Source organism: Solanum stenotomum, chromosome 6 (genome assembly GCF_019186545.1).
Source record: "Solanum stenotomum isolate F172 chromosome 6, ASM1918654v1, whole genome shotgun sequence".
In the NCBI taxonomy this organism is placed as follows: domain Eukaryota; kingdom Viridiplantae; phylum Streptophyta; class Magnoliopsida; order Solanales; family Solanaceae; genus Solanum; species Solanum stenotomum.
Genome location: NC_064287.1, coordinates 51,905,371 through 52,049,549, shown reverse-complemented (window position 1 = coordinate 52,049,549; position 144,179 = coordinate 51,905,371). Strand labels below are relative to the sequence as shown.

General features: G+C 31.7%; 14 protein-coding genes across 17 annotated transcripts in view; 5 read left to right on the top strand and 9 right to left on the bottom strand.

The window, feature by feature from the left end:
* Positions 1-2,871: 2,871 nt before the first annotated feature.
* Positions 2,872-3,366, bottom strand: LOC125868885 (ethylene-responsive transcription factor ERF119-like). Its single transcript, XM_049549451.1, has one exon. The coding sequence runs from the start codon at positions 3,364-3,366 to the stop codon at positions 2,872-2,874; it is 495 nt and encodes a 164-aa protein (XP_049405408.1).
* A 7,634-nt stretch (positions 3,367-11,000) lies between these two features.
* Positions 11,001-11,622, bottom strand: LOC125869040 (ethylene-responsive transcription factor ERF117-like). The gene has a single exon (XM_049549597.1). The coding sequence runs from the start codon at positions 11,586-11,588 to the stop codon at positions 11,001-11,003; it is 588 nt and encodes a 195-aa protein (XP_049405554.1). The 5' UTR covers positions 11,589-11,622.
* A 3,502-nt stretch (positions 11,623-15,124) lies between these two features.
* LOC125867389 (ethylene-responsive transcription factor CRF2-like) lies at positions 15,125-16,996 on the bottom strand. Its single transcript, XM_049547870.1, has 2 exons — positions 15,980-16,996; positions 15,125-15,585 (listed from the first exon to the last, which is right to left on the bottom strand). The coding sequence occupies exons 1-2, from the start codon at positions 16,913-16,915 to the stop codon at positions 15,322-15,324; spliced, it is 1,200 nt and encodes a 399-aa protein (XP_049403827.1). The 5' UTR covers positions 16,916-16,996; the 3' UTR covers positions 15,125-15,321.
* A 2,516-nt stretch (positions 16,997-19,512) lies between these two features.
* Positions 19,513-25,044, bottom strand: LOC125868884 (uncharacterized). Its single transcript, XM_049549449.1, has 10 exons — positions 24,982-25,044; positions 23,263-23,491; positions 22,396-22,497; positions 21,993-22,162; positions 21,765-21,898; positions 21,515-21,692; positions 20,594-21,161; positions 20,351-20,463; positions 19,997-20,240; positions 19,513-19,743 (listed from the first exon to the last, which is right to left on the bottom strand). Exons 1-10 carry the CDS (start codon positions 25,035-25,037, stop codon positions 19,513-19,515), a joined length of 2,025 nt encoding a protein of 674 aa, XP_049405406.1. The 5' UTR covers positions 25,038-25,044.
* Positions 25,045-31,946: 6,902 nt separating this feature from the next.
* Positions 31,947-33,306, top strand: LOC125867481 (transcription factor MYB62-like). The gene is made up of 3 exons (XM_049547997.1): positions 31,947-32,164; positions 32,400-32,529; positions 32,731-33,306. The coding sequence occupies exons 1-3, from the start codon at positions 32,005-32,007 to the stop codon at positions 33,266-33,268; spliced, it is 828 nt and encodes a 275-aa protein (XP_049403954.1). The 5' UTR covers positions 31,947-32,004; the 3' UTR covers positions 33,269-33,306.
* A 2,838-nt stretch (positions 33,307-36,144) lies between these two features.
* On the bottom strand, positions 36,145-45,903 carry LOC125867096 (glutamine--tRNA ligase). Its single transcript, XM_049547518.1, has 23 exons — positions 45,621-45,903; positions 44,043-44,093; positions 43,721-43,792; positions 43,402-43,501; positions 43,118-43,213; positions 42,242-42,303; positions 42,061-42,162; positions 41,811-41,906; positions 41,122-41,274; positions 40,994-41,049; positions 39,766-39,856; positions 39,610-39,696; positions 39,207-39,404; positions 39,031-39,129; positions 38,435-38,566; positions 38,190-38,326; positions 38,009-38,108; positions 37,813-37,908; positions 37,588-37,688; positions 37,375-37,480; positions 37,187-37,276; positions 36,952-37,078; positions 36,145-36,427 (listed from the first exon to the last, which is right to left on the bottom strand). The coding sequence occupies exons 1-23, from the start codon at positions 45,741-45,743 to the stop codon at positions 36,333-36,335; spliced, it is 2,370 nt and encodes a 789-aa protein (XP_049403475.1). The 5' UTR covers positions 45,744-45,903; the 3' UTR covers positions 36,145-36,332.
* A 7,164-nt stretch (positions 45,904-53,067) lies between these two features.
* On the top strand, positions 53,068-54,063 carry LOC125867565 (uncharacterized). Its single transcript, XM_049548112.1, has one exon. The coding sequence runs from the start codon at positions 53,201-53,203 to the stop codon at positions 54,053-54,055; it is 855 nt and encodes a 284-aa protein (XP_049404069.1). The 5' UTR covers positions 53,068-53,200; the 3' UTR covers positions 54,056-54,063.
* A 3,931-nt stretch (positions 54,064-57,994) lies between these two features.
* Positions 57,995-59,743, bottom strand: LOC125867645 (uncharacterized). Its single transcript, XM_049548204.1, has 3 exons — positions 58,762-59,743; positions 58,602-58,679; positions 57,995-58,255 (listed from the first exon to the last, which is right to left on the bottom strand). The coding sequence occupies exons 1-2, from the start codon at positions 59,569-59,571 to the stop codon at positions 58,611-58,613; spliced, it is 879 nt and encodes a 292-aa protein (XP_049404161.1). The 5' UTR covers positions 59,572-59,743; the 3' UTR covers positions 57,995-58,255; positions 58,602-58,610.
* Positions 59,744-62,561: 2,818 nt separating this feature from the next.
* LOC125867547 (cysteine--tRNA ligase 2, cytoplasmic) lies at positions 62,562-68,489 on the top strand. The gene is made up of 9 exons (XM_049548087.1): positions 62,562-62,842; positions 64,076-64,139; positions 64,306-64,467; positions 65,755-65,925; positions 65,996-66,277; positions 66,357-66,482; positions 66,937-67,158; positions 67,244-67,360; positions 67,709-68,489. Exons 1-9 carry the CDS (start codon positions 62,670-62,672, stop codon positions 68,135-68,137), a joined length of 1,746 nt encoding a protein of 581 aa, XP_049404044.1. The 5' UTR covers positions 62,562-62,669; the 3' UTR covers positions 68,138-68,489.
* Positions 68,490-83,607: 15,118 nt separating this feature from the next.
* LOC125867632 (zinc finger protein GIS3-like) lies at positions 83,608-84,545 on the top strand. Its single transcript, XM_049548188.1, has one exon. It carries the CDS (start codon positions 83,796-83,798, stop codon positions 84,441-84,443), a length of 648 nt encoding a protein of 215 aa, XP_049404145.1. The 5' UTR covers positions 83,608-83,795; the 3' UTR covers positions 84,444-84,545.
* A 10,930-nt stretch (positions 84,546-95,475) lies between these two features.
* Positions 95,476-96,579, bottom strand: LOC125869321 (zinc finger protein GIS3-like). The gene has a single exon (XM_049549891.1). The coding sequence runs from the start codon at positions 96,441-96,443 to the stop codon at positions 95,805-95,807; it is 639 nt and encodes a 212-aa protein (XP_049405848.1). The 5' UTR covers positions 96,444-96,579; the 3' UTR covers positions 95,476-95,804.
* A 10,187-nt stretch (positions 96,580-106,766) lies between these two features.
* On the bottom strand, positions 106,767-113,871 carry LOC125868318 (chaperone protein dnaJ 15-like). The gene is made up of 12 exons (XM_049548974.1): positions 113,797-113,871; positions 113,375-113,563; positions 112,090-112,213; positions 109,995-110,077; positions 109,802-109,913; positions 109,614-109,718; positions 109,456-109,506; positions 108,073-108,162; positions 107,881-107,989; positions 107,621-107,769; positions 107,478-107,531; positions 106,767-107,310 (listed from the first exon to the last, which is right to left on the bottom strand). The coding sequence occupies exons 2-12, from the start codon at positions 113,500-113,502 to the stop codon at positions 107,074-107,076; spliced, it is 1,242 nt and encodes a 413-aa protein (XP_049404931.1). The 5' UTR covers positions 113,503-113,563; positions 113,797-113,871; the 3' UTR covers positions 106,767-107,073.
* A 1,256-nt stretch (positions 113,872-115,127) lies between these two features.
* On the bottom strand, positions 115,128-125,546 carry LOC125869344 (zinc finger protein BRUTUS-like). Its single transcript, XM_049549918.1, has 14 exons — positions 125,039-125,546; positions 122,752-122,961; positions 120,614-120,808; positions 120,191-120,537; positions 119,841-120,066; positions 119,496-119,664; positions 118,185-119,381; positions 117,870-118,041; positions 117,559-117,777; positions 117,350-117,487; positions 116,836-117,070; positions 116,665-116,724; positions 115,661-115,732; positions 115,128-115,575 (listed from the first exon to the last, which is right to left on the bottom strand). Exons 1-14 carry the CDS (start codon positions 125,366-125,368, stop codon positions 115,444-115,446), a joined length of 3,702 nt encoding a protein of 1,233 aa, XP_049405875.1. The 5' UTR covers positions 125,369-125,546; the 3' UTR covers positions 115,128-115,443.
* Positions 125,547-138,248: 12,702 nt separating this feature from the next.
* LOC125869345 (uncharacterized) overlaps positions 138,249-144,179 on the top strand; it is a 10,231-nt gene continuing 4,300 nt past the window's right edge. For all 4 annotated transcript variants that reach the window (XR_007446803.1, XM_049549919.1, XM_049549922.1 and 1 more), the window contains exons 1-6: positions 138,249-138,575; positions 139,741-139,885; positions 141,037-141,197; positions 141,776-141,955; positions 142,911-142,986; positions 143,487-143,564. Coding sequence is in view for 3 of the 4 variants with exons in the window: in XM_049549919.1 (XP_049405876.1) it covers positions 138,312-138,575; positions 139,741-139,885; positions 141,037-141,197; positions 141,776-141,955; positions 142,911-142,986; positions 143,487-143,564 (904 nt within the window). In the remaining variant the exon portion in view is untranslated. The remainder of the gene's footprint in view (positions 138,576-139,740; positions 139,886-141,036; positions 141,198-141,775; positions 141,956-142,910; positions 142,987-143,486; positions 143,565-144,179) is intronic.

Genomic DNA, 144,179 nt, shown 5'->3' with positions numbered 1-144,179 from the left:
ACAATCATATAAATAAGACGGAGAAACAAAATTTCATTTCACTATCACCATACTGATTTTTTCTTTTCAAAAAGAAATTTAATTTCATTCATTAAAAAGTAAATCATTGATTTAAAAATTATTGTAACATAACAACATAGATTATATCGAAAAGCTAATCACAAAGACCTAAAGCCTTTGAAAATTTCTAAAATTAAAATTTGAACCCCATATAGTTCTAAAATGTCTATTCTGGACCCCTCCATAAAATTACTTATCTATGCTAGATCATCCATAACACTAAACTCGCCAACCAAATACCCATAGTTATCAACAACTGGAACCCCTAACTTATGTGAAATTTTCACTTTGCTGCCCTCTGACATTTTCACCCAGGTCCCCTTAAATAGTTCTTCATCCGTTTCATTCCCAATTTATTCTTTGATATTTTCCTCAACTCCCTTAGATGGATTTGAATTTCCAGTAACACCCATTGATGACTTATGTTTAGATCCATCACCAAAATAAGTTTTTTTATCAGATTTTTCAGAAATCTAATCTTTTTTTTGTATCTTTAGCTATGATCAATTCTTCAAACTCAAGCTTCTTAGACCTGTATCATGCAGAAGCTTCATCAACAGTGGGAAAAGTACCCAGCCAAATATTCTTCTTGTCGATTGGGTGTCTGATTTCAGCACTAAATTTACCACTTTTTCGCTTTCTAACACCAATAAGATCTCAGCCAAATATTCTTCTTGTCGATTAAGTGTTTGATTTCAACACTAAATTTACCACTTTTCGCTTCCGAACACCAATAAGATACAATCTATCATGATTTTTGTTTGAAGTTATTTTTTGGGATTCCATGATTGGAGAGATTTAAAAAAAAAGGGGGGGGGGGGTCTATTTTAATAAAGAAATGTGTAGAAAAGCAAATCAAGAGATGACAAATGAGAGCTAAATTGACAGGTTGACTAAAATTTAAACGAGGTCATAATCAATGAATCGAGACAATAAATGAGTCAAGATTCAATCTAACCTAAAATTGCTATTTTGTACCCCTTTTCCCTCGTTTTTTGGACCATAAAATTACTTATCTATGCTAAGATCATCCATAACACTAAATTCACCAACCAAATGTCCATAGCTATCAACAACTGGAACCCCTAACTTATGTGAAATTTTCACTTCGCTGTCCTATGAAATTTTCACCCAGGTCCCCTTAAAATAGTTCTTCATCTGGTTCATTCCCCATTTCTTCTTTGATTTTTTCCTCAACTCCCTTTGATGGATTGGAATTTCCAGTAACACCCATTGATGACTTATGTTTAGATCCATCACTAGAACAAGTTTTTTTATCTGATTTTCAGAAATCTTATCCTTTTTTACATTTTTAGCTATGATCAATTCTTCAAACTCAAGCTTCTTAAACTTGTATCTTGCAGAAGCTTCATCAACAGTGGTAAAAGTACCCAATCAAATATTCTTTTTTGTCAATTGGGTGTCTGCTTTCAGCAACAAATTTATCACTTTTTCGCTTCCGAACACCAACATGATATAATCTAGCACGATTTTTGTTTGATGTTATTCTTTGGGATTCCATGATTGGAGAGTTTTTTTTTTTTTTTTAAAAAAAAAAGGAGAGAGGTAGGGCTATTTCAATAAAGAAGTGTGTAGAAAAGCAAATCAAGAGATGAAAAATGAGAGCTAATTATATATATATATAAACAAACATATTAGGTAGGGTGACAATTGACAAGTTGACTAAAATATAAACGGGGTCATAATCAATGAATCGAGACAATAAATGAGTCAAGATTAAATCTAACCTAGGTTAAAGATTTAACCAAACACATTTTATACAAAAAATCAGTTAAATTCTCCGGATAATTTTTTTATTTTTTTGAGAAGTTGCAGCGTGTGATTTGTTTTACCGTCTACATATCCAATCTATTAATGTCCTAATTCAACAATGAACATTAAAATCTCCCAATTTGAAGAATTATCAAATTGGTGCAAGTTGGATGAAATAGAAGCTTACATCCAGAATCTTGTATGATAAGAAGGTGCTACCAAAGCTTGAAGTCAAGTTCTACAAAGCGATACTTAGACTAACTATGTTTTATTGGGTGTAGAGTTTGTCAGTCAAGAACTCTCACGTTGAGAAGTTTGAAGTTGCAGAAATAAGGATGTTGTGATGGATGTATATGTATATTAAGAGATATATGATTGAAAATAAGGATATTCGGGACAATGTGGACGTGACTTCGGTGGAGGACATGATGCAAGAAATGAGATTTCGATAGTTCCGACATGCGAATAGGGGATGTCCAGATGTCCCTAGTGCGGAGGTGTGAGAGGCTGACTATATATGAATGGTTTAAGGAGAGGTAGAGACAGACAAAAGATAAATTTGATAAAGGTGATTAGATAAGTCATGTTGCAATTTCAACTTACGTAAAACATGAGCTTCGATAGGAGGTTGTGGAAAAATGAGGGTAGAAGGTTAATAACTAGAAGCTAAGGGTCTTGTCTTGTCATATGTCCATACTAGTATTTATTTATTTATAATATGATAACAAAAGTATCTTAAAATCAAAGAAATTCTAATCACCAAAACAAAAAGACAATAATATAATTAAAATGGAGAAACATAATTTCATTTAACTATCACCATACTATTTTTTTTTTTTAAAAAAGAAATTTAATTTCATTCATTAAAAAGTTAATCATTGATTCAAACATTACTGTAACATAACAACATAGATTATATCGAAAATCTAAACACAAAGACCTAAAGCCCCTGAAAGTTTTTAGAAATAAAATTTTACCCCCAATAGTTCTAAAATTGCTATTTTGGACCCCTTACCCCTCATTTTTTGGACCATAAAATTACTTATCTATGCTAAGATCATCCATAGCGCTAAATTCACCAACCAAATATCCATAGTTATCAACAATTGGAACCCCTAACTTATGTGAAATTTTCACTTCGTTGCCCTCTGAAATTTTCACCCAGGTCCCTTCAAATAGTGCTTCATCCATTTCATTCCCAAATTCTTCTTTGATTTTTTCCTCATCTCCCTTTGATGGATTCGAATTTCCAGTAACAACCATTGATGACTTATGTTTAGATCCATCACCAGAACAAGTTTTTTTATCAGATTTTTCAGAAATCTGATCCTTTTTTGCATTTTTAGCTATCATCAATTCTTCAAACTCAAGCTTCTTAGACTTGTATCTTGCAGAAGCTTCATCAACAGTGGTAAAAGTACCTAGCCAAATATTCTTCTTTTCGATTGGGTGTCTGATTTCAACACCAAATTTACCACTTTTTCGCTTCCGAACACCAACAGGATACAATCTAGCACAATTTTTGTTTGACATTATTTTTTGGGATTTCAAGATTGGAGAATTATTTTTAAAATGGGGGCGGAGGGGTAGGGCTATTTCAATAAAGAAATGTGTAGAAAAGCAAACCAAGGGATGAAAAATAAGTTAAATTATGAATATATATGTGTGTATATATATGTGTATCTATATATATATATATATAAACAAACATATTAAATAGAGTGATAATTGGCAGGTTGACTAAAAATTAAATATGGGCATAATTAAAGAATCAAGACAATAAATGAGTCAAGATTCAATCTAACCTAAGTTAAAGATTTAACAAAATACATTTTATATAAATTTTTTAAAAAAATTAATCAAATTATCTGAATAATTTTATTTTTTTTGAGAAATTGCAACGTTTGATTTTTTTTACTGTCTGCATATCCAATCTATTAATGTCCTAATTTGACAATGAATATTAAAATCTCCCAATTTGGTATAATTATCAAATTGGTGCAACTTGGATTAAATGGAGGATTGCATCCAGAATCTTGTGTGATAAGAAGGTTCTACCAAAGCTTGAAGTCAAGTTCTACAAAGCGATACTTAGACTAACTATGTTGTATAGGGTGGAGAGTTTGCCAGTCAAGAACTCTCTCGTTAAGAAGTTTGAAGTTGCAGAAATAAGAATGTTATGATGCATGTATGTGTATATTAGGAGATATATGATTGAAAATAAGGATATTTGAGACAATGTGGAAGTGACTTCGGTGGAGGACATGATGCAAGAAATGAGATTTCGATAGTTCAGGCATGCGAGATGTCCTAGTGCGGAGGTGTGAGAGGCTGACTATATATGAATGTTTTAAGGAGAAGTAGAGATAGACCATAGATAAATTTGATAAAGGTGATTAGATAAGTCATGTCGCAATTTCAATTTACGTAAAACATGAGCTTCGATAGGTGTTTGTGGACAAATTAGGGTAAAGGGTTAATACCTAGAAGCTAATGGCCTGGTCTTGTCAGATGTCCATACTAGTATTTATTTTATGATATGATAACAAATATATCTTAGAATCAAAGAAATTCTAATCACTAAAACAAAAAGACAATAATATAATTAAAATGGAGAAACAAAATTTCATTTCACTATCACTATACTGATTTTTTCATTTCAAAAAGAAATTTAATTTCATTCATTAAAAAGTAAATCATTGATTTAACAATTATTGTAACATAACAACATAGATTATATCGAAAAGCTAATCACAAAGACCTAAAGCCTCTGAAAGTTTCTAAAATTAAAATTTGAACCTCCAATAGTTCTAAAATTGTTATTCTTGACCCTTTTTTTCTCATTTTTTGGACCATAAAATTACTTATCTATGCTAAGATCATCCATAGCACTAATTTCACCAACCAAATATCCATAGTTATCAACAACTGGAACCTCTTACTTATGTGAATTTTTCACTTCGCTGCCCTCTGAAATTTTCACCCAGGTCCCCTTAAATAGTTCTTCATCCGCTTCATTCCCAATTTCTTCTTTGATTTTTTCCTCTACTCCCTTTGATGGATTTGAATTTTCAGTAACACTCATTGATGACTTCTGTTTAGATCCATTACCAGAACAAGTTTTTTTATCAGATTTTTTAGAAGTCTGATTTTTTTTGTATTTTTAGCTATGATCATATCTTCAAACTCAAGCTTCTTAGACTTGTATCTTGCAGAAGCTTCATCAACAGTGGTAAAAGTACCCAGCCAAATATTCTTCTTGTTGATTTGGTGTCTGATTTCAGCACCAAATTTACCACTTTTTCTCTTCCAAACACCAACAGGATACAATCTAGCAAAATTTTTGTTTGATGTTATTTTTTGGGATTTAATTATTGGAAATTTTTTTAAANATGAATCGTCCTATCGATAACCCTAATGTTACTTCTACTCTGTTTATTTTTACTTAAATTTAGAAAGATATGCTTCATTTCTACCCTCAATCTTATCGCTACATTTATTTGCTATTTAAAATTGAAATTAAAAAGACAAATGACAAATAAGTTTCTATATTAGCTCACTTATGAGCAAAATATATTATAACAATCTTTACTAATTTTATAACAATACATAAACTATACTCCCGTCCCATATTAGATGGGCACTTTCAACTTTACATGGTGATTAAGAAATCATTAATACATTGGAAGACTTCACCATTTTGCCCTTTGTTTATATCAATGCACATTGAAATGAGTTACAAAAAATACACATACAATATAGGAATTGTCATATTAATTGTAGGGGTAAAATGGAAAAGAATTAATTAATTCTATCCTAATTTAATAAGTGCTCAAATAATATGAAATTTTTTTTTTAGTAAGATTCTCATCTAATATGGGACGGAAAGAGTAACAATATAACTTTATTAATGTTGGACCCGGGCAGCGCCCGGGTTTTCTTTACTAGTATATATATATATATAACAAACATATTAGGTTGGATGACAATTGGCAGGTTGACTAAAATTTAAACGGGAGCATAATTAATGAATCAAGACAATAAATGAGTCAATATTCAATTTAACCTAAGTTAAAGATTTAACAAAACACATTTTATATAAAACAATTTTAAAAAATAGTTAAATTCTTCGGGTAATTTGTTATTTTTTTGAAAAATTGCAGCGTTTGATTTTTTTTACTGTCTACATATCCAATATATTAATGTCCTAATTTTACAATGAACATTAAAATCTCCTAAATTGGTGCAAGTTGGATGAATGAAGACTTGCATCCAGAATCTTGTGTGATAAGAAGGTGTTATAAAAGTTTGAAGTCACGTTCTACAAAGTGATACTTAAACTAACTATGTTGTATAGGGTGGAAAGTTTGCCAGTCAAGAATTCTCACGTTGAGAAGTTTGAAGTTGTAGAAATAAGGATGTCGTGATGCATGTAAGTGTATATTAGGAGATATATGATTGAAAATAAGGATATTCGAGACAATGTGGAAGTGACTTCGGTGGAGGACATGATAAAAGAAATAAGATTTCGATAGTTCGGACATGTGAATAGGGAATGTCCAGATGTCCTAGTGTGGATGTGTGAAAGACTGACTATATATGATTGGTTTAAAGAGAGGTAAAGACAGACCAAAGATAAATTTGATAAAGGTGATTAGATAAGTCATGTCGCAATTTCAACTCAAGTAAAACATGAGTTTCGATAGGAGGTTGTGGACAATTTAGGGTAGAGGGTTAATACCTTGAAAATAAAGGCCTTATCTTGTCATATGTTCATACTAGTATTTATTTTATAATATGATAACAAAAATATCTTAGAATCAAGGAAATTCTAAAAACCAAAACAAAAAGACAATCATATAAATAAGACGGAGAAACAAAATTTCATTTCACTATCACCATACTGATTTTTTCTTTTCAAAAAGAAATTTAATTTCATTCATTAAAAAGTAAATCATTGATTTAAAAATTATTGTAACATAACAACATAGATTATATCGAAAAGCTAATCACAAAGACCTAAAGCCTTTGAAAATTTCTAAAATTAAAATTTGAACCCCATATAGTTCTAAAATGTCTATTCTGGACCCCTCCATAAAATTACTTATCTATGCTAGATCATCCATAACACTAAACTCGCCAACCAAATACCCATAGTTATCAACAACTGGAACCCCTAACTTATGTGAAATTTTCACTTTGCTGCCCTCTGACATTTTCACCCAGGTCCCCTTAAATAGTTCTTCATCCGTTTCATTCCCAATTTATTCTTTGATATTTTCCTCAACTCCCTTAGATGGATTTGAATTTCCAGTAACACCCATTGATGACTTATGTTTAGATCCATCACCAAAATAAGTTTTTTTATCAGATTTTTCAGAAATCTAATCTTTTTTTTGTATCTTTAGCTATGATCAATTCTTCAAACTCAAGCTTCTTAGACCTGTATCATGCAGAAGCTTCATCAACAGTGGGAAAAGTACCCAGCCAAATATTCTTCTTGTCGATTGGGTGTCTGATTTCAGCACTAAATTTACCACTTTTTCGCTTTCTAACACCAATAAGATCTCAGCCAAATATTCTTCTTGTCGATTAAGTGTTTGATTTCAACACTAAATTTACCACTTTTCGCTTCCGAACACCAATAAGATACAATCTATCATGATTTTTGTTTGAAGTTATTTTTTGGGATTCCATGATTGGAGAGATTTAAAAAAAAAGGGGGGGGGGGGGCTATTTTAATAAAGAAATGTGTGAAAAGCAAATCAAGAGATGACAAATGAGAGCTAAATTGATAGGTTGACTAAAATTTAAACGAGGTCATAATCAATGAATCGAGACAATAAATGAGTCAAGATTCAATCTAACCTAAAATTGCTATTTTGTACCCCTTTTCCCTCGTTTTTTGGACCATAAAATTACTTATCTATGCTAAGATCATCCATAACACTAAATTCACCAACCAAATGTCCATAGCTATCAACAACTGGAACCCCTAACTTATGTGAAATTTTCACTTCGCTGTCCTATGAAATTTTCACCCAGGTCCCCTTAAAATAGTTCTTCATCTGGTTCATTCCCCATTTCTTCTTTGATTTTTTCCTCAACTCCCTTTGATGGATTGGAATTTCCAGTAACACCCATTGATGACTTATGTTTAGATCCATCACTAGAACAAGTTTTTTTATCTGATTTTTCAGAAATCTTATCCTTTTTTACATTTTTAGCTATGATCAATTCTTCAAACTCAAGCTTCTTAGACTTGTATCTTGCAGAAGCTTCATCAACAGTGGTAAAAGTACCCAATCAAATATTCTTTTTTGTCAATTGGGTGTCTGCTTTCAGCAACAAATTTATCACTTTTTCGCTTCCGAACACCAACATGATATAATCTAGCACGATTTTTGTTTGATGTTATTCTTTGGGATTCCATGATTGGAGAGTTTTTTTTTTTTTTTTAAAAAAAAAAGGAGAGGGGTAGGGCTATTTCAATAAAGAAGTGTGTAGAAAAGCAAATCAAGAGATGAAAAATGAGAGCTAATTATATATATATATAAACAAACATATTAGGTAGGGTGACAATTGACAAGTTGACTAAAATATAAACGGGGTCATAATCAATGAATCGAGACAATAAATGAGTCAAGATTAAATCTAACCTAGGTTAAAGATTTAACCAAACACATTTTATACAAAAAATCAGTTAAATTCTCCGGATAATTTTTTTATTTTTTTGAGAAGTTGCAGCGTGTGATTTGTTTTACCGTCTACATATCCAATCTATTAATGTCCTAATTCAACAATGAACATTAAAATCTCCCAATTTGAAGAATTATCAAATTGGTGCAAGTTGGATGAAATAGAAGCTTACATCCAGAATCTTGTATGATAAGAAGGTGCTACCAAAGCTTGAAGTCAAGTTCTACAAAGCGATACTTAGACTAACTATGTTTTATTGGGTGTAGAGTTTGTCAGTCAAGAACTCTCACGTTGAGAAGTTTGAAGTTGCAGAAATAAGGATGTTGTGATGGATGTATATGTATATTAAGAGATATATGATTGAAAATAAGGATATTCGGGACAATGTGGACGTGACTTCGGTGGAGGACATGATGCAAGAAATGAGATTTCGATAGTTCCGACATGCGAATAGGGGATGTCCAGATGTCCCTAGTGCGGAGGTGTGAGAGGCTGACTATATATGAATGGTTTAAGGAGAGGTAGAGACAGACCAAAGATAAATTTGATAAAAGTGATTAGATAAGTCATGTCGCAATTTCAACTTACGTAAAACATGAGCTTCGATAGGAGGTTGTGGACAAATTAGGGTAGAGGGTTAATACCTAGAAGCTAAGGCCTTGTCTTGTCAAATATCCATACTAGTATTTATAGTTTATTCCTCCGTTAGTTTTTGGTCCTTCAATTTGTGTTATTATTTAGGAAAAATTACAGAAATATACTACTTAAGTCTTTTATTAATAAAATATCAATATACTTATATTTAATTACAAACTAAGTTTTTAAATTACATACAAAACAAAACATTTAATTTCTGTATTTAATTTAATTTTATTTTACAAATTTTCTCTCTCATACTTTTAGTAATTCGTGCCTTTTATAGGGAGTATAATTAGGATATTAATATTTATCAAATATTCTCTCTCCTAATCAGTTCCAAATTCACACGTTCATTACCTTTTTTTTTCCGTTTTTTAGGCATAGTGAAAGTCNTTGCGATAAAAGTCCAATCTCAGATTAGCGAAAATGCACCAAAATTTGCAGATAAGGCCTACAATTCATGCTCAAAATTTCAGAACCTTCGGAAATTTTTTTTGACCTTTAAAACTAATAATGAACCTTTTAGTTGCCACAATTTTCTGAAATAGTGTCAAAGCATCCAAGAAGCTTAAAAGCTCACCCAAAACTCATTTGGCACTTCCCGAACACAAACCAAATATGTTACTAGCTTGAAAATGACATTTCGGACTCAATGAAATCGTCGGAATTTGAATTCGATGTCTCCTTGACCCGGTATCCGATAAGGCGTCAAGAAACTAACTTTAGGCTCAAAAACTCGAAACGCACTCGGGGCCTCTAAAAATTCAACCAAGACTCATTCTAGCCTTAGAATCACCCCCTGAATCCAGCGTTGCCCTCGGAATTCCATTTCGAGCACCGGAACCTCGTTTGTTGACCAAAGTCAACTCTTGATCAAAATTTCACAATTTTAGCAACTTAGGACCTCAAATCTTCGTTTTAACTCCAAATTCGACTCCGTAAATTTTCATAGACCCATTTCGACAATCTAAAACTGCTGGAATCGACGGAAATTCGATTCGAGTCTCGAAACTCCAAATGACTCGAAATAGCACTTTTAACCAAACTTTAACTCTTAAAAACTCAACTTTCCAAAAACTCAACTTTTCATCAATTTTCCTCCAAACCAACTTCGAAAATACAACAATTAGGACTCGGGGTAACTATCGGGAGGGGTAAAACGGTCATTTTATGAAAATTTCCAAAAATGACCTTTAGGGTCATTACAAAAAATAATTTTTTTCATCGTTACCTTAATATGATACAATAGAATGTACGTAACCATCAACACAAATATTGTATTTAAACTACAAATACAATATTATACAAATACAAATCTTATTATACAAATTACAATGTATAAATGAATTTATACAAAACTGAACAATTTGTATAAAATTGAATGTTTGTAGCGAATAATACAAATCAAAAGCTCCATAGCAAACATAAAATTTGTTATGGAGCGTAATTATGCAAACTATAACGATAACATACAAATATGATTTTTATGTTTGCTATATGTGAAAGTTGCTCAAGATTATATCAAGTCAATATGAATCAAGTAAAATAAAACAATGAAGATACGTTTTACGATCACTGTATTGAATGTTTGTATTCATCAAACTCATTTATGTAATACTTCTTCCATTTCAATTCCATCGTAATATTTTACTAAAATCTATGATGAAACGAGAACTAAGCAAATACTTAAACTTCATAAACTCCAAAAGGAGTATTTCATTAAGAAGTATATCATTAACAATTAGCTACATCAATATTCAGAAAACAGAGCTTGTACAATCAAAATTGCTATTCTTAACAAAACAATTTTTTTTTTTAATCAATATTATTTACATAAATCTAAGATCATCCAAATCGCTAAATTCACCCAACAAAAATCCATAATTATCGATAACGGGAACCCCCAAATTATATGAAAACATTACTTCTTTACCCTCTGAAATTTTCACCCAAGTCCCCTTAAACAGTTCTTCATCACTTTCAACCCCTGCAAAAAGATTGTTTTTTTCTTCAACCCCATTTGATGAAATCAAGTTCGAATTCGAATTCGAATTTGAATTTTCAGAATCACCCATTAACGATTCTTGTTTTTCCTCTGCAAAAAGATCGATTTTTTCCTTAACCCCATTTGATGAATTCGTATTCTCAGCAATACCCATTAATGATTCTTGAACAGATTTTTCAAATTTCTGTCTCTTTTTTGCATCTTTAGCCATGACTAGTTCTTCAAACTGAACCTTCTTCGACTTGTAACTTTCGAAAGCTTCATCAGCAGTAACGAAAGTACCCAACCAAACCATTTTCTTGTTAAATGGGTGTTTGATTTCAGCGCAAAATTTCCCATTTTTTCTCTTACGAACACCAACAGGATACAATCTGACGTAAGAATTCTTCGATATTTTTTTATTAGACTTCATGATCAAAGATTTGAGAGGGAAAAAAAGAAATTATTTCATTAACTAAAAACAGAGTAGAAAAAAGAAAATTTTGAGATGTGATAAAATGGAGGTTAAATTGTGGATATATATAATGAAGTTTTCTTATTCATTTTAGGAAAAAATTTGAATAAAAACACGTTTTTTTTTATAAAATAATTGGAAACTTTTGGTCCTAATTTTATTTGGAAAAGAATTTAACAAAACGAGTTTTATTCTTTCAAAAAAGGAAAATAGTTAAGTATTTATTCAAAAATTGCAAGATTAGTCCCTCTACTTTACATTTATTATTTATTAATATCCCTAATTTGACATTGAATATTAAAAAAATTTCCTAATTTGGTAAATGATACCCAATTAATTTTGACGTGTATATATTTTTATCTCATGTGTTTATGTATTATTCACCGTTGTATAATTTTTTTTAATTGATTATAAATAAATTTCTATAATAAGCATCTATTATTTTGACTTCTTGATTAATTTGTATTTGAATCGTGAATATACATAAAACAAGAAGGGAAAATCATTTAAAACATGGCCCTTCATAATTAAGTATTATAAAGTATAAATTATATGTCAAGAGAATCTTTCAAGTTTTCTAATAGTATCTTGGAGCTTTAAATGTTTTTCAATATATGTAAAGTAAAATCTCACTAAATTAATATATATGGGATCATGTAATATTATTATTTTTAGAGGTATTATTTAATTGATAAAAAAATATTTATTAATCTAAAGAATATTTTGAGATTCAATGAAGGTTAATATTAATTACATCAAAATTATCGTACTTTATTAATTTATATATCATATTTATTGAATTTACAGAAAAAATAAATGTATCATACATAAAGTACAATGAATAATTAAATACATCAAAATCATTGTATCTTATTAAATTATGTATTATATTTGTTGAATTCACATACAAAATAAATTCATTCATGAACTTGAGGTCACAATTAGTGATCTTGGTTTCCGCAATAATTTATACGTCAATAACATGTTGGATTATTCGGGTAAAAATGATACATGTTCAAAGGTCCTAAGCTTAGAATAAATTGTGGATATCATCGAAAAAACAATGTTGAAGATGATACAATACCTTTGGAACTACTTACCCGTAAGGAAGCATTTATCGCATATAGAACTCTTTACAATTTTATGGTACAGTTCGAAAAGACATTTGGAACTACTTACCCGTAAGGAAGCACTTATCACATATAGAACTCTTCACAATTTTATGGTACAGTTCGAAAAGACAATACCAGAACTTTTGGATACAATAAGAAAAGTTAGAGATGAGCTTCAACTAGATTTAAATTTTAACAAAAAACAAAACACAATAGAATCATTTTTCACTAAATTGTCTTAAATATATTTCTATGTTTAAAGAATTATTAATTTATAATATTAACGGAATCATAGATTTATATAGGAGTCTTCTGAAAATATACTATCTTATTGAAATTGATGATTTTTTTCATTAGCCCAAGTCGAAACCGTAGGAAAATATTATCTTGAAGAGATTATTAATTTACCGAATATTAAGTTAGTGAGATTTTACTGTATCCCAATTTTATTATGATCAATAAAAGTAGAAAGATACATGCTCTTATTAACTTTAATGTGAACTCAAAACAGAGCTTTACGTATCACTATTTTTTTATAATCAATAAAATAGTAAGATGTTAACTGTTAAGTATTTTCCCATCAAAGGAAGAAATCGATGATCCCAAGTTCTTTTACTCCATTCAGAAAGCCCCTTTGTTTCAAATACTTAGGTTTACCACGACCAGATCACCTCAAAGATGTCACCACGGATCAACCATAGAAGTTAGAACCCTGTTCAACAAGTGAAACGCATTCTATGTACTCTTTTCAATACAAATTTACTGGTCACAAATCTTTGTTTTACCAGCATATTAAGGTGATCAAACTTCTTATGTCACAATTTGTAAGGGATTCTTGTGGACTGGTGGAGTGGAGATACCAAAAAAGGCACTGTTGACATAGAACTGCAAGGATATTTTGAACATTACTTAATGGAATAGAACAGCAGTTGGTAAACTTGGTAATGTACCTCAAACCAATAGCGGAGCCAAAATTTTCACTCAGGGGTTCAAAATATAAAAAAGTAAACACATGTTAGAAGCCAAAAGGGGTACGGATGAACCCCTCGGCCCTACTTGGCTCCGCCCCTGCCTCAAACCAGGCGTTCTTGGGCGGTACAGAAGATTCTGAGAACCAAACAACAAATACAAGCTACTGGCTATCAGGAAAGTGATATAATCAACATCAAGAAGATGTATGTCTCACTTAGAGGTGTTTTCAAATAAGTCCAATGGAGTAGGATCATTAGTAACAATCCAGGCTCACCAAAACGGATCTGAAATAGTGAAATGCAATAGGGAGAGTGAAACTATTGACCATCTTGGCGATATCTTGAATGGGATCTTACGCTGGCAAGGAATTGACAAACAAGCAATGACATGGGGCAAGAAGAGCTTCATTGGGGCATATGCAAATGCTAAGGGGGCAAAAGCCTAGTAGGAACAATTTACAGAATGTGTTTGACAGAATCTGTGTATACCACATATGAATTGAAAGAAACTGAAGAATATTCCGAGCTACACAGAAACTCCAACACAAGTAGTTACAAGGAAAATTGTGCAAGAACACATTTCTATGAAGAGTAGGACATAGTAGTAGCTGATGTACTAGTTGCCAGTTTAGATTACTGTTTTGGTTGCCATGCCCTATGTTGCTCGAACTCTTCAAAAATGTCAAGAGGTGTGTGTCGGATTCGCCAAAAGTAGTGTATTTTTGGAGAATCCGACACGGGTGCGGCATCAAAAGTGAAGAGTCCTCGCAACTTAGGCCATACCAATTCAGTCCATTTCGACTCTCTCTGTACATAGTAAGTATGTCAAGATTAGATCTTCTCATGAGGCCAACTAAACACCCCCACCCCCCAACCCACCCAAGTTTCAACCAAAAAATACATATAAACACACTATGTTGCTCAGACTATTCAAAAATGTCACAAGTCCTTTCATGAGATGGGAGCATATAGACTCGTCTAGAGGAAACAAATGGTAGGAAACTATTCAAAAATATCACATGTTGTTTCGTGACATGGGAGCTTATAGACTCGTATAGAGGAAACATGTGGTAGGAAGTCGTGCCTTAATGCCAAAGATGAGTTTCAGCCGTTACATACCTCAATGCCCAATTTTAGACTTGTAACGTCAAATTGATTCTTCTCTACACACAAATCGAGACTCCATCTCATCAACACAGTTCACATTACATCAAGTCCCGACAGACGACCCCGAGACATCATCCATCAAGCCCAACAAAAGTAGTGCATCTTGGAGTGTCCGAGCACCATAGCAAACACATATCAAGTATCTATATATTTAATTCGTACAAAGTAGGAAAGGATTGAACAGATGGAAGTTTTCATCAAAAAGAAGAGAGATCATAATAATAACATATTCTACAAACAAAGATTCAAGAACTCAAATTTCTATTTGACGAACAAATTTCCATTGCTGCATTCAAAGTTATAACCATTACAACAAATTCCATAACACATGAACACTTATTCGTCGACTTGCAATTGCCACTGTTAATATTCACAAATTGGACCTAATCACCAAAAATTGCTGCAAGTTTCGAACATAGTATTAATGGAACTATAGTTATCTCAAACAGAAATACTAAGATCATCCAATTTGCTAAATTCACCTAACAAAAAACCGTAATTGTCAACAACAGGAACGCCCAATTTATGCGAAAATTTAACTTCTTTATCACCTGAAATTTGTATCCACTGCCCCATCCACATTTCTTCATCACTTTCTTCAACCCCATTCGATGAATCCGAGGTTTGTGCATCCACTTGATCACTAGAAGAAAAACCAAGTTCAGATTTTGCAGAAATACCCTTTTCCACATTTGCATTTATAGCCTTATTCAATTGCTCATCAATCTCATCCACCATTAATATAGCCTCACTTGAAGAAGAACCAGGTTCAGAGTTTGCAGAATCTTTTGCATTTTTAGCCTTCTTCAATATATCATCTGACTCATTTGATGAATCTGTGTTTTGAGAATCATCCATTAATGGCGGACCACTCGAAGAAGAAGAACCAAGTTCAAATTTTGCAGAAATAGCCATTTTCTCTTTTGCATTTTTAGCCTTCTTCAATCTATCAACTGACTCATTTGATGAATCTGTGTTTTGAGAATCAACCATTAATGGAGGACCACTCGAAGAAGAAGACCCAAGTTCAAATTTTGCAGAAATAACCTTATCCACATTTGCATTTCTNAATACTCATTTCCACATTTGCATTTTTAGCCTTATTCAATTGCTCATCAATCTCATCCACCATTAATATTGGCTCACTTGAAGAGGAACCAGGGTCAGAGTCTGCAGAAATAGCCATTTTATCTTTTGCATTTTTAGCCTTCTTCAATATATCATCTGACTCATTTGATGAATCTGTGTTTTGAGAATCAGCCATTAATGGCGGATCACTCGAAGAAGAAGAACCAAGTTCAAATTTTGCAGAAATAACCATTTTCTCTTTTGCATTTTTAGCCTTCTTCAATCTATCATCAGACTCATTTGATGAATCTGTGTTTTGAGAATCAGCCATTAATGGAGGATCACTCGAAGAAGAAGACCCAAGTTCAAATTTTGCAGAAATAACCTTATCCACATTTGCATTTCTAGCCTTTTCCAACTTCTCCTGAAACTCAAGTTTCTTAGTTTGATAAACCTCAGAAGCTTCTTCAGGAGTATTAAAAGTACCCAACCAAATTCTTTTCTTGCTAAACGGGTCTCTAATCTCAGTAGCAAATTTTCCAGATTTTCTCTTTCGAACCATAGGAGGCAATTTACCAGAAGATTCATCAAAACTCAAAAAGTTTCTGTTTTTTAGTGAAAAACGAGTCTTTACCTTCGTTGAATCCAAGTTCTGAGAATCCACCATTAATGGCGGATTTCCAGATTTTGCAGAAATAGCCTTTTTCTGATACTTTCTTTTTCGAACCCTAGGAGGAGGCAATTGATAAAAATGTAATGGGTTTTTGCTATTTAGTAAAAAAGATTGAATCTTTACCTTTTTCTGAACAATCTCATGAACAATAATCTTTGGTCTTTTTTGCTGTTTTTCATCATCTGAAGATGATTCTGTAGCATCTGGGTCTGAGATTTTTACTATTATTCTCCTCTGAATTTCAATTATTTCTTGATTTTCATCAATAAAATCTTGTTTGATTCTGGATTTCATGGCCAAGAAACTGAAAAAAACTGGTGATTTTTTTTTTCGGTAAGAACAGAGTATAACCAAAAAAACAAAAAATTGAGAAGAGAAGGCAAATAGGTTAAGGTATAAAAGGTAGTTAAGGAATTGTTCCCTCGAAAAACTAATTTTGAGAAATTATAGCCAAAAAATAAATAAATGAGAAATTAAATGGTCATTCTTATATAATTTATGAATATTTTTAGTTTGATTAATTAATTTATAAGGTGGAAATTGAATTTTATTCGATAAAGTAAAAGTTCAGAGAATTGAGATTCTTGAATATTTTATTCTATAATGTACTTTTAGTTTGTTTTTATTATATAGTTTTTTGGTAAAACTATTTTAAAATTTGTATTTTTGTAGAAAGTTTAAGAACATTTCAATGATTTTTTTTCTAAAAAAAAAGTATTTATTAGTTTTATCTTTATCAATTACACTAATTCGATGTTTACCATTCTAAAATAAAAAAGATCTTGTTGATTCATTCCTAAATTTTATTGGCATCTTCTTAATTTAATAGTCTAATTAAATCAAATTTGAATAAGATTTGTAAGACAAAGACATGTGTATATTTATTTACTTTCAAATACTCTATACGAAACAAAGTATATATTATCATTTAATTTTTCGTCATGGATATTTGTGTATCCTAATAATATACTAAAACTATGGCCTCCCAAAAGGTAATTAGCAGTGCAATAGTTTTTGTGAGCCAAGCAAAAATTGACCTTTGATTGTGTGGGTAAGGATTGTTGCTAAATGGAGAAAAGTTTTACCACTAGTTTTTACAAAAGTACTTCTGACTTTATGTCATGGTAAAACTTTTAAGGAATACAAAAGAAAATCTAATATATTTTAATATTTGTACGTTGTAATAATCTTGCTACTTTTACTTCTAAGGAATATAAAAAAATTCTAATATATTTTAATATTTATACGCAGGGGCGGCTCGATAGTGTTAAAAAAAAGACATATGTCTTAGTTCCCGAAATTTAAGGCGCCTCATTTTTAATAATAATAGGTTATAAGTTATTATTATTTTTAACAAATATTGAATACTATTTGTAGAAAAAGTATATTTTCACGAAAAATGAAGGAATTATTAGAAGAAATTTGATATATTTGAAGTACTATATCTCATGATAAATAATTTAAAATAAGAATGGTTATATTATCAATTGAAAACTAGAACAAATCAATTATATAAAAGTTATTAACAACTTAAGTTTAAGGCCCAGTTTAATTTTTACTTTAGACCACTAATATGCTTGAACTGCCCCTGTTTATACGTAATAATCTTGCTTACTTTTGCTAGTAAGAGAACTTTTTGCCTATACCCTATAACATATTCCTAAGAATATAATCTAACTTCTTGAATGAAGTTTCTTTAAAAGCGGTGCAACTTGAGTTAGACGATAAGTATATAATTGCAAAGAGGCTTGATGAGATCCAAGAACCGGACAAAATACAAAATACAAACCCACTGTAAAATAATATTTCTAGTCAAAGACATAATTATTTAGTTATAAAATTAACTTCAACAGTTGATAAACACTTGATACTTATTAATTATTTTTAGTTAGTAAAATCAAATATTAAAGTTTGAATTGTAAAGACTTAAAAGTGTAAAAAAATTATAAATAAATCAAATTAAAGATGTATAGAAAAAGATATTTATAAATTAGTTTGATCAACGATTTTGGCTAACCACTCTTTAAGCAAAAGATGTTGATTAATTATGATAAAATCAGCACATAAAATTATAATTCGCCAATTCACAAGTTTCATAAAATTCATTAACTCGACTTATTTTAATTCTCTCAATTTGGTTCATCTTAAAGTTAAATTTGAAAATTAGTTAGATGGGTTTTGGAAAGACATATAAAAAAGGAACAGAGAAATTTGGAACAAAAAATTCGAATATGAAAAAAAAAATGTATAGAACAAAATAAACCTTATACCCTAATGACGTATTTTAAAGCCATGCGTGTTCAAAGAGCAAAGCAGATAATATCATCACTATTAAGCTGGACATGTGTCACCCTTTTCTAGTCCGAATATCAGGACGTTGCAATTTTATATATATATATATATATTGTTACATCGAACATAAGTTCTAACTTCTGCTTATAAAAGCGACGTTCAGGATATATATTTCAAGATAGTAAACTTGTTCAATTAACCACAAGTTTTGCAGACAATTGCAAACTATAACCTGCATAAGACATCTGATGCTTATTGTTCTACAAAAACTCATCAAACTCTTATTCCAGGAAAAAAAAACTATGTAATTCACACTGCGTTACAAAACGATGAAAGTATTAACACATGTATACATGAAATACACCATTTCACTTGCTATAGTAGGTAAATTATTCTTTTTTATCGCGATGACGCGTCTTCAGGTACCCTGCCATAACACACAATTCGCAAAGGACATCAAATATAAGGGAACACTTGCAAATCGAAGCGTATACAAAGATAAACATATCACAAATATGTTTCGAGTTGGAAATTGAAATAATAAACGGTATTGAAACGAACACAATTATTCGATAAGGAGGCTAAGAAACAAACCAGGATCATATTGGCGTATCGGGCTCGATTTCGTTCACAATATCTACGGGAACAACCGGAATAGAGTCCCACCACTCCTGTAATCTCCTATTTCCTTTCTCATTTTGCTTGCTTTTCCCTATCCTTGATGCTGCCACAAAGCCGTATGACGTCACCGCCATAAGAATGAACTTAAAAGGCACCACAGCTAAAATCACCGCTGCAACGACCAATGATACCATTACCATATCTGCATGCTGCAATCAAAAGCGGATTCAGGATTTAAATTCAAGGGATTCATCGTTATAAGTTTTTAGCACTGAATACGAACCTTTTGAGATTATGAGTTCAGAAGTTAATATTTATTAAAATTTTAGTGATTCACGCGTATATATTGGGTTTAGTTGAACTGATAAAAGCATTCCACACGTACACCGGTTTCAATTACCGACTAAGTTAACAAGGGACAGAAGGAGTTGAAAGCAAAAAATGCAGGGCAAAATAACGTACCTTTGGAGCTTTCGAAACCAACACTGACCAAATTTTCAGTATAGTTACATTCATCGTTTGGATCAAGTCATAGACGCTTCTCAGCCCCAGTTGCGCCGACACTATACTTTCCATTGTTGTCTGATCGGATCCAGTGTAGACGACTATCCTGTCGACCTTATCTGGTATCCTCCTTCGTCTAGCCCATATCATCGCAGCGACAATTCCCAATAAGAGAGCAGCTATTGCCTTGCCGACCCACTCGCTACAGTCACAAGCATCCGTTAGCTCGTATAGGGACTTACTAAAACAATAGAAGTTCACTGTTTGACATCGAACGTAGGCAAGTGACAAAGCAGGAATAAGGAAACTCACTTGTAAATAACAATCAACGTCGTTACCACAAGAATGGTACTGGATACCGGCCTTTCCCATGAAAAAGCATCTTGAACATATGGAACTAACTTTTTTAGTGGTTTAAGCAGACCCTAAAGAAAAATAGAACATACTTTAGCACAATCGATATGCAGCATAAAGGTACATACACATATCGAGACCTCTTCAATTAGGAATACGAGATGCACAACACTTGTAAACAGGAGTAGAGTGGCAACCTACCATAAGAACCTGGACACTATTGCCGATTCCTTCGTCTTTCAGATCCTCGACCGTAGCTTTAGCCTTTTGAATTTCTTTAGCTTCCTCCCGCGACTGATCAATAGCACTCTCCAATGACGAAACATGGTCGACTTGTACTGGCGAAGTAGGGACGTCATTGATATCTTTTTGGATTTCTTTTAATTCTACACTTGGAACAAACATTTGGGAGACATTAAGGCTCCTCAAGATCGAGCTAGCACTACACGGGTGTCTAGTGTCAACTTTCTTCAAACTCTCGGCAAGCTCTTTAAGCACGTAATCTCCCTTTGGCAATTCATCGAGCAAGTCGAAAATTAGGAAGTTTTTGGGGCCTGGAGGAGATATCCTAAGCATTTCTCTAGCTGCATGTAGCCTAATGATTCCTAGTATTGTCCTCGCGTGCATTTCCCACGACTCCAATGGTGAATCTATTTTGAACTTCCGTAAAAACCTATGCAATAGCATAATTTCCTTCACAAGAGAAAGCCAGTGGTCGCGTCTTGTTGAGCTTGTTATTTCTGGAAATTCAATGACAACCCCTTCTTGCCTAAACGGAGAACACAAGTCGATTAATAAGTTGGCCTGGAATTCGTGATTACCTCAAGTTATGTTGCTGGGACACTTCAAAAATGCTGCCCCACCTGTTTTAGATCCTCCAAAAATGCATTACTTTTAAAGGATCCGGCATGATCCCGTCAACATTTTTGAAGAGTCCGAGCAACATATTCCTGAAGTGTTTAAGATGACTATTACCCGCTTTCTCATGTCTCTAGTAAATGAAAATGCAATTTAGTCCTCGAGAAAAGACCGAAGAACTTGATGCAATTTAGTCCTTGAGGAAATCCCGGAGAACTTGATTAACTGGTGCAAACATATTTAGAAGTCATTAAGAGTACTTACAATTCAGATGATTCATATACTATGGCCTTGTCGAAGAGAGGAGCACCCCATGGACCCGTGGCAGCTGTCTTGACACCTTGTTCACTGTCTTTCGAAAGATCGAGCTTAATAGCTTCTTTGTAAGAGAGAACACCAGATGCCTCGAAGTAGAGGGCATAGTTCGTTAGAGTCAGCCTACCTAGAAATAAGAAGTCCGTTAGAAATCCCGAGCCAGGTAACAACACAAACCACAATTAAAGGCAAGACATACCAGGCCAACTTGTGCCTCCAATGTGGCGCACTACTCTCTGCGAACTTCCAGTTCCTTCCACGTGTAGTATGAACTCATCGTCCACCATTTCCATGCCTGTTGGGGTTGTTTGTGTTTGCAAATGCTTCACACATCTAATCAATGGAACCAATCAATCAGTCAATCAACTATACCTCAACCCCAACAACACTATTATTAGTATTTTTCCAAACGAGAAACAAGAATTACTTTTCAATCTCTTTCAGAAACATGTCATAAGCGGGATAATGAAGTCGATTTTCCGTAGATGCTGTCAGTGTCTCGAAAGTAAATCGTCCATTAATAATATCGGCTACTAAATGTACAAGCGTCCCCATCCACAGGAATGCATCCTCTCCAACACCTGGTTCATTATCAACCTGTCAAATCAAACGTAAATGTACTGTAAGAATCTAAGGTATAACATGAAGATTTCGGGTACGTAGTTAGTTATTAGCTGTCCATTTTTCTTACTAGCATCTTAAGTTAGTGTGGTACAGAGAAGAAATACATATCACTTATCAGGAGGCGCGCACCAGATGAAATCCGAGTGTCTATCGAGTAGCACAATGTGACAAAAAGAAAATTTCTAGTTAAGATACAAGTTCCTTACAAGGAGCGGCATGACATCCGAGTAGAACAACGATATGTCATCTTGTTCTTGAGGCACTTTACAAGTTACTTTCCTGTCTTCTTTTTCTTTTGCCACGCACTCCTGTAATATAAAGGAAAAAACATACCACATAGCACATTTCATCAGGGGAAAAATAACGCCAAAGGCATCTGTAAAGGTAATAAAACCGTTCTTGTTCGCTTATGCTAAAAAACAGAATCACTGATATCCTATGTAGGTACAAACACAAGTCGACGTGTTAAGAGTGATTACAAGAGAAATATGGATTGAGATCCGTAATAAAAATGGAAATGTCGTAGCATCTAAATAAACTCGTACTTATAGAGTGATCATCTTACACATGGCGGACAAATAAATTACTAGAAGTAAAAGCCTATCAATTCAAGCAAGTCCAACTAGTTTATGCCCTCTTTCCAGACTTCTAAAAGCGGGTGGTTTTAAGCCAGAGACCTATTCTGGTTACAGAGTGCGGAAATCCTCGGTAATGAAACAAGGTCAAAAATTTTTTTAATTTCCTTAAAAGATAGGAGTAAATGACAGAAGAGTCGGTAAAACAACGATGCTTGTATTTTCCTCGGGGTCGAGATGAGATACCTTTTTCTCCCTGATCAACTCTAGACTATGAACTTTCAAATGTAGGCCATTCTTCGAAAAGTATGCATATGAAACTAGCATATCTAGGCACGAAACGGATAACATCAAACTGTTAGGATTAAAACATAGCAACCGCAGGAGCTAATAGGATCAAATCATTATAATTTGAAGCTTAAAGTAAACGATAACCAAAATTAAAGTTGTAGTAAAGACGATATCATTGGATAAAAAAGTAAAGCAAAGGACACTAACTGAATGTCTGTCTTCATCAGCTGAACTCGGCATTTGCCATGCTAGCATCATATCGAACGTGATCCGACTAAACGAACCGTCGACTAACGTCTCTTCCAACTTACTGCATACATCAGTGAGGGCCTTGGAGCAGCAAAATTCCACCAACTTCCTTGAATAACACCCCATTTTAGGATCCCATCCATCCTCAAATTCATGCACTAATTCATCCACAGAGGTGCCTAACCTCCTGCGACGAAACATTTATCAATAACGGTTGAAAACATAATTAAATACGTAACTTTCATTACTAAAGAAACTGGATTTAGCGACAGACAAATTTTGTAGCTAAACAACAAAATCCATCACCAGGGCCGGAACCACCCTTAGCCAAGGGGTGTCAAGCGACACTCTTTCGTCAGACAATTACATTGTATATAGAGGTCAAGATTTGGTTTAATATATATATATATATATATAGATACAAGTATTTACACCACTTTACACAAGTTAACAGGTTTAGTCTAGTGGTTAAGATGTTACGAAAATTCCTTAAGATCGTGTGTTCTAGTTCTATTAGCCTCATAATTATATTTTTTATTACAATCATTGACACTCCTTAGTGATAATTCTGGATCCGCTACTGTCCGTCGCAACGGATTAGCGACAAAGTTCGTAGCTAATTTCAGTTTTTTTTAGTAGTTTAGGTGAAATTGTTAGGCACTTCAACATGATATCAGAATGGACAAATTTCTATGATCGAGGATCACTGCTACTTATGATCACGTGTTTGACCCATGAAAAAGAATCAAACCCACCCTCGTAGTTCTCAATGAGCACGTGTAGGGTGTGTTGAAGACACAATTAAATAATACGAGAACATAAAAATGTGAATCTTTCTAACAACTTAAGTTAACATAAATGGGGTGATAATTACTTTTCACAATTTTGTATATATGGTGTATATAGTGGCAGAGCTAGGATTTTTAATAAAGGGTTCAAAATCTGAAGAAGTAAACCACAAACTAATTGAAGGGGGTTCGACATCTACTATATATACATAAAAAATAATGATAACCATATATAAAAATAGTAATATTTTCTACCGAAGGGGGTTCGAACCCCCTAACTCTATGTTGTCCCAATTTACGTGGCACCTTTCAGATTTTGACATTCAAACAAGTTTATATTTTATCGTTACCTTTCATATATCTTTTAAATATTTTGAGTTGTCAATTTTGTTGTGATTTACAATACTTTTTACTAATTTTCAAATATATAAATTTTATTTAGAAAACTTGAAGATTTTCTGTCCAAACTCATTGTCTAACTTAAACTGTCTCACTCCCGAAATTCGAACTATGCCACATAAATTGAGACATATTGAGTATTAATTATACACCTAATTCAATTATTTTCTTTTACTATCCTTTTCACTTGTTCATGGTCTTAGTATATCATGTTTTTCACTTTTATCTCATCACAAGTAACCATTTTTACAAATTTATATAAATACAAATAGTAATCAAATTCTATAGCACAGTTAACAAGGATAATATCTCTTGATCAACAACTACATACGTAACCTAATCATCTCGAAAGTAAGATCTAATAATAACAGTACGTATGCATATCTTATTTGTATCTTTTAACGATAGGAAAAAAAACAAATAACCATAGAAAGTAGTTATTATACTAGTTATAAAAAATGCAACAAAAATAGTAAAGAGAAAAACTAACATAGCACATGAATGAATAACGTCGTTGGCAATGGAAGATAGATGCTTCTTTCCCATCTTTTTATTAAAATTTTAGAATTATAATTCAAGGTTTTTGTGTATAAATTTTATATTTTTGTAGAAGACTAGTTCCAGAAAGAAAAAAAGAAAAATAAAAATTTATAGTGGGCTTCAGTTCTTTAGGATCTATAGGACACGTGTTCAACATGCAACAACTCATGCCCCTCATTCAGCCCTTACTCGACTTTATCGATATTTTCCCTATATTATCCTTATTAATTCTTCACATTATATTAAAAAAATAATTATCTTAAATTACTTTAATTTATTAAAATTTATTAATTTTACTCTTATAATTGACCTTTCCTTTAAAAAAAAAATGTAAACAATTAAAAAAAAAGTTTGAGAAATAAATTAATGAAATTATTTTTTTATTTATAATTTCTTAACAGATATGTGAAAGAAAAAAAAGTAACTAATATGAAGTACTTTGTATTTATGAGTTGTGTGTTCGAAACTTGACAATCCCGATAAAAAAATGAAATTTTAAAGATTTGCTCGGATAATAAACACCTTTTATGTTTACCGCTTCCTTCGAGATATAAAAGAATATATGATTTTAAATGTTCTCTTCATCGATAAAGCTTCAAAATAAAACTATACTACAATTGGTAAATGCTTGATTTTCAATATTATATTACATCTTGTCCTTGTTTATTTAAAGGAAATTGATACATTTTCTTTGAAACTAAGAGAAGGGAAAGAATATTAATATCTTAATTCACCTATATTACTATTATAAAAAAATATTAATTACTTTCACAAAAATGATAATGACACATCACTACAATTAGTATCACACCTTTATTTATCAAAAGGTATATCTTTATTGACTAACCAAAAGTATGCTAAGAATGATTTGGTGTACATAATGCCAAAGGTTATATTTAATATGTTAAATAATTAATTTGAATCGAGGGTCTATCGAAAATAAGTTTTCTAGTATTACTGTATTACACAAAATATGTAAGAATAAAAATTTAATTTATATAAGTGAAATTTAAACTGCAACAGGGCTTGCACATAGTCGAAATCTTTGTAATTGTGAAAACTCAGCGGATAATGTGTTACAAGTCAAAATTTTATGGAAGTAAACATAATTCTTCCAAAAATTAATATATTCTATATGAAAATATCCCAATTAAATCAAAATGAACTTTCTCTATGCAAGTAGCTCATATTGGGCCACAACTTATTGGGCTTGAGATGGCAAATACCAAGTCCAGCCTCCAAAAGCCCATAACGCTTATCGTTTAGGATCTTTTTTCCTTTTTCTGCCATTATTATAGATTTTCAAAAAGAAATATTAACTTAAATAATTGTATGCTCAGAAGAATAGCCAACAGATGTATAATATACATGTAGTTAATGTGCAATATATGTAGAATTTGTTGGTCGAACGGCCAAATGTGTAACTTCCCCGAAATATTCACTCCTTGGTTTACTTGTTTTAAATTGAAATTAAAGTTATATAGCGGTAACTAATATTATATCTTGTAGATGCCCTACACTGGTATAGTTATGAATATACTTATCAAAACTCTAAAAAACCTAGAAATATACATGTCCAGTTGAGATAGAATATGATTGTATCACGATGCCTAACATGTTGTGTCCAACTAAAAATTAAACACAATTCCACCAACGCTTTTTTGGATCGAGCCAAATTATTTATTGTAAATAAATGATGAATCAAGAGCTTTTTTAATAAGTATATCATAATATTGTGCTTGAAGAAATTAAAAAGGCAATGAATCGAATCTATCTTTCAATGTATAAATTCTTATAATCATCAAAGTAGAAATTCTCCCCAAACTTGTAGATGCCACTATACTTCCCAGCCATTAATCTCAAAATTGTCAGCTTGATTTACAATTCTTCTTTTCTTCATTTAACATATTAAAAATAGGAAAATATAAAAATAACATAATGTTTTCATTTGGGGAAAAAGAGACAAATATACCTTGAACTATCATAAATGGTATGCAGATACTCTTCGTCATACTTTTGGAACATTGGTGCCCCTGTCGTCCAAAAACTAAAGCATATATACCCTTTATACTAACGGACATACATGTGTCATAATCTTATCCACCGACCCGACATTTATTAAATATCGAATCGACAGATAAGATTACGCCACGTGTCCCTATTTAGTTTTCCGTTAGAGTGAATGGCATATATGCTCTAGTTTTTGGACGGCAGGGACACCAATGTCCCAAAAATATGACAGAGAATATATGCATATCATTTACGATAGTTTGGGTATACTAGTCACCTTCTCAAATCATAAGCACACTTGAAGTGAAAACACATGTAGTGTGGGGGGAATTAATTAGTTATTGGTTTATGTCCATTTCTACAATATTGTCAATCTCATCAATCAATCATTCATTTTAGAATTATGATATCATTGATTATGGATCAAAACAAAATCCTAGGTCCAATTCTTGATTGATTCATTTACTCAATATCAAATTCTTATCCTTCTCTAAGGTCACATGCATAGTCACTAACTTTATATATTTCCCAAAGTTGGATAAAAAACAAAGCATCCATTTCTTCCCACTATACCTTATTACTCAATTTGGAAATTATGTCCATTTTATTTAAGAATATAACAAAACTCTCTCCATACACTCTATTTCCCACTCTCAATAATTGATTCTCATTCTTTCTACTTTAATTCACATCCTTCTTTTTTTTCTTCTTTTTATTGTCTTTTGGTGTGACTAAGAGAGGGGTTTAGACTACATAGGATTAGTCATGTGTTGTCTACTCTCGTCTCTAGTGGAATAGACTTAAAGTAAATAGTATACATGTTTATACATAGTGCATAAATATATATAGAACCATTCGACCATTTAATTTATAAGTTTAAATAGGGATAATTACATGTCTGAACCATTTAGTCATCTAATTTATAAAACATGTTCAACGTATATACATAGTGCATACTTTATACAATATATACATATATTATACACAATATATACATCGATAGTGTATATGTTGTGTATATATACTTCAATTATATCGATAAATTAGTTGATCGAAGAATATATATTCTTAACTTTCCCTTTACATAAATGCACTTATTTTTTCTTTGGTCATTTAGTAACTAAATTCACTCGTTTGATTAATCTAAATATACCAAGCAGGCTAATTAAGAGGCGTAGAATATTTGTGTCTGGTAGAACATTCTATAATTTCAATATACTAAAACATAAAATATCGATTAAAGGTGAAGTGGTATTTACTGTCACATCCCTTGATTATAATTGTAGTATATTTCAGTGTAAATAGCAGGTTAGGAGACTTATGAGATTCTCTATTATAATCATTACTTAATTTATCGATCGTCGAGAATTCTTACGATAGGAAAATTGTTGTCATTTTCAACACTACAGAGTTTTAAATATAATTTGGATGGTAGCTATTCTTGTATATGTTTGCCACTTACTGAATACCACTCTGTAGAGATTCTTTTGACATCTTTAAAATTACTAAGGGGGGAAGAATGTATCTATTAATCTAATTATTACATGAGGTACTTTGACATTTAAATCAAATACAAATGGATAATAAAGATTTTTACCTATTTCTGATGCTTTATTTTAGTTAGATACCTAGCTAATTTTCTTATTATTTTCGTTGTTCTCTATGAATCCATTATTGATATCCCTTTTATCGGAAAAATACATTATATAAGGTAATTAAGAAAATAAACACTATTGATTGAATCCTTTTGATTGAAGAGCTAAATTTTCATTTTATCGATGAGTGCTCGATTTTCCATCTAATAATCTCCTCTTTCATTATTCCTTTCCTTCCACTCTCAATTAATTTCTTTATTTTTTTAAAAAATGAATCCCTTTTAATTTCCTTGTATATTTATATACCCCTTAGATGTGGCCCAGTGGTTTGGGCTTGGGACTTCTATGTTGGAGGTCTTAAGTTCGAAACCCCTTGCCAGCGAAAGCAAGGGGTTTGCCTTTTGGGTCGAGCTCGTCGCACCGGGCTTGCCTAGTGTGGGTTACCTCTCTCCTATATGGTTTGCGAGCTATTGCATAAGAGCGGGGGTTTTACCCTGTGCGCATCCAAAGGGTAGCGGCTGCGAATTTCCCTTGTCATAAAAATAAATAAATTATATCTTTATATTTAAATCTCCTTAATAAAATTCTTCGTCCGCCACAAAATTTAATCTCGGAGTTATTCTTTGCTTGGCATTTTGTATATATATACTTCAATTATAATAATTACAATAGCATATTCAATAAAATTTCATAAAATAGAGCGTAAAAAAGAGTAAAATATACGCAAATATTATAGTGTACTTTAATTATTACTCTAAAAATAAAATTTCGAAAAGAAATAAAAAAAAAAAATTAGGACTTCAATACATACTACTATATAATATATATCCTTTTGGCCCCTACCTTCAAACTCCCAAATAATTTCTAGGTACTTTCTTACGAATCATCCACTAAATTCTCTTATCTCTTCTTTTAAGGCTCACAATTGGATATACCACTTAATTTTATTCCCATGATATACACCTAGCTATTACAATGACACCTATGTTCAATAATTTTAACACTTAAAAAAATAATTAGTAACGAACAAATTCTGTTGTTAAACAATAAAAAATCATCACTAATTTTATTAAATAATAGATAAATGATGAATTATCAAAAAATCATGTTAAATATGGGCAATTTAACAATAGATTAGTGATGAATTTTATAGTTAAATATGTACTAACAAAATGGAATAAGCGACGGACAATTTCTATTGTTAATAATAAAAATTGTTAATTATATTTAATGATAAATTAGCTATGAATTATTAAGAAATATTATTAGCTACAAGCTATTAATTAGATATAGATTAACAATGAATTTTATAGCTAATTTTATTTTTTTAAGTCTCCAATTGGATATACTCTACCACTTGTTTGATTCCCTTGATAAACATGATATCTAAGTTCATAATATTCCTTCCAACAAAATATTTTTTTATATTCTAATACAAAGCACTTAGCATTATAAAAATAATAACTTTGAAGACATCAAACTTTTTGGATTTGTTAGCCATTTTGATGACTTTGACTAAAGAATAAACATTGTTTTCGAAAAAGATTTGTAAATACTTACTCCATCCTAAAATATTTGCTATTATTTTTTTAGAATAAAACTATTTGAACTTTAATCATATATTAAGATATACTTTTTTATTATATAAATATGAAAAAAAAAGTAATTTAAAATATATTTTATACAATTTTTATATTGAATTAAAAGGGAATTAAACATCATTATCTTGACTTGAAAAAATTAAAATCAACAACTAATTTGAGAGTAAATTGGAATAAACATAGGGAAAAGCAAAGAGGCATCACTATCTTGAAAACTCAAACCAAAATAGTATTTTAATTAATTAAATTCCCATACATTTGCTTGGCAAAGTTATGGTTGCCGCCCTTTTGATCAAACCATATAATCCCACGTTTAATTTACTTGGACATAAAATAATATTTTAGTAATATACTCCTAAGTCCAACTCTGGCGGTCCCTATTTATTTGTTATATTTTCTAACTTAATTTCTTTTATTTATTTTGTCATTTTTTTTAAATTTAGGAAGGATAACTTTTTTTTTATTTTATCTTAGTGTATTAATGTTGAGTTAATATCTTTGAAAAATATAGTAAAAAATATATTTGAAATCTTATTAATTAGTGTGTCAAGTTAAAATTTGACAAGTAAAAAAGATCAAGAGACTAAATTTTAGTCAAGCACGTTTCTTACATAATTAAAAAGAGGGAATATATATATAATTTAATATAATATAATAAATTGAATAGGAATCAATTTCCGAGGAGGCAGCAATAAAGCAAAGTTCATTTTCAAGATCATACTTTTCTTGACTCCCCTTTTTTCCTCAAGGCTTTTCTTTGCATGAAAAATATAAGAAAAAAATAATGTTTATTTTTAATATTAATTATTCAGCAAATAATTTATCATGACCTAAATTAAATATCAAGTAATATGAATTTTATGATAAAATATTTATATAAGTAATTATTTTTCTATAAAATATGTAAAGTTTAAATTGAACCAGTAAAAATGAATGGGAGGAGTAATGAATTTATTCAATTCAATTCAATGTGATGTTCTTTACATTGTATCAAGACTTATTTACTTCTATATATCTTAAAATGCATCATCTAGATTATATACTTTTGACACAATATTATAAGAAACAACCTAGCTAGAGCACTGTATAATAGAATAGACCCAACCCCCTACCCACCCACACAAAAAAGATCTTATCACTTTTCTTGTTCAAGAACTTCCTATATTATATATAATTGATGTAAATAATAAGAATCTCAGTTTCTCATTTTATATGAAGGTATTAAATTAATTAAATAAAATCATTTTATATAAAAAGAAATAATCGAAACTTATAATTTTAAATATATCATAATATTTCTATAACTCTAAATCATATCATAATTTAGTTTTTTCTTTTTGGGGAAGGGGGTGGAGGGACCAAAGAGTGTTGAAATTTATATGGTCAATATTCATTCACAAGTAAAAGAAAAGGGGTCCATCCACATGTATTTAGAGCACACTTAGATGCTCATACAAAGATCATTATTATTATTCTCTTGTTTACTAAATGGCACAATATATTTTCATACTCTTAAAACTCACAAAAAAAAATTTAAAAAAATTCCATTTGAGTTTTTATGTTCCATAAAGTTTGTAAGTACTATTTTCATGTGGAAAAAAAATAAATTCATATTATTTTTTTTCTCCTATAGAGACGTATAAAAAATCCCTTTATTGTCATCATCTATATAATACTTCACTTTGCTTTAAATTCTCTTTCATTCTTCATCAACTTATTTCCAAAAAAAAAATCTTTTTTTTTCTTTTCTTCTCTCTCTTCTTTCTAATGATGAGTAATAATAATAATAATAATAATAATTTATCAAATAAAGATGAATTATTTGAGCTAAGAAGAGGTCCATGGACTCTTGAAGAAGATAATCTTCTTATTCATTATATTTCTACTCATGATGAAGGTCGTTGGAATGCCTTAGCAAAATGTGCTGGTAATTTTTAAATTTTTTAAATTTTATATAATTCTTGAATTTAAGTAAGAAATAATTTTATTAAAAAAATATACACTTTTTCTAATGTTGTATTATGTTTTTTATTTTTTTGAATTGTCATTTAGCTAGATGTGAAAGACATCTATCAAAATTGTATTATATTGGTATAAGAAAGGAAAATTCTATTCTTTTTATTTATCTATTTATTTATTTAATAAATATTATTATTTTGCAGGATTGAAAAGAACAGGAAAAAGTTGTAGACTAAGGTGGCTGAATTATTTAAAACCAGATATTAAACGTGGAAATCTCACTCCACAAGAACAACTCTTAATTCTTGAACTTCACTCCAAATGGGGAAATAGGTAAATTTACTTTTAACCTGATCTATAGTTCACGAGTTCGAGTCTAATCGCTATCGATACTTGTGTCACTAGGTTATTTATGTTATACTCTTTGAGGCTACAATGTGAGATATTTTGTGCATCAAATTGTCTTTTACCTTTTTATTTCAAACAACTCAAGATTATGTTAATTTAAATTTTGAATTTGTCTATGTGTTACAGGTGGTCAAAGATTGCTCAGCATTTACCAGGAAGAACAGACAACGAAATCAAGAATTACTGGAGAACGAGGGTGCAAAAACAAGCCAGACAACTTAAAGTTGATTCAAATAGCAAGAAGTTTGTTGAAGCAATCAAGAATCTATGGGTACCAAGATTACTTGAAAAAATGGAACAATGTTCTTCATCATCAATTGAAAAAAAACTTCCTAATTTACCCTTAATCAACAATAATCAAGAACCTTGTACAAAACACAACAAATCCCATGATACTAATAACAACCACAACACAACATGGGGTTCACTAGAAAATTCATTAGATTCAATGAATGTGTTGAATGAAAATTTGAATTCAATTCTTCAAGATGATGAATGTTATCATGTGGGAAGTTTCATTCAGCAGCCAGAGCATTTAACATATCAAGAAATGTCAATTTCAGAATGTGAGGTGGCAGAAGCTAATTGGTTCAATGATGAAGGATCATTGTGGAACATGGATGAACTTTGGCAATTCAAAAAGCTAGGAGATGTAGACATCTAGCTAGACTTGAACAATTTTCAATAGTCAAGAAAAGGGATGGGGGTGGGGGAGAGAGGGGCAAAATGGTAATCATAATATTGTATTTGAAAGTCTTACTTAGCTTTATATAATATCACTTTGATATTAATGCCTATATGCTATGGACTATGTTTTTTAGTAGGTTTTTGTAAAAGTTCTGACTTGTATAAATGAAAATATCAAATGACTGATCTTAAATTTTCTTGATTTTTTGTGTATTTGTCCTATTTGTCAATCTATAGTCAGGGAAAAGGAATTGTCAGCGTAAAATTTGTCAATTCATGATGAATGGAATGAAGATTGTTCTTTTACTATTGAGGAGTCTTAGTTAGCATTATATACTTATCCACTAGTTTGATCCATAATTGAGAAGATGGCTCTTCAGCCATAGAAAGATAAACTAGGAAAGATGAAAGGATGTGGTCAAATTAAAGAAAGTATGAGGAAGTGACTTTGGTGAAAGAGAGAGCTCAAAATGCTAAGGAAAAGGACCCTTCTTGTGTTGTCTAGTCATGTAAAGGGGACACATATTTCATAGTATTTGTATTGGAAGGAGTATGACCTATAGGTTAAACCTATCTTGCTCGGACTTTTCAAAATGTTGTCAAGTGTATATTAAATCCTTTAAGTAGTGCATTTCTGGAGGATCTGATACGAATGAGGCATCATTTTTCAAGAGACCAAGTAACATAGGGTGAAAAACCTCCCCCCAACACAAAACAAAAATATACCCCCATTCTTTGGCTTGGGTTCATCCTTTTCACAATTATGTTTTAATTATCCAATATCTAAAATTTACCGAGTCTGACTAATTCGAGTTTGTATCAAGTAGGTCCACTAAAGGGGTAAAACGCTCTCGAATGAAGGGCTCTCTGTTTAGTTTAAACTCTAGACCTATGATCGAAAGAGGTAAAGTGCTTTGATCGGAAGACACTATTCAGTTCGAACTAAACCCGAGACTTCTAATTAACGATGGTCCACTATACCCCGAGTTATCATACCCCTTACTAGTCCTCCTATGGTAGGTAGGGAGGATTGCTATGAAATGAAAGGTCAAATAGAAGGAATATTATGACATCCAATCACTGATTTGATTGTTTTACCCTCAAGAAAAAACAAGGATATAAAGTACAAGAAAAAAGGGACTTGTGATGATTTGATGAGTGTGAAATTTAAAAAAAATGTACACTTGAAGTGATCATTTTTACAAGCAGAGCATTATGAAAAAGTATAACAAGTTCTTGATTTCTCAAATAGGAAAAAAGCAAGAGAGGAAAGAAAAAAGTTGGTACTCATACCTCTACTATACTTTAACAATTGGACCTGTTGCTCGGACTCTTCAAAAATATTGTCTAATCTGTCAAAAGTAGTGTATTTTTGGAGGACTCAGTATGTGTGCAACATCATTTTTTAAAAGTCCGAGCAACATAGGTTAAAGTAATAAATTATAAAACAACAATGTGGAAGATTCACTATAAAACAAGAGGACTGAACTTCAAGAAAAGCTTTATGCTATGAGATTTGCTGTCAAATGTTCTTTGGGAATTCACAATCCTTAAAAAAAGGTGCAACTTAGCATGTGACCTAACTGGCTAAGATTTCATGTGAAAATGGAACTTACTAAGCATCATACTTTCTCTTTTTCTAACTTCAATCAAATTATTATCAAACATCACTTCATTCTTGAAGAGACTACACTCTCATAAATCACAGCTCACAACTTGAAGAGACTACACTCTCATAACACTAGACTATATTGTTCAAACGTTTCAAAAATATTGTTGGGTATGAATCGGATCCTCCAAAAGCAACACATTTTGGATATTGACCTTGATTATTCAACTCAGCACATCAACTATTTCATCGAGTACCTGCTATCCCACCAGCACTGATACTGATTAACTTTGTTCATCAAGGCTTAGACATATGAAAAACAAATTACTTAACTTTGATATTTATATTGACCACTAAACGACACACTCGAGTGTAACATGAACTTGTTTCTCCATTATGATAAGGGTATCATTCACTTCCATGTTATGGTACAAAACCTTTTGAGAGAATTTGAACATTTGATTGAAATGACCCCTTTTTCCATGATGGTTGGTCCCTTTTCATTAAAGTAATTCCATCAATCTTCAGATAGGACCAAATATGATATTTCTTGTCAAAAGACCTTTCATTAAAACCTTGCAAAGTTATGGGTGTCTTTACCCTTCAATGAAATTTTACACAAGGACCCCATCCTTAGAAGTAAATGCATGTCCCTGCTTCTATAAAGCTATAGAATCACACAAGATTTGCAACTTTTTTTCTTGTTTTCATAGAGGTGGAGGGTTCTTTTCTACACATAACTATTCAACATGCACGCCAAAGCAATTATAACAAGTGTGTCCCTTTCATTGGGACAATAACTCATTCATGATCAAGGTCCCCTGACTGACATAAAGCTTCAACAATCTCCATAAGAGTCAATGCTCCTTCTCGAGTAGAGCTCCTCGTAGACATACTAGATCATTGAAGAGAAATCTAAACAGTAGTTTTCCTGTCAAGTACGCGTGAAACTCATCACTACCTCTTATAGCATCACTTAATCTATAGTATTGTCACAGAACTGCTCACCTAAAGAGCAACTCGCTCTGTAGTATTGTCACACGAGATAAGCTTATGATCAATGATTAGAATCACAGCAAAAAACTGGCCCTTAAGAAGACTTAAATAAACTGCAAGGAGCCAGAAGCTGTTCAAAAATCTGAATATGAAATGGAAGCATGATATTGGCTTCTCCAGTAACTGATGTTCAAAGCTGCAATTTTTGTATAAATAGAACAGCAAAAAGTACTTATAGGGAGAGTCACAAGATTGAGCTACCAAAACTTTATTGTCTTTTGAAGTAATAGATGATTTGTACAAATCTGAAGTTAGCATTATCATGAAATATGGAAAATCAATACCTTGAAAATCGTCTATTTGTACACGTAAATATCAAGAAAAGTTACATTAGATTATCTCGATCACACACTTCAATTTCTTCATAAAAAGAGCTTCACTTCCCACCCTTAGCATAGTTATCACGCAGAGTGACAGTCCGATTAAAGACCAGTTTTTCAGAAGTTGAATCCTTGTCAACAGCAAAATACCCTGCAAAAGTCATCAGTTGCAACAACTCAGCAAAAGACATCAGTTGAAACAACTCAAGTGTTAGGCCGGAAATCAAGAAAAACGGAGCTGGGAATCAAGTTCTTGCTGAGCTTGATCAATATCTTGATAGTTCTTGATGAGACCTTTCAGAATTTGAAAAGCAGAAAATGAAAAACAAAAATCAAGTGACCTACATCTTTCATGTTTTGTTTTTCAGATTCTGTCAGTTTAAAATTGATATTGCAAAAGCAAATCAAAAAATAAAATTGATATTTTCGCTACTTGTATTTTAAGAGGCCCAAAAGCAAACATCAAAGAAGTAATAGGAGACAATAGAGGAATCTATTGTAGGACTCAAGGAAAATAACATAGGTCAAGCTGCTACATAAATACAAATTTTTCAAAGATCCCTGATTCATCCATTTGATGCTAAATGCCAACCTAAAAGCAACTTCCATGCGACTTAAATTTCATCTTAGAAAGTTTCAGCTCCCTACCAAGAATTACTGGGTATTAGAACTTACCAAGCCTTTCAAACTGAAATTTGTCTCCAAGAGTAGCCTTACTAACTGAGGGCACAGCATATGCATTTTGTATCACCACTTTAGACTCGGGGCTCAAATCACCGAGCCCATCGAGTTCAGCAGGATTCTATTATGAAAACCAAGCAACAGTAAGTCTCCAAAAATAAACTCTGGCGTGGGGGGAGAGGGGGGAAGGGGGGGTTATAGTAAGTTCAACACAGTAAAGAAAATAAACCTCAGAGCGGAACAGCCTGTCAAATAGCCGGACCTCCACCTTAAGTGGATCAACCCCAGGTGAAGGTTCTGCAACCCAATGAAGAACACCCTGCAAACTTCATTGTTTCAGGAAACTAGAAACAAGGAATCTGGAATACTAAAAGCCAACCATAATAGAAGGAAATATTTCAACTTCAGAAAACCCACCTTAGGCTTGATAGTCTTCGACGGATCATACTCTGCCCGAATCTCAAGAACTGTCTCTTTGTCATCAGCAAGAATTACATCTGTACACTTGATAGGGTATGCATACCTGTAAAGCAAATAAGCTTTATAGTTTGAACTCTACATCTAAGGCAAGTGCTGAACTGAAATCAGACAAAATTCGGATGGCCAAAGAGATTTGTTAAAGGACAGTACCTCAATAGGACAGATTTTCCAGGAGCAAGACCATAATAATCTTTAGAATCTTTCAAACGAAAATCTGTACGTTCGATGTACACAACTCTAGAAAAGGGGACCTGCAAAATTAACAGAAACGGCATATAGATATTAAGGGATCAATGACATTGAAATGCTTTATTAAGTGCAGACAGAAGAAGTAGACAACATCCATCAGCAGTTGATTATTATTAGTAAAAACACCTTATAAAACGACGAAGCATCATCTGCTGGTGCTTCAGGCCATTTCTTTGCATCTAGATCCATTACTAATCCAGCTTCAATGTTCGTGATGACAACCTGAATTTGAAGTTGACAACTTAAGTTTCTGAAAATTGAAAGTAGAATACATATATACACATTCCATCCGCAAACACTTAATTCAAAACAAGATACCCACCTTAAGGGGATTTAGCACAACTAGTGTCCGAGCAGCTGTTTTATTTAGTTCTTCTCTTATATGGTATTCTAGGCGACTTAGCTGTATCATACTAGAGTCACTGCATCCAAAAAAAGGCTGTCAAAAACTGGTTTTTCTTTTGTACCAGGAACACACAAACACGTTGATAATGAGGCCCAACCTTCTAGTTATTCCAATCCCACGAACAAAAGCATTTATTGCTGTTGAAGTTACCCCTCTACGTCGCAATCCTGCTAATGTCATGAGACGAGGATCATCCCAGCCATCAACCCAGTTCTCTGTTACAAGACGGTTCAACTGACAACAATAAAAATCAAGCATCAGTTTGAAACAAGAATTTTAACCAGCAGAAAACCATTATACATAATTTCTAATAAAAGAAACACTCAGGAGTCAAAAACTAACTTTACGTTTTGACATCACAGTGTTGGACACATTCAACCGTGAGTACTCCCAAACAAAAGGCTGGTAAAGGCCTAAGGCATCCAACAACCAGTAATATGATGCACGGCGGGTTTCAAACTCCAGGGTGCAAAGCTGCATAAGATGGTGAAATTGAAATATGAATTAATTTAGGCTATTATTGAACAGCAATACTATTTCACCATAATAATTCGGGGCTGCACGGCAAGATAGACCAGTAATTTATAGCACATTCAAACATCAGTGTTTTCGCTTCTCTTATTTTTGTTTTTTAATAATGGTAATATTTATATTAATATCAAAAGGTATGCTACACAGAAATGTGTAGTCCACTTACAAAAAGGGGATCCTATATCCTTTGCTAGTTACAAACTGTCTAAAACATCAAAAATATCTTCTCACTCTCTCTCTTTTTGACGGGAGAAAGGGGAATACTGTACATAATGGATTGATAAATAAATATTTTGTTACTTTCAAATGAAAGCAGAAAGCAATAGAGGACATAAAAATCCAAGATAGGCCATGCTGACTTGACAAAGTGAAAATTACTACATGACAGCGACAAGTTACATACGTACCGAATGAGTGATATTTTCCAAAGAATCAACAATGCAATGGGCATAATCATAACTTGGGTAGATGCACCATTTATCCCCTGCATGCGGATGAGGAGTGAACTGTAGAACCAGATAATACAGATTAAACATCAGTGTAAAAAAAACAGAATCCAAAAAGACTTGTCAGAAAAACTTGCCTTGATACGGTATGCAATGAGGTCATACATATTGAAATTATCATTCTGCATGTCCTGTTTCATCCTCAATGTCGCTTTGCCTTCATCAATCATCCCCTTCTTCATTTCATCAAACAATCTTAAGGACTCTTCTATAGGCCTATCTCTCCAAGGGCTGTTCATCTTTTTCTCCCGATATTCTTTTACCTCGTCAGGTGTCTGGGTTATGTAGAAAATCAGACCATATATGTCATAATACTATCCAGTTAGTGTAAAATCACAACAGTTAGTTAAGCCCCTTAAAATAGAGGTTGGCTCAGGTCAGCAAGGGTAAATTTGAAGGTAGAAACCAAAAAGGAGTATCCAAGAGAAATATATTAGCAATTTTCATGTGTTAGACATATCATATTGTATTTATAATTACCTGGTGGTCAACATATGCATGGCCTCTTCTTATCAACTCTACGGCCAGCTCATAAAGGTCTTGGAAATAATCACTAGTGTAAGTGATCTGCAAATTGCCAACGTATTAGTATAGGAAATATGGAAAGTAGACAGTTGGCATTGAACAGTATCATACCTTGAAAGGCTCCCATCCCATCCACCCAACAATTTCTTTAATATGATCAATGTACTCTTTCTTCTCAGCTTCAGGGTTGGTATCATCAAACCTACATCCAACAGCAAAGTCATGAGGAATCTAACACCCCAAAGTAAAAAAGAGGTTCCAACTAAACGAAATTAGAGGTTTCATGTGAAGAGCAGACAGTGGACACAAACCAACTATTTCAGCATTGCAACACTATATGCCATGTTTTTTAACATTTTGGGCCTAAAATTGACAGTGCCTTGAACTGCATTGAAAATTTCTATAAAGTTCTGCACAAAGGGGGGCTGAGAGATATACGCTTATGGGTTTGGAATTCAATTCCAGCAACAGCATGGTGGGTTATTAGCAGAGAACAAAATTTTTGAAGACAAAAGGAGAATCTGACTAGTCTTAATTTTTTTCTTTTTGAAAACCGTGGTGTCCAGACCAGACCTTGCCTAAAGCCATGGTATACCTTCTACCTCCCACCAGCAACAGGCTACCATCATGCCTCTTTCTCTGGAAACCCTAAGCATAGACGCTGAATCAATACATTTATATGGAGACGTACAAGGACAGGTGAGACTGGAGAATACTAACATCCACCAGCTTTGGTTGATTTTGGGCAGAATTAACAAGAGACCATCATCTTGTGGATTGTATAATGAACTACATATAGACAACCTAATGCACAGTTTTCTCAGCCAATTAATTAATCCAGAACCATCACATTAGTTCCTTCCAGCCACAACCTTCTCCCACTCTTCCCTCCACTGTGCTTCTTGCCTACGCTCCACATAGCATCTTTAAATTGCATTATCTTTTCTTGTTTGAGTGGCCTAATTTACACTAAACTAAATGTGGAAAATTTTGATCAAAACCATGAGGCTACCCCTCCACAGTCAACCAGTGTTATAATCCTTCATAATCTAGTTCTGTACCAATCCATCAACATTGTACTTCCATACCAGACCTGAGGGTATAAGAGAAAAGCATTATACCATCTTCAAACCAAAAGAGCATAAGTGAATGCCAAATAATGAGCAGATCCCAGGACAGGCATCCATTCTCACAACACACGGGTACGTTTATTAGGCATCAAAAAGAGTCGCCCTTTCCATAATATATTGCTTCATCTTGGGCAAAAATTGCACAGTAACATTTACATGAGATAATGAAGAAGGAAAAACACATAGCAAGAAGGAAAAGGAATGTGTACCTCAAGTAACAGCCACCACCTCTTTCTTTTGCCAGACCAAAGTCCACAAACATAGCCTGTTTAGTATCAAAGTCAAGATTAAGAGCATGATTAAAACCACATTAGCACAATATCCGAATCGGATATACCTTTGCATGTCCAATGTGTAAGAATCCATTAGGTTCAGGTGGAAAGCGCGTCAGAACTTTTCCTCCAGTCACTTTCAAATGCTTTTCAAGTAGTTCTTTGGAATTACACGCTCGAAGCACAGGCCGGTCACTGAAATATACTTCTGTATGCACCTGATTATCAGGACAGCAGATGTTCATACCGCTAAAAATAAGAACATAGCTTAAAACCTTGCATAAACTCTCCTAAAGAGCTCGAAAGTGAAGGAATTTGACAACAACGGACTGCTTTAATCCAACAACTGATACTACAAATATGCAATGTAGCCTAACAAGCGACTACCTAAGTTTTACAACCAAAACTGATCCTGCCTATGACGAATGAACGAGGAAAATGTGTGCATATATGCATAGTTAAGGATCCAAAAATGATAGAAAAAATAAAATTCTCACATACATAACTAGAGCTGCAAAAGCTGATAAACAGACCAGCACCATATGATGACAAACTAGTCAGGATGTTCTCATGCAGCCAAAGTGTATTTTTTCTAGTTAAAAAAGTGATGTAGTGTATCATGTAAAAGATGTTAAAGCATTGAAATGGCATAAAATTTTAAGTGAGGAAAAACATCACAGTATTATGCCTAAGAGTGATAAATAAGACTTATAAACACGAGTACACAACAATGGATATACATTAGCTTAAGCACCTTATAATTTTCCTCAGGTGTGGGGAAGATCAAATATGGATTTAGTTCTTCTTCAGACTGCTTTGGTGCAGAGGTCTCCTCAACTTTTGCTTTATCCTACATAAGACGAAGAAGCAGCAACTTAGACAAGTTTAGGACAGAATAATAGTAGATGAAAAATCTCCACCTAAAGATGTGGTCAGCAAAAGGTAGGAGATGGTTTTATATAACCCCGTCAGTTAAGAATAAAATATATTAGATGAAGCACCACCTCAGTTTTCGCAGGCTTCTCCTTCTTCTTTTTAACAGGCTTTTCATTATCTGCGGCAGTTCTTTCCCCAAGTAATTTATACAGCTCCAGATCTACTACTTCCTGTGACAATAGATAATCTTTAAGCATCAAAAAAGAAGCACAATCCAGATCTACTACATTGACACCAAAAGAAACGTACCTTGACTACTTTCGGATCTGCCCACGGCAACTTCTTCCGAACATGACCAAAGAGCTCACCAACTATGAAGGAGAGATTAAATAAAAGCATATTAGGAAGAGCAATTATTTCTGTAAATAAGAGGTGTCTAAATAAGAGGTGTCTTACCTCCATGTCCACTTTATTAACTAAAAAAGAAAGTCCTGGATCAAATAACATTTATAGTCGCCAACATTTCAAAAAGGTCGCAACTACACATACATCTAGACACACACACAATCCCCCGCCCGGGCAAAATGCCGCCCTTGTTTAAAAAGTATAGTATCACATCAGATAGTTATAAATTTATTTGACCTGATTGCTGAGGAAAAAAAGAGCCACCAAGGGGTCACAAGTAAGCTGCCAAATTTAGGTTGAAAATCCTATACTATTTGTCTAATTTAGGAAACAGGAATAATATCCTTAATCAAACAAGCTGACAATTGGATCATTTATATTATTAGTAACATAAGAAGCATCACAACAATTAATTAGTCCACACTCTTTTCTTTATTTTTTACTGTCGTTTATTATGAGATAGATATAATGGACTGAAACTATTACAAGTATGAAAGACTTATTAGACCGTAGAAACCTGAAAGATAAATATAAATGATGAAAACAAGATGAACCAATCCAAATAATGCTCGCATGTCACATCTAGAAACTACAAAGGTACATGAATGTCTAGTTCAACCAAAGTCAATTAGAGCGTCCTGGGCCTTTTTGTTCTGTATAATTGCTAGCATTTCAGAGTTCTCAACATTCAATAAATTGCATTAGCAACACACAGACAGATAGATTATCCAAATTAGAGAAAAAAGTAACTAGGTGAATTCTACAAGCAACAATACTAACCATTGATTCTATAACGCTGTTCTAGTAAATTGGTCTTCTTCTCTTCAAAGACCTCACCGACAGCACGTTCAATGTCCTCCTTGGATACCTCAACTCCTGCTCAAATTATAGGAAATACATGTAATTTTCTTTTGAAGGAACATATTTTATTATTTCTAGGAAAGAGTAATTCAAACCCACAACCACTCCCAAAAGTTTGCCCCAATAATAAAATAAAAGATACAACAATGTAGTGTCATAAATATTACTATATTTGGACTTGAGAAAAGATAATTTGTTCTTACCAACACCACAAGCCTCTTCAAAATCATGGGCCTTCAGATTTTCAGAGGCGGTTGAAGCAAGAAAGGCAAATGCAGCTTCTAATTGCGCAGGGGTTTTAATCTGCAATGGTCCAGTAAAAGACAAATTTAAAGGGGAATCACCAATTAATCATATCTAGCCTCAATACTTTACAAGTCTAACTCCAACAAAATAGGACTTATACTGCTAGTGCAATAGAAAAAAAGATGATTTATAAAATTTAAGTCACTCTAATGCTACGCTTGCATAGACGGACCACCAAATAAAATAGATAAACGTAGACTTGAGTGAGCAACAAACCTTTGTAGATACAATGTACTGAAGCAATGTGGGCCGATGGTTAAGTGCATTGGCTGGAAACTTGGTAGCAACCTATCACGCAAAAGGATAGAGCTCAGTTACATCTTTTACATGCTAGTAGGCTGTAGCGCTTGTCCTCCCAACATAATGGAAAGTAATAAGATGTAATGGGTTTTTTTATCTTCAAAAATAGATAAATTAAAAGAACCTAAATATATAATGCATGGACAGAAAATGAACCTCAAGCATATTAATTATGCATGAGCAAATAGAATATAAAGGGCATATCGCCAATTTATGTATCAAGATTCTAGAAGCCTACCGTATACAATAGGTTGCCCACAGCACGATCACAACCATCTGTCACTGCTGCCTGGATTAATGACGATACAAAGTTAGGAGCAAATTTAAGACATAATTGCTTTTCTGGAACTTCTGTTGAGAATAAGAAATCACATCTCACGAGACTTATAAATTACAAGGACAAAATCCAGCAAATCAAAGAATCAGCCCATGTAACCAGTAAGAACCATTGTGCATCCGTCCTAGAACCCCTCCCCAGAACTAGTTACATTGTGCAGTTTGGTTGCAAGAATATGAGGGTATAAGAAAATTGATGGCACTGTATAAGCATATATATCTTGCACACAGTTTTATGAGCATGCATAAACAGCAAATGAGATCTCTCTAAGATTCCAAAAGTTATGAGCACATAAACCATTCATTTGGAAACCATCTATAGCTTGAATGCAGCTTTACGACCACGAATTAATAGAATAGACTTAGCACATAAAACATTCATTTAGAAACCATCTAAGCACATTAACTATACAGCATAGTTATTTATTTACCCTTTTCATAAAGAATAATAAATCTTTCAAATGTTAAACAGCAGAAAAATGGAAAAGCAACAAATATTTCCCAGCATAAGCTATGACAGTTTGCCATCTTCCACAAAAAATGCCAACTGCAGCACAATTGTGGAACAATTCTACCTACTACTAGCGTTTACATTTGCTTAAGCAAATAACAAGAAGGTACAGCCGTACAGGATTCAGCAACCCTCTTCATTAGTTTCTCAACGCAACAAAAGGAAAAGAAAAAAATGAACAGATTCTTTAATCAACATTACCATTTGTTCATTTTTACAAACTTTTTTCTTCTCCGACAAGTAGGGAAACTAAACGTTATATCTATACACATATAAAGTAGGTCATTCCCACAAATATAGAGATACCCATTTGCATATGGGTCTAAAATTCTTCGAGCTACAACACTTCCTCAAAAAATAAAACCTTTTTGCATACAAAATTTATAAACTTACACAAATATAGAGATACCCATATGCATTTATGCATCTAAAAATCATTGAACTACAACACTTTCTCAAAAAATCAGACCTTTTTGCATACAAAGTATGAAATTTACACAAATATAGAGATACCCTTATGCATTTCTGCATTTAAAAATCTTTGAGCTACAACACATCCTCAAAAAATCAAACCTTTCTGCATACAAAGTTGGAAATTTACACTAATACAGAAATACCCACATGCATTTATGCATCTAAAATTCTTTGAGCTACAACACTTCCTCAAAAAATCAAACTTTTTTGCATACAAAGTAGGAATTTTACACAAATATAAAGATACCCATATGCATTTATGCATCTAAAAATCTTTGAGCTACAACACTTCCTCAAAAATCCAACCTTTATACAAAGTATGAAATTTACACTAATACAGAGATACCCATATGCATTAATTCATCTAAAAATCAAACCTTTTTGCATAATTTACACAAATATAGGGATACCCATATGCATCTAAAACTCTTTAAGCTCCAACACTAATTGAGATACAAAAAATCAAACTTTACAAAGCTAAAGCTCATGGGGTACCTCGTGTATAACAGCAGTGAGATTAGTGGTGACTTTATTGTTTGCCAAAGTATTCTTGGCAGTTTTTTCATCCAACCCAATTTTCAAGAACAAGTCCAAAACATTGCTATCCTCCTTCACCATAGCTTCTTCAATGGATTCCCAGAAACCCCAAAGCTAAATCTTGAATTTTAAAACTATGAAAAATAAATTTTTGGAAGTTTAACAAGTGATAAAAAGATTCTTGAAGGAGGAATCTTTGGAAATTTTAGGACAAATTTTCCTTTGGGGAATATGAAGAACAGGAGATTTTAGTAGGTCTTTTTGGTCTAACCATAATTGGGCTAAAGCTCAGTAGGCCTTACAAAAGAGTGATGGATCAATTTGGCCCATATAGGTGTTATTCGAAGAATCCGTGGTCTTTAATTTTTGTTCTTCGATAATATAAGTAATCGAAAATATTTTTAATATTGAAAGAAAGGGTAATTATTTGTGGGGCATTAGTTTATATTTTTGTGGCATAAGTCCACAAGGTATATAGTTAAAGACATAACAAGTCATATCATATTGTATGACTTTATTTCTATAAAACATATGTGAAACAAGACTAAAGTTTTAGTTCATAATACACAAGTTATAATGTATTGCAGAACTCAATTCTTTATGATGATCGAGGCAAAAGTTCAGTTTTAAAATTCATGAGTTATGTCGTAAAAAGCATAATTTAATTCCCACAAAACTAATATTGAGTGAGATTTTGAATTTTTTACTTTATTTGTCTCGTGGCCAAAACTTTGAGTTTAGCAATTTTTAACTTTTGACCTCAAAGGTTTTCCCAGGAAACAAATGGTGATTAAAGCTTCAAAATCACTTATTTTCAAAGTTATATTGCGTGCAATTTATTTTTTACCCTCCTCACATAGTTGAACACTTCAGACATTACTATACCTCATAGTTCAATGTTCACAAATATTTTATTTTAATAACATATTTAAATTATATCCTATTTTTATAAATATTTTAATCTATTTATCTCAAAACAATTTCAGATAATATTTAAATCTATATATTGCCAATATATATAATATATATGACTTAAAAGTCAAAGTAGTAAATTACTATAGCACAATTATGCAACAAGATTTGGTGTTTTAAAATGTAATCACCTTGGGAAGACGATTTTGATTAAACAAATAGCCACTTCATAGAAAATTTGGGCTAAATTATTGACTGAAAAAATATTCTTATTTGTCTTTGGTCTCCAAGAATATTTTCTTGGGTTGCAAGTTGTTTGGAGTATAAACAAAGCAATCAAAAGCTTCTTTCTTCCTCAAGTTGACTGACGTACACATATATTTTTCCGTCTCAAATTATCTATCGTAATTTCTAAAATAGTTATCTTAAATTACTTATCGTTTTAAAATTCAAGACAAAATTAATGTCATGTCTCAGTCCTAGTGTGGCTGATCATCCTCTCGAACCAACTATTGATTATCGTGCCTCAACAGCTAGCTAATCAAACATGAGCCCCTCTTCAGACAAATTCCTCATTAATTTTTTATTTCATATTCCATTGTGTTCTTGAAGACTATAAACACTTTAATTATATAAAGATAACATGTACATAGAATAAATATTTAATGAACTGAAATGATAAACTTATCAATGTCTCGATCTCTTAATAAATATCTTTTACGAGACATATAAAAAAATCACGATAAATAATTTACGTTACAAATAAAGGAAAAACAAGAATGAAACTTTGAAAATATGTTGGCTCTGACTTTGACGTTAGCTGCTCTATTTTGACTACTAAGTCAAAAACAGTTGTATTCCATCCACTAATGTTAATTTTTTCGATATCGAGCTCAAATAATTTTGTTCGAAGTGATTGTCAAAATTAGTGGCGGAGCCAAAAATTTTAATAAGGGATTCAAAATCTGAGAAGTAAACACACGAACTAGTGGAAGGGGGTTCGACATCTATTATACATACCTAAAAAATAATTTTAACCATATATAAAGAATAACATTTTTCGCCGAAGGGGTTCGGATACCCCTCATTATATGTTGCATCCGCCCCTGACCAAAATATTGTATTTATAATGCAATGTCTTGTCGAAAATTGTATGTTGTTAAGATGTTTATGATGGAAAGTTCATTTAAAAAAAAAAACTATGATAAGCAAATTTTCGACTAGAGGTCATGTTTATGATATAAAAAAAAATGTAAAGTTGAAGTTGAAAAAATTTAGTTGATTTTTGTTGTTGTTGTTGACGAGGGAATCCACAATAGCTATTCTTTCAGTACGTACAGGATAAACCTCGTTCTAATGTAATATATAGGTTGTAAACATACTAGAGAGACAAATTGTACGTGTGACGAGCTTGACTGAGAAATCATACATGAATTTCAAACCTGAAACCTCCCATTTGAAAGATCGTCTGCTCAACCAACTCGATCATTCCTGCAGATAATTTTTTTTTCCATTATTCATTTTTCTTTTTAAGTGGTGACCCTATGAATAGATGGAAGTCTCCAATATAATGCAACTTCAGTCTCAAAAATTAATGACATCATTTGTTTTTATTTTCTCAGCCATATCTGTTAAAAAACAACAAAGTATAGTTTGATTTTCAGTCATCAAAGAATACTAACTTGGACTTAATCACCTAAACCTTTGGAAGTATATATAAGCTGGTCAAAAAGAATTGCAAAAAAGTCGATTTAATATATTTATCCATTATTTTAAAAAGTGTTTAAGGGGTGAGCCTCAGACATGACATAATAAAATATATCAGGTAATTTGAGGGGGAGTATTGTGAAACATAAAATCTCACTTAATTAAAAAATTGTTCTTAACATTAATTTTTATTCTCTTTCTTCGTCTTTTCATTAAGTAAAGAAAATAATGATTAATGTGTAAATTACAAAGAAAAAATACATTATATTTCATAACTTGCTCTGATTTGATGCTTTTGATTTTTTTCTTCATTTTTCAAGTTATCTTATAAATTTCTATTAGTTTTTCTTAAAAAGTCTGATTGATTTTTTAGATAAGTAGTTTTGATTAATTTTTAGTCAATTGTTAGTTTTTATTAACGTTATAAGGTGAAGCATTAATTTCTACGTACATTTCTATTTGTTTAATACTTTCTTGAAATTTCTATAATTCATATGTAAATTGATATATTAATTTATAAAATATTACTAGTACTTAAAGATTCATGAGGCTTACGTCTCACCTTGTATAAAGTAAAATAACTTGTCTCACACTCGCGTCTTTTATAACAATATCTTATCCACTTTTTTCTTTACCAAATATATCAAACTACTCCCAAATTGTTTATATTCTCACCAAACCACGATTCAGAGTTCGTTCTAGTTAAATAGTCGCACCAAATTACATAAAACAAACTCTCAGTCATCAATTTTGCAACAACTAGCTATCAAGCAACATGTTCATTAAATTGAATATGTTCGACATAAATTATAGATACACATGTAAAAAAAAATCAAAAAAATCCAATAAATATCTCTCGAACACATTAATTGATAAAATACAATGATTTTATTCTCCAAAAAAAATTATGACGTTAAGGTTATTAAATTTAAATATGTAATCCATTTATGTCAAATAAATGTTGATTGATGTGTTTAGTGGACTTCGCGATCAATGTGACACCCAGATCAAGATGAGAAGTTAAAGTATAGTGACTTCCCCTCTAGTTGAGATTTGGAATAAAGCATTCGATTCAACAATATTTAGATAATCAAAATCAGACAATGGCATAATGACTTATAATTGAATAATAGATCAATTTACAATGAAATAAAGCACAAAATTTTATAAACTTTTTTGTAGACGTTCACTTAGATCACATTATAAGATAATGAAATGAATAGATGGAGACAGCCACAAGATGGGAGAATGGAGAAGAAAGTTAGAAGAAGGTGCAGTTCTGAGCCCTCAACAAATGAATAAAATTGTAAAATTGTGGCAGGTTGGATTAATTATTAGAGGAATACTATATAATAAAAATACCACATAGGAGATGCCAAATGTGTCCTAAAAAGGACAAGAATTTGTTTGGACAGTGGGTCTATTGTAGTAACATGATATGCTTTCAAATATTATGATTGAATTAAATGGCCAGCAAAGATGTAATTTTATGAAACTTCTTAGTACCATCTTATCCTCCATTATTACCTATTCTCTTTTATAATTTTTTTTATTATATTATATAAGACGTTTTTTATTTTCATGACTTGAATATGAATTCCTCGTTAGAGGCAAGAAGATTAATTACAACACCCCTATCTAGGTCTGGCATCAAGTTGAGCTTGAGTTAGGCTCGATCAACTTATTATCTATGGTGTTGAATTGAGGTCGTGAGTTAAAGTCAAGCTCAATTGAGTTTTTAAGTTGAGTCTAATCAAATTTTTTTTGTTTTAATCTGATAATTAATATTTATAGTCGAGTTGAATGAGATCTTTTGTCTTTAACATTGTTATTTAATGATGTATATATTAGGACTCCCGCTTTGAATTTACACCCCTAAAGGAAGAAACACTATTGATCAAGATTTTTTTTTAATGGCCAAAACTTAAATTTGAAACCTCCAAATTAAAGATGGATTCGTCTCACCATGATAGTGTACGGTCAATCAAGCTTCAAGACGTATGCTATTCTTATAACTTGAATCTAATATGCCTATAACATATTAGAGGCAAAAGGATCAATTTCAACACCCCTTATTAGGTCTGACATCAAGTTGAATATGAGTCGCGCCAAATCAGCTTATTATAGTATTGAATTGAGGAAAACCCAAGCTTACTTGAGCTTTCGAGTAGAGTCTAATCAATTTTTTGATTTTCAATTTGATGTTCGATATATATAATCTAGTTCAATCATATATTTTATTTTAACCCGATGTTTGATACTTTTATTAGGTCCCCTACTAATTTGAATTCACATAGCTTAAGAATGAAGTGCCAATCCCTGCTAAGATTCTTTCTCATGCTCATGAAATAAATTTGAGACCTCAAATTAAGGATGAGAGAATCATATCTATCCTACGGCCTACCACAATCTTTAGTGATCGTTCGAAATCATTTACTATGGTAATGTACAAGTACTATAGTATATAGCATAAGATTATTGAAGCATATTACACATCAATCAATATTTACTTTTACATTATCCATATTTTCCTACTTTTACCTCTCAATTAATCTTCCCACTTTGGCTTTAATAATTACTTAAATTAAGTAAGTGAGATTAGACAGATCTATCATATTTTTACAAACACCTTTTTCAAACGGTTGTTAGGACTAAGTCATATTTTTCTTATTTTTATAAGAAAATAAATAAATTTCTAAGCATTTTTTAATAATCTGATATCCAAAATTTACTATCTCGATTAATATGGAATTATGAGCAGATGAAATCCTCTTTTAAAAGTTCTTGATTTTTGGACTATTGAGTAAGTCACGTACTCATGTGCATCGGCCTCTAACATATAAAATATATTGTCTGTTAAAATTTATGATAAGAGAAATACAAATACTATGATTCACTGGAATTATTAAAACTACAAAATCAAGTTCTAAGTTACTAGAAATTGAATACTTCTACAAAGGGAGATTTTTGTCTAGTCAATGTGAATCCAAATTAAGAAAGCACCAGATATCGTATATCTAAAAAGGAAGAAAAAGTATATAATTAAAAATCCTAAATAACCTTAGAGCCAAATTGTAAATGTGAGGCAAAAATTGTTTTCATAGGGAAAATGTCATTGTTTGCTTTCACTTTCAGATAGCTACATTCAATTGTCTTGGATTTTTCACATATCATGAAACACAATTATGGAGCTAGGCTTCTCTTTCAGCAGACATTAGCCCTTAAATTTTCAACAATTTAAGGTCCATAAATTCATTGAAAAAAATTCCTCTTACCACCCATCATTTTCTACAAGAGTTATAACATTTATATAATACATTATAAAAGAATTTTTGTACAATCAGATCCTCGTAATATTACCTGAAAAATTAAAGTAAGCGACTAATTATATGGTTCTTTAATTTAAAAAAATTTTCTATAGCTACATGTATATATATACTAAATGTTGAATTCTCTTAGCTTGTTCGGTGTCTGGTATATCACATTGGAGTCCAACTAAATCTAGGTTCGCGCCGGAAAGTGCTTTATTGGAGGGTAAAATGCTTCTTAACAAAGACGACTCCGTATCTAGAGGTACTCGAACCTGAAACCTCTAGTTAATTAAGAATGAATGAGTACTTACCACTCCACCACAACTCTCATACATTATTGTTATTATTATTATACCAACATTTTCAAGCATTGTTGCCACCAAAATTATTGCAATTCTTATTATTCTTCTAAGAATAATTCTTCCTTAGATTTAACTCTAAGTTAGGTGAAGTAGGATTTGATTAATCTTTCTAGTAATTTATTTTTCCAGACAAGACATCCTTATAATTTGTACTCTTTTAATGCAAAATGGCCCCACAAGATATTAATTTGTCACGAAATGCCAGAGTTTCTTTTACTAGTGAAATAGTAGATCCTATAAGGTTGAAGTGTGTATTAAATCATTACATTATTTTCTCTTTTGCTCACATTTTCAAAAAGGTAAAGTTTCTTTGGAAATTAATTCCTATAAGGTGAAGGAATCTTCTTTACCTCTCTTGAGGCTTTCGGTGGCAATAGCTAATTAGTTCAACAAACTTTTTTTATTTATATTTAATGGTGTTCAGATCAGTTTACACTTATCTTAATTATTTTATCTTGTAGTTGTATCTTTCATCAGTCAAATACTTTACCTATATAGATTGGGGAAAGGGGAAAATTGAAGATTCATTTACCAACAAATGGTATATATAGTCACACGGTAATTATTTCACTAGTTTAAATAACTTTATCAGTTGTAACAATGTAATAAATAATTGTGAAGAGAGTCAACGTGAGACGTCAATTCTTGATTAATAGTCTTTATTTTCGCGACTATCTTTCTAAAATGCAACCCCTAACATTAATCAGCTATACTTTATAGAGATCTCGATTCGATATTGAAACAATCTTTGATTACGTCCAGTCACTTAAGCCATATAAAAACATCGAGGTGGAAGACAATCTCTCCATCAAAGATCACTAAGCCACATCGTTGGATGCATTTATTCTTCTTTCTCTTTGTTTTTTTAATTGTTTGATCATTTAGCATGTAATGTCAATCTCAATGTTACACCTAAGTGAAACAAGCCATTGTATTGGCAACACCACTTTGTTGTACCAATAATAGAATCTTGAAAATGCTCTTTCTAGCCTAAGCATACCATATAGTACTATATATAAAATCAAAAGCTCACTCTTCATTCTTACCAAAATATAAAATTAAAAAAATACCATTCCCTTCACCCCCCCTCCCCTCCCCTCCCTACCTCAACCCCCAAACATCTTCTTCTTTTTACAACACATCTTTGCTTCTTATAAATTAAACTTCACCCTCTTTCTTCAACTGTTGAAATCAACACCATAACTCAAAACAAAAATCAAGAAACATTTAAAAAATAGCCACTTTCATGGCTGTTGATGTATGTTGTGAGATTGCAAGTTTAGTTGTTAGTCCAAGAATCTCCTTCTCTCATGATGATGGAATTCCACTTGAATGCCATCAACAACAACAACATCATTATAGATCAGATGCATTTCTTCTTGAATCATCATCCACCATTGATTTTGATTTTGATTTTTGTGTTAGTGAAAAACAACTATTCATCTCTTCTGCTGATGAACTTTTCTCCAATGGCAAGATCCTCCCTTTTGAAATCAAGAACTCAACACCCTTAGTACAAATCAACCAATCTTTGCAAAAACAGCCAAAATCTTTGCAATTGCAAAAACAGCCACAAAAATCACTTCTTGAAAATGGTAAGGAAAATACAAAGAAAAAAAGCTTAAAGGAATTCTTATCAACTGATCTTGATGATGATGAAGAACAAGAAACAGAAAAATTGCCACAACCAAAACCATTTTGGCAATTCAGAAGAAGTAGTAGTTTGAATTACCAAAATAGCCACATTTTGCAATTTCTAACCAGAAGTAACTCAACTGGCTCTGCTCCAATACAAAAGAATCCAAAAATATATCAAAAACAGAGTTCACAAATAAAAGTTCTTAGAAAGAGTTCATCATTATCATCATCATCTTCTTCATCATCATCTTCTTCTTCATTTTCGACGAATTTTTCGTCGTTTAATCAGAGCCATCCATTGCATTCATCATCATCAAAGAAGAGTCAATCACATCCATTGAAGAAGAGTTATAGTAGATCTTATGGCAATGGAGTTCATGTGAGTCCTGTTTTGAATATTCCACAAGCTTTGTTTGGTTTAGGTTCATTGTTTTGTAATGGTAAATCAAAAAAGAAGAAATAATTTATTTATTTTTTGGTTCATAGATCAAAAAATCTTCATATAGTTTATAGAACATATTTCTTGTTTAATTTCTCAGATTCAATTTATATAATATTTACACTATAGTATAATTTGACATGTGGTAATAAGTTAGTTGACACCCTTTCATTCTAAATTACATTGTATAGATAGATTAAATTTGTATATTTAGTATATGTTGAATTTTCTTGATTTCTTTAGTTTTTTTTTAAAAAAAGTTTTGAATCCCTTTTAGTGAAAATTCTAATACTGTCATTAATTAGAAAAGTAAAAGTGTGAGGAACACTTCTAAGAGTTGTGGTGAAATAAATAGAATTCTTATAGTATGAGGTTCGAGTCTTGATATGAAAAAAAAAGTCCGACAGAGAATGCTACCCTCTTTAATTAGCCTTATGAAACATGAATTTGAATTTATCCCCTAGTACAAATATCGAACGGATAGAAGGAAAACATGTGAAAACTCAAAAAGGTTTAATTAATATCAACATAGGATTCTTATAGGTAAAAAAAAAATTACTAATTATTTTAAGAAAGAATATAGGTCAAATGAGAAAAGGGAACAAAAGAACAAGTGCCACCTTCCTTTATGGCTTTTCATTCTTTTTTTTTCTTTCTTTTGACTTGGAATATTGTTGTTTAGTNTAGAAGGAAAACATGTGAAAACACAAAAAGGTTTAATTAATATCAACATAGGATTCTTATAGGTAAAAAAAAATTACTAATTATTTTAAGAAAGAATATAGGTCAAATGAGAAAAGGGAACAAAAGAACAAGTGCCACCTTCCTTTATGGCTTTTCATTTTTTTTTTTTCTTTCTTTTGACTTGGAATATTGTTGTTTAGTAGATAAGTTTTTGTGCTTTTTTTGAATATTGAAGGTTACTTTTTCATTTGTTTGTCTACAAAATAAATAACTTTAAATCTTATCATTTGAATTTTATCTTTAATTTTAGTCCATTTTGTGTTGTCTATAATGGCATCTAGCTAGACAAGAATTAGATCTCAATAATGTCTTAGAATATTAATCAATGATTGAGGCCCTTTATTTGAAGTAATATATTATTTGATTTGGTTGCAAATGTGATTAATTTAAATATTTGACTATGTAGTTATTCTGTTGTAGCTATATTTTAGATCTAAAATACCATTGGCTAAGAGTCAAATCCATACAAAGCATGGTCTATTCATTTAATTGATTTGGTCTTGTCCCAATCATAAATGACCTAATTGTGAAATGTTAAGAATCTTTCGTTTTAATTAGATATTTTAGATTTGAAATTTATGATTTTTTAAAAAGAAAATAGAGTACGTCTTCTTTAATTGATTTTATGTTACACGAATCTGAATTAGTTAGAATCTAAAACTAATATTGAACAAGTTGGGGCCAAATAAAAAGAAATCTAACTTTTCTAGTTATGTTTTTTTTACCAATTGTAAATTATGTATGTTGATATAAGTTAAGAGTTGTACTTACTTTTGAAGTCTACAATTTAATTTTAAAAAATTTATCAATTATTAGGAACCATTCAAAATATTAGTCACCTTTAATTTTCCATTTATATGCGACCTAATTGTTGTTAATTAATTGAACACCTTTTTCATACTTTATTAAATTTGTGGTTGACACTTTCTTTAACAACAATTAGACCCTAACACGACAGAAACAACAACAACAAAATAACATGATTTTATATATTCAACTATAGAAGAACTTAAGGACTAAATAATTCATGTGGTTTTTTATTTCCATATTTAGATATTATATTTTTGGTAATAAAAATACTATCAAGGCAACCAAATAAATCCTAAATAGACAGATTTTCTTGGGCCGGCCCATAAAACAACATATGATCCAATAACCTTGAACATTTTGGGCCTGAGTTAATCCAATATGAAAAAGATGTGGGCTTCAAGGTGTGTTCGGTACGAAGGAAAATGAGGACAGAGGTAGGGGTGCGGGGTGATGGGGATGAGGGCTACTGGGAAAGGCAAGTATGTTGGAGGGTCGGGGGCACAGGAAGGACATAATGAACGTGGAATGCCATTTTGTGGAACTTATTTTACATACATTCACACGCGAAACTTTTTTATTTTTTAAGAAAATATTTTTCAAAAATATTGATACTGAACACACCCTTAGTCCAACGGTAAAACGGCTTTATGAGACTTATTAATATAATTAAATATTAGAGTGCTATTCCAAGGAATTAAAGTGAAAAAGGTAGAAATAAATTTAAAATGACTTAAGCTAATAAAAGCTCTAATCATTAAAATGCCTCCAAATGGGAAGAATCGTGCTTTAATCAACTAATTTCATATAGTTTTATCATGTCGATATAAAAATCCCATATTATAATATTTTAAAATCTAGGGATTGATAATCTCAAATTTTAAATTTCATCACTTTGTCAAAAAGTCAAATTTGTAAAGCTTAATCCAGTTTCCCTCCAAAATAAATTTTCAAAGGGAACTATATTTATAGAAAAATAATTATCTAGTTTGTGCGTTATCTTCCACAAATGTTCCAATAACTCCGCCTACCAAGAAATATTATGCTTAAAAAAACCCTACAAAAAATAGAGTACCATTTTCAAATATAAGAGCAAAAATTAAACAATGTATTTATTTTTTTTAATTTCTTCTATTTTCTTTTTATTAAACTGTTACTTGTCTAAAAAGTAATATTAACCTGCCACATAAATAAGGAAGCTTTACCAAACCTAACCAACTTAAATTCTCACCATCTCTCATTTCAACATGTACTAAACATAGCATTAATCGATAGAAAATATGTTTAGACAATGCACCAAGAGGAGCATATGTAATTTCGGTTCGAGTTCTGAATATGAAAAAAAGTCATGATACACAATGCTTCACCTTTAAATGGGCCTTACGATTTACGCGCCCTGAATCTAGATTAGTCGAAACCCAAAGAAAGGAAAACATGTATTGAAAGAGCAAGCTCAAGTTATGTCCTCTAAACAAAATCACTTGTTTAACATTAATGCACTGCAGTGATCATCTTAGTATATACTAATTAATGCAGTCTAAGGGTGTGGTGAAGCGGTCAATGAAGTGGATGAAAACCATGAGAGATCAAAGTTCAAATCACAGCATCAACAAAAAATGCTAGGTTATACCTTCCGATTGACACAACCTAAGCCTTGGTGGACAGAGTTACACAAGTGTATGTGTTGGTGAAAGATAACACATACGTGGTTGAAGAGTCGAGGTGTGCATGGACTGGCTTGAACACCACCATTATATTTAAAAAAAACGACAAAAATGCTAAGGTAATTTCTTCCATTGCCACTCTACCTAAGAGTTGGTGAACAGAGTTACGCGGTGGATGTATAGGTGGAAGAAAGCAAATACCTGGTTAAATAGTCGAGGTGTGCGTGAACTGGCTTGAACACCTCTATTACATTAAAAAAAAGTATGCAGGAACAGGGACAGCAAATGCAAAGAGACAGATATCTAAAAAACCATTTTGTACCAAGTAAATCCCCAGCTTAATAAGATAAGGTTATAGACCAAGTTTTCAGATTTTGGTTGTGCCTAAAAGACAAAACACAAAAGCCAACACAATAACTACTATGAATCCTAGTTTCTGATCAAGTTCAACCAAAACAGAGGCAACATATAAAGGTTAACAAAATCGAGCAGTTAGCTTTGTCCGAGTTTTAGAACGAATATGAAAGGAATTGCAACTATTAGACACAAGAAATGAGTAATAAGCATCAAGAGAAGCACACAGTTGTGAATATGCAAAGAACAGAAACATAATGTAGCACAAAACGCACTTGAATTCAATATGGTCAGTGTTGATCTATGAACATTCCACTGCGTTAAACTGTCAATGAGAAGCACAAAGTTTCGAGTTTGAAAAGAACAGGAACATAATGTAGAATGTAATAGGCACTTGAAAAGATGAAACCTTTTTTTCACTATATGAACAATTGTCTTTGATCTAAGAACATCACACTATGTTAAAGCTTATTCCAGTGAACATAAACCAGAGAAAATATGAACAAATCAAATCACCTCTACGCAAAATTAGCATTGCAGCAGCAACTTTATCCTCCTCTTACACCCCTTTTCGTTACCAACGGGAATTCAACAGTTTCATCAAATTCACAAACTCGAAAAGGTGATGCCACTATACCAGTATCACAGTCACCATCTGCAAAAACAAACATTGTATATACAACACAATTAAGTTACACATTTTGAAATGAATCTTGATATTCAAATCTGAAACTACATTAGTTTATCGAGGGGCAAAGCTAGACTGTCGACTATGGGCCAGTAATTTTCGTTCAAACCAGAGACAGAGCCAGGAGATCATTCGTTCAAACCCCCTTGACACAACTTGAGAATCTATTTCGAAACCTCCTCACTGAAAATCCTGACTCTACCACGAGTTCAAATCTTGTATTTTGTCTTAAGAATCTATTGAATATATACATATTTATTGATTTTAGAACTCAATAAGCTTCGAATACTAGCTCCGCTATGATAAGGTTTACCTTTTCAATCTATTGATCATCGGGGACTTTGTATAAGTCCGGTGTAATCTCCGTCAACCATAGCCCGGGAAATAAAGTCTGCAAAACAAACAGCAATGGAGCAGTAAATTTCAAATCACAATTCATCAAAATGATCAAAAAATTCAAATAAAATACTTACGTCTAAATTCTTTTGAACCATTTTAACTCGTTTTTTGGGTCGACGAGGAGGTCTATGTCCAACCATTGCCATGAAATCCTCTTCGATCTCTCTCCGAACAAGCGAAACGGAGAAATTCGTTCTCTTTCTCTTCTCGCCGGTGTATGAATCTCCGGCGCCGGCAAACTCACTTCGAAGTCTTACAGATTTGTTCTCATTCCTTAACGGCGATAACGACGATGACGAACCATTGTTTCTGATAACATCAACCTTCAAAGCTCCATTCGATCCGCCGCCACCGCCGCCGCCGCCGGCGATTCCGTTCATTGGCGCCTTACACGCCGCTCTTCGAGTACGTAAGTTCCACGGCCTAGACGCATCTACACCCGTCGTAACCTCCGTCGGTGCCGTCGCCGGAGTTACAGACACTTCCTCCTCCAACCCATCTCTAAAAATCGCGTATTTCATCTTATCAGCCTCTGCTTGAAGATCAAACATCAACTTCTCCCTTACAGCCGCGATTCCATCTCCGCCGCCACCTCCGGCAGCACCGTTGTAACCCGCCGACCTGAATTTCCGATTGAAACCCACCTCCGTCTCCTTCAACAACTCATCCCTAACCCCATTGGATCTCCGATGGTTAACCATAACATCGATTTCTCTCATCCGCCGTCCGATTGAGTCAGACCCATTTGATCTCCGATGGAAATGAGGAATTTCGCCGTTGGAATCCACCTTAGCACACCTCAAAAACTTCTGATTACCCCACTTTAAACCACAAGGTAAGTCGAAATTATGCAGAGGTTTCGATCTTTCATGTCCCATTGCCATGAACAAACACCTCACCTCACAAAAACATTCAAATTTTCAAACTATAAAACTCAAAAGTTCCAACCTTTATATATATAAATTTCTGTTTAAATCAGTTTATACAAATTTCTGTTTCTCTCTGTTTTTTCTTTTGGTTTTTGGGTGTTAATGGCTTTTCTGTGTGAAATCGCCGGGAATGCAAGCTTATATAGGTGGGGTGCTGGGGTGTGGGGGTAGGGTGGGTATTAACGTTCGGGTTTGGAGAAACAGTATTATGTGCTAAAATGCGCGGTGCAAGTGACGGTCCGCATTTTGTTTTTTCTTTAAGGGTTTTTTTTTCATAAGACGACGTCGTATTACACTCTTTGCAAATTTAAGTTTTTTTTTTTTAAAAAAAAAACGACAATATTTTTAATTGGGTTTTTTTTGCTCAATATACATTCAAAGAAAACACTCTGTATCAAGAATTTTTTGATATTCGGTTAAAGAAAGAGCTTCTCCGCTACACCATATTCTTTGGTAGTTGGGCTTTCTATGTATGATTATGGAAGAAATTTTTCATCTCGAATTGTATTTCCAATGGTGAAGTTGAAAATCGAATCCTTCAAATCTTTGCTGTAGAGTCGATAAATTATATGCCCTTTGGTTGAATCATAAGGACTTACTTCACTTTTGACTTTATCTCCTGACAGTATCTGTATAAAACAAAGTATATTCATGGTTTGGGTAAAGGCCGATTCAAACTAGAAAATCAAACGAAATCCATATATATGATATTTAAAAACTCACTAATTCATTATTAAGAAGGTAAAATGCTTCATATCAAAAGTTTTTTCTTTTTCATTGTTCAATTTCGAGATTAACATTAAGATTGAAAGACTTATAAACCATTTTATCACACCCTTTTTTGTTCTTTGCCTATAGTATTGAATTTGAGAGAATTTCGTAATTACTATGTGACCTAAATGGCATTTTAAGAGAAAATACTTAAAAGTGTTTAGAACAAAATGAATTAGATGAATAGAATAGTCGTCCAAGCGTTTTGGATAGTATTTGATTAAAGTTTGTAAAGAAAATATTGAAGTAGAAAGATGTATTTGGGAGATGGTATGCAAATATACTTTGATTTTTGGTTTTGTAGAATTTGATGTTAAGTTTGACATAACAACAATTTATATGTTCCTACCAAAATGAGATAAAATTTGATCATATGAATTGTCATTTATAATATTTTTTTTTTTTTTAAATTCATCTTAGGTCAATTTTGTACCAAAAAAAATAATCATAGTAGTTAAAAAAAGTTTTATTTGTTTCCTACTAGCCTAAATATCTCTAATATGGTTAAAAGACTCTTAGAAAGAATTTGACCTAAGCATTTTTTTTTAATCTTTTTTTAAAAAAAAAATTAAGGAGAAAGGTGAAAAAATGGTGAAAGAGGATTACAAGATGAAAAATCAAATCGTCAAAAAGATGTATAAATTTAGAGAACTAATTGAGCTACTAAAATTTTTGATATATGACCATTGTATCCTACCTTTCATTACATCTACACTTATTCAGATAAATTTGATTTTCTTCCACATGATTTTAGATATATTTTGTCTTCTTTTAACACTTTCAATATTCCTATGATTTCATAAAGACTAGTGCCTTTTGAGTTGGTCAAAACTATCATACAATCTCAAGAAACTTTTTATATAATCATCTTGTCCTTAAATGTGTTTGCTACTTCCTACATAGCTTTGCATCTTGCAATGAAGTTGATCATTTTTAATTTTTAATAATTCTGTATAAGTATATTCATCTTGTATTTATTACTATGATTTTGTGGCATTTATTTTATAGTCTTGATTCAAATAGGACATTCAATTTACCAAATAAGAATATGATTGTCATATAGCAAGTTAAGCACCACTTAATTAATACAAATTCCTCTCTTGATCACACATAGTTAACATAAGTTTTTTCTAAATGAGGAGTTGTCATGAGATTATTGAAATTTAAACTCATAACATCATTGTTTGAATTGTGAAGTGTAGTTATCAAACTGCTTTGTTTTTTATAAACACCAACTACAACTAGTTAGTGTATTAACTGGTACATAATTTTCATCAAAAGAGTTTATCATTTACCTACTATATATACATAATCTTTTCTCTGTATATATTAACCAAGAAAGTACAAAATTTATAAGTTACTATTAGTACAAAAATAGAATTTTTGCTTAAGAATGTCCAAACCAAAACGAAGCCCATGTTGGGCCAATGTGTGTGGCTTTGGTAGACAATTTGCCCAAAGAATGTATTTTTGCTTAATCTTTGCAATTTTGAAGTTTCATTTCCTTTACAAATTACAACACAAGCCCAATCGAAACCCTAAAAAAAACAAGCCCAATCGAAACCCTAAAAAAAACAAGCCCAACACTTTTTTCATTTGTGTTTTTTCACGCAATGTCCGATGTTTATGTGAGTTAGTTTGACTTGATACAAAATTTAAGAAAAAATAAAGTTTTGAAATTTATAGTCTAGAATAAGTGTCTAAATTATTTCATTAAGGGTAAAATTAACATATTGAAGTTAAATTATTACTAAATATAGAAATGTCCCAATTTTGATGAAACTGACTAAAAATGAAAGTTAATCATATCAATTGAGACATAATTAAAACTTCGATTCACATATTGTAAGATTCATTTTTGAAAGCATGGGTTTCGATTCCCACCTTGCAATCCTCGTCCCTATTTTCCCTTGCGTGCCCAGTCTTAAAAAGAAAAATATGATTCTTACAATATAAAAATACTAGATAATTTTTCTCGTATGTTCATGAATCCCAACTATTCCACCACGAGCCCAACTCGATTTAGTCAACTCACTACAAGTTGACTCATTTAACGCAATTTTTTTTTAATCTAAATGTGATTTTTTCCCCTAAATTATACTAAGCAAATAAAGTTTTTTCCAAAATAAAGAGAGGAACATAAAAGCAGAATAAAAGGAAAAAAAATTATGCTTCTTATTATACGATAGTGTACACAAATCTGAACGGCCGGAGTTAGGGTTTTTGTACGAAGAGGAGTAAATTGACTGTCCGTTCCTGTCGATTGGAGATATTTCTGAGAAATGGCGAACGAGAAGGTGGAATTTCAAGTGTATAATTCAATGACGAGACAGAAGGAACTATTCATACCGAAGGAACCTGGGAAGGTCAAAATGTACGTGTGTGGCGTTACCAGTTACGATTACAGTCATATCGGCCATGCTCGTGCCTATGTCGCCTTCGACCTTCTCTACAGGTCAAATTTATAAGTTCCAATTGTAACTGCATTAAATTGTTGCTTTTTATGGATTTGATTCGAGCTGTTTGTAGTTTTTGCTTGTTTAATTCTTGTTATGTTATGTATTGGTGTTGAATTGTGCTGTAATTCTCACATAGAGGAAGTTGGTTGATCTAGGAACATGATTGGATATTTAGCTCGCTTGACCAAAAGCTTCTATGATCAGCTTATTTTGAAAAATGCTTTCAAAAAGAGTACTTTTGTCGATAAGTTGTTTGTGTTTTACCAACAAATTTTTTAATAGTGCTTGTGAGTGAATTTTTCTCTAAAGTGCTTTCTTTTAGGGAAAAACGACTTTCTTTTAGCTTCTGAAAAACACTTCGACTACTCTGTAGAAGCACTTATGTTTTCCCAAATAGGCTATAAAAAGTCGGTAAGTTCGAATATATCAGTTTCATTTAGAGGAATTGGGTAGCTAGTTTGATAAGAGTTGGAAGTTTGATTCTGTTTGTTGTATGTGAGTGGAGAAACAACCAGAAATTGAGTAAAACATTTCTCATTTTGAGGAATCTAGATGTTATTATTCTGAATTGTCTAGTTTGAACCAATAAATTGGAATTGTACTTTTATCTTCTATCCATATAGGCTTTTAGTTAGTTGGTTTTATTGTTTAGTTACTCTTTTTACACTTAAACTATGTTAGTTGAGTGAGATTTAGAGAATTTGTAGTTTAAGAGACCCCAAATTAAAATGAGTTGCCAGCAGACCAACTGTTTTTGCTTCTACTTTTGTAACTAATTTGCATCTTCTTGATGCCTTCAATGGAACATTTACCTCATAAAAAAAAATTAAAATGAGTTTTCTGTTTTTCTAAAAGTAATTTGTTGAACTAAATGGGATAGAGGGAATAGTTTTTAGCAAGTAATTGAAGACTATCTTGTTGATAGTAATTTGGCACGTGTGTACCACATTAGCCTGGACTAGTATCTCCTTGAGGTCATTAAACATGGGAACCAAAAGGTGTTTTGCTTTCCAACCAAAAGGAGAAAAGAAAGAAGAAAAAAATCCTTGAGGGTCTTTTGTTTTGATCTTCATCTGTTTAATTGTGATGAGACTTATGTTATTTATCATGTGTTGTGGTATAAATCAATGTAAGTGCATTTAGATTAGTTCTTTTAGTAGTTTGTGATTGTTTTTACTTCAAATTACTCAACAGTCTGATAGAAATTTTCCATGATCTGGAATTTACAGATATCTGAAATACTTGGGATATGAGGTTATGTATGTGCGCAACTTCACCGATGTAGATGACAAGGTGAGATATACAATTTTTGGGGAGTAAGTCTCTTTTTATGTTCTCTCTTCCCGAGATTAAAGGAATTTTAGACCCTTTTCTTTTTAATTTTTATGGATAAGCTTGGCAGTATCAGTTAGCTCACTGTATATAATACATCAAATGCATGACAGTTGGTTCTTTCCAGATAATTCGTAGGGCTAATGAGCTTGGAGAAGACCCAACAGCTCTGAGTGGTCGATACTGCCAAGAGTTTCTAAAAGACATGGATGATCTCCAGTGCCTCCAACCGACTCATCAGCCACGTGTTACTGAGCACATGGAGCAGATTAAGGAAATGATAGCTAAGGTACCCACATTTAGATAATCCCTTCCAAAACCTATTCTGACAAGTAAAAGCTTATTGATGTGATCCCTCCCATTTTTTCCCTGAATTGAAATCTCACTTGAGCAGAGGTGAGGTCTGTTTCTGTTAAATATGCTATTGCAGTTTTCTGATGCGAACTTTTCTCTCATTTCTTTTCCTTGGATAGAGGTTGTAATAGACTCCTTCTTTAGATAGAGATGCTTTCTGAATGATCTTGAAAACCATGTATGTCATTTTGAATCTTTGATAGTGCAGGATCTAGGATTCATCTTGTTGTGTTTATTTGACGTTATATGTGGTTTCTCCTTCTCTGAAGTTCAATAATATGGATGCTCATCTTGTTCACTTGTTTGTCATTTTCTGCTACTTTTGAAAAAAAAGCAATAGGAAGTTAAGAACTACATTCCGTGATAGTATGCTTTGCATTGAAAGATAGTCTGGAACATTTATTCTTGTATATAATGAGAGAAGAAGTATATGTAGTAAGGATTAACAGTTAGGTTAGCAGAAGTAAAACTCAGTGTTGGATGGGAGAAAAGTGCAAAATACTGCTTAAAGTATGCAATCATATTATCTTTCTTAGATTTACCTTGAGTTGCTTTTTGTTTTATTCTTTTACTAGTAAAATTACCCGCCCTTCGCGCGGGAAATTAATATCACGGAATTTATAAAATAATAATTAAAACCTATAAGTCATTAAAACTAAAACACTATATTATCTTACATACAAGATTACGTAGTAACAAACATTAATAATGCAAAGGAAAATGAAAATTATTACATCTTATCATTTATCTTTAATAACATAAGCATAAATTAATGACTCTAAAAATACATACCAGGATCTGTAACCTCAACAGCAGCAAAGTACACAAATATTTAATTGTAAAGAAGTAGAAGAGGTTCATAATTTTCGTTGTTTTAAAATGAGAGGAAATCCCTCTATTTATAGACAATAAACGGTAGTGTGAAAAATGTTGATTGTGCCTTATCGGAAAGGTTACAAAAAGTTGCAACCCTTCGTAAAAGTCACAATTTTTCATTAAAGTCACAACTCTTCATAAAAGTCACAACTTTTCATGAAAGGGAAGGCTATTTTTGGAAATAAATAAATTAAAAGGGAATTCTGGTTTATGGTGGCGCAATGTAAGCGGGCCTAAGGTTCTCTTTTATATATATATATGATATATGATATATGAATGATATATGATGATTCAGATATACTCTGCTCTCTTCTTAATGCTAATGATCTTGAGGTGTAACCTGCAGATAATGGCTAATGGCTGTGCATACACAATCAATGGAGATGTTTATTTCTCTGTTGATAGTTTTCCAGAGTATGGTCGATTGTCTGGACGAAAATTAGAAGATAATCGAGCTGGAGAACGAGTTGAAGTTGATTCAAGAAAGAAAAATCCTGCTGATTTTGCCTTGTGGAAGGTGCGAAGTTTTTGTTTACTTTTCTTCGGAGTTACTATTTTAGACTGACATGCCAATTTCATTTTTACAGTCTGCAAAGCCTGGTGAACCAAGTTGGGAGAGCCCCTGGGGTCCTGGAAGACCAGGTTGGCATATAGAATGCAGCGCAATGAGTGCGCACTATCTGACACATTCCTTTGATATACATGGTGGTGGAATGGACTTGACTTTTCCTCACCATGAAAATGAGATTGCCCAGAGTTGCGCTGCTTGCCGGGAGAGTAATATTAGCTACTGGATGCATAATGGTTTTGTGAACATAGATGACGAGAAAATGTCGAAATCATTGGGGAATTTCTTCACTATACGTGAGGTAGAATATAATCTTTAGCTACTGTCTTAATATGTTTGTTTTATAAAATGTTATGGATCATATCATGCATATTTTGTAGGTTACTCGATTGTACCATCCCCTTGCATTGAGGTACTTCTTGTTGGGGAATCACTACCGATCTCCGGTTAATTACTCAATAGCACAGATAGAAATTGCTTCAGAATCTGTGTTCTACATTTATCAGGTCAGGAATACACATTTAATGTACTTTTAATACCTCTTGTTCAATTATTTTTGCTTTACTGTTACCATTCTGCAAAAAAGTTTGATTATTTGCTTCTTGATGATTGGTACACGCAATTCCTAAGCTATTTTTTGTTTTCCTCTTTAATTTCTGTCTGTCCATGCATGTTCCTTTTAGATCTGCAGTCGAGGCTCTTAGGATTGTGGTTCTATTGCTACTTCGCATGCACAATAGCTGAATTGAGTAATATGGTTTTGGGCTTATGTTTTCAGCAACTTACTAGTTCAATTAAAAAATGAAAGGTTGTCTGAAGCTTTTATATATATATGTATGATCTTTCTCCTGTTACATGAATGCTCATGCGACTTCAAAACCATAGTTCCCCAATCCAAATCTATAGTTAGCATCTGTCTTATTTTTAGACATTTATTCGGGTAATTTTTGTGATTGATAGACCTTACTAGATTCTGAAGAGGCCTTGTCAGCTTTCCAACAAGGAACTGAAACTGCAAAAAATGCAAAGGGGCGTGTTACCCCTCAGGCCCAAGAATGCATCAATAAGCTGCGTAATGAGTTGAAGACAAAGCTCTCTGATGACTTGCATACACCTACAATTTTAAACGCTGCTCTTCAAGAAGCCCTTAAACTCATGAATAGTTGCTTGACCATACTGAAGGTGGGAACTCTACTTTCCTTTTTAACTTCTGCATATGACTGGTGTGATATAACTGAATCATTCCATTATCTCTTCATCTTTCCAGAAAAAGCAGCAAAAGCAACAACACTTATCTGCATCTTTGTCCCTGACCGAGCTCTTGAAAGAAGTGAAGGCAGTGTTGGATGTTCTTGGCTTGCTTGCTGGTTCAACTTGTGCTGAGGTGCCCAGAAATAGTACTCCCTATGTCTTAATTTTTTTTTGGCATTCTTTCCTTTTGTTTAAAAATGACTAGCACCTTTCTATACTTAGAAATAGTTAATATTGTCATTTCCGTCATGTCAGTTGTGTTATAGCCCTCATCCCATACAAAAACAATTTTTTAATACAAGTGTACTTTTGGTATTTAAATCTTATTTGGTTTATGTGTCCAAAGTTTTTCTTTCTTGGTAATCTTGTTTCTAGTCGAGCAAGGCTGAACAAATTGGAATGGAGAGCACATTTGTTTCCTTTTACTATATGAGACTTTCAGATGTTGAGTCTTATTTAACTCATTTATTTTGTTGTGCAGGTTTTGCAGCAATTTAAAGAGAGGGCATTGAAAAGGGCTGAGTTAACAGAGGAAGATGTTCTGCATGCAATAGAGGAAAGAGCACTAGCAAGGAAAAACAAGGATTTCGCTAGAAGTGATCAGATCAGAACTGATCTAGCTGCCAAGGGTATCTCTTTAATGGATATTACAGGGACAACAGAAACAGCATGGAGGCCTTGTGTAAGATCCATACAAGAACAGCCCGCCGCCCCAGCTCAACCAAAAAAGTCTGCTGCAGCAGTGCAAGAACAGCCTGCCGCCCCAGCTCAACCAAAAAAGTCTGCTGCAGCAGTGCAAGAACAGCCTGTTGCACCATCTCAACAAAAGCAGCCCTCTGCAGCACCCCAACAAGAACAGCCCGCTGCTGCGCCAGGTCAACAAGAACATCCTACGGTGCCACCTCAGTAGCCCTTCTCTGATTACTCGAGTCGAATTTCATTTTTGGAGTTATTTTCATACTTATTTGAAATCCTTTAACTTGTGAACTTCTAGTTTATGGATGAGACATACATGATACTATTATAGCATTGGGCATGTAGCTAAGATGAGCAGAATAATTCTCTTTACAAGAAGAGGCCTTAGGCTCAATGCCTACTTCCTGTTATATTTCACGGCACATTTTTGCCTTGGGTTAAGCAATCCAATTGACATGTAAACTGTATCATTGTTGTACTGATAAAACTTATGAATATACTGGCACCACCAGTTTTTGACTATTTGGAGATATTCTTATATCTATTTCACTCTACTGATTGAATAAAAGTGGTGCCAATATGTGTTTTATTTTTGTTCTTATGAAATAGCATTCCTTCTTGCCATGTTCATCCTTTTTGGTTGCTTGTAACTTTTTCTTTAATCTTGTTCATACTTATCAGTAGTAGCCTATATTAAGTAATAAAGTTTCTTTTTTTGCAGAAGTGTAGGGAATGAAAATGTCTTGTTTGGATCCAAATCCTATTTGTCGAAATACATTGAGTATGTTGTTGTATGCCTTGTCTGGGCATGTATGATTTCGAGTCCCATGAGCCTCCCGTTAACTTTTTTTTTTTCCTAACAACTTCTGATGGTTCGTTGGAAACAATCTTTCTACCTCACAAAGGTTAAGAGTAATATCTGTGTATATTCTATTGTTTTCAGGCATCACTTGTGTGATTACATTGAATATGTTGTTGCACTTGTTCTAGCTATGGACATAAATTGATGCTCCATCATCCATATTTGACTCCATGTAGCATCTTTGAACACCTCTATTAAAATCATATTAGACTTTAAAAACTATTTAAAGGTTAGCCAGTTTTTGCAATAGTCACCATTGTTTCTTTAGTTCAATTTGTAGTCAATATGTTTTATACAAAAAAGAACCCATGCAACGATAGTGAATCCTTTTTTTAGAGTGCCTATGCCTTAAAAGACAGACCCTAAGCCTCCAAGGCCTAGCTCAAGTGGCAAAAGGTGGAGGATTTGTGGCTTAGGTTGCAGGTTCAAGTCCCAACCATGCAAAGCGAAGCCCAGTATTTAAGTGGAGAAGGGTAGAGGGGCAGGCCCATTATCTACCGAGTTTAAAAGGCTATGATTGGTCCGAAGGGCGGATCATAGAAGGATTTTTTGGTTATAAAAAAAAAAAAAGATAGACAAGTTATTGCCTACTTCACTCCGACTTTAGACCTCTCATGCTTCTTCTTTAGACCTTTGGGTCAACTTCAGATCATCAGGTCTGCACTTACATTCAGACCCGAATTCAAACCTTAGACTCATTTGGGTCTGAAGTTGATTTTGAGATGGTTAAATTTTAAAGACAAGTAAAATTTAGGGGGTCCTAAACGGCTATTTTGTGCAATTCCTCCCCAAACCAGATGGGCTTATTTATGATACAGAATTGGGCTACATTTAGTTAATATGGACCATATGGCCCAAATTCTAATATTCAAGTGTTGATTGGTCCAATGCTACAAATAGAGATGAAAACGGGACGGGGCGAAGAATAATAATTTATAAAGCTAAAAGATGGAAATAATTCATTAAAGAAATAACATTTTTGCAAATTCTGAACTTTCATAGTCTTTTCATAATTCACCAACGAAAATGTTGGACAAAAGAATTAGAAGAAAACTTGAGGGAGTCGCGGTGGGATCGATGGGAGTAGGGCGGGTTGAAAACAAAAAAAACTGATTTAGTATGAGACGTGGAACCAATATACAATATATGAGTTTTTTTTGGAACTCAATAACTTTTGTAAAGTATATATAAAATGTTTATAAATACTTGATTAGTATAAACCAAGTTATTATTGCAGAAACTCATAAATTTTAATCATGTGATAGAATTTTCACATTCCAATAAAATTTAAAATTTTCAATTTACCTCTAATTAATTTAACATAAACATCGAACGCGAATAATATTTTTTCCTTAAACCATGAAACATGTGTATCTCACTCCTAAAGTCATGCCACTAACTTTGCTTGACAAATCACAATCAGAGCTTGAAGAAATTAATCCTCAAGTCCTATATGATATGACACCATTATCATTAACATTATTACCTGTCTTATTTTCTCTATCTTTAAGAATATTGAACTTATTTTGGGTCCACTAACTCTACGCGTAAGGGTTCATCTGAATATTTTTATTTAAAAAATTATATTTTATATAAAGTTAAAATTGTTTTATTTATACACGTAATTTTTCTTAATTTTTTAATAAAAATTATAATTTCCCCACTGATTTCTACGTAAATTTGGGATACTAATAACAAGTTGTCAATCTAAGGACTTGACTTGAATTTTAAGTTTCGAATAACACCGCAAAGTGGAAAGAAAAATTAAAGGTGAAAATAATAAGGGATAATATGTCCACTTTGTTGGACTTTTTCATTTTTTCCACAAAGAAAATGTATAATTTTTTGGATAGTACATATGATGTGTCATCATGATTCATGAGTTTGTCTTGTGAAAACTATACTGTAAAAATGAAATAATTTCCTTTTTTGCTTTCTTTCTTTAGTCTTTACTTTAGTTAGTTGATTATACGCGGAATTAAAGAGAAATATATCATTTATCGTGTTGCTAAGTCAAATTATAATATTTTTTTAATGAGATTGTCCACTTTTATACGAAAAGTCATTTTGTTTTTATCAATTAACAATTTTTTTTTACTTTTTCATTATGAAGACGATAAAAGATCATTTTATTCAAAAAAAATTTAACTGTGAAATTCCTTCTCTTCCATTTCACACCTTGAATGAGTCCTTCTTATAGAGATGAACGCGTTTTCACTAACAAGGGAAATAAAGTTTTTCGTTTTTAGAGTACTTTTGTGAATATAATAGTGGAGGGTACTCTCTTTTACTAATTAAATTTGTAATTTGTAACGGAATTGTGACAAATTTTTTTAAAAAATCTTAATATTTGATTTTCTTGTAGTAATTGGAGTCAATGGAAATACTGGGCCTTAAGTGAGTAGGCCGGATATTGGGCCCAATTTAACCTATTTTGATTGGATTTACCTCTAAGCCAAGTATTCGGTAACTGAGCCTACTAAACATTTTGACAGAAGAGAAGAAATCACTTTGTGTGTTTGTCTTTATTGAATTTAAATCTGAGATTTTATAATACTCAACATGCTTTAGTGACAATCAAGTCACGTCCTTGAGTGCAACGACTATGATTAAATTTATTCACACTAGAATGTTTAAACAAAATCGATCGATGAATCAAGTCGTGTCTTTCATAGAGACAAATATATTTTAACTAATTTATGATAAACTATATATATATATATATGAATCGTTAAAATTAACTACTTGATTTGATATAAATATCGTCCATGAATAAGTAATTTAGGGGAGGTAGATAAATGAGGGTTAAGTCTAAGATTCTTAAGGCAAATCCAATTTGCTTATGTAATCCTAGCTATATATTATAATTATACTACACCTTTTTTAATTAACGAAAAAAGTACAATTATATGGTTCTAAAATTAATAATAATTGTATGATTGTACTTGCTAATTAATAGATCTCTCGAAAGGTCATCTTAGGTTATCTATTCCTAGAATATAATTGAATATTACACGGTTGATCATTTTTATTTTAATAAAATAAAATAGAGATGACCTAATGTGTATAAATAACATCCAATACACTCAAACTCCTCACTTTGAACTACAAATACTTTAATTAATTAATATTCGTCCTATATATATATAGGTAAATAAATAACTTGACTTCTTGTTGAACCAAAGTCCTTTGTTCCTAATATATATATAAAATACAAGTGATTCCAAACATCTCAAAGTTTTTTCTTATTCCTAGCCTTGACCAAGTCCACATGTCTAAGATGTCTCTATGCAAGTGTTTTTACATGTATATGTTAATTATACAATATTTATTTAAGTTGACGATTTGTCAGAAACAACCTCACTCTATTTAAATTTTATTTATAAGACTATAATGAATATGTTAATTTTGTTCTAAATTATATGAAGTTCTATTAGATACTCTTCACACAAATATTTGTATTCTTTTTATGTTCCTATTGTGATTTAATCAGAGTTGGATTCTTTTGAGATCAAGATTCTAATCACAATTTTTCTATAAAAAAATTCAAATATATCGTTAAAGTATTCAAAATTGATGAGCAGCTATGCTCCCATAAAAATAGAAAGTACTAAGTAGAAATTCATTAAATAAAATTAGATTATAATACACTAATGAGTATGATTAATTTATTAAATCCCATTACATTCACTACTTAAAAATTATAACTTTGTATTAAAATTTATACTGAAAAAATGTTTAGTGGTTATTCTCACCAGAAAAAAAAAGTAATAGTGTTCCATATGGAAAATTACGAAGTTTTCCAACATTTTAGTAAGAATCTATATGCCACCATGTGTTTTCTCAATGAGTGAATTCGATGAAAAATTATGTTTCAAAGTATAAATTTTTGACTAATTCACGATGGAAAAATTCGATATTTCTTGTGATTATCTTGAAAAGATCTCCCAACTAATTAAGTTAGTTGTTTCTGCACGACATGTTATGTGGTGTTTATGTACTTTAAAATTAAAAATTAAAGCACATTAAAATTTGTCTTATTGATTGACAAATCCCCTCCAAATTCACGGGTTTTCCTTTAGTGAATTAATTAATTACTAATTGTTATTTCAAAATCAAAAAAAGGTTTTGATGGGATTGCCATCAACATAATTAAAATAGTCTAGATGTGTCTACTCTATAGACTAGGCTTCATGCTATTAGACTATTATGTAATTAATTAATTAATTCCCTAGCTAATAGGTTAATAATCAACGTACATATATAATTTAAATATAATAAGAGTTTAAATTCTACATAAGACACTGTAAATTATTTTTTTTACATAATTAAGTCACTTATAAGATAATTATGTTTGCATGTTTTATGATAAACTATATAATTGACAACTTGATAAAGATCGATGATGTAATGACCCGATAGATTATTTTTTGTAAATTTTAAACTATTCGTTTAACGGAAAGAAGGAACGGACAAGGGTTTCGGCATCGCAAGTTGCAAACTACATCCAAGATTTCTAATTGGAACTCTTTAAACACGTAACGAATTGCTAATTCATGAAGCAATTAATATGTTTTCACGAGGAGAATAAGGAGTAGCATATTGATTTTAGAAGCTATTGCTGCTTTCAATTAATGTTGCTGAATGTGTTTTAGTGGGTAATTGTTTTAGGTAATTATTGGAATGATTATAAGGTAGTCATAAGGTGATAGTTGATAGATGATAGTGGGGTGATTGGCTCATATCGAAAATATTGCAAATCTTTCATACAAGTTTGAATGATGTTACTGTTCTTTAATTGATATACATGTTAGTCCGTAGGTTGATTTTACTGTTTCTCCAGATTCTTTATTATTATTATATTATAATTCGAGTTTCGCTATATTAAGATAAGAAAGTAATTATTGGTGTATTATATCATACGAGAACTATTAGGCTTGAAACTTAAGAACTTAATTTTTGGGGATGAGGTTTTGGGTCAAGGTTAAACATATAGCAATATGGGTGTTGTTAGTTTTGAAATCTTATTGTGGTCATTAATGTGAATAGATTGCTTTGAGTTGGAAGGACAACGAAAGGGGAAGGCTCAAGTCCGAGAGTGAATTCTTGATTGATTGAGGCAAGTGGATTTCTAAACCCTTGTTAAGTGTATAGAATTCGTGTATTTCCTTGTAATATGTGTTTGGGGGTAATGAGATTTGGTGATGGATTGACTTGATCACCTTAATTATTTCTAATGATGAAAAAGGGATAATAAAAAGCAATGTGATTAATTATTTGTGTGTGATGTGTTGAGAATGATTTGAAAGACTTCGTTGAAGGACATTTTTCTGATAATTTTTTTTAAAAATGGAATAGACCATGGGTAAGGGTGAGTGATGGGGGTCTCATACCAATGGTGTGACGGGCATTGGTATGAGTACCAATGTTATAAAGGGAAAGTTTATTCCTATAGAATGCAAATTGTAATCCGAGAATGCAAAAGCATATGGGCATTAGCTGATATATTATTGACTTGATTTATTATATGTGATTGTGTTCTTTATTGAACCTGTATACTTGTGATAGCTGAGGTGATTACATATCTTATTGCTATTTGATTTAGATGCATCATCCCTTTTATTGAAATCATATTGTGCACATACATTAACATGAGATTGATGTATAAGTTGGGTACGTGGAGATCGTCCGTGCTGGGGATGGTGAGATGTTAAGATTATAATTTGGGCACGTGGAGATCGTCCGTGAAGAATTTATTTGATTTATGATAGTGCGTTGAGATCGTCTGCACAGACACGTGGAGATCGTCCGTGTTGGTATATGGACCTCACGAGTCCCCCATGGGTCATGAACTCTCTATGTATTTTCGAGGAGTATCATGTATATACGGTTGAAAGAGTACTTGATATTCTGAGGCATATCATTTCATGGTGTCATATTACATTGCATCCCATGACATCCGTTATTCTTGATTATTATGTGTTTTATTGGTGGTTGGAAAACACTTGATATTTGATTACCTCTACTTGATGAACTTGATTTTGTATGTTGTTGATATTGTGTACCTTTTTGTGGAAGTTGTGTTTGATGAATATTGAGTTGTTGTTGAGGATATGTAATTTGTAAACTGTGAACTGTTAGGTTGAGCTGGTTTTATGCAAGTTGTAGTTGTGGAGGTTCGGTTGGTGTGTAAGGAGTATCCGTATTCTATCTCCTTAGCTTGTGTTTAGAGGTTTACTTGTTGAGTACCGTGTGGTTTGGTACTCACCCTTGCTTCTACAATTTTTGTAGGTTATGAGCCTGGATTTTTGTGTACTTTTCATCCTCTTCTTTTCCGAGGCTTCTTATGGAGGTTTGTGAGGTAGCTGCTTGTCATTTCAGGAACCTTCTTACTCCTATTTATGATCTTGTTCTATTCTAGAAATAATGACATTTGAGACTTGTGTTTTTTTCTTTTGAATCAATTGTAATACTTTGTAGGCTTGTACACGTAACAACCAGATTTTGGGGTATTTTTGAGTTTATTATAAAATTTCCGTATTTTATCGTAATGGTTGAGTTTTAGGCTGACTTGTTTTGGTGGGATAAGATGAGTGTCATCACGTCCATTTTTGATTCGTGACAAATGACAATAGTCATGGGGTGCAAAATCACAGAGGAACTCGATATCTAACGTGATGAGAGCTAATAAAAATTGTTTGATATTAGTTAAGGTGTGCGTTGCCACCATAGAGGTACCCTATATCTGAGCTGATGAGAGCAAGTAAAAATCTTTAGTTAAAGTAAGCAGTAACTCATTTAAATATCTTCATTATTAATTATTTATAACTAATTGTCACTTCACAAGACTTAAGCATTACTCTTTAATTATTATATGATTAAAGAGTAGGTAGGTGTCATTTGGAATACATGTATGGACTTATATTGAGTCATACCCACATTGTTTGGATTAATAAAATTATGCTTTTTGAAAACATCCCAAAAAGGAGATTACAACTTGAAAATTAAGTCAAAATTGTTGGGTATTAACTATAAATTCTTTTTATTTTTTTGGATCTTTCCAAAGTAATGGTTCCAAAAAGGAAGTAAGATGACTAGAAAGTTAATGATTTAATTATATTTATTTTGTACATTATGATGGGATCATGTCTGAAATATAATATAATTTCATGTTTAAAAATCCATTTAATTACTTCTAATTGGTTGATTAATCTTGATAAACACAAGTTGGTGGGCCATAATTAGGATTTGGGAGATCTTTGAACAATAATATTGCCATCACTTTCAATCAACAACAAAGAAAGTTAATAACATGATTAAGATCCCCCTTAATTAAAAGTGTTTTAATTAGTAGTATTAATCAAGATGATGGAAAACCATTAACAAGGAAAAAGGAACAACTTGTTTAAGGACAGTTGTTGTTAATTAATCAACAAGAGAACTTGACAAAGTTGATTGGACAAGTATAATATGCTAGCTAGCCACCACATCCTAAAAATAGGTTTGTTCGGCACTCGATATTTACATTAAATCAAATATTTTAATCTTAATATTATAGCTGAAGCGAGATTGATACATATTATTGAATCATAACTATCTAATTTAAAATTGTATACACAATATACATTTTACATTATTATCTGATATACACATAAAATGCATATATTTCCCAATCACGCTACAATATACAATCAGAAATTTGTAACAACATACGCAAAATCACACATCAACAAAATAGGGCAAATATATCGATAGAGTACATAGGGAAACAAGATTCTAGACCTCGTAACACGTTTTGATACTGAACTGATGACTGAAAACTAAAGCGAACAATATCACTCGTAGACTGAATCGAAATAAAAAAAAAATTGTACTAAAAGATGGAGGTGGTGGTTATTTTTATTCATTATTAGTTGTGGGGTCCAAGAGCTATAGAATTTTCTAGTATAAGTAGGACCCAAATATGGCCAATGTGACATTGTTCTTGGTTCCTAGATTCCTATATATACTACTATTGGGTTTGTTTCAATAGTGTGAGGCACATTCACATGTGCTTCTTCCTAATATAATTTCACTAGCCATGTGCATGCAAAAACCCTAATATTTTAACATGACTTTGGCTCTTCTTTGCAACTGTTATCCTAAGTATACCATGTTTCAATATAAAAATAAAAAATATAAAAAAAAAATTTGGTTCTATGAATCTATTCATTCCCATAGAATTATAATAATAAAGTCTCACTTACATATATAAGAGACAACCCTAAAGCATAGCATATGTTTCAATATAAAATGTAAGTAACCTTGGAACACTTGCATATATAAGACAACCAAAGTCCTTAATTAGTTATACATATAATTCTTTTTTATTATTCTTAGGAAGTCAAATAATCTAACATTTAATATCAACAAAACGTATAAGGTGATGAGATAGATGCAGAGGCGTATCCAGGATTTTGAGATGATGGGTGTACTATTACAAAAAGGTGGATCTGAGATATAAATGTGATTGATTTAAAATTTAGGTTCTTATCACTAAAAGTAATTAAAATTTTAAAATTATAGATCCAAAGTTATTTTTACCTATCCAAACCACTTAGAGAGACATTACCCAATTTTAAAAAGGAAAATAAAACAAGATAACTAAAAGATTCAAATTTCTAACCTCACTTAGAGAGGTGCAACCAACATAATCGCACGGTATAATACTTCAAGTGTGGGTTCACATATCTATATTTAAATATTTTTAAAAATATAACACTACTATATATGATTTCAGGAGGGGAGCATGGGTTCACGTGAACCCGGTGACCCCCTCCTGGATACGCCTCTGGATAGATGAGATCATCCAAACCCTTAGACAAAGTTTCGGGTTTGTGCCCTGATAGAAAGCACTTTCCTTTCGAATAAGTTTCACAACACAAATCTTGATTAGTTAGACTAGTGAATTTCGAATATAAGATGGTTAAACTAAAAAAAAACTGTCCCTTTTTCTTTTCTCTTGGTTACTAAGACTTAGAAGTGAAGTTAATTAAGGGAGAAATGAACTTATTCTTGTCAACTATTTGAGTACAAGAAATAAGTTTAATTTAGTCTCATGGTAGATTAGATTAATGGTACAAGAACTAGTTAAACTTGTAAGAGAGTTGAAATTAAAGGTGTGAATATTCAAACCTAATTCTCAATCAACTAAAACCAAAACTACTCATCCCAAGTATTACAACAAACTAGGGGAGGTCTGGTGTAACCAGGGGCACAATAGGTTCATTCAAATTCTTTTTGTTGAAAATAATATAATTTTCATATGCAAGATTAAAATTATTTCATTTATTATATAAATGTTGAAATTACCCGTCTTGATTGACTGCTTCATATGTTTATTTTTTTATATTTTTTGAATTTTTTTAGTGAAAATTTTGACTCTACCACCATAATGAACTACATAGAAATGGACAATACAATCACACATATTGGTCGTTGAAATATTACATCCCATGGAATATTTTCCTACATGATGACTCTAAAAATGAATATGATCAAGATGTTGGCATGTTGCATGATTTAGACAAAGAGTTGAGTTTTCTTTATAGTCTAGTCTTGGTGTGGCAAATTTTTTCAAACTTGCGTACCCTTTTCAATTGACCATCTATATATATAGTAATTTGTTTACAATAAGTTCCTTCACTCTTAATCATTCGTGTTCGAGCTATGAAAATGAAAAAAAGTCATCTTAATGGATCTTATATGTGTCAAACGAATTTAAATTAATCAGATTAATAGATGACAATGAATCCGACGTAACGCGAATTTTTACTTTACCATATATATTTTCTCCCATTTGGATCTATTATAGTAAAAAAAGCAAACAATAAAAGAAAGAAGAAAGAAAAGACTTTCCATAATGGAAGAAAAAGGAGAGGAAGCAAGAAAATCAAAAGGTGTTTTTTCTATGGTCAAGATTCTATTTGATTTTAAAATAAAAAAATAGAGAAGAAATGAAATAATTCTTTGCCAGCTAGTATAAAAACCTTGAGTACAAAATATTTTGTTCATTTATGTGTTTTCAAAATATTGCAGCTTAGAAAACCCTAAAGTTAATTAAGTCCAAAATATTTAGTATGCATAGCCACTTAGTTTTGACAAGCTTGCAAAATAAACCTAAGAGGAAGTCCAAAAGTTGTGTGGTTTATTAGGCACTTCTAGTAAAGTCTCAACAACTAATTAGTAGTGCCAAGTTAATTTCACACTCTTCGATTCAATTAATTTAAAATTGTACCACACATAAAAAACATAAAATGAGTAAATACTCATAACAAGAGTTTTCATTTTCAAGCTAAGATTTGAATCCGATCTAATTAATTAAGGGTGAAATGATCAGATCATTCATCCCGATATATTCCTTAATGGTAAGAGAATTCACTTTTTTTAAAAATAACTATATGATATAAGCCGTAAGGTACTCGATCATGACTGACTCGAATAGTTTTGATTCGTTTTACGTAAGGCTAATAAAAGGAAAACAATACTCTATATCAAGTTTTCTTCATTTTTAAGACCCGAGCTCAAATCTGATTAAATATAAAAAGATCTTATCCATTCCATTATATTCCAATTAACTTTATTAAACACTTTCTTTACAAGTCAAACCAACTTCTTGAGCCCCATATAGAAGGGCTAATTGTGGCCCAATCCTTTGCTTCATTTCTATATATTTTCTATTTTCTAATATTCCCACCAAAGATAAGATAAGAAACAAACAAAAGTGAAAATCATTAGATCCACATATAAATGATAAATATGATTAAACCTAAACATTTTTTTAACTTATAGGCAGTTAGGTTTAGTGTTGAAAAAAAAATATATTCTCTTATAAGCTTTCATTGTAGGACCTAATCTAAGTCTAATTAACTCCTAAATCTAGATATCATAATTTCAGGTTAATTTAACGAACCCCATAATTACCATTGTACTATAATGTATAATAATATATTGACCCTACATACATATATTTATGATGCATGGATTTTTGCCTCCTTTGCTCACCTCCACAATCTCAAAAAGATTTTTTTTTTTATAAAAAGAAGAAGAAAAAAAGTTAAACATATAGTACCATTTAAAATAATAATCAAATTTAGTCATGGTTAGGTTGACTTTTTGAAATTTTTGTTTTTGAGGATAGGTAGCATAATTACCAAAAAGAAAAGCTAAAATTCTATTTTAAACAATAAAATTCTTAGCTAATCTTATATAATGGCAAATTATTAAAAAATCTGTTAGCGACCAGCAATTTAGCACCGAAAAGTATTATTTGTGGATTTTTTTTTCTGATTTCTTTAGTCATGGAGTCATATTATTATGGTTAAGGTAAGAAGTTTATAAATAAATTATTCCTAACTACGATAATGTATCATTTTAAAAAAAAAAAAAATTTAAAAAAATGATACATGAAATAAGTTGGATTGATATTAATTATGACAAGAATCTAACGGTGGAATTTAAAGAATATAAACATTCACTCATAGATTTAATTAAAATTAAAATATATTTAACAAAAACACATGATGCATGGCGGACCATATTTTGAGTTGTGGTAAAGACTTTGTAAGAGCTTTCGATTGAAACGTTTATATATATAGTATTTTGTCCTGACTTTTTTACTTTCGTTATTTCTTTTTCCACATTACTTTAAATTATTTTCCCTTGAATTGATGATTTATCAAAGACATACTATCGCTATCTCCAAGACAGAATACGATATACGTACACTTTGCCTTCCAAAATTAGCTTTTCTCTCTGTCTTGTGTAGTTAGTAAGATTTTGAAAGATCTCTTGCTATGATAAATAAAAGCATAAATTATTTTTTAATAAAACAAAATGGTTATCAACGTCAATCACGCAACTATAAAAAAATAATATTAAAAATTGATCATCAAGTTGTAATATTTTTGGGGTTCAAATTTTAAGTTTGTAACACCTGATAACTTTTAGAACATTGTTATGTTAGTTCATTCATTCATTTTAGTCATAATGTTGTGATTTCTTTTTTCCTTCGGCGGAGATCAAACTCTTATCAATAAGGTAACAATTTAAATAGCTAGCCAATCAAATAAGCTATTTAAGCTACAATCTTGCTTGTTTTTCTCAAAATATTAGGTGGCATAAATATTGTCTAGAGATTATAAAGGAAAAGTTAATATCGTTATCAACATAGTTCATGATGGGATGACTGAGATTCTCCCACTTTTAATCAGAAATATCGAATTTGAACTCCTAAGGATGAGAAAAATCATGTTGAAAGCGCCCCCAAAGAGAGTATTAGAATAAAAAAAAATCTTATCAAAAACGCCGCCCCTAAATATGACCCATTGCTTAACACCATACACAAATAATTATTATCAACATAATTTAATAATATCCCTATTAAAGAAACTGTATGTCTCTTAGTTCATATTTTCCTATATTAGGTAAATTAGATAAGTATTTACTTATTTAAGGCAGACAAAGAGTATCGTTCGATCTTTTATATTAATGTTGGTATATTACAATAATAATTCTCTCGTCTTTTGGATTTGCATCAACATAAGTATAAACTAAAAGAAGAAAGTAATATTAAGCAATAACATGATAAAAATATAATTAACATACTATTAAAGTTTAGATTATAATAATAGTGTAACACAACCTAACTCTGTCAATTTATATAACGTAAATTCTCTATTTAGATATCTTAGATAATGTCATAAAGATTTTAAGTTTTTTTCCCACTAATGAAATAAAAAAATATTTTTAAATATATAATTATATATAAATTTCTTGATGAGTATTAATAAGTAATTTAGTAAAAATAATAGTTAACTTTTTATTATGAGGTAAAATTTATCAATCGTGTACAAAGATCGATCTTTGATAATACGATAATCTAGGCGTGAAGGTAAAAAGCTAAATATGAGTTTGGTTCAGATAAATTTAATAGATTTTATTTGAATATTATATTTTTTAAAAAATCAATAAATAAGTATAACTTAGAACATGTTATTACTCGTTATTTTAGAATTTAAAATCATAAAATTTAAATCTCGATTCTACTTTAAAATACAGTCGTGTTAAACTTAAATTCATTCACAAAAGCCACCGGCATTTATATATGTTTACCACTTTATAGACAACTTTAACCAAAAATCTAATATGATATTCTGTCCCCTAATCCAATCATCATACATTTGGATTTCTCTTGAATTTTCCATCTAGTTTCTTTCACAAAAAGCAAAATAAATAAATAATAGGATCATCTGCTCGGATAAGATGAGATATTTTAGAATTAAGATTATAATTAAATTTATATTTTATTTAATTCAATTTCGTGTTACTCTGTCCATCATGAATAAACACGCGTTTGAAGTTCTAGATTAAGAATATTTTTTTGTCGAAAATCCTTAATTACAATAACTAGAAATAAAGATTTTTCTCACTATAAATCAATGAAAATTTATGCTATATAACATGAGTTTTCCACTCATTTCTCACTGAATCAATTCACTAAAAAAATGCATGATATTATTATTATACCTTATAACTTAGTTTACAAACTGAATCGATCCAAACCAAACATCCAAATACAATGAAACAGAAAAACAATGCACAGCAAAAAGAAAGGTAAAACAGTACATGTAACTCAATCATTTGATAGTTCTCAACAACCCTACAACTTTCACATGCATCACACTTTATTCAATATTTTCTTGAAAACAATGACAATTTTTTTGCACTTTCAAGAAAATAATTTATTAATTTTTTTTTAAAAAAAACAAACAGAAAAACGACTTGACATATAATTTCCCTTCCCCCACCTATATAAGTTTACATATGTCCTACGAATTAACTAGACTTTGTGTTTCCACTTCGTGTCACTAAAAAATGTCGTTTTCTTAGATCCTAAATCTTTTCATGTACGTAATTATCAAATAATTTTTTATTATAGATTCAACATTTAAAATTTATCGATTATATTATAATAATTTGTGCTTCAGAAACAATTTTTCACATTGTGAAATTTCATTACATATGTTATTATTATTATACCTTATACAGTACAATGTCGATATATAAAATTAAAACTCTTTTCTAAATAGGGTATTTTCGTGGCTTCGCGTATTATTTATCCATGAGACATTGGGACCCCTAGTGTTGATCTTGGGTCATATTCTAAAAAAGCTTACACTCTCTTTTCTTTCTTTTTGGGATGTCATCAACCAATATATATAAATATATATATATATATATATTAATTATCTCTCTTTCCACACTCAAAAACAAGAAAAACATTTAAAAAAAAACAATTTCTTCATCCTAATTTATGTACACTTGTTTAACTAAATACATTTTTTTTAGAAGGAAAGAAGACTTGAAGAACTTGTTCTAAAATAAGGCTTAGATATGTATGTGACAATAATTTTTTTTTAAATTAATACATTTTAAAAATTAAAAATGTAATATTCTTTTTAAGAAAAATTGAAAAAAGAAAAAAAAATCACGTATATTAGAATATCATGTTTTATTTATTCTTGAATTTTTCAAACATGTTTTGAATAATATTTTTAACGAGTCGTGAATCTATTAAAAACAACACTTCTATCCCATAAAAATAATAAAAAGATCTCGCTATAGTTCATTTCTTTTAAACCTTGCTTGTGAAATCATACTCGAGCTGTTATAGTAATAGTATGTAAATTAGACAAGGAAAAAAAAACACACTTCAAGAAAAAGAAAAAAACCTTTAAAACTAGTATAAATACCCCACACATGCAACAACTTCACTTAGACCTTATTTCCCATTTGCTTCCTCTTTCTCTCTCTTTCTTTCTATCTCACTTTCATCTCATATTTTGTGTATAATTTCCCTCTCCATAAAAAACACACACACACACACTAACACATACATATATTCATACAAAAAAACACACAAAAAAAAACTCTAGTTATATATATATATATATACATACATATATACAATATGGCGGAATTGGAGTTTCAAAGTAAGCATAATAATAATCGTACAAGCAACGGACGTTTAAAATTATTCGGTTTCAACGTGACGGAGGATCAAGAACAAGAGGTTGAATCGACAAAAACGTCGTCAGGATCGCCGGAATCCGGCAGTTTTCCGGCCTCAGACGGCCGGAAATACGAGTGTCAATATTGTTGTAGAGAATTTGCAAATTCACAAGCATTAGGTGGACATCAAAATGCTCATAAAAAAGAAAGGCAACAATTGAAACGTGCCCAAATTCAAGCTAGTAGAAATGCATATATGAGGAACCCTATTATATCCGCTTTCACGCCACCATCACACCTCCTCGCTCCCTCGGGAAGTGTGATGGTACCCACGACGTCTCCGTCGTGGGTTTACGTTCCCCGCCCCACGCCACCCTTTCACGTGTCGCATGGTTGTGTGTTCCCGAATTCTACGGGGGCGCGGGGTGTAGGGAACTTACAATATACCGGCAGTGTAGCGGAATCTAGCTTAACTAGTGTTGGGCCTCAACAAGTTAAGGCCCATAGTGCTAGAGTTGATGGGCCGTCATTGAGTAGATTTTCGGGTATGGATGCTGGGCCCAATTTTGATGATGCATTTGGGCTGGATTTGCATCTAAGCCTTTGAATTAATTTTAAATTTTATCAAAAAATAGGATCTTGTATATCTCAGATTATTTATTTATTTTTTCACTCAAAGAAAAAAAAAATCCTTACATCCATTTTATGATATTTATGTCTTTTTTTTTACATTTTTTTTCCTACTTATTGTTTGCAAATTTAGAGTTCAAGTTATGTGAAATATTAAATTCGTTGTATTTGCATGTAAATATTCATGTGATATGTTAAAAGAACTTTAAATTTAAGTTGTATCTTTACTTTTATGACGTGAATGGCTAAGTAAAAAGATTGATCTACTTTACCTTTTTACTTTTCTTTTATCCATACAACTTTCTCACTTGTCTATGATTCCTTTTTGTTTAGTATGATCATTTATCTATGTTAGCCTGATTGATTCAAATTTATATCACGTAAAATTTAAGGAATAAATTTAAAAAGCGTCCCAAATACCTATATGAAATAAATTTTAAAAAGGCACCACACTAGCATCAAAATTTGTTATTTAATTAGTTGGAAATTATTTGAAATTATATAAAATTTGAGTCAAATCTATTAGTTCAGATGAACTCGTATTTTATTTATGCGCTACATTCACCTCTAATTATTGGAATCTTGTTCTATATACACAATCTAGATGACAAAACTTAACCCTTGTATCCTTGTAACTTCATATATTAGAAGTTAATATTCCTTGATGTAAACTAATAATAATAAAACAAAACTAGTAGGTTTATTAAATGGAATTAAAACAAATCTTGAAAGATATGTTTTGTTCTTCAAAAATTCTCAACTAATCCTTTGATATGCTTTATTAATCTTTGATCTCAAATAAAATATAATTGGTCCAAATGTGGGACCCAAACCTATCACACATGAAGACTATATCTAGTTCTCCTAGCTTTGAGATCTAGGGCTTGATTGGATGAATTTTTAATTTTTTTTTGGATGAATTATGTATATATAGTATTAGTCAAGTGCTGTTCTTGAGTCAAAGCACAATTAGTTGTCTTTTAATTGTCTTCCACTTGAACAAAAAAAATTTAACTAAGAAAGCCTTGGTGGAAAGCTGTCCAAACAAGAACCAATTGTTACTACATATATAATGGGAAAAGACTAGGAGATTTTTAAGGGTGTGGAAAAGAGGGGTAGGGGGGTTGGGAATTTGTTTTCTTGTTTTAAAAAATTATAACACAAAGTGAGTGACTTCTTACTTAATCTTTATATATATATATATATATATATATATATTGATAGTATAAAGATTTTATTTGTTTGGATGGTTTAGATATATATCACTTTTTAGGCTGTATCAGAGCCATAAATTCAACAACAATAACATATTCAGTGAAATTTCACGAGCTAGTGAGGTTTTGGAGAGGAGTAGAATGTACGAAAACCTTCTACCTCGTGGAGGTAGAAGTCCGAAGCCAGAAATTCATTGAAGAAAATCTTATTTTAAAAATAATACTATGTCGTCATACCTATAATTTAAACCTATAACCAAAAGTAATTTTAGAACTCCATCTTGCTTATATCAAGGGAATTCAACAGATAATATATAACAAAATGATTCGTTTATGTCCAATTCGTGCTACATGATTTTTTTGTGAAGAAGACGATTAAGTTGAACCCCTTGCATCCCTTTAGCTTATCTATTATTTCTAAACTATCAATTCATGTTTATTATAAGTATTTACATGTGTAAACTTTATAATGTAAATATCTTTTACAAGGTTAATTTATAGAACATAAAATTATGCTTGATTAGCATATATATAAGATGAAAGTTTGTGCTTATTTAATTATGGATAAATAACCAATGGTTTTATGTGTGTTAACAAAGCTTACGTGTAGACACGAAAGCAAGATAATGCAACACTAAAAAAGGTGAGAAAAAGATAGCACCTAAATTAAAGTAAAATAAAATAAAATGATTAAGTGGGAAACTATTATGCATTTCTTTTTTTTGGGGCACCTTAGTTTCTTTTCGGTGCAAAAGTGAATATTAGTTTGAATTATGTTCATACAATATAATGGAAGGTCGGCTCTTTGCAATTAATTGTGATGTATGTGTTTGTGTGTGTAGTAATGTATCGGAGGAGACGATTCAAAATTTAATTTTTTTATTTTTTTGGTTTGGAATATTAGCCAATCGATTACTCAAATTACTGAACTAAAATAAATGATTTGAGTTAAAATTACTGAATTTGATTGAACTTGTATTTAAATATGTTCAGTGGGTAAATATTTTGATTGAATATATCATAAAAGAACAAATAGAAATGTTTTTATACATAAAGATTAGGAAGTTTTCAACTATTCCAGTGAGAATTTGTTTTTCAGCATGCATAGTTTAGTAAGCCGATTCTGTAGAAAATGAGTGAAAAGTCTTGTTCTATACATATATTTTTTACTAATTTACGATATAAAAAAACCTTTATTTCTAATAGTCGGGTAAGCATTATATGAACTATTTACGAGCAAGCATGGTGTGGTAACCCTCAAATTATGGGAGTAAATAATTTGTTACAACATATTAAACGTAGAATATTATTTATTTTATATTGTAGGTTGTGTATAAATATAATTTATTATATTTCGTATCACAAGAACTACTTTCTTTTCTTTTTGTTTGTATTTAAATCAACTTTAACATGAAATAATATGATACTGAACAAGGTGCAATGATAATTATATACTATATTTGAACTATTATTAGAAGAAGATTTGATGCAAACTAATGTAGGGACCTAATGAATTATTAAAGGGGGAAGACAATTGGATGATATAATACAAAGAAAAAAAATAAGAAATATTAGTTTAGATTGGATGCTTTTCTTGTCTTATGATATACTTTGACATTGAGGGTTGTGGTGATCGAAAGAAATAAAGATAAAAGAAAAGATTGTGATTTGCAATCATAATAATCATATATTTGAAAACTCATGTGGCTATATTTAATTTAATTTTACTGATCGAAAAGTTATACTGCATAAATAGAATAAAAATAATATAATTATACAAAATATTGAAGCTCCTTTAAAATAAGATAAATACATGCTCAAATCTCAGGTGTGACGTTTTTTACTTTTTCTAAATTCGTTTCTACTGCTATTGTGAAAATTTGAGCACTTGGAAGAAGAGAAGAAAGGAAAAAATGAAGAATTTCTTTTCTCCATTAAAAATATGAAATAATGATCAGGTTGAGAATCATTATTTGTCAGGTTCAAATTTAATAGAGGCGCGAAAAACAAATTTGGTGATTGTTTTGACTCTATTTACGCCTTAATGGGTAAAATTACTCTATATTTATACCGATAGAAAATAACAAATATCTTGTAATATTATGTACAAGTTAAACTCGGATACCACAATTATTAAAAAAAAGTTTCTTCTAAGAGATTTTTGACATATGAGTAGTACAAAGTGAAGCAACTCTTGAAGTGGTTGGTGAGGCAAAAGAACTTGGAAAAAATCAATCTCATTCCCACAACTTTTGTCTGATCATGAAACAAAAAAATAACTTAACCCCATAGTACTCATAGCTAGCTGTTTTTTTAATTATATATTATATTCTTTTTTTCTTAGAGGGCCCAATAATTTCTCCTTCATTAGTGCATTTTTAAGTGATGTAGACATCCACTTTCTTAATTTAATTAATCAAGAGTTTTTTTTAAAAAAATCAATTGTTTTGTCACCTTCCACTCAAGTTCTTATATGAAGCAATATTTATTTATAGAAGTTAATAAAAAGACAAAAGGAGAAGACTCATCATATTATAAATATTATATGCTAGACAATATAATTTTTATAATAAAGGTTTTGTGGTTTACTTTTGTCTCAATCTATAAGTTCAAACATCACTTGGTGAAAGCTAGCTAGCTCCCTCTAAGTGAGGCAATCATGCTAAATTGATGGAACAAATTAAAGTACCTTTCATAGTAGATAGCTTGCTACTTCACATGATCACAATCAACAAAATAAAAGCCCCACTTCTATGAAATATTAGATAACTCAACCAATTACAAGAAAAAGGTGATTTAACCCCTCCACCCCCCTCCCCCCACACAAAAGATCTGAATTAATATACACATATCTCAATTAATTTTATGAGGTATCTATTATATTCCATCAATTACAAGTATCGAGTAAACATTTCATCAACACTTGGACAGATGGAGAGAACATCACCTAGTATTTTTGGTCTTTATTGAGATTTAAAGTACTTGACCGATCATGATTCCTAATACACTTGATCATTAACCTCTAGATGGGAGTCGGATCTAGAAGTTGACGTATTCAATATGTAATTTTAGTTTAAATTATGTATTTAAATTTTAAAAAATTAATAAATATGTGAACAAAAATTAAATTCAAAACTCAATTACTATCGTAACATTTTATGTCAATATTCTAGAATTTGGAATTCGTCAAGTTCAAAACTTGACTTCACCTCTCCTAAGTTATGCTCTGGAGTGCAAGGTACGTAATTTACCTTATAAACATCGATAATGTACGATTTAACATATTATAACATATCGATAGCTAATTAATGCTTTTATTATAAAGAGTAATTGTTAGGTGCACAAATAAAAAATATAGGGCAATGATTTAATATTTGAGTCATATCACATGCCTTGGGTTTCACTATAGTCCAATCAATTTTGCATGTTGTATCCAAATATAACACATAGGAGCAAATGGGATTTTGTTTTTTAGCGGATTTTTTGCCATTAATGGTGAATCAAATTCTTTTTAAGTTATAGTGGGTTATGCAATCACAATCCTTCAATCTATACCTTTCATTGTACTTAATTAGGTGTTCTATTATTTGTTAATGAATTTTCCTCTCCATATATTATATATCGAACTTCCTTTTCAGTTCTTTCACTTCATCGAGCTTCCTTTCAGCCTTCTCAATTATTAGTACATTTATTTTTAAAAAAACATTTATATGTGTTTTTAATGACAATTTTCTTAATTTCTTAAATGTTATAAAATAAATTTTAAAAAGTGGTAAATTCATACAAATGTTATGGTGTATGTAAAATCATATCAAAGCTTAACTATACTTGCAAATAAATTGTTAACTTCAAAAAAGGACAAGTCTCCTCAACAAATTGTCTTCTTACTTCAATTAAGCACTTGGTGTGCCAAGTAAACTTCACATTATGAGTATATCATTATCCAAACTCTAAAATCCTACCTTTTGATCAAGACAAACTAACTTCCAAAATGGCTCCCCCTCACATTTTTTTTCATAAAACAATATTCAAGTAACGAGATCATCTGAGAAAATAATCTCCTATGGTTACTTACAATTTGAATGAAAGAAAATAATCATATAAAGATATCATATATTTTATGTTATACTTTAATTATGATCTCAGATAAAAAAATATACATATATAACGAAATAACATTTGTTATGGACTACAAGACTAAATCTTTTGAATAGTGGGTTAGGTGGGGAATTATGGATGATTATCTAGGTATATACTAGCTTAGTATGGGCGGATCTATAATATTGATTATGGGTTCACATACATTTACTTGAAATCGCTATAGCAATCAATAAATTACAAAAAATCGAATTCGTAACAATAAGGAGGTTTTTTTTTCTATTTAGTGTGAAATAAATAAATAAATTTTGTAAATCCAATTCAAAAGGATCATCAAAATAGGGCTCAAAAACCTATTCAATGATGGCCCACTATTTCCATCGACTCTACCATTGTGGGCCTTAACGTGTTGAGGCCCGATACTTTTTAAGCTGGGCTCTGCTACACTGCCGGTGTAGTGAAAGTTTCCTACACCCCTCCCGCCATTCGACACGTGGAAGGGAGGCGTGTTGCGCATGGTAAATCCACCGCTCTAAAAAAATTATTGAATTCCGACGAATTGGATCAGAGTACATTTTTGTAGAGCCAACCTCTTGTTGTAGAGTCAAACAACTTTTAACGTTCATTATTTGTACGAATATATACTTAAGCTTACTATCCTTCACGATAAATAAAAATAATAATATTCGTAGATTACTAAGATAAATTATTTTGTAATCCACATGTGTGATGGAGGAACATTATCTAACCTACGATTCATAGACTATAAGCACCGATAAATTTGCTCTTTGACATGACCTATACTTGAGTTGATGGCTAGACTTTTAGCTTGAAATCACCTCTTTTTCATAGTTGATTATCGGTTCACGTAAACACAATAATTTCAATTCAGATCTTATATGTATAGATGAATATATATTGTAAATCCAATCATGATTATGTAGTATTTGGTGTCGTTGCAAGACAACTTATAAGTTTTTAAATTTTGAATTCGTCTTTATGTGTCAGTATTCACCAAGACACTATCATATATCATTGTTTAAGTTATAAATATAGTTAGTGACTACAACAAAAGAGACATTTAATGACAATAGATTTCCTTTTTAATGTCTGTAATATTGATTTGCAAGAATATTTAGCGGTAATTAAGTTACCGTTGAAGTTTGGACCCCACTATATTATGTTTTAATTTAATTATGAAGTATTATTCATGATGTTTACGTGATTGACGTTGAACACTTGAACTCCATCCATAGTTTTCTTCTTTTCTTGTCTTTGTTTCTTTAATTAATAATTAATTAATTTGTGTTTTTCTTTTCCATAGCAAGAGATCTTTTCGAATCTTACTAACAACTCCAAAGAAAGAGAACAGTAAAAAGTTAATTAGATAGCTAAGTCTCACTTAAAATAAACAAAATATTCTTCAACTTTTTAATAAAATTTATTAATGATGTTATATTCATGAATGTAATTTCAATCAAAACCACTTACAAAGTCTTCACTACAACTCAAAATATGGTCCACCATGTCTCCTTATAGACCCCCACTTTCAAATTTCCCAAATAGGGGACTTTGATTCACCATGCATTATATGTTTATTTTAATATATAAATAATAATAATAATAATAATATGATAATAACATATTCAGTCTAATCGTAATCTCATAAAATGGGATTTGGAAAAAGATAAAATATATGCAGATCTTATTTTTATCTTTGTATGATATAGATGTTGTCTCGGATAAATCTCCGTCTCAAAAGAAAAATATATGAAGCATGATAGCAAGAAAATATGACAAGAAATAGTAATATACAAAGCAGATGAAGATATTTTTTTAACAAATAATAGTAATACACATCGAAGAAAAAGAAACTACTCGATTACGATGAGTGAATAAAGATTATATTCTTTAATTTCCACCCATAGATTCTTGTGATATATAGTTCATAATCATCAGTCTTAACCTATTTGGTAATTATGATATCTATCCTCAAAAACAAAATATTCCAAAAGTCAACATAACCATGACTTAATTTAATTATTAGTTTATTGGTTAAAAATAAATTAATTTGGGGTTTGTGGAGGTGGGCAAAGGAGGCAAGAATTCATGCATCATAAATATATATATGTAGGGTCAATGTTATAATTATTATTATATAATCTAGTACATTAATGATGACTATAGGGTTTGTTAAATTAACCTGAAATTAAGGTATCTAGATTTAGGAGTTAGACTTAGTTTAGGTCCTATAATGAAAGCTTATAGGAGAATATATATTTTTTCCTCAACACTAAACCTAACTGCCTATAAAGTATAAAAAATGATTAGTTTTTAATCATATATGTTTATCCATTTAGAGATTTTTACGTTTGTTTCTTATCTTGTCTCTAGTGGAAGGTTAGAAAATATACACTCAAGGAAGCAAAAGATTGGGCCACAATATTCCCTCCTATATGGGGCTCAAGAAGTTGGTCCGACTTCTCGATCATAACTTTGGAGTTCAAACTCTGAGCATGAACAAAATTAGGAGTTTAAATATGAGATTGATAACTTTTTTTCCAGATAATATATTTGTATTAAGAATTATCTTGTTGTTTGAAATTGAAGTCATCATTCTAAAGTTCAGAATCATTAACGTTGAAATTTTGACTCTGTCTCTAGCTCTGAAAATGGAGAAATCAATGTTAATTGAGGAGAATTATTCCCTTTAATAAGTTTTACATACGCGATACAGTTTTTTGGTTTTTCACTCCCTGTTTGATGTCTGTATTAGAGCCTTGACTAATCCAAATTGCGCATTGTAGGGCCCATTACGAGAGTGGTGCTCCCAACTAGATTTTCTTCATACTCAGGACTCCAATTTGAAACCTCTAATTAAAGGTGAACCAGTCCCACCACTACACCATAACCATGTAGTGCGATATAAATTTAAATCAATCACACTAATGAATATTAAATACTAGAAGGTTATTAATTTTTTGAAAAATGAATTTTCAATTGAATGGAGAGGAGACGCACTCAAAAATGATTATGAAACTTAAAGCAAGTAATTAATTAGTGGTTGAGACTTTGCAAATGTGGCTAAATAACCACAACACCTTTTTTTTTTTTTCGTTTTCTGCATATATAGATCTAAATAGACGAAATTAATTAATGAAAATAAAATTCTTATTCAATATCTACTAATCCAAATTTACGTATAGAATTTTTCCGATACCTATTAATCTGATTAAATCGAATTCGTCCTTATTATGAACCATTTTGGCAACTTTATATGATTAACGTGGGGGTAATGTGTTTTTAACAGGCAGAGTCAAAATTTTCATTAAAATATATATTAAAATATAAAAAAATAAACACATAAAACAGTCAGGAGTAACTTCAATATTATAAATATAAATGAAAAATAATTATTTTGATCATGTATATATAGTATTATATTATTTTCGACGTTGATTGTCCATTTTTATAATTAGGGGTGAAGTTTTGAAAATTCACACGTTTCATTATTGTAAAACTTGTAGAAAAGTTGTAAGAAGAAAGGAAAAAGGAAATTTTGTTTCCCTTAACTTCACGTCTTTAGTAACCAGAAGATAGAAAATTAAAGATATAAAATTAGTCCAACAAAATCTACAACAAAAATAATCCTAATATTTATATAACCTACACAAACTATATATATACTTATTATTCATTCAATATATACTAATGACGACTACAATTTCAAAAATATATATAATGAAATAACCTTTTATATTCTTTTACACCCAATTTTCAAAAATTATAAATTTGTAATGACAAAGATCGTTTCGTAGGTAGTAAAGAAGCAATTTTATTCATGTATTAATTTTTATATGAATTATACAATATTTAGTAGGTAGCTAGTTAGAAAATAAGTTATTCATGTATTATAAAGTTAATACGATATTTGGTTTGCAATTTAAAAACTTGAATAATTAACATATACATATATATAAATTATGAGTGAATTAACATATTATATTATACAAGACGAAAGATAAAATAACTACTACCTACCTATACACTTCTAACCAGCTGTCAAACGATCCAATTTTGCATGCACATGGCTAGTAGAATAATGTTAGGAAGAAACACATGTGGATGTGCCTCACACTGTTAAAACAAACACATAGTTTTTATATAAGAATTTAGGAACCAAGAAGAATGTAACATTAATTAGCCATGTTTGGGTCCTACATATACTGCAATTTTTTGCTTCTTGGATCCACAACTAATGAATAACTAAAATATCCAATTTGAACCTAGATTGACTCGATTTTAAAATGTGTCACGAGACCTAAAATCATGTTTTCTTATATATCAACATGTCTACTGTGTTTTGTTGATATGTGTTTCGCTCTATGGTATTGCAAGTTTGTACTCTGAATGTCACACACTCGGTATTTATATTAAATTAATTAATGTAATACTATATATAGCTCTGCATATGGTGCTTTTTTTTTTTTCTCTTTTGAAGGTTTTTTGCATCAAGTCTCCCTTTTTGTATTTTTTTAATAACGAAGGTAGAAGTCAAAGTCAAACTCCCCAAACTCAGGTATACCTTAATTGTTTGGAAATTATATATATAATTAATATAAGACATATATATCGTGAATATAAATATTTTTACTTAAAAATACATTAAAATATATTAAAATATACACATAAAATAGTCAAAGGAAACTTCAATATTTATAAAATTTGTTAGTTAATTTTGATTAAGTAATATGTATTCTTAATTTAATTATAATAATTAGGTTTAAATTATTTGATTTATCATAAATATCAAGTGTGAATAAATATGTTCGTAGAATGTTGTAGTATTCTTGTCTAATCAACTTTGGCAAGTCCTCTTGTTAAACAAAGTGTTCCTTTTTTCTTCCTAATGGTTTTCCATCATCATAATACATACAAATTAATTAAAACACTTTTAATCAAGGGAGACCTTAATCATGCTAATTAACTTTCTTTGTTGTTGATTGAAAGTGATGACAATATTATTTTTCAAAGATCTCCCAAATCTTAATTATGGCCCACCAACTAGTGTTTATCAAGATTAATCAACCAATAAGAAGTTATTATATTGATTTTTAAACATGAAATTATATTATATTTGTGACATGATCCCATCATAATGTACAAAATAAATATAATTAAATCATTAACTTTCCAGTCATCTTATAACTTCCTTTTTGGAGCCATTACTTTAGAAGGATCCTAAAAGAGATTTAAAGATAATATCCCAATAATTCTGACTTAATTTTCAAGTTGTTATCTCCTTTTTTGAAAATTATATTTAATTATAATTAAGGTAATGGCAATCCCATCAAAACCTTTTTGATTTTAAAATAACAATTAATAATACTAATTAGGAAAACCCGTGAATTAGGAGGGGATTAGCAAGAAGACACATGGTCACTCATGCAATAAAACAAATTTAATTTGCTATTGTGTTATATTAAAAAAAAAAAAAGTTGACACTTAAATACATGTCATGCAAAAACAACTAACTTGGTTCGGTGAATCAAGATTTAATCAGTGGCGAAGTTAATTTTTTTTTCTGATCTGTTCTAAATACAAAAAGTAAATACAGAAAGAAATCAAATATATTTAACAACTATCATATAAAAAACAAAAATAAAGAAGACAAAAATGAAATAAAATCAGCAAATGCACATAATGAAATTTTTTTTCTTTGATATATTGAAAAATTAAATAAATAATTTGATCATGTACAAGATCCCATTTTTAGGATAAATTATAATTCTACTCTCCTATAGATTATATCCAAGCCAAGCCGTGAGCCGACATAAATTCACAAATAGACACTTTTCAGTTCTTATAATTGAAATTCGAAAATTTCACTTGTGAGATTTGAAATCTTGGCCAATTTTCAAAGGCATAGTCGAAATGTCTTGAAATTTCAACGGTGAAATTTGAAATTTTATGACGATAACTATTTTTCAAAGGTAGAAAAAACGAGTGGCCAGTAAACGCTATTTCTATGACCCGGCTGGTGCAAGGCTTAGATGTAGATCCAATCCAAACGGGTCATCACAATTGGGCCCAAAATCCGGTCTAGAGAAACTACTCAATGATGGCCCATTATTTCCATCAACTCTACCACCATGGGCCTTAACATGTTGAGGCCCAACACTTGTTAAGTTGGGCTCCTCTATACCGCCAATATAGTGAAAGTTCGCTACGCCTCTCCCTCCATGTGACACATGGAAGGATGGTGGAGCGCGTGGTACATAAACCCACGATGGATTTGACCCCGCCGGGTACACCACAGTACCCGGCGGAGTGAGGAGGTGAGATGGCGGAGCGAACGCGGAGATAATCGGGTTCCTCATATAAGCATTTCTACTAGCTTGAATTTGGGCACGTTTCAATTGTTGCCTTTCTTTTTTGTGAGCATTTTGATGTCCACCTAAAGCTTGTGAATTTGCAAATTCCCTAGAACAATATTGACACTCATATTTCCGGCCATCGATCGCCGGAAACTCACCGGATTCCGGTGACCCCGATGACGTTTTTGTAGACTCAACCTCTTGTTCCTGATCTTCTATAACGTTGAAACCAAATAATTTTAATCGTCCACTAGTATTAGAACCTGCGCGATATTCCAATTCCGCCATATAGATGTTTCTCCTTAAATATGTATGTGTGTGACTATAAGTGTATATGTGAAATTAATGAAGGAGAAGGTGAGACAAATAAAAATGTAAGAGAATTTTGAAACAAATGAGAAGGCGATAGGGAAATGAATGCATGTATAAGTTATATTATATAATACAAAGTTTGGAAGGGTTTTAATATTTTAATTTAGCAAAGAGAATATTTTATTATAAAGTAAGAGAGAGAAAAATAGTTTGTTGCGGACATCACAAGGAGAAGTTTAGGAACATCAACAAGTTAAAGAGTGACTAAATTGGGACCCACTCGTAAAATATTTACGCGTACTCGATATTTTATATTTTGAACTTTTTTGTATTTGTATAAATATTAAGTAGGTAAATGCATGCATGTGATACTCATGATGGAAGACAGATCGATGAGGATGGGTCAAGAGAAGGACGGGCAAGTGTCAAACTTTTGAAAATCGAAGTATATGGTATTTTAGACGAATTACACATCAAAATTAGAGATAGTGAAAGTGTCAATTTGTTTGTTTGTTTTTGTTTACTTGAGGTTTTAAATTTTGTCTTGTTTCAATTGAACTATTGAGTATAGTGGAGTGAATTTGATTCATGTGAAAGTAGTAGGGTTGTTGAACTGTCAAATGATTGTCATTTAGTTTAGGTCATTGTTTTTTTAGTAGTGTAAATTTTTATGTCCTCATTGCACTTTGTAGATTTCGGAACAATAATAACAATAACATATTCAGAAAATACTGTATATACAAATCTTACAGAGAAATGATTATATGACAGACCCGCAACTCAAAGAAAAACAAATGAAAGAACTTTGTAGCTTTTATTTACCAAAATCATATGATGAAAGATCAGAAGAACATATACTATGAGTATTGGATGCAGTGGTGGAATTGTTCCACCCTTAATTAGAGTTTCGGATTTGAGTTATGTATAAAGAAAATTCTATTGAAAATATCACTCTCAAATGTACTGCAGTGCATGATTCAAATTTAATCGAAGCTTCAATATAAACTCCGAACACCGAATAAAAAAATACTAAAACCATGATCATTGTTTAGGGGACAAGATATCACATGAGGATTCTTGTAAAAGTTGTCTAAACTAGTACCTAACAGAAATGACCGTGCCTTTCATGGAATTACTTCAAAATTGAGATGTCTAAAATTAAATTATAATTAGTACTTTAATTGTCTCAATTTACCTATTATATTTTATTCTTGTTTTTATAAGTGCGAGTAGATATTACCTGATTTGAAGTTTATATATTTAAAATTTTAATATATTATCGAGTTCTAAATACATATTAATAAATCAAAAGCTTTAGATTGGTTGAACTCGTAAACTATATTTTTGCACTATATCTATTTTTAGATCTGTGAATTTGCATGTCTACTTTTTTTTTTAAGTATACAATTTTATTTATTTATTGCGTGAAATAACTCACGATATTGATCTAACTTATTGATACATAAAAAAAAATTAAATTGTACTTTAAATGTCTTCTAATAACTTATGTGTTTTCTTACTATTTTGATAAATATATAATAGATGATGAACCACTTGATAAATTTTATCTCTACAAGTATTTATAGTCTATAATATGGTCCCTTAAAAAGTTAAAATATTATATGTCAAATATTTGTATCTTAAAATTGTATTAAATTCATTTTATTCCAAAAATGTCCTTGGATTTTTCTCTTTCATTTGAACAGCTGTATTAGCTTAATCACAGGAGCCGACACACACCAAACCAATAAGAAATAAAATTAATGTAAAAAAGTCAAAAATAAAGTAATAATTTCATGCATGTAATGTACATTATAATAAAAATAATTTTTAGCATCAATAAATATATACACATTGATAAAAATTATTATTACAACTTTTACCGATATTAATCAATTATTATTAAATCCAATATCTCTATAAACTTTAATGATACAACTAAAATTATTTTTGATACCGTACGTATAGATCAACATAGATTATGGGTCTTGGTTCGAATTCTGCATATTACAAAAAAAAAAATCATATTAAAAACGTCGCCTTTAAAAAATTAATATTGCAATATACGAATTCGGATTAAAAAATTAATATTGCAATATACGAATATGTCAATAATTATCCAACGGTTACATAGGAACAGTATCTAACCTTAGATTCATGCACATCTATGCTTATTTATTGATCAAATGTAATCACACCTTTTCTCTATGGCCCACGTGTCTCCCTCATACTAATACAACTTATCTAATATAATCGTACTGTTTGAGTCAGCAACAAATTCGATAAATTAAATATTCTCAATATGATATTTATATATATATGAATTTAGTATCCCAATTTTTTTTTCTTTACCTCGTTTTAAGTGTATTCATCTTTTTTTGTTTTCTTGATAGTTTGAAGGAGCATTAAACATTCCAGCATCTCTTATTTTGATAAAAAAATTGCTAAAAGTATAGTCCACAAATTATTTGGCTTTATAAATGAGTAATGCCCTTTTTTGCAAGAGTCAAGAACCAGAAATATTTTCAAACATTCAATAAGTTGAAGAAGTCATAACTCATAAGTTGCAAATAGAAAATTGAAATCAATCTTCCTTATGGGATGATGATTAGTCAATATGTGGAAAATTTACAAAAATAATTACACTAACATTTTAAATTTTATAATTCGGTGATTGATATTTGTATTGAAGCTCACATGTATCTGAATCCCAAAACAATTTTCTTCATACTGATTCGAACTTAAGATGTCAAAATGTGGTTATGGTTCAATACAACTATGTCCCTTTTCACTTGTTATTTTTAACAAATCAAGAAAAAACAATATTTTTTTTCACCTATTATACCCTTGATTTATTTTGAGAGTTAACCTTGTTGAAAAAGGTAGAGCCTCTTTAATGAGTAAATTAATTTTGAAATTTTATCAATTAATAGGGGTAAAATGGTAAGCTTACTAGATCAATTATTATTTTCTTAATAGGTATACCAAGTCAAAACCGAACAAGTAAATAGAGACAGAGGGAATATATGTTGATATACACGCATTATATTTAGTTTGAGCATGTACTTTGTATTTATATTAAATCAATAACAAAAAATATATATTTTTTTATAAATGACATATGACTCCCTCTATTTTTCACATGTAAGATGAAAACAGAAAATTACTTAATTTAATATTAAAATCAAGTGAGAATAAGTATTTATCGTATAATATTCCTAAGGGCACTATGAAATATAAAAATAAAATGAACTAATAATTCAGGTGTTACAACTTCAAGTTGGGACCCCACATTACGTGTTGATGATGAATCATAATATTAGGAATTTTGCGTGATTGACGATGAAATCCATATAATATATAGTTTTTATTTGTCTTTTTTATTATTACTATTATTATTTATTTTATTATTTTGTGATTTTTTTCGATGGCAAGAGATCTCTACGAATCTTACTAACTACAAGACTAGTAGACTTGAGATAGAAAGAGAAAAAAGTTAATTAGTTACAACCTACACTTAAAATAGACCAAATATTCTTCAACTTTCTTTTGATATACTAATGTTTTTATATTCGTAAAATGTTCAATCAAAAGCTCTTACAAGTTACAAAGTCTTCACCATAACTCCAAATATGTCCCACCATGTCTCCTTACCCCATCCCCCCACTTCCCACCCTCAGTGGCGGACTCAGAATTTTCGTTCAGAGGGTTCAAAAATAAAAATATAAACGTGTATATAAGCCAACAAAACAAAATTTTAAGGAAGTAGTAGTATATAATTTTAGTGGCGGATCATTGATTTTTTTTGGATTTAAAACCACACTTTTCGCATGTTTTATAAAATAAAAAACTAAAAAAAAAAGTGAAAAACGAAACTGAAACTAAAAAATAAAAAAATAAAACGCTAACACAGGGATTCAAACCCTCGACATGAAGCTTAATTTCAAAGGGACCAGCTGTCGCTGGGCTATTAGTTTCTGCTTGTCATTGAGGGGGTTCAAAATATATATGCACATAAATATAGAAGATTACCTTATATATATCGTGTAATTTTTTTCCAAGGGGGTTCGGGTGAACCCCATGGAACTCACGTGGGTCCGCCCCTGCCCACCCTAGCCCCGAAAGTCGAGAATTTATCGAAAAACAATTTAATTCTCTACTCATAAAAATAAGAGTAACGTACATGTATATTTTATCCTTTCCAGACCTCAGCTATAAGCCTATAGAATTGATATATATATACCTGTATAATTTTATAGATGAAGTCTGTAAAAAGATGAAATATACACATATCTTACTTATTTTTATGAATAGAAAAATTGTTTTCAATCTATACGAGTTCGACATAATTTAGTAATTTTAATTTAAATTATTTATTGATATTTAAAAAATATATTAAGTAGGCGTTTGAATATTAAAAATGTGATATTTGAAAAGAGTTGTGTTTGAACATTTATTTGAAACTCATCTTTTATATATATATATATATATATATATAAATGTTAAAGAAAAACAATCCAATGTGTAATCAAATGTTGTTTTGATATAATCCTTTTGAAAAATATTGAGAAAAAATATGAAATTCGAAACTCAGTGCTAACTAGCATTTGACATTATTATCCTAAAATTCAGAAACCATAAAGTTCATATTTTAGACTCGCAATGCCTCACTTTCAAATTTTCTCTCAACACAATTTAGACTTTAATATTCCATGCATAATGTGTTGATTTTAATATTTGAAATTATATTTTGAATCATTGAATGAAAGCTTAGCTTATACATTCTTTTGGACCGGTAGATTCTAATCATAACTAACCATAATTAGTTTGTATTACTACTAAATTAATGAAATGACCATTTTAAAGAGACAATAAGGATATGATTTGATATCCATAGGCTTTAGACATGCATTTTCCCTAGTAATAAACAACTTTAATCACTACAGGAAAAATGTGAATTACATGGGAATTTTTCTAGGAATTAGTATGAAAATCCGCAGGAAACTTGTTTTCCTGCAAATTTTCATACTAATCCCCAGGAAAATCCTCATGTAATTCACCTTTTTCTTGTAGTGAATTATCTTTTCTTATAGGTAACTATGATACCTATCTACATAAATGAAAAATTCAAAAGTCAACTTAACAATGACTTAATTTAATTAATTAATTAGGAGGCAAAAGTTCATGCATGATGAATGTAGGGTCAATTAAACTAATGGTGTTTAATTATAATAGGATTTGTTAATATGAAATTAATTATTGCTTCTAGATATAGTAGTAATAGATTAGGATCCCATAATGAAGCTTAAGATATATTTTACAACACTAAACCTAACAGCCTATAATATTTATAAATATATATAGCTTCATCTACATCACTACATGGATCCAATGTTTTTTCACTTTCCTTTATTCTCTTATCTCTCTTGATAAGGTTAAAAATAGAGAAGGACGTGACCTAATGATCAATAAAATAACTGCAAAAAACCTTACATATCATAATTTATACAAAGCAAAGACGAGAAAAAATATTATGTCATTTATTTCCATTTATCTAAGTTTTGGCGAGGGTAGATATTCGGTATACCAGAAAAACGCTAATTTTCAATGAATTCTATCGCATGTTAGTATCTGGTTCCTCGGTAACATTTCCATTAGACGACAAGCAAGATTTCAATAGACGTCTGTCATATATTAGAGATATTCTGATACTGATAAGAAATAAATAGTCGAGATACACATAAACGGTCTCGATCAGTACTATAAATATATAAAAACTAAAGAAAGAGGTTGGGAAAAATAAAAAATCAAGGATTGGGCCACACAATGACCTTGCTATGGGGCTCAAGAAATTGGTCTGACTCATAAGGGAAATTTAATTAGTGAAGTGACCCTCAATTAATTGGGAATTTAAAGGGGTCATCCTTAAAAAGACATTGAAACTTAATTATAGCACTATAAGTTGTTGGGACTTAGCAACAAATAGCTAAACAAAAAATATTTTGGATTTATACAATTTGGGTACTTTTGTAACCTATCTATGAAAATTAAACAAGTGGTTAATTAACACAAATAGTTTGTACTTACTTTAGGGTTTTGTATGCTAGCTAGCTAGCTTTTCATTTTTGCTAAACACAAGTAGTTACTTGCTCCGTTTAAATTCATGCATCTTACTTTTACAAATATAATAATAATATACATTTATTAAACTTTAAATTCTAATATTTTTATGTATCTTTAATTTATATTTATTGATAATAATACTTGAAGTATACACATAGTCTGTTTTATTTTAAAGGTTACTATAGTCCCACTTTTATGGATGGATACATATAGTTATCGATCTCTAAACGTAAAAAATAATAATTTAACATTATTGATGCATATTAAGCTAAACTCGTTGTCCTAAATAATAATCAGTTTGTAATTCCCATAATTTTAGGTATTTTGAATCGCTATCCCGTATACCAGTAAGGATTATGGTGAAATGGAATATTTCTTTACTCTTAACCACAAATTTTGAGTTTCTAATAAAGAACACATCGCTAGCTCTTTAATGAGCCTTACGTTATGTGAATCTGAATAAGTCGGAACTTTAAAACAAGTGGGACCATTTTTGTCCATTTTCTATGATTATAATGAGGCCAATGCTATGCAAGTTTGAAAAAATAGCCACAAAAAAAAAGCCTAATTATTAAAGGAAAAAAACAAACTTAGTTTTAAATCATGTCACCTTTGCCACATTTTGGCCAGATTCATTTTTTTAGCAGACACCACTAATTAATCAAAGTGCATTAAAGCCATATCATGTTTGAAATATATTCTTGTGAAAATCTGAAATTTCAACTACCAAAGATGTGATTGTCCATTTTTGCAAACTTTATTGGTTGTAGTAGTACTTTGGTTTAACTTTTTGGCAATGATTTGGGAATTTGGTTTGAAAATTGGCACCTAAATTCAACTATTTTACAAGTTTTAACCAATCTATATTTAAAAAGAAAACACTATTAATCTACTCTACCAAAGGAAACCACTTGAAACTTCTTAGTTGTACTTATAAAGTTGACAAGAGTTAGAGAAGGGTTATGTCTCGCAAAATCAGATCTAGGATTTGAATTTAATACAAACGAATGACTTGTAAGGTTTTGTTGATTTACATAAACGTCCTCTTTTTAGGTTACTATTTAGTTTTTATTTTTCATTTTTAAGAAGTTGTGCAAATTAATATAGCCCTTGGAACTGACAAAATATTAGACTGTCATCTAACATCTACAAAGTTTTAGGCAATGGTATGATGTTCTCTCATAAGATTTGTAGTTTTCTCAAAAAGGATCTTTAGATCGTTGTCTAAAAGGTCATAAAATGTAGAGAATCAAAGGTTATTTACTAAACAGTTATCTCAAAACGTGATCACTAGTAAATCATAACAACTTTAGCGAGTTTTCACTTATATATATATCTACATTCTACATCAAACATATTGAGTTCAGATCAACGGTTGCTTTAATGTTAAAATCCTTAGTCGGGAGCGTTACCCTTCGACTGGTCCTACCTAACACGGATTAGTTGGACTCCAATAAGAGTATCAGACACCATATGAGAAACCCAAAAACAAAAAAACTCAACTCATGAACACCCAACCCACCCCCTCAAAAACCCCACCCCTTGCCTAAGTACTTTTAATTTATAGCATTCTTGTCCAATCAACTTTGTCAAATTCCTTGTTGAATCATCAACAACTGTCCTTAAACAAAGTGTTAATTTCTTTTCCATGTAATTGTTAATTAGTGGCTTCCACCATCATAATATATTACTAATTAAACCAAGACCTTAATCATGTTTTTCTTGTTAATAATTAAAAATTATGATGTTATTATCGTTCTAAGATATCCCAAATCTTGATTATGGCCCACCAACTTGGTGTTTATCAAGGAAATTAACCAATAATAAGTGATTACACAAGTTATTAAAGTTAAAACATTACATTATTTCCGACATGATCCATCAACAAACAAAAAAAGTTTAAACAAAGATGTCTATTAATTAACTTTTTAATCATCTTTTTTCCCTTAAGCAACCATTACTTTGGAAGGATTTAGAAAAGATTAATTAAAGATCACATCCAAATCCAATGAATTAATTTAAGTTGTAATATTAATCCCTTTTTTGATATGTTCAAAGAATGTTTAATTAGTGACGTACAACTTCTGTCATTAGACAATAAAAGATCTTCAATTTAATTTAACGACAAATTATCAAAAATCATGTTAGTTATGAACTGTTTAATTACAAATTATCTAGAAATCTTGTAAGATACGAACTATTTAACGACGAATTTCGTATCTAATTATTATGAATCAATATATCAATAATATCATCAATTTAATCCAAGTGACACAAACCTACTTTTTTTTAACATATATAAAGGCCTAATAGGTTGGGTGGAGTACTGGAGTCAGCTTTAAGTCATGTGAAGTGACAATTATGTTTATTTATATATAATTGATGACACAAACTAATTATTAATTAATTTATAATAATTAATCAATACTCTAAACAACATGAAGCCTAACCTTACTTTATAGTTTAGGTGTCTATAAATTATAATTTAATATAGTTAATGGCAATTCCATCAAAATCTTCTTTTAAAAAATAAATAAAATTTCTAACAATAATAGAAACACCCGTGAACTATATAAACACAACATGTAATTAAAAAAAAATAGTTGGGAGACTTTTGCACATGTATTGGAACTTAATTAAGTAATTAATTAATTAATTAATCATACTCATTAAAGTATCCTAATTAATATATAATTCTAACTTGTTAATTTTATTTTATTTTTATAAATTCTTATAACACTCCACGTGTTTGTGTGTGTCCCTATAGATCCCACCAATTTACTTATTTATTTTCTTGCCTTTTTTGTTACTCTTTTAATGTTTCATTGTTTTTCCCTTTTTGGTATACATCCTTTGCATCTCTATCTTTAAATCTTATTGTCAAATCATGAATCTAATAAAGAAGAGTCTGGTTCGATCTGAATTCAGACACGACTCATCCATATCCTACTATCTAACATTGGAGATGACGACTGTGAGGTTCCCGTTGTATATATGACTCAGACGATTCTTCGAATAAGTTCATTTGATTCTTATGGCAAACATAAAAGAATTAATATTGACGTTATTCATTAGTCAGGTTCGAAAGGATATAGAAAATTATACATGTAAATAGATACAAAGACATATACACTCATAGGCATGTGGTACTTTTGTCAAGACTAACAAACTTTCTTGCAACATGATCATATGCTTAACTTCAAAATATATGCTTTAATTTGATTATAAACAAACAGCTTTTGAAGTGTTTGATTTTGAGGCACATGATGTGCCATAGGAGTCCAAATTCAATGAATGCAACCATAATTTTATAATAATTGGCATAAGCAACAAGATACTTTAATTTGGTTCTATGAGAAGAATTCAAGTCAAGCTTTTCTTGAGACAAAATAGAAAAGAATCATATTCCATGTTATGCATTTTAAGTCATATTTCCAAAAACTGAAAATAAAAAAATTAAAGTTATACGATAACCTACACGATATTATGATGTTCTCTTTACTTGAGTCAAGGGTTTATCGGAAACAACTTTTCTATCTATACAAGATAAGAATAAGGCTACATACACACTACACGCCACCTTCCCCAAACCCTACTCGTAGTATTATATTAGATATGTTATTGTCATCATTGTCGAGATACAATATTATATATCTAGGAACTAACTAAAAAGAAGGCCAAGACAACTAATCTACTAAACACAAAGAAAACAATTATAAACCGTACTATGTTTTAGCTAAAGAAAGAGTTAGAAGTTAGAACATATAAATAAACAATACTGAATGTTTTGAACTTTGTTTTATTTTATTTTGGTTGATTAATAAGCTTAAGTACAACGTCATGATTTTATTATTATACATAACCTTATCCAAACGGAACTTATTGTTATTTTATTAGTTAGGACGGCAAATAAAAATTCTCAAAAAGAATAGAATGGTCCCAACCCAACATTGGCCCAAAATTAATTTTGAATTGTAATCTCTTTAACTTTTCAAGATTGTTGATTTGAAAAGAAATTTCACACGTCATTAACATAACATAATACACTTTCTTTTTTTTTCGAGACGAAAAAAATATTATGATTCTTAAGAACTCGAAGAGCACTTCCTCTTCTAGTGATCAACAAAGAAGAGAATCCCGTTGAGTTCTTATACTTTCACGCGATAGAATCGAATCTAGACTGAAAATAATGGAGTACATTGACTAGTACATTCTGATACACAGCAGAAGAATCATACGTACAATACAGGAACAAAAAAACCTTCTATATCTTCGATCAATCGATAGAAAACAGACATCAACATGCCCAAAAAATGATATTTTGGAAAAAATTAATGAAACAAAGGAACGTCTCGGAACCCCAAGAAATTGAACAAATAATACATGCGGAGAATTCTTCAGGCAGCCCCCGTCCTTGAACGCGGAGCTGGAATTGGAAACTCGTAGCATCTAGACTATGGATGACTTCCACTCTGGACTCTGGTTACTTCTTCTCGGATCCTTTGAGGTTAAGGTTGAACCATTTTCTCTTCGCGTATTTATCCTTGGAGTCTGAACTGCCATCTTCCCCTGGGCTATCGGGTTTTGAGTCATCACCAGAAGGTTTACTGCTACCTCCGTTACTGAAATGACCACTCCCACTACCACTTAAGGTAGCAACTGTCCTTGTAACGGTGAAAGAAGAGTGGATGGTGTCTCTCTGTTTGAGCAGCTCTTCGACCTTTACAAAAACAACATCACTCAGAGGGTAACTCACAGATGATTCTTTTCCTCCGCCCCCAAAACCCCCAGGTATAAATCAGAGTAACTAAGAAACAATAGATATAGGCAAACCAAATCGGTCATTCTATCTCAGTGCAATGAAACTTAGGTAAGAGACAAACTTACAGACTGCTTCTCCTGGCTGTATCTATTGGTCACTTCCTGGAACCGTGCTAATGCCTGTAAACACCACATGGAAAATAGTGGAATGAGGATGCATGAGGTACGACAAATGAATGACAGACATTGTTGATTAGCAGATAAACAACCTTTCTATATTCTGTCTCAAACTGTCGAAGCTCATTTCTCTTCCTCAATATCTGAGCCTCGATATCCTGGAGATTATGAGTTGTGTCCTCGTATGTCTTGGCACACAGAGCCTCAATAGTGTAACTAGCAGGCTTAAAGAAATTATCTCCTGCAGACATCAGATCAAATATTTCTCTTAGCATTTGCATAATCAGTAGCAATTAGATAGTGTTTGTCAAAAACAAAACAATATATTCAACAAAATAAAAGCAGCTCAGACCATAAACAGCAAATATGTGAGTGCCAGCATTTAGTTGTGAGACCTCACAAGGTTGAAGGCCCTCCAGCCTCTTAAAGAAAGCAGCTTCTGGATCTTTGGCCATTGCTAACTACATCATCACAAGTATTATCACTTTTGATAACACTGCATGCTATACTATTGAATTTTAACCACTAAGATGAATTCACATACCGCATTTACAGTTGAATCCATTCTGTACACTTGAAAGTGCAAGAAATACATTCCCGCGGAGGTTACCTTGCCGGCTTTTTCACTATCTTCCTGTAAATAGTGACAATGGATCAGTTTTATTAAGAAATACTAATCAGTAAATTGCTTGGATAATTGCTTCATCTAAAATCCAGCTTACAAGCTCATAAATACAGAAGATACACACAGGGTTGGAACTTGGAAGTTACAAGTGAAAAGAAACATCTAATACACTCTTTAAGGTTCAAGATAGACATGTATAGCAAGATGCAAACCAGATTTTTCCCATAGTGATAGCCAACAAAAGCAGGCGAGCCTACCCAACTATTTTGGAGTTTTTTCCCAGCAACCACTGACGAGCTATTTGGATACACTAAAGTTGAATTTACCTTCTTTCCACACAATCTTCCGCTAGTGGCTAGAAAAGTTATTGTTCTACTCCTAATCATCATCCTATCTATACATTCTTGAGAACTCATGAATCATTACACCTTTGTGTCATCCTTGCTCTCTAATTACATTCCTAAGTCTATAGGTAAACTTCTTTCACATTAAAGTTATCACAAACACCGATCGAGGAGATATCTTTTAATTTTGGAGACTAATTGAGGATATGTTCTGGCTTACACCTTGTGGTACTCCGGAGCTTTGTCCTTTGCGTCCGATAATTCTACTGTTGGTTGTTAATGAGCAACAATAAAAGTTGGTAAGGTGGTTGGATTGATATACCCAAGGCACACTTGGTGGCCAAAGGCTATGCCCAAAATTTTCAACTTAATATGATGACACATATAGAAGAATAGACAAATCAAAATGATATGTGATGACCATTCTAGGTGTGAAAACTTTGTTTGGATCCTTAGTGTACAACATAAACTTACTAAAATTGGGTGTACAAGGGGAATCTATAAATGTAATCAATATTGGAATGATGCATGAACTCTCTTAAAAGGTTAGAGATATACCATTTATTAACCAAAACTGGAGGTATGCTATTTTCTTATATAATTTTGTCAAATTTTCTAAGAAATGATAGAAAAGCCATTTTACGAATGTCTCGACTACAAAAAATATAAAGTAAGATCAGGCAAAACATGCCTACAAAATTCATTTGTTAGTAATTAAACACATCCAGCCCTAGGGCAATAGTTCCCTAATCCCTATTACTGCTTTATTGTTCTCTAGCCACATCAAATTACTCGGAATTCAGCATCAATTCCATTTTAACTTTACTCTAAGCAAACATCGAGGTTGTTCAGCAGAAATCTATAGCAAGAAATATCTCAAGCACACAATAACAAAGGGTTGGCTATAGGAATCCTCTGTAAGCACACAATGAAGAATAAAAACTGTAAAATGCATTACCTGCAAGGCAAGGCCGTAACCCCCACTCACATCATGTTCAAAATACAGTAGCTGAAAATTTCATGAAACTCAGTTTTAGTATCACCACAGTAGGAAAAAAAAGGCATGAAAATACAAAGTGTATGAAAGTACCTATCATATAAATGTATAAAATGTACCTTGAATTTGCTTTGGGCAGCTGAAGTAACTCTTACTACAATCCCTGCTTCTGCTTGTTCGTCACTAATTGTTACACCGAAAAAATGAGCATTTTGCTTTTCTACCTGCATTAAAGCTCAACGGATGTCAAAACCCTGGTACAGCTGATAAATTTATCCTGTCTCTTGAAGAGACAATTAAATTATACCTTTCCACTGACTGATGTGCCAATTGGAAGAGGGCGGACCGTGACAGTTCCATTCAAAGCTTCTTCAAGAACATTAGCAGAAATAGTTGTTTTGATAGGAACACCCAACTTGCTATCCAGAAAAAAAAAACAAATTTAAGAAAACTAATCAAAAACATCACCAGAAAGAAAAAAATTTGGGAGGAAGACTAACCTAAACAATGCTGCAAACATTGTGTTGACAGTTCCAAGGTTGGACAAATCAATTTCCATATCCATTCCTTCAGCTTCAAGAGCCTTAAAATTAAAGAAAAATGTCAAAAGAATCCAGAAATGGCATCCCTTGAGCATAGTAGATTCAAGAAGTTTTATCAGCTATAACTTGCCAAAGAAACTAGCCAGAATTGGAACTCAGCTTCCAACACAAAATGCCTATTGACGCAGACAAAAATAACTAAACGTTATTGATACCCTGAGTAAAGTGAATGACTAAATAAAAGGCAAAGAGCATATACAAGGCAACAAAAAAGAGATATTTTCACCTTGTTAATTGGAGAAATCTTACACTCAACAAGATATCTAGGCATAAGATTTTTGAAACTATACAACAAAAGCTTACTCATGAAATGGGTTTGGAGATTTTGTAAGGAAGAGCAAGCACTATGGAAAGAGGTCATCACAGAAAAGTATGGTCTACGGGACATTGAATCTCCAGGGCAGTGACAACACTATATGGGTTCAGTGTGTCTCTTGGTTCCAAATATTGACATTATAGTATGGAATGGAATGGAAGATATACATCTTTCTGAAATGAAAACTGGTTAGGACATGGTTCCTTGAAGTACATGTGCAATGACATGAAGGTTTCGAATTTGAATCCTGAAGTCGCAGTGGCAGACAGTTGGGGTCCACAAGGGTGGAATCTAAACTGGGGAAGGCTGACATGTAACAACTATGGGCTACCAAAGATGGATTTTTATACCGCAACTGGCTGCTCACAAAAGATTATCAACCAAAGACAGATTGTTTAAACTGGGACACTTGATGACCAGAATTGCACCCTGTGTGAACTGACTGAGGAAAGTATATCACATTTATTCTTTACCTGTGACTTTTCTGCTAAGATTTGGAGGAAATTGCTAAGATGGATGAACATCAAAAGAGGTCCTACGACCTGGGAGGATGAACTAGTGTGGGCTGTACAAGGATGAACTAAGGGGAAGTCTTTCGAGGCAAAAGAGTATAGGATGATGTTGGCTGCTGTTGTTTATCATATATGGAGAGAAAAGAATGTCAGAATTTTCTAGCAACAAAGACAACCACCAGATTCTATTACCAAGCTCATCATCCAAAGAGATTCAAATTAAAGTTGGCAAGTAGAGTCATCTCCCAAAATGGCTGGACAATCATAATTTCTATCCTAGCTAGGCCAATATGCTTTTTTATGGGCAGATCTGGTCTATTGGGACAATGTCCAGTAGCTAGATCCTTTCGTTGTACTTCAATTCTCACTTATTTCTAGCATAAAATTTTATACAGTCCTTACATGAATGGCATCACTTAGATGAACTATAACCTTCGAATTGAAAGATATTGGCATTAGGAAGATCTTGTAACACACAATAGATTCACCTTTTGCTACTAACATGAAAACAAAGACTGCCTTTGTAGGTACATGTTGTGTTGTAACATGTTTCTAATATATTTTGGGGACCCTATAAACAATCCTTGACTAGAAATCTCAAGGAGAAGTGAGGAGTCCAGAAAATGGCAGCTGATAGGATGACTTTTCAGCTTTACACCTATTAATATCCACAAATACAACAGGACAGAAACTTCAAGAATGAAAGGGGTGTTCTAACATATAGATTGCTGCAGCATTATCCTGCAACTTTCAAGTATCCACATTTTGTTGAACCTTTACGATATGTTAAGTTTATATTGTCAGCACTTAGTATTCAATCTTTGTAGATATGCTTGGTTGAAGCCATAAAGTTACAATCTATCATATAAGCAATATTAGCCTAAGCTAGCTCTTATTTCTATAACCTTTCTTGAAATTAAAAACATAAAGAGTTCTATCTATGAACTACTTTCTTTCTACTGCTAAATCAGTAACCTCATTCAAATGCAACGTGATACATAACAAGCAAATGTAAGGATATATAAATCAAACAAAATATTCTCCCATGATTTCAGTCTTTAAAAACAGAAAAATAGTAAAAGTCTTTCGCATCATACATCATTGCTCATGATGAACAATCATGTCGGAAAAAAATATGTCTTTTACAGTGGCAGGGGGTGAGTACCTCAAAGCCAGCCAAATCATATTGCCTCCTTTTCTCCGGATCAGATAGAATGCTATATGAGTATGCAACCTCCTTGAAGAGTTCTGAAGCTTCAGGATTGTTAGCATTCTTGTCAGGATGATACCTGCCAATAATTTATGCATTCCATTATTCATCCACAAGAGCAAGTATCAAATCAAAAAGTTCCCCAAATCCCAACATCCACAGCCCAAAAACTCTATAACCAGATTTCACTTTCCATCACATTCTTTTTCTCCATCAGATACATCATACGTATATATCAGTGTTATCCAAGGCTTGCTTAAGCCCAGAAGCGAGGCTCAAAATGCATTGAGCAATTTGCCTCGCTTGATGAGCGCTTCAATGTCGTCATCAAAGCTCTAAGACATGCTTTTCCTTGTGAATGAGAATTTCCTGAAGAGGCGACACTAAACCATTGATATTTCACTTTATCGTAAAAACAATCAATTTCTTTGTTCATATATACTTGTTTTCATGCTTATAATTATTAGTCTTGGACTAAACATAATATATATATATATATATATTTTTTCTCCATTTGCGCCTTTTTCCCCAATAAAGCCCACACTTCATTTGCGCTTAAAGCCCCAGTCCTTAAGAGCATTTTTGCACTTTTCGCTTTTGATAACACTAGTATATATATGGTAAAAGCAAGTCTCCCCATTTATATTATATTTCTTCAAATGACAATATGCGGCAATCATCACATAACCTAATTAAATTAGTTGACCATAAATTCCACAATTTTTTGTCTTACTACCGTAATTCAATAACCGCATGTGCCATGTGGTAACAGCAAGCTCCAAAACAAATACCAACAAAAATTGCACACATTTCACCACAATCCTCACTAAATTTCTGTTTAGGTTACTAGTTACACTTACACCTCAGTTATACCATCATTCAATACCGCCCTTAAAGCACCCAAGGGTGTGGCCATTCCCTAGAGCTTCAAGGTTAAAGTTTTCACCATGAAGTGAAACACTATGCGATTTCTTCACATATGTCTAGCCTTGGTAGATAGAGTTACCTGGTACCCTATTGCTAGTGGGAGGTGGCGGGCATCTATGTAATTAGTCGAGGTGCACGCAAGTTGGCCCCGACAAACACCTTAAACTCCAACTACTTGTGTCAGCTACATAAACTTGCTACACATATTCTGCTTTATTCAGGTCTATTTCAATCCAATACCACATTTAAACACCATTATAGCAAAATCTAACTATAAACTAAAATTAGAAATATGTATTAGGAATAAACTTACTTGAGAGCAAGCTTTCTATAAGCAGTCTTAATCTCCTGATCCGACGAATCCCTCGTAACAGCCAACACTTCATACGGGTCTCGTCTTACCACCGGAGCCAATGGCCCCTCCAATTTTGAACCACTCATTACACCCTTTTTCCACCGCAAAAATCAATAGAACACAAAAAAAACCTTGATTTCCCAAAATCTACAGACAAAAGACAAGATTTTAACACAAACCCATTAAAATTCGAGATGAATTAATCAGTTTTTAATACAAAATTCATAAAATTGAATCACCCCTTTTCGTTTCTTGGATAAATATCAAATTTTTCAACAAGTATAACATCCATTAACAGAGAGATCTAATAACAGGAATCAAAATCAATGCAAGTATACTAAAAATTGAATAAAAATAGCCAGGGTTTAAGAGAAATTTACCCCAAAAATTTTCTTCAGATGAGCTTTTTTATTTGTTTTCTCTGATTTTGAAAAAAAAAAATCAATTTTGAAAGTAAGTGTAGCCAAAAATTTTATCATGAGAAGTTATACATTGTGAAAGTACAAATATGTACATGTGAGGTTGAAAAAATATAGCTAGCTTTGCTATTCAAAAAGTATTTTATAGGGGTAATCTTGTCCAAAAAAATGAAAGCTTGATTTTTGTTTTTTACTATGGTTTTTCTTTCGACATGTATAGTCTTTTTTCGAAATTATTTGTATCCTTCTATTTTGTTTGTTTTGACAACTTATCTTAAGGTCTCCTCACCGAAAAGTCTCAATGACAAAGGTAGTAACCTCACGGGTGAACTCTTCATTTCTTGATCTTATTAACATAGGTTTTGAGTCGCTGAAATTTATGCTTGAATATCGGAGAAACAAGGTTAATTTTTTGTTGTTCTTAAAAAAATAATGTATATTTCTATATTTTACCGCAAAACATTAACAGTACTTTTACGAGAATAACTTTCAAAAAAAATATATTTATTTTGTAAATTTCGTGTCAAATTGAAATATGTATGGTATATCAAAACGGGTGAAAGACGTGAAGTAAATGATATTCCAATATCTCTATAATATATATAATGCCATCTCTTTCTGTATTCATTTTATCATATTGAACATGGGAAGCTGATTTAGTTGATTGTATATCATGTTGAATATTGATTCCTTAATTTGCAAGTTGTTTCTCTCTTTCTTTTTTGCAATTTTTCATTCAAAATTCATATTGAAAACTGATTAAATTAAAATTCATGTATTGCATGATTTATTTTTGGAAACAATTCCAACGAAATTTTTAAAATTTCAAGATACCCAAATCCTGAACCATCCCACTACAAAACGTGTTAGCCCTTGATGTGCAAGTTGCTATCTCTGTCTTTAGTTTAGTAATGTATCATGATTTTTATATCATTTATCTTTGATAGGAAAACGCCGGCATCTAGATTTATTCTTTCCTTGTTTTTCTTTCTAGCAAAAGAAGACATTTTCATCAACATGAATCATGGTACAATGATGAGACTGCTGCTCTTAATCAAAAGACTCAGGTTCAAAAAGAATTCGAGAGCACCATCCTAGAATGGACCTTGCAATGCAAACTCGAACCTCAAGTCTTTGATTAAGAATGAAATAAATTATGATTTGATGCCACAATTATTAATTACAAAATGCAAAAAATAAGAAACCATCTTTTAATTAAAGGAATGAGTATTTTCTATAGGGGCAGGGTCCAACAGAGAACACATTGTTATTATTATCATTATACATCTGGATTAAAAATGAAACAACAGCTAAAGTACATGAAAACTTTAGCACACATTAATTTGGCTAAACAGCATATTTGGTGTAAAACAATAACAAAATTTTGGCGACCGTTATTGCTCATGTATTTTACAAACCTATGTATCGAGCTCGCACTAAACAATGCGATGTATAGAAGTATGTAATTCTGGGTTCCAACATCTATTATATATATACATAAAAGAAACGTGCGGCCTTGTATATATAGTGATGTGAAGATCTGGAAGAAGAAACCTTCCACCCACCCCTCCCTCTAGTTCAATCCGTTCAGTAATCCGACAGGTCTCGTTAGCTGGAGCAATTAGGACTTGTTTCCACCTTTATCACTCTGGTATTGTAGGATCCACAAGATGCACACTTGTGATAGAGCCAATGGAATGGTGCAGTTCCCCTCTTACCACAGTCGTTACACAATATATCCTGGGGAAATTTCATATAAAAAATTTGAGAAAAAAAGCTTCAGAAATAATTAATAAGCATAAGAGTTGTTGGAAAAATTTCGTACTTGGCAGCGGTTCCTAAACTCTTCTGGTAGTACCTCCGAAGCCATCAAAGCATCAAGCATCCCAAAGTACACCTAAAAGAGCAAACGAACGTTGAGGTCATTTATCTGAGCACTAACTTTTATAACGAAAGTTGAGGTCATTTATCTGAGCACAAATATAATAGAACGGGAAGAAAAGGATACATACAGATTGAAAAGTCTCGAAATAAGAAATATATAGGGCTACATGCTGTAAGTATCCACAAGAAGTGAGAAGACAATGTGATTTTCTTTAAACAATAGGATCAAAGACAATGTTCTATTTCTTTCTTAATACTACCAGAATTTCATTAAATAAAACATCATATCAATTTCCAAGGGCATCGTAGATAACGTTCATAAATAAGGTTAAAAGAGAAGCATAATAATAGTATGATGTTACATGCTTCTGTGGCAAAATTGATTTTTCCAAATAAAAGATACTCCTCTCCTTTTCTCTTTTGAATAGATACGACTCTTCGTGGATCAGGCAAGGCTTATAATTGAGTACAAAATGTGAGGAGTAATAGAAGAATTCACAAATCAGACAAGCACTCCTGTTTATGCAAGAATAAATAAAGTTACTTGACAAACACACGCACATTTGCACATTCATCTGCCCCATTTTGTAGGCTTGATGCAGTTTTTTTTTCTAAGGAAATATTTAAATCAAAAATACTTTTTATCACAAACACATCAAGTTAGTGTTTGACTAGACCATAGAGGTAATACAACTATAGCCCTCTGAGAAATAAAACCAACTACAAATGCAACCTGAATATTCCTCTTTACTCCAGAAAAAGGAAAATAAAACAGTATATTTTTTTTTTATATATACATATAGTCTATAATTTAAAACTTCAACGAGTTATAACAGATATATTTCACAATATTCTTGTGTCTGCAAATAATTCCATGGATTTACACAAACAAGCATCACTACTCGGCAAAAAAGGTTTGTTTAAAGAAGGAAGAACATTCCTTACCGACATATCTCCCATAGACTTGCTGCAAATGGGACAGATGTAGTGTGTGCAAGCATATGCCTGAGGAAATAAAGAGATTGCTTTTAATTCAAATTAAATTTCTAATAACCAACATAATCCTTTCTGACAACAAAGACATGAAAATAGCCTAGCAGAGAAAAGCGAACAGACCTGAAAGCATGCTGAATGCATAAAATGCCCACAGGGCAGACCCCTGACAGTTTCACTTGATGTGAATAAAAAATCACAACATATTGGACAGTTGGTTTCAAGACCTTTCTCCCTGCATTTGTGGTCCACAAGTTTCATTCCGAGGCAGCAATTGCAGGTCATGCAATGAAAGAAGTCAACACCTAGTCCTTGCCCCAGCCGGCATAAATTGCAAAACGGGCAATGATATACTGTCCTGAAGTAGGAAACAAATAGAACGTAGTAATCAAGATCAAAGATCTATTAGAGGTATAATTTCATCTTGCAACATGTACAAGAAGCAGAAATAGTAGAGACCCAAGGATTCATCCTTGACTAAAGGAATTAAGTATTGAAATAGATTTTCATGTGATTTTCTCAAAGGAAATCGACAGACAATTTTTTATTAAATGGGGGTTTTATGTTCTAGCTAATTGACTTATGTGATTCAACCTACTTCATCAACAAGAAACAAGTAGTGTCATTTTAGTATCACCTTTCATCATCAAAAAATTTACAGCTGCTGCAGTAATATTTTGCCATCGAAAGGCCATTACAGGATGGAGTCGTGCAAGTAGGTCCAACTGGTTGTACTTTGAGGCAGTTCATACACATCATTTCAGTTGTTGCCTTCCTGCAAATTACTAGAAAAATTAGGCATGCAATGGAGTTTGATTAGAAACAGAAATGCATCCAGAAATTTACCTATCCATAGAATGATCACTGATTTTGTCATGACAGAATCTGCATGGAAATAGTTTACCACAGCAAGCTGCTCGGAGCTTGCAGTTTCTTTTATAATGCTCACATCCCAACACTTGCTTATCTGGATCACGGAATGAAGGTGAACATCCTATTTGATCTTGACCATTTGAAGTTTCAACAGATCTTGCTTCAGACTCCTGCTGAGCAGCTATCCAGCGACTGAACAACAGATGCTCAATAGGTTACGTGGAATAATGACAATGATATAGTAATCATAAAGGTTTAAAAAGATGGATTTATTGAAAACAAACCTGGTCATAAGATTTTGAATAAGATATGCTTTTCTTCTTGGATCAAGCGATGAGTCTCGGGAGACCTTTCTTATTTCTGACTCTAGCTCATTTTGATTCATACGAAATATGTCCTTCCATCCAGGTTTAAAAGTGGAATCACTTTGTTCTAGAGATTCAGGAAACTCACATCCTGAAAAGGGCATAATTTTAGAGGCTAAAATGAATATCAGGAAAAATTTCTCAGTTTAGATCCACTAATAGCCTTGTCTAATGTAAATAGCTTATGGAACAACACAACAGCATGAATTAAACTAATTAAAGCATGGTGACAACCTCGTGAAACAATGTCCTCTGAGCTTGATGCCTGGGAAGTTCCATCTGGAGTTCCTTCCCACCATTCATTGAGCCATTCACTGAACATAGTGTTTTTGGTTGCTTGCTTCCACGTCTCCATCATTTTATTTTGTTCATCCTGAGTAAGAGCAGTGGTTACCCAGGGCAACATTGACTGAAGTACCTCTGCCCCAGTTGTACCGATTATCCTACCAACTAGTTTGTCTTGTTCTTCAATGCTAAAATGCCGGTCAAATAGCGGCCATAGCTCAACTTCCTCCCGTATAACATGTTGATCCAGGGTTACTTTTATAGATTTGCACATGGCTTGAACTTTAGTCGCCAGCTCATTGTATTTTCTTGAATATTCATGCAAGTCACAAGCACCAGAGTTTCTACAAGGACCTTTAACTGAACTCCCACCATTCAAGTTTTCACGGAGCTGAGAAAGCTCATCAAGTGCAGATGAAATATCCTCGAATAGCTTTTCTTCCTGTTTGTGGTCCAAGGTGTAAGAATGGCTAACATTATGAAGCGTCTCTTTTGATTCCAAAGCTGGAAATACGATATCATCCTCTGCATTGCTGTGAGCTTTATACAATCCCCGTAGAAGACGAAAACGACCACAAAACTTCCTGAGGAAAGTCTCATCACAATCAGTCAGTTTTCCAGATTCGACATCCAGAAATTCCAAATCCTTTCTGATTGCCTTGTGAAATTGAAAAATGTTATCGATCGGCCGTGTTGCATATCCAGCATTGGTCAAGCTGGTATTCCAGTTGAAAAGACAGGAGTTCAGAGAAGGAGCACTTGGAGTAAAAGTGCGCGATGATTTTGCTGCAGCAAGGGAATTTACAACGCCTAATGCAGGAACACAACAAGACTGATTACCAGTGGATCCTTTCCGAAATTTTCCACCTCCTGAAGGATCATGACGATAGCATTTCTCCTCTGACATTAAGTTTACACGCTTGGTTGGCCTTTCACCATTACTTTGCTCACCATTTGAGCTACTAGATTTGACAATTCTTGAAGAAGTGCATGTACCGCAACATTTACCTAAGTTCTCTTGATTCCCAGCTAAAATTTTAGCAGGACAGCAACCGGTTACACTTGAAGATAAACAAATGTCAGCTGGACGACCTTTGCATGCCCAACCAGAGAAAAGTGTGACCAAAGCAGTGTCTGATGCTGGTGCTGCATTAGATAACAAAAACAGATGGGGTGAATAGGCATACTTTTTATCATTGTCAACACAGAAGCCAAGTTTTAATTAAATCAAAGTATCAAACAGTAGAAACTAGGCTTTACCTGCCATATGCATGTTCTGAAGAAAAGACCTTGCTTCCTCCTCACTTAATGAACCTACCAACCATGGTAAGACGCATTCTATGAGTCTAAGTGGCATAACACACAAGCTCTGGTAAAGGAGTTCCCGCTGCCTTTTGGGGCTAAAATGCTTTCGTGCGAGTGGAAGAACCTGGGATCACATAGAATACAAATAATCAAGATCAATTACCTACTTTCATCACTTTTGAGAAACAACATTTTTTAACAGGGGGGGTATATACTTGTGGATTTTCACTGGGTATGTTGTTGTATATAAAGATAGAAACATTGAACTTGCAGAATGTTTGTGATTCTGATATTACTCACCTGAGCCTCCTCATTACAGAAGTGTCTTTCCACTGTCTCCATTATATGATCAGCTTGTGAGCACAGTTCTGAATAAAATTCTACAGAAGTTGAGTTGGATCCAGCACTCTGAACGCTTTCTATCAAGCATCTAAATTTATCAAACTCATTTTCTTCTTCCGCATGCTCCTGGGCAAATGATATTTCTGCATCTACTGCAGGAAATATAACTTTGTCCTCGGCAATACTGCAGTCAAAGTATGAAAACAGTTTGAATGATCCAGATTCAAGCACCATAGCAGTTATTTTAGTCCGTAAAATTATTCAAGCCAAAACTTCAAACAGATATGCATAATAGCAATGCTGCATACCTATGAAAGATACAAACTTCAGCAATAAACTGGAGCCTCTGGTTGAAGGCAGATAAATCAGAAAAATCTCCACGCAACTTTATTTCCCTAGCTGCTTCTGTTATGTCATTCAATTCCTTTCTAATAGCCTTGTGCCAATGCAGTATCTCATCAACCGGGAGATTCAGAGTGGATTCTTTAAGATCCAAATTTGAGACTGGAAATTCCCTTCTAGAAGATTCACAAGGACAAGGAACATTCTCTATTAAGCCTCTAACAACAGAATCTGAACTATTGTGTGCTGTACTCTCTTCACAAGTCTTGCGTTTGTTTGTTAACTTTTTGCCATCCATCCAGGTAAACATAATCTTCATGCAAAATGAATTTTATCAGCTTTGCCATACTTAACAAAGATCTTTAACACCTACAAGCAAACTAACTCACCTCTTGAAGAAGATCCTCGTCTGGAATTACTTTGTGCAAGCATTTATGCATATCTTTGCACTCATCAGCAGATATAGAAGATGAAAGCCAAGGCAGAAATTCAGCCATCATATTCACGGGGATGCTGCACAGAAACTGCCACACCAGTGACGCCTGCTCCTCGAAGGAAAACTTCTCCATGAGCAAGGGGAGAACCTTAAAAATGGCACAATAACAACAGATAGCAACGTAAATAATAATAATGAAGAAGAAGAAAATAAAAGAATACTAGTAAACAATTTTAACAATAAAAAAAACGAAACAACTGTCACAAAATAAGGGTCCGTTATCAAGAAAACAAATAATAAGGGGAAATTTCATACAACAAAGTTTTAACTTAACTAAATGAACCTCAGGCAAAGAACAATCCCCACCACCCAAATGTACAGAAATATCTTTTCTTGAGAATGAAATTAATGTACAGAAATATCCTACTCATTTTTGTCTCGAAAGACCTACAAATTCTTGAAATCAATGCAGACCAAAAGTAAGGGCCTGGTGAAATCTACTAGTTGGGAATAGGTTTGTCTTGTTAGATTACTTCTAATATTATGATAGTTACTTTTACTTTATTTAGCATGATGATGACATAGTTGAGCTTAAATAGAGAAGTGAATCATATAGCCAACAACAACTTGTTCGGGACTGAGACTCAGTTGTTGTTGTTATATCGTCCTCATTTTTGTGTTAGACATTTCAAATACAATTTTTTTGGATATTGTCATCTCTTACTGAACCAGAAATAACATTAAAATATTGTATTGACATTATGGATGATTCAAAAGGGAAAAAGGGACTAAAAACCACATTCTAAGATTCATGCTGCATAGGGTCCATTAAAGGGTGATGCGCTCGTTACCACATGTTCCTCCATTCCTAGGGCTTGAAGTCGAAACTTCTGGTTAAGGATAGAGGGATCTCATCCATCTCACCACTCCCTTTGTGGTGAGTTTGAAAGAGTAGAAAACTCACTTGTAATGAATTAGTAAATTGTTCATGCTTCTCTTCATTTTTTAACGTTGACATACTAATCAGCAGTACTGCTTATATGTAAGACTCTAATTTTATAGACATGATGTATGTGAGGTGATGTAGTACAATGAGCAAGAAATGAGACGGCACTGATACGAATGTAGACATGTAGCACCACAGGGAGAATGGAAGTTACACCAAAATCAAATTCCAACACTTCACAAAAGTACAAGAATGTCCTTTTTATATATAAGGAGTTCTAAACAAATTAATATTTAAAACAACCAAAGCTCAAATAAATATCCATGGGTGCATTGGAGGAGGTAGCGAGTGGAGGACTTTTGTGAGCTCTTTAGTCAAGAGTTCAAATCTTTCTTCTTTTACTTATAATGGAAAAGAACCATAAAATCTCCATATCTAACTAAATGGGCAATATATACACAATAATCTGCCTCCCAAGACTTTTGTCGTCTAGTAATAAGAGCGCAACACGTAACGTATGGGTTAGGCACACTTCACTGCGGTAGAACCTGACAACCTGGTACTTAAATGGAGAGGGTAAAGGTGTGGGCCCATTATCCATTGAGTTTTGAACCATTAACCATTGCCCTTTAGAGATTTCTCAGTTATCAGAAAGAGAATACTCCCGTCGTTCCACTTTATGTGACATAATTCGAAGTACGAGGGTCACTCTTACTAATTAATAGATCTTATAAAAATTCAATTCACGACTTCCATTTCAGAATTATGTAATTAAGAGGATCTTCTTTTTTAAGAATTTGTATGATAATTTTCTTCTCTTTCTTTTTAAATAAAATTTCAATATTTAGAAACTACAAAAAAATTTTACTATAAATCATAATAATTAACAATTTATTATATTTTAAGAGTATTTGAATAGATCGTAATCAAAGAAAGCATCCTTTGATTCCAAAATAGTAACTAGCTCATATAAACAAATTGAGTAACATACATGAATCATATCAAGTGATAATGATATCCATATGATCTACAGCAAGGGGATTTTCCCTTTTCACGTCAATAAAATAATTAATTTCATAGAAAACAAGGCATATCACGTGTCCCCTCAAGCCAAAATAAGAGCAAGGTAAAATTCGCAAGGATACCTGCTCCTCTTCCTTAGACATGTGTTGGCTAATAGATGTTTGAAGAGCTCCTGTACAGGAAGCCAATTCTCTGCGGTAGCTTTCTTCACTTTGCATATCCGAGTCAAGTAATGCAAACAGGTGATCAAAAAGCACACCTTCTCCTTCATGCTCAAGGGAGTAAGTCCGTGCTACATTCTTCACACGAATATCAAGTGCTGGAAAGATAACCTGCCATTCACACGATGATATGCTAATGATGTTCAAAGCAGAATATCAAGTTGTATGCACGTGCCATTTTTCTCTGTAACTTATGAAATATTTATCTATCAAGAAGGAGAAGCATATCATGGGGAAAAAATTATAAAATTACATTCCTATTACTGGGGTTGCAAAGGGAAGGCTCAAGTCCACTAGATCAAACCATGGCGTACTTTTGACGCGAAACAAAGAAGTGAACCCTTATGTACACACGATTTCCCTGAAGTTAATTTAAGTCGTAAAATGTGGGAATGTTTCTCTATCTCTCGTGAAGCAAAAAGGTAATATTTTCAAGGGTTTTTTGGTGGTGGTGGTGGGGCAATGAAAACATAGTGGGTTCAAGCACCAAAGTAAAATATGTTGTCTTCTTTATGTAATGAGGATCTGTGGATACATTGATACCTATTAGGTTACAACAACATAACTCACCTAAACTAGCGAGGGCAACGTTGAGCAATAGTGCAAGGAGACAGAAACCAGGAGTGAGTTGCAATATTACAGAAAGCTTATAAGAAATTTCTCTTGTATTACATAATAATGAAATCAGCAAGAGATATATCCGATAAAATACATTGCTCTAACCAAAGAGGGAATGAACCACATTCATGAATTATGCCAAATGACAGATCTTAATATCTCTTTTTTTCTCAACTTCACATATGAAATACGCCCTCTTTTTTCTTTTCTTTTCTTTTTTTTTTCGTTTTCATAACACCTAATATTAAAACTAGTAGAAGAAAAAAGGCAAACCAAATTCTTTATACCTCGATATAAAACACTTTCTTGATGCTTCCAAGAATAAATAAAGAAAAGTTCAATCCAAAAAATATTGCTCGAACTACAAACAAACTCTAAAACCAGCCCTCTTTCCCACCAATGCAAAGAAGTTCCCACCACCTCCCTTCACACCCCAGTAACCAAAAGGGATTAGAAATTTAGAACAAATTTCAAACAAGACAAGGAAATTTAAAGCCAAACTAAGATGCAAAAACTACCAGCCCCATTTGTTTTATCGACAATACAAGTCCAAATTTTGCTACACTTTGTCAGACCATTAACTATCCTTTTGTCATTTACTAGTTCTCAATTTTAAAATGAACTAAAAAAAGCATGAAACTAAATTCGATTTTGTACTTCTCCAGTTCAAAAAGCGACAAAAATCATAATAGTTTCAAGAGGAGAACTAAAATTCAAATTTAAACTCGATTCTGTGTACATCTTCTCACAACAGTAAGTAGCTTCAAACATTCAAAATTGAGAATCAGTTGGCAGAAAACAGACAGCTTTGTTAAATGATTCAAGTTATAGTAATTATGCAGAAACATAATAATGCAACCAGCAGGAGAACTGATATACCACATTGTTTCGCCCCAACAAAGAAGGCATGAAGCGAAAACAGTTCATAAAGATCTTTTCATTGTCAACTTCACATTTGACATTCCGTATCTCATTTCCATATCAACCAATACTGGCACTAGCAGCAATCAAAAAGTGCTACATAGCTCGAAAGAAACTCATGAAATAAATTGAATACCTTGAGCTAACAATCAAAAAAGAAAAATTGAACACTTGAGCAGGAGAAAGCTCAAGTCTTATCCATCTTCCCACCACCTCAGAATAGACCACAACTAACCAAAGAGGATCAACTAAAATCCCCAGAAAAGAACTCAAGAAGAGAAATTTGCACCAAACCCTAACTAAAGATGCAATAACTACGCGTCTCATCAGATTGTACCAATCTTATTGTTACAAATTCTACATTTCTTTCTATTTACTCATATTTCGTAAATGAAATCAAATCAAATCATTCAAAAAATCAGAAATTTCACATATGCAAGTAAAATCATTCCAGTTCAATAAACATAACTACATAACATTTCCAGAGCAGGAGAAACAGAAAATTAAAACTTAAATTTCAATCCTTTATGTGTATATACTTGCTAAGCTGCTCAAAATTATTCACCAGAATCCTCCTGCACACAAATTTCCCCAAATCATTTCAAAAAATTAAGCTACAACTAAGCTAAAAAAACTACTTCAAACAAACCTCATCTTCAGCATTGCAGTGATGCTTATAAATCGACCTCAAAAAGTAACACCGTTCCATAAAAGGCTTAATCTCAGTATCCTGATTCGTCGCAAACGCCATAGCAGATCGATGCAACCCATCCAATTCCTTCCTTATAGCTTTATGAAAGAAAAGAAAAATCCTTATAGGCGATGAACCTTTAACTCCCACCGCTCTACTACTATTCAACGTTCCAGATTGTTCCACGTGTCCTACCGTCGTCGTACCTGACATTACCGCTACTCCTCCTCCACCGCCGCCAACTCCTTGTATTCCTCCTCCTCCTGTAGTCGTTAATGGCGTCGCCATCGGTATCTATTTATACTACCGGAAAATCCTCTTTCCTCCGATTATGATTTTCAGATTCAGATTCCACAATCTGTAATTCTATCATGAATTTTTCGCCATTTTGTTTGTTTCTCTCTCTATATCTATAGGTGACTGTTTCTGTATGTATAGGTTTGTTTTATTTTCCGGTGGTGGGGTTAAATCGGGCGGATAAAGAGGATGCAATATATAGTTGGCCACGTGGCAATATGGGACACGTCAGCAAATGATGTGTTGGATGAGCTGCTGGTGGGGAAAGGTGGGGCACGTGCCTAATTTGGAAAAAATACGATTCATTTTAATTGTCGTGCTTATTAAAATTCAAAATCGTTTCATTATAAAAAAAATTAATAAAATATATAATGACGAAAGGATCAAATTCTTACCTATAAAGTAAAAGTTCATGTACGTAATCGGGAGTGGAGCATAGGGAAGGGGACTAATTCCGTAGAAATCTTTTAACTCTTTTTGACTAGTTTGTGTATTTACTTTTTTATATTTTAATTTTTTTGAAAATGAGCTAGATATGGTGAAGAAGAGAAAATCATTAAATTTAGATTAAAAATAAATAAGAACAATTTCGTCAAATTATTTTTTTAGTTAATATTTTCTTTAAAAGCGTGAAAAAAAATATGGCAAGTAAAGTAATAAGGAGTTTGAAAAATCAGTCAAAAAAAATCCATGGAATTAGAAATTAATTTTGAGTCCAAGTACTATTAATCAGTCAAAAACAAACGTCCATGAAATTTAATTAACTTATACAAAAGTATTAATCAAGCAAATTATTAAACTTTCCATGAAACTATATTTTAATTTAAAAGCAAGCAAGTATTAATCCGTCGAAATAAAATTCCATAATTAAGAAATTACTTCTTCCGTTTAAAAAAGAATGGCCTAGTTTGACTTTAAACGGAGTTAGAGAAAAGAAATATGACTTTTTAATCTTGTGGCTTTAAACATGTCACGTGGACAGTTGAAGTTAAAGTGTTGCCAAAAAAGGAAATGGATCATTATTTTTTAAACAGACTAAAGAGAAATAAGGTTATTCTTTTTTAAACGAGGAGTGTAAAATTTAAAATGCAAAGTTCAAACATATCTATTTCTCAGTGAATAACTAAAATTCATCTAAGACTATTCTTTATAATAAAAAATAATAGATAATTTTTTCTACTATCTTTTACTTAAATACTATGTATAATTCTCGAAATTCAAACTTATGATGAAAATTTAATAATCTTTTACTTATATTACGTATGTATAATTTTCGAGACTCGAACTTGTGACGAAAATTCATCAACCTTTGGTGAAAGGGAAGCACACACAAGAAGAGGGAGAAGCCGTGCCAAAAATTGGATGGCATGTGAAGCATTCGTGCCGTCACAAGTTTATTGCCTCGTCAACCGCGCCTACTCTTTGGACCCCCTTTTTTAAATGTAGAGGAATTTATTCAACTTTCACAATCTAACCAACTTATGTTCTAAGTTAGAGTCCGACTGAATTTAAATTTGTGCCGAAAAGTTTTATATTATAAAGTAAAATATTTTTTAATAAAGAAATTTTTATTAACATAATGACATCGGGCCCTTATTATAGCCCACTCTATTGAATTAGCTGCTTTATTTTTTATACCAACAATTAAGAATTGTTTTCCCCTACTTGCTGCGTCAAAAACTAAATCACAAGCTTCTGATAAAAAACGAACAGTTCTAGTACGATTTGTAATATGAATACCCTTACGCTTTGCAAAGATATAAGGCGCCATTTTAGGATTCCATTTTCCAGCCGCACCTCCCTCCATTCGTCGAGCCTTTACTTTAATGGTTGGGGAAAGCATTCCCTTATCTGAACTTGGTGGGCATTCTTTTCAGCCTTAGTAAAATAGGGAGTGAATTTGGCTTGAACATAGGCTCAAACAAAATTTGAAGGGTCCTAGCTACGCCATGCGTTCAATACAAAATCTGGAAAGCTGCAGGGATGACAAAAAGAGGGAGCTTTCCTGTGTTGCACCGAAAAAAAGGAATTCAAGATGACTTAAACTTGAGACATCTTGTAAAGGATAAGGGCACTCCACATAACTCTTGTTTAAAATAACTCTTTAATGATTTATTTGATTATTGAAAATTATATTTATTTAAATAAAGGTGAAGTTGTAAAAAATGTTTTTTTTTCATTTTGTAAAATATTATTTATTTAAAATAAAATGAAAAGATAAAAACACTATTTATTTTAAATTGGAATGTATTTTCTATCTTAGTTTTGGTAAACAAAATCATATAATATTTGTTGTTGATGGTATGATATGTCGTGATATTAGTCAACTTGCACATAAATTGGTCTAAACATCATGACTATCAAAAAAAATCGTGTTATATTATCAAATTACGATTACTGATGAGTTCTCTGTGATTGAATTATTAAATCGTCAATAAAAAGTTGTTCGACACTAAATTTGAGTTGTTATTGCTTAGATAATAATTTGCATATATTATATAAGGTTACAACTATATATAGATGGGTTTTCCTGGAATTGAATTATTAAATCAATAAAAAATTTATTCAATACTAGATTTGTTGTTGTTCTTGTTTAGACAATGATTCTTATATTATATCAAATTACAATTATTGATAAGTTCCCTTAAATTGAATTATTAAGTTGATGATTAAAGTTTTGTTTGATATTAGAAATTGAGTTGTTCTTGTTTAGACAATAATTATCTTAAAATTATATCAAGATATAATTATTATTGATGGAGTTTCTAGTCCTAGTTGACCTAATGCTAGTTAAAATGGCAGCTCGATGCATTATAATAAAGCTTTTGTTATGTGCGGCATTTAAAATAAAATGAATTACAAGAGTCTATTATACGTAAATTTATCTTATATTTTTTTAAGATGTTGTATGTTTCCACAAATGTAATGATCGTTGAAAAAGAAAATGTTACATTATTATTTGACTGTGAATGTATCATATTACACTTACACTTGTCAGATTCATTTTATACACGGGTAAATTAAACATCATTATAACAATGATACGTTATAACTTATATATGACACCACCTTACTATAATAGTCATGATTTTTTCAGACAAACATAATTAATATAACAAGGTTGAGTCATGAATTTTTCAAATAAACATAATCAATATAACGAGGTTTGATGTATAACCATATTTGAAACACTTATTAGAGGTATAATATTTGATTAAGACATGATCTAATTAAATTCATCTTTAAGTCCATAGTATTAGGAAAAAAGAGTACTAGGCTTTTGAGTCAAAAGCAGTAGTGGGATAGGTACTTTAGTTAAATATAATTTGTAAATTGCTAACAATATGGATGGTACATGTCACACTAACACTACAATTTATCTAAAATCTAAAATATTAGTAGTAATTATTTTCAATTAATATTAATATTATAGTTAAATTGAAACCAACACCCTCTAATACACCTACACTAGTTGATATTAGGGAACAACAATAATATACCTCTATTTCAAGTTAGCTGAGGTTAATCAGAGTGACAACGCTAAAAAATTTACTACACGAAGTCAAAATATTAAGCTATAAATTATATCATTTTCAGCACAAATTAATCTATAAATTAGATAATTTTCAACACAAATTAAGCACTATTTCAATAATATATACCTATGAGATAAATTTATCTATAATTATTTTAGAATATTATTCACTTGTTAAATCGTTGAATAAAATCAACTTAAAGCCCCCCCCCCCCCACCCCACCCTACCCTTATTTAATTTTATCTAATTGCACGTCGTAGATATGGTTATTTAGAGTCAAGATTTGATTAAGACGGTTAAATAAAGTACTATATTATAGTTCATATTTTTAATTAGGATGAATGTTAGGTTTTATTCTTAAAAATTAAAAGCACCCACGATTTTCAATACTTTAATCAGTCATTATATTTATTTATTAATCTATTTTGTGAATTGTTCCAAAAGAATGGATTATACATGTCACAATATCACTACATTCTATCTATAATAATAATAATACTACTTCCTTCGTGATAACAACGTTATAGTGTTGATTAATTAATTAGTTGAGTTTATGTTATGTCTATCAATAATGTAAAGAATTTTTATGCGGATAAACTAATTAGATTTATCTATTTATAACAAGTAAAATTTCATATTAATTATGTTAAATATAGTAATTTGAAAAATAAAGTAATAATTTGTCATGATCAATTAAATTATATTAATAATGTCATCCTTTTATATAACGTCTCGTGCATATAGCTAAAACTTATATGTGTTAAAGTAAAAGCAATACCATCTAATAGAATATTAGTGCTAGAAAATTTTGCAATAAGTAAATAAAGTTTTGATGACTAAAACATAACTTTATTATTTTTTATGCAAATTGATATTTATTTCATAATGATACGCCTTAATTTCAATTAACTGGGATCGATTATACGAACTTTCATTGTTTTATAGATCATATTCTCCATTCGCTTGAACACATTTTTTGTGTCACTTCAACATCTACGAATATATTTATCCAATTTTGAAAAAGAGTGTAATTAAAAAATATGACTAGTCATAATTTAAGCGGATACTTATGCCTTAGAAAATGACATTTTATTTCATTTTTTTCTTTCCTTTTATAATCACACAAGAGAATCCTTAAACTCATCTCTCTTCAGTCTAATCAAATATTATAATTGAAATAAACAAATAATTTAACATAAGTTACTTTAATTAATTAGTTGAATGGTGCCAAATGACTTAACCAATGACCAAAGTGAGCACTAACAATATTTGATTTGATTATAGCTAGCGTGTGGTAACCTTAAGCCTTTCCACTTCTTAATTCGTTTAAAAGGACAAATATACCTTGGACTATCATAAATGATACGTTAATATCCTTCGTTATACTTTTGGGTTGTGTATATCCTTACCGTCAATATTTCGGAACGTATATACCCTTAGGTTAGACGGAGGGACACGTGTCATAATCTTGAAGGCATAGCCAAATTTAATTTAATTTTTATCCACAATTAAAAAAAAAACTACCCATTTTTCATAATTTTAACCCATCCATAACCGGTTAAAACCCCTCTTCTTCTTCCCCAATCTAACCTAACTTAAACACCCACTCGTGATTTCAGCCAAATTAATTGAAATATTCTACAAAAGTTTTTTCTTTTTTAAGAAGATGAAGATTAAGAAATTGTCCAAAGGGTTTCTGAAAAAAAAATTATCTTCTTCTTCCTTTGAAAATGTTGTTCAAATTGGAGAAGACCACCTTCAAGTGACCTCCGAAACAAAGATCTTCAACATCAACACATCGGCTCAGCTCAAAAGGAAGATTCCATGGAGGAACAATCAAGAACGTGGAGAAATCCATTTGGTTCAGAGTGGAAGTGGAAGAGCCGACAATAACTTGTATATTATTTCCAATTATTTCAGATTTTAGCATTTTCTGGTTAGCCAAACAACTTTATTTGGCTTATTTTATTTTTTGATTTCATATAAATAAATATTTGGCTCAGTGGTCAAAATTTCGATTAAAAAAAAAATTGTTCAAATCTAAATGTTTGAAATAAGTCTTTGTTGTAGAAGTTAAGAAAAGAGGAATTTGAGAGTTTTGATTGTCTTACTGTAACTTCTCTTTTGATTTTGGGTGCTTTTGCTTACAATTTGGGTTATGGATGGGTTAGAATTGTGAAAGATGGGTGGTTTTTTTTAATTATGGGTAAGAACTAAATTAAATTTGGATAGACCGTTAAGATCATGACATGTGCCCCTCCGTTTATTTTAAGGGTATATACATTCCAAAATATTAACAGTAAGGGTATACACAACCCAAAAGTATAACGAAGGGTATTGACGCACCATTTATGATAATTCGAGGGTATATTTGTCCTTTTTCCCTTATTTATTTAATAGAAAAGAAAGGAGTATATAAAAAGTATATAGCAAATTATTTTCCCCACATAGTTCATAATAACCTACTTTAATACGCAGAAAAGTGTGTCACTATTTGTTTAACTTTATACAAGTTTAAAAATTTACTTGTGCACACAAATTTTTTAATAGGTAATTGCTAATCTATCATTAAAATGATATATATTAGCATATGTTGAACCATATTCGATTAGTACGTGTATTTATTTCTTCACATTTTGAACCTTTTTAGTGAAAATCGTGACTTCGCCACTATTTATACCACTATTGTCATGTCCATTCCTTCTTTATTTTTTTTTATATATTTTTTTTTTTGCAAAATAGGATAAAAGATAATTACGTCCACTAGCATATTTGAGTTTATTTAAAATTAATTCACTTTATCCCGTGAAGGGCTTTAAAAAAACAGGAATTGTTGCTTCCACGGTACATGCACCTTTCCAAATGCTTAGCTGGCATTTGAATATAAATTGAATAATATTTGAAATTGCATTCGAAAAGTGTATTATTTGAAAAGTAAAATTATGTTTTAATATACATTTTACTTGTTTAAGTATTAATTTATTTATTTTTTTCAAATTTGGAGTGAAATTTTACACAATTTTACATCCCTCGCAACATTTTTTTTTTTAATAAAAACTTGAGAAAATGTTGAAGGTGAGTGTCAAGATCAAGGTGTTGGTGTGTTAAAGATAGTTTTGAGACGCATGCGCACGAGAAAAAGCTAAGCCAACTCTCGATTTCAGTGACTTTAAATGCTTGATCATGTGAGTGACACACATGAATCTCTTAAATTGACTCGTAAGAACTTGAGAAAATGTTCAAGGTGAGTATCGAATCAAGGTATTGGCATAAGATTTGGTTTACTATCTTTACCACGACAAAGATAGCTTTGAGACGCATGTGCACGGGAAGAAGCCAACTCTAGATTTCAGTGACTTTAATGCTCGACCATTGACACACATGAATCTCATAAATTGACTCATAAAAACTTTAGAAAATGTTCAAGGTAAGTATTATCGAGATCAGAATGTTGGTCGGCGTAGGGATTGGTTTACTATCTTTACCATGCCAAAGATAGCTTTGAGATGCATGCACATGGAAAGAAGCTGACTTCAGATTTCAGTGACCTTAAATGCTTGATGATGTGTGAGACACACATAAATCTCATAAATTAGCTCGTAAAACTTGAGAAAATATTCAAGGTGATCAAGATCAGGGTGTTGGTGTAGGGTTTGGTTTACTATCTTTACCACACCAAAAATAGCCTAGCTTTGAGATGCATGCGCATGAGAAGATGCCGACTCTAGAATTCAATGACTTTAAATGTTTGATCATATGAGTGACACACGTGAATCTCATAAACTGACTCGTAAAAAAATGAGAAAATGTTCAAGGTGAATATCGAGATTAGGGTGTTGTCGTGTGAAGATAGCTTTGAGATCGATGAATGCACTGACTCTTAGAGTAATTTACCTAGATAGTCACTCATGTTTGGGAAATTACCTAGAAATATCACTTATGTTTGTTTTAGGACTACAATATCACCCAACTTTGCCTATTTTCCTCAAAATATACTTGACACAAAAATACATTATCTCTCTCTTACTAGGATGCCATGTCACATTTTTTAATTTATTAATAATATTTTTTTAATTCTTTAAATGACAGCTTGTTTAATGTATCTATAAGAAAGCATTAATTCATTCTTTATGAAAATCTAGTTACTTCAATTTTATAGCGAAAATCTTTATCCTATGTTTCATTTACAAGTATTTGTTGTTATATTCATACAAAAATTTAGTCTTGCTGTCGAGGAAAAAATTAAACTAGTTACTTGAAGCTGATGAAGAAACAATAAATTTAGTTGGATATTTAGAGATAAACTAGATATTAGGAACATTGATATTAACACAAACTATAAATATCCGTTGCTTGTTCATGGTAAAAAATCAAAGGTTTCTTGTTCATGGTAAAAAAAAGATTTTACACAAACTATAAACATTTGTTCAAAGCAGATTCAAACTATAGAAATATCTTATTAAAAAACAAGCAAACAAAAAACCCCTATTTTTTAGAAAATTACTCCAATATCATGTTAAGTATTCAAATTATTTCACAATTTACACTTTAAAAATAAAAGAATCAGAAGAAAATTTGAATTTTACCTTGTGGCGATTTCTTTGGTCATCAAAGGTATACAACGGCTCAGGAGACAGTTCCTTATGCAAATTCGTTAATTTATTCCTTGAAGAACCGGAGAAAGCCACTTATTTTCTTGAAGAATCGGAGGAGCTCATATTAGAGTTCCTTATGTAATTTTTTTTTATTGGGTATAATATATGGATTGTCTAAATTTTAAAAAAAAATTGTTAATAATAATAATAAAAAAGAATAATGTGACATCGCATCCTAGTAGGAAAGAGTTAATGTACTTATTGTGTCAAGTATATTTTGAGGAAAATAGGTAAAGTTGGGTGATATTGTAGTCCTAAAACAAACATAAGTGATATTCCTAGGTAATTTCCCAAACATGGGTGACTATCTAGGGAAATTACTCCTGACTCTTAGTTTCAATGACTTTAAATACATGATCATGTGATTGGCACACATGAATCTCTAAAATTAGCTCGTGATAATGAATCACGTGGATCCTAGTTCGAAGGAAAGATAAGCTAGTATGTCGAATTAAAAAAAATCAAACCTAACACACCGGTTAGAGCAAAGTTCAAAACGATTAACCAATTTATTTTAGGGAAAATTGTATATAATAGCAAACTATTAATTCTAATTAAATGCTATAATCATAGTTTGATTTAATTGTACCCCATAGCAAATTGTTGTTATTTCGCCTCTCTCCTGGTGAATCTCGCTCACCACTCTCGTTCTCGCTGGGCAGTCTCCCTCGCTTCTCTCGCTTTTATACAAACACAAATGTATAAAATGCATTTGTGTTTGTATAAAGCGAGAGAATATATATATACATATATATCCGTTTCCCTCTCCCAGATCTCGTTCGCCACTTTCACTCACCTCTCTCACTTTATACAAACACAAATGTATACATTGTGTTTGTGTTTGTATAAAGCGAGAGAAAATTGTATATACAAATACAAATGCATATATTTTCGTCCTATACACTTATGATTATAAAATACGATTTTTTCCTGCCCAGTTTTCTTTTGTCTTTCTCTCTTTCTCGCTTTATACAAACACATATTATACAATTGATCTTTTGTATATGTATATCGAAACAAATTATACAATTGCTTTCTTTTGTATATGTGTAGCGAAATATACATCTTTATGTTTGCTATGGAGCGCAATTATATAAACTATAGTTATAACATGCCAATATGATTTTTATGTTTGTTATATGTGAAAGTTACTCTTTATTTTATCTCTTCAAAATGATGAATTTTACACCACATAATGAATCAAGGAAATAATTATGAATATGAGAAGAGAATATAAATATGTCATATTTTAGGTCATATAGGAAAATATTTGACTTTTTAGCATAGGTTAACATATACAATATAAAATATGAATTCAAAGAACTTAAGTATTAATTCATGTTCATGAACTTCTAAGATCAAATCCTAAACATGATATACAATTAAACTTTTAAATAGAAATAAGGTATAAAACATGCTCTCTTTTCTAATTTCTAATAAATTCGAATCTTAGAATCCTTTTATAATATATATTTTTATTGAAAAAAAAAACTAATATTTGCTTCCACCACTTCAATGCAATTGTTATCCACGTCTACACTGAAATTGTTTATATAAGGAATAAGGTTTAATATATAATTAATCCTTCAATTTGCATTTAAATTCCTTAATCTCACATTTTTTATCCTAATCAAATCATTAATTTAAATATATAATTGTACCATTTATACAAAGTCACTTTATAGTTGAGTGGTGTCAAATGACTTAGCCATTGGCCTAATTAAGTTATATGTACCCCACTTCTTTAAATTATTAAATATGTAAAAAAAAAAAAAAAAGTAAGCTAAATGATTTTCTCTCCCACAATATAATTAAAATTCATATATATTGTGGCCACTAACATCTCATAAAACCACTATTACCCTTTTCCTACTTTTATTTTATCCATTTTCCATCTCATTTAATTTGTTTACTATATTAAAAGAAATAGCGACGGATAACTTTTAATTTTGTTGTTGAACAAAAAGAATTTACCGTTTATTCTATTCAACGACAGATTAGCAATTACCTATCAAAAATCATGTTAACTATGGGTTATATATTTATATAAGTGATAGATTAGAGATGAAATCATAACTTATTCCTTTATTTGTTTATTTATTTATTTATATATAGTTGATATTAAAATACTCTGTAGAAGATAATAGAAAGATGATATATATTTTACAATTTATATGTATGAGTTCATAAGAATTATCTAGAAATGATCATTTGTAGAAAATAATTTGTAAAAAGAGGTGTTATTTTTTTTAAAAAAATAAATAAAAAGAAAATAGAGATATAAATAAATTGAATACAAACAAATTCAAAGTGTCAAATCTAGCTAGGTGCATCTAGACAGTTAGTAATAGTAAGAGGACAATTCAATGTTCAAATAAAAATTAATAAAGTAGTGATATAAAGCATGCTTTCTTGTCAAATTATTTATTAGTTGAAAATAGGAATCTTGAAACTTTTAATGATAATCTCTTTTATTTAAATAAAATAACTATGTATTAAAGAAAAAAATGTTTTCTCTATTAGAAACTTCTCTATTCTCGTGATTAGGAGCAGAGCTCGCACGATGGAATTAATAAGATTCAAATTAAATCCTTGCAAATAGGATAAAATAAAAAATTTCTAATTCTATATAAATTGTTGAATTCCTCTAATATAAAAATAAATTGTGTATTCTATTGTAAATGTTCTAAATTTCCTTTCACGAATTTCAGACTTTGCTATTGATTAAGGTTGGTCAAGGAGAAAGAATTCCATTTATCCCGCCACAATTAATTTATTGATAAGTGCAAGTATAATATGAGGTTTGACCTATACTCAAATACAAGTTTATCTAAAAAGACTATTGTTTTACAAACAAAATATTGCTATTTCAAAAGCAAAATCATCCTTTTTCTCAAACTTTCAACTTCAAATGATCAATTTTTTTGTCTTCAATTGATCCAAACATGAGCCACTATACTTTTTTTAATGGATTATCATGAAGACCAATAAAAATGTATAATCTTTTATCTTCTTCTATCCATATAAATCATAGAGTCAAAATATTTTCTAGTATTGTCCAAGCAAAAGAAGGTGAAAGTTAGAGTGTACATATAGATAACCTTTTTCACACCACTAAGGGAACATAGTTATTGGGACAATGTAGACCAATATAAGAGAGACATCTATAGAAAAATATAAACTTTCCATTGAAGAGTCTTTTCTAGTTCTTGTAGTGGACTTTGAGTATATATATGCGTAATATATGTTGAATTTTCTTGATTTTTTTGGTATTTATTAATGAAATTCTGACTTCAACACACTACTTCGATCTTTAGGTTTTCTAATAAAAGTTATGACACCATCGAAGAATGTGATAGAATGATAAATTAAAGATTTTGAATTTAAGCCCTTAAAATGAATTTCTTTTTAGAAGCTCATAATATATATTTTTACGATATAATTTTGAAATTAGTCAGATTAGTGATTCCAAATACTAGATGGCTAGTCAAAAAGAGAAAGAAGGCTATTGTATCTAGTTTTTAGTCTTAACTTGTAAAATGTTTTTATTTCTTTCTTCACTAGAGAAAGTGAGAGTGAGAGGTATTATTTTTTGTTTGTTTTCGATTAGTGTTTGGTATATGTATTTGAACCTTAATTAATTTGGATTCGTGTTGTGTAAGACCCATTAAAGGACAAATACACTCTCTCAAGTTTTTTTTCATTTCATGATTCAAATTCAAAACATCTGATAAAAAATGAAAAAATCTTATCCATTTCACCATGACCTTTTCGCGAAGAGAGGACATTCATTTTGGTATAAAACTAGTCTGTGATAATCTTGCAAAATATCCCATAGGACTTAGGGGTATATTGTTTACAAGATTTTTTGTAACTATTTGTTATTTTTCAATCTTGAAATGTAACTTCAATTCTGACCAAACCTTTCTTATCTTACAAAGATTCTTTTTTTTTTCTTACCAAAAATTGTGGTTTATTGGAATTTCACTTTTCTAAAATATATCTTTCAAAATTTTTGGTAACTTTGGGCCTAGTATATTTGGGCTGAGTTTAATCTCTACACATCCAAAAACCACAAGGACCAAAGAGCTATTTGGGCTTATTAAGGACTACTAAAGGCTACTGGGCTTTGAAGGCCCATGCACAACTTTGATGTCCATCCACTCTACTTATCCGAGTGTGGATTAATGGGGATTCAATATTACAAAGATATGACATCTACGTCTCACTTAATCCAAAAACTGCTAACTCATGAGGGGAGGTTTGTCTCGTTTATATTAAGAGACCAATTTCTTATCTGTCTATCGATGTGGGACTTCTTAACACTTTTCGCAAGCCCAAACCTCAACTGAAGCGTGAACACTTATATGGATTTGGACAAACCTCCCCTCGTAAGTTAGCAACTTTTGGGCCATCGAATATATCTTTGGTAAGAAACCCCACATTGATAGAGAGATCGGAATTGGACAAACCTCTCCTCGTGAGCTAGCAACTTGTGGATCGTCGAATATATCTTTGTTAAGAAATCACACATCACTAGAGAGATCGAAAATTAGTCTCCTTATATGGACTTGAATAAATCTCGTAAGCTAGATATCAAATTCAAATACAAAGATCGTGTACTATTTTGTACATTTTTTCTCAATAAATTTCAACTAACATTACAGCTTTAATATCTTTAAACAACCACCCACAATTATAAAAAAACTACACAAAATTTCAACTTCCAGTGAGTTTACTTCAATGGCGACTCAGTATAATCTTTCGTTAATCATCAAGAATCCATCAAATGAAGCTGAATTTCTGCTTGTTAAACAAAACCCACCTCCTAAATTCAACGATCCTGAATATGATTCTTTTTCCGATTCCCCTTTATGGGATTTGCCTTCTTCACCATTGTTACCTCTTGATTCTCCTTCAGATAATCAATTCTCCATACAAGTCCCTGAATCTTGCTCAGATGAGGTTGATTTAAGTAAATTTGATCTTAATTCAGCGATTCATAAGGTACCCACGAAATTTTTAGTAACTCAGTTGGTTAGCTACGTGAACTTTTACTTTATTGGTTATGTTCGATTTCACACCTTGTAATCCCCTTGTCCATTTCCCCTTCCCTTATTCATTTATTTAAATAAAATCCTAACTTGTTTGAGATAGAGGCATAATTGTTGTTTGTTGTTGTACCTGGGGCGGAGTTAGGTAGGATGGAGGGGTTCATCTGAATTCCCTTTGGCGAAAAATTACAATTGTTTATATATGGTTTATGTATGGAACCTCCTTTGGTTTCTTCGTGTGTTTAGTTTTTCATATTTTGAACCCCTTAGTGAAATTCCGGCTCTGCAGCTGGTTGTATCTGTATTTCTTGGTTATTGGGATAGGCAAGAAATGTACTTTCCTTACTCAGTTTACTCCTTTTATCTTAAATTATGGACTTTTTAAGCATAGGGGTCAAGTTTTTTAAATTTTGGACGTGATTCGGACAGATTGCTGTATTTTGTTAAGAATCAACCTGAATAGTCGCTCACCAACCACTTGAACTAAAAAAATAGCTGACAGATGTATAATCGATATTTAGTAGGTGTAATCACCTCTGCATAATCTATTGAATAGTAAATCCTGTCAGCTATTTGTGTAAAGATACCTTTTTTTTTTCCGGACAAAATGTTACAAGTCAAAGTTTCTAAGAATTGAATATAAAGGATACTACCTCTACTTATACATTTGCCGGAAATTTTCGTAGTATAAAGGTCCTTTTACTGAAAGAATGTAGAATTTCTTGGTGAAATGAATGTTAAATTGCTTTCAGCTTACTCCTGTTGCAGATTTTATCCTTTCAATATCTGGATAATCTTGGTGGATTTGACATTTTTAAATGATTAGTTATGAAAATTGAAGTTTAATTTGGCGCAATGAGTATATGTACCCTCTGTTGGGGCTTACTGAACTATCATTATGCCTTCATTATTCTTATGCCTATCATAATTATTGTTATCATGATCATCATAGTTGTAATTGTTGTAAGATCGCAAGTAGACTTCATAAAAGGTATGATACTATTTCTTATGCCTATCAGAACTGTTTAAAAGAGGCTCGTCTACATATGCTGCAGTCTATGCATATGCATGTTTTGCAATATGGAGTTGTTAAAGCTTGTAGGTGCTGATTATTGTAGGTTCTAGAGCAAGTGGAATTAGAGGATATCCCAGTCGAGTGGAAATTCATGAAGTATGTACAGGAGCCTGAATTTGGACCAGGATTGCCAGTAAAGACGGTCTACATCATTGGAACTTTGGGTCCTAAAAATGGAAAATTAAAGGGTTCGACCAACTTCACTCAGTTCACATTTGACTTATCTTTTTTCCAAGTATCAGTATGAATACTGCTGTTGTGATTTAACCGGGTCTTACGTTGTAGTCTTAGAAAGGAGGATCAATTGCCTTCCAATGTGAGCTTGCTCTTAGTCCAGTTGTAAGAGCAACATATGTCATTGGAACTTCATTAGTTGTAATTTCCAACTGAATTAGAACAAATTATTACCTACATTCTCGAACTGTATTATACTTGGTCTTTCCCAAAAGTGTCCCCTTTTCTTAAGCAGAAACCTTATGTCACTCTTCACTACTTTTAGAATATTGTACTGCTATGAAAATTAAAAGCAGCCCTCCTTTTATCAATTATCTTTATTGAATTGCAAACTTGTCAAGAAGTAATCTTAGATCTGCTTTAGGTGCGATAAATATTTCAGAAAGGCTATGTCATGTCAACTGTAATCTTCATCTCTATGCCTAACTAAAGTAAGGCTATAAAGCTGAGATGGTGTGGCTTAATTGGTCGTTTGTTGTTAATAATCTAACGAGGTATACTACCAAAGCATATTTTCACATATAATGCAGGTTACTAATTTTCAGAAGTGTGATCTATTGTTGGAGAAGCATGATTATTCTTCTACAAATATAACAGATTCGTTTTTCGAGAGATGGTCTGATTAGACTGATATCCTAACTGAATCTGAATAAAGTATTTGTGAAATCAATTAATGACCGCAATCTTTATCTGCGATCCACATTTGCTTCAACTTTTCGAAAGGAGAAAGCACGTGGTGTCAAAACTCAGTTTGGTTGGAATTTCACTCTCTATCGTATCCCAAATGTGCAAGTCGAATTTAATGGATTCAGTATATAAGCCTCTAGGGGTTAGAAACCATCATACATATTTTTACTGCTTCATTACCTCTTATTGTCTATTGTGTATCTCCTCGGTGACTGAGAAATGACAACTGTCCTTCTACATAGAATTTCATAATGATAAACCTGCTTTTTTGCTTTTGTATTTTCCCAAATGAAATAGCATCCATAATTTCTAATGGTTATGAATGACGAAATTACCATCTTTTTTATACCTCCCCTGCTCTCCTTTTTCCTCTAGGGATGATTGTCGAGATTGTAACATGGTAACTAACATTGAACAGATGTTGAGCTCTGCAAGTGGATGACCACTGAGGGATGCATTAGTATGCTCGCTGAAGTGAAGCCTTGCAGTGACCGTGTAGGATCAATGGTGGTTGTTGGTCTTCTGAATGATTCAACAAAATCTGGGACATGGAAAATTCCTCCCACCTTGAAATGTCAGGTTTGTTATTATGTCTCGTGCTTGCTGACCTGTCAAAGTTTTTTCATTAAGAAATGAGAAATGAATAATACATGGACAACTAATGGTATTCCACATAAGTAGAGGGGCTAGAAGTATCATGAAAAGCATAAATACCAATTTGACGCTGATGTTTCATGGGACGGGACCTAACTAGAATTTTTCTGAAAACCTGAAGTCAAGAAAGAACTTAAGGGACACTCTATCAGAAACTCCGTGATATAGTCATTCATTCTCATTGTTCTTTGTTTTCGAAAGCTGATTAAGTCAGCCAGAAATTGTTCATTCTGCACAACTTTGGTGGCTGTTGAGACTTGTTGAAGTGTAATCACTAAACTTCATTTGAGATCTTTACTCTGAAGTTTCTCTTAGTTGCACAAGCAGTTGAAATTTAATCTATATATAAGATGCCAACTCCAGAAAGAGTCCTCAGTCTGATAAGCAACGAATATCAAACTGTTTGAACATGTAGATGTGAAAATTTTGTATCTTTGATTCTTTTTACTATCTTAAGGACAAAATACTGTCCAGTAGGAGCTGATGTTTTTCTCATGTTGCAGGAGTACCCTCTTGGTGTTAAAATTATACCAATGGAAAGTAGAACAGCTAAGCCTTTTCGTACCACAAACTTAATTGTTTTCCTGCCTGAAGGTAATGCTAGTGAGCGTGATGATAGTTTTATCGCTCATGGGGAAGCCCTCATAGTAGACCCAGGATGCAAGTCTGCTTCATATGAACAGGTTAGAGCTAGTACATAATCTACTTCTTACTGTTTTTTATAATGTGGAACGAACAAATGATATTTTCCCGGTCTTAGAAGTGAAGCCATAGAATGCAGAGAAAAACCCACTCAAGCAACTACTTTCACATATTTTGGTCTTAGGTGGATTGGGTGTAACAATTTCCTTTACTAAATATAGATGCACGTGGATTGTTGTACACTTGTTGGTACATTTCTTTTGAAGTGCGATACTTCCAGAGGCCTAACAGCGTCTTTGCAAATTCTCTGAAGATTGGTTGACTATAACTCTATAAGGGTCATGTAAACAAGCAATGGAGGCAAATTATAGTAAGATACCTGAGAGAGTAAATTCTGAACAATTGTTGTGGGAGCTGTGTTCGCTTCTGCTGAAGAATATTGGCCAAAATGTTCCAAACTTTAGGTGACAGTAGATAACAAATAATTAAATAGACCCTTCACTATCCAAAAATCTGTCTTTAGCAATTCCTGAGCAATTGACATGCTTCTTATCTCCGTGTTGCCAAGTTTCCTAGTTTCCTGTATGTTTGCTTACCATATGTCTTAATGATTCACCTTTCTGGCTAAAAGCCTTCTTTTTAAAACCTATGATCTTCCTTGCCAATGATGCGATGCTTACATTTTGGATAAGAAAATAGTATATGTTGTTTGTTAAAAGAAAATGTCAATTAAGTTTTGTCACATTCAATAGCAAGAAGCAGTAGAGGAGGTAAAGCCGAAAATATTTGTTCAGTGTTTGTACATTGAATAGCTTTACCTCAGCAATGGGTTCCTGCACATGTTTCTCTTTTCTTTATGTCTTGGTAATCTGTTTAGGAGTGGTTGAAACTCTTTTTATGTTTCTTCTCTTTGTTTTCGTCTTTTTTTCTTTCTTGTAATTGGTCTGCCTCTTATGCTGTTATGACATCTCGATGCTCTGATGCTTGGATTACCAGCTCAAGGAAATCATTGCTGCTTTGCCGAGAAAACTAGTCGTCTTTGTGACACATCATCATAATGATCATGTTGATGGTAAGCAGCTTTCACTTCCAGGCCTGGAAACTTTCCTCTGCTTAGAGTCACAGCCTTATGCTATGCACAACATTTGATTTTTCTCACACTGATGTCATCATACTCATCAAGGGTTATCTTTATGTATTTTTCTTTTATTTAAATGATCTTTCTTGTGCCGTCTGGACAAGACCTACTTTCCATGTAAAGTTATTACAAGTTCCATTTTCTTTGTATCTGGCCCTTAATGTGTTGGAAAAAATTAGTGCTCTTTTTGCAGTTATGAAAAAATTTCTTTATAGACATTTGGCTGGCTCGTCAGAAACAGTTAGTTGACTAACTGCAACATGGATTTATTGGATGTCTATTTCAATAGAAGCTGGGAAAACATCTATAACATGATGAATAGTTTCTTTAATTTTGTTGTCTAAAGTATTATTCTCCTTACTTTTTTCACTAGACTAATCTGGAGGTTTTGTAAGTAATTTCTGAAACATAAACTTGTGCTCCATGTGCTTCAGGTCTTTCAGTAGTCCAGAAATACAGTCCTGATGCTCGTCTTTTGGCTCATGAAAATACGATTCGTCGAATTAGAAAAGGTCAGAAAATTTTCAATTCTGTAGAATAGTAAGTGTCTATCTTGCCATAACTAAACCACCTTTTTGTTTAGAGAGCTACGCTTTTACTTTGCGTCCTATGCTTTTCTAGAAGGTTTATTTGTCAGTAGAAAACATAAAGAACTTCTAGTACTTATTGTTATATAATCATTATTTTTATTTTATTTATGATATTGGCCTAAGATGAATTTAAATGGAGTAACATGATCAATGAGGATTCATATAGCCAACCATAACCTGTTTGGGAGTGAGGCGTAATGTTATTGTTTAAATAGCTAGCAAGGGTTGTGGGTCTATACCCTTTTTTGGTCATGAAAAGAAGAGAGCGAACTATTATAATGAAGGATGACTTTTATGTTTGTCCCCTGTTGTTAAAAGGCAATTGCTTTTCATGCAAGAATGTATTTTCCGTGATAATGGGCTTACAAAGAGACCTGTCATATGATGGACGGGGGGGAATCAATAACTTCTCATTTTGACTAACAGGAATAGTTTCTAGTTGATGACTCTATTAGTGTACATTCAAGTGAGCTTAAAATATACACATGTTCATGCACCATTTACATCTTATTAATCTTACGGTATTTGTGAACGTGA

What these genes read in the sequence shown, in the direction of transcription:
- LOC125868885 (XM_049549451.1), bottom strand. Translation starts at nt 3,366, where the DNA reads ATGTCAAACAAAAATTGTGCTAGATTGTATCCTGTTGGTGTTCGGAAG.
- LOC125869040 (XM_049549597.1), bottom strand. Translation starts at nt 11,588, where the DNA reads ATGAAGTCTAATAAAAAAATATCGAAGAATTCTTACGTCAGATTGTAT.
- LOC125867389 (XM_049547870.1), bottom strand. Translation starts at nt 16,915, where the DNA reads ATGAAATCCAGAATCAAACAAGATTTTATTGATGAAAATCAAGAAATA. An exon ending in TTGATGAGCAATTGAATAAG is followed by an intron (nt 15,586 to 15,979) that starts GCTAAAAATGCA and finishes CAATTGAATAAG; the next exon opens with GCTATAAATGCAAATGTGGA.
- LOC125868884 (XM_049549449.1), bottom strand. Translation starts at nt 25,037, where the DNA reads ATGGGAAAGAAGCATCTATCTTCCATTGCCAACGACGTTATTCATTCA. An exon ending in CTGATGAAGACAGACATTCA is followed by an intron (nt 22,498 to 23,262) that starts GTTAGTGTCCTT and finishes TTTATATTACAG; the next exon opens with GAGTGCGTGGCAAAAGAAAA. An exon ending in ACGTTGATTGTTATTTACAA is followed by an intron (nt 20,241 to 20,350) that starts GTGAGTTTCCTT and finishes TTGTGACTGTAG; the next exon opens with CGAGTGGGTCGGCAAGGCAA.
- LOC125867481 (XM_049547997.1), top strand. Translation starts at nt 32,005, where the DNA reads ATGATGAGTAATAATAATAATAATAATAATAATTTATCAAATAAAGAT. An exon ending in TGCCTTAGCAAAATGTGCTG is followed by an intron (nt 32,165 to 32,399) that starts GTAATTTTTAAA and finishes ATTATTTTGCAG; the next exon opens with GATTGAAAAGAACAGGAAAA. An exon ending in CACTCCAAATGGGGAAATAG is followed by an intron (nt 32,530 to 32,730) that starts GTAAATTTACTT and finishes TATGTGTTACAG; the next exon opens with GTGGTCAAAGATTGCTCAGC.
- LOC125867096 (XM_049547518.1), bottom strand. Translation starts at nt 45,743, where the DNA reads ATGGTGAAGGAGGATAGCAATGTTTTGGACTTGTTCTTGAAAATTGGG. An exon ending in TGGAAAATATCACTCATTCG is followed by an intron (nt 38,567 to 39,030) that starts GTACGTATGTAA and finishes CATCTTATGCAG; the next exon opens with CTTTGCACCCTGGAGTTTGA. An exon ending in ACAGGCTGTTCCGCTCTGAG is followed by an intron (nt 37,079 to 37,186) that starts GTTTATTTTCTT and finishes TTTTCATAATAG; the next exon opens with AATCCTGCTGAACTCGATGG.
- LOC125867565 (XM_049548112.1), top strand. Translation starts at nt 53,201, where the DNA reads ATGGCTGTTGATGTATGTTGTGAGATTGCAAGTTTAGTTGTTAGTCCA.
- LOC125867645 (XM_049548204.1), bottom strand. Translation starts at nt 59,571, where the DNA reads ATGGCAATGGGACATGAAAGATCGAAACCTCTGCATAATTTCGACTTA. An exon ending in TGGTTCAAAAGAATTTAGAC is followed by an intron (nt 58,680 to 58,761) that starts GTAAGTATTTTA and finishes TTTGTTTTGCAG; the next exon opens with ACTTTATTTCCCGGGCTATG.
- LOC125867547 (XM_049548087.1), top strand. Translation starts at nt 62,670, where the DNA reads ATGGCGAACGAGAAGGTGGAATTTCAAGTGTATAATTCAATGACGAGA. An exon ending in TTAAGGAAATGATAGCTAAG is followed by an intron (nt 64,468 to 65,754) that starts GTACCCACATTT and finishes TGTAACCTGCAG; the next exon opens with ATAATGGCTAATGGCTGTGC. An exon ending in CTGGTTCAACTTGTGCTGAG is followed by an intron (nt 67,361 to 67,708) that starts GTGCCCAGAAAT and finishes TTTGTTGTGCAG; the next exon opens with GTTTTGCAGCAATTTAAAGA.
- LOC125867632 (XM_049548188.1), top strand. Translation starts at nt 83,796, where the DNA reads ATGGCGGAATTGGAGTTTCAAAGTAAGCATAATAATAATCGTACAAGC.
- LOC125869321 (XM_049549891.1), bottom strand. Translation starts at nt 96,443, where the DNA reads ATGGCGGAATTGGAATATCGCGCAGGTTCTAATACTAGTGGACGATTA.
- LOC125868318 (XM_049548974.1), bottom strand. Translation starts at nt 113,502, where the DNA reads ATGAGTGGTTCAAAATTGGAGGGGCCATTGGCTCCGGTGGTAAGACGA. An exon ending in CTGCCCAAAGCAAATTCAAG is followed by an intron (nt 109,507 to 109,613) that starts GTACATTTTATA and finishes TGAAATTTTCAG; the next exon opens with CTACTGTATTTTGAACATGA. An exon ending in GTTACGGCCTTGCCTTGCAG is followed by an intron (nt 108,163 to 109,455) that starts GTAATGCATTTT and finishes CACTATTTACAG; the next exon opens with GAAGATAGTGAAAAAGCCGG.
- LOC125869344 (XM_049549918.1), bottom strand. Translation starts at nt 125,368, where the DNA reads ATGGCGACGCCATTAACGACTACAGGAGGAGGAGGAATACAAGGAGTT. An exon ending in AGAGGACATTGTTTCACGAG is followed by an intron (nt 118,042 to 118,184) that starts GTTGTCACCATG and finishes TGCCCTTTTCAG; the next exon opens with GATGTGAGTTTCCTGAATCT. An exon ending in AGTGATCATTCTATGGATAG is followed by an intron (nt 117,488 to 117,558) that starts GTAAATTTCTGG and finishes AGTAATTTGCAG; the next exon opens with GAAGGCAACAACTGAAATGA.